Source organism: Bombina bombina, chromosome 3, assembly GCF_027579735.1.
Source record: "Bombina bombina isolate aBomBom1 chromosome 3, aBomBom1.pri, whole genome shotgun sequence".
In the NCBI taxonomy this organism is placed as follows: domain Eukaryota; kingdom Metazoa; phylum Chordata; class Amphibia; order Anura; family Bombinatoridae; genus Bombina; species Bombina bombina.
In genome coordinates, this window is record NC_069501.1 from 476,885,529 (window position 1) to 477,029,707 (window position 144,179).

General features: G+C 40.0%; 1 protein-coding gene across 1 annotated transcript; it reads right to left on the minus strand.

Annotated features, from left to right (window-relative positions):
• Positions 1–2,503: 2,503 nt before the first annotated feature.
• On the minus strand, positions 2,504–88,642 carry PACSIN1 (protein kinase C and casein kinase substrate in neurons 1). Its single transcript, XM_053704717.1, has 9 exons — positions 88,580–88,642; positions 87,686–87,842; positions 74,407–74,642; positions 74,040–74,195; positions 63,744–63,919; positions 7,611–7,731; positions 5,848–5,972; positions 4,881–5,074; positions 2,504–3,653 (listed from the first exon to the last, which is right to left on the minus strand). The coding sequence occupies exons 1-9, from the start codon at positions 88,640–88,642 to the stop codon at positions 3,544–3,546; spliced, it is 1,338 nt and encodes a 445-aa protein (XP_053560692.1). The 3' UTR covers positions 2,504–3,543.
• Between the last annotated feature and the right edge of the window lie 55,537 nt (positions 88,643–144,179).

A 144,179-nucleotide genomic window follows, 5' to 3' on the forward strand; every position in this document is an offset into this window, starting at 1 on the left:
ATATGTGTAAATGTATTTATGTGTTTTATATATGTATACAGGTATACCCCGCTCATACAGCGGGTTAGGGACCGGAGCCCCGCTGTAAAGTGAAAACCGCCTTAAAGTGAAACAAGGCAGTTTTAGCTTTCTTTTCAGTGTTTAAAATCCTGAAAACATGTTTGAACTAACATATATTAGGGGGTGCAATAGTGCTATATTTAGTTTAACACTAGCACAGCAAGTATTCAATTAGTATTCTATAAATACTGTACCTGTAAAATTGTGACAATTACTGTAGTAAAATTTGCCAGACTATAGCACTGAGGCACAAATTGCACTGCAATGCTATAAACAGAGTGAACTAAGCATAGAAAAATGGTGCCATTCACTTTTCTAGCAATCTCACAATGATTATAGCACTGTTTCAAAATCCTTGGAGGTTGAACTTCAGCTCCACAAAACGATGTATTAGCGAATCACTGTAAAGTGAAGCGCTGTAAAGTGAGGTATACCTGTATACACTTATATAGACTTTGGAGCCCTTTCCACTCAAATACCTCAAAAGTTGAAAAATAATTTTTAATCAATTTTAATATGTAATATTGTGCTTTAAAGTTTTTTTTTTACTGTGAATGTTTAACATTCCAATGTTCTTCACTTAGATGAAAATGTTCTTTGTATTTTAAAATAGATGTTCATATATATATGGATTTAGTGCTGTATGTCTTACGCGGTGTAGGGTTAGTGTGCGAGTATAATGGGCTCCATTGAAGTCTATCAGGAGAAGATAACGTGGTCACGATATCCGAAGTACTGAAGTGCGCATCGGGTTTCGTTTGCATGCAAACACTTTACTTTCAACTTGTAATACACACAGAAAACAAATTGGCATTCCACTTGTAATCCCGCCCCGAATGTTTAATTATGTCTAGGAAAACAACTTTCCAATAAACTGTATTTATTTTGCCCACTTTTCCTCTTATTGAAGTCTGAAAATTATGAGTTTTCCCATTCTCACAACTGGAAATGCACAAGGCAGGCTTTATAAGTCTTTTAGGCTCTAGTAGAGATTATCAGACATGGAACTGCAACTGTCTATGAGTAAGCGCCTCTAGGGGGCACGAAACGCGTCAGGCTTCTTGTCTGTCCACCTGTTTTCATGTCTGTGCACTTTTGGATTTTCGTCTTTTATTGTAATTTTTCAATATATGTTTTAACTCTTTTCAGCACTTGTTTGCAGTGCCTGCTTTCTCCTTTTTGATCTAACTGCAAAACAATGGTTAGTTGGATATCATAATGACTGTGACTACTAGCTATGTCTTCTCCAGTAACAAACCAGGACTGACTCCTCCAAATAAGACAAGTAGTGGGTAGATTGACTACTGAAAAAATAAATGGTTAATGTATTGCAAGACAGCAAAAAAAAGAGGAAAAGAATCTTGTAATTGCAAAGTGCATACTGTCCCTTGAACTGATTGTGCCTGGTCTTAAAGGGACAGTCTACTTGAAAGTTTGTATTGCTTAAAGGGACACTCAAGTGAAAATGAAACCTTCATGATTCAGAAAGAACACACTATTTTAAGAATATTTTTAATTTACTTCCATTATCAAATTTTGCACAATCTTTTTATATACACACTTTTTGAGGCACCAGCTCCTATTGAGCATGTGCACAAGCTCACAGGGTATACGTATACTAGTCTGTGATTGGCTGATGTCTGTCACATGATACAGGGGACTGGCAATTTTTTTGAAATTTAGAGTGTTATTGCATTGTTTTTTTACTATGCATTTTTTAGTTATGCAATTCTACTTTATTTAGTGGTCCTTTAAAAAGATAGATAATCTCTTTAACATTGATAATCCTAACGTTTAACAAAGAATACCAAGAGAACAAAGCAAATGTGGATAGTTGTAAAATGGATAGTTGTTTTAAATTGCATTAGATTTTGACTTGACTATCCCATTAACAACATATTCCCTATATAACTACTTCATATATTTCCTGCAGTTATATTCTAAAAATCCTTTTTTAATGATGAATAATACATATGGCAATGATTTCTATAAACCCCAAAACAATGTTTGTAACAATAGAAGACAACAGACATTTTCTCTCTCTCTCGTTATTATACTCTGACTAAGCTATGAAAGTTTCCTTTAGCAATTTTGAAATGTCAGAAAAAAAAATCTACTGCTCATTTAATATTCAGAGTATGCGCTATTGCATTGTCTTTTTATTATGCACTTGATTATACAGTCATACTGTATTTATTAAGGGAATTGAAATGCAGATACTTTGATTCATTTTGACTTCCATGCCCCTTCAAAGTAATTTATATGCAGATAATGTATGTGTGGTTTGAGGACACATATTAACAACCGTGCTACTGACACTGGCTACACAGTTCTGTATTAGAACCCTTCTCTTCTGTTCTGTGCAAATGCTTTAGAAAACATCTTAGAAATTAACAAATAATCTTTGCAATTTGCTTAGATAAAAAGTAGACATGAGACATACCAAGGTTACATATATATATATTTATTTATTTATATAACTTTAAATTAAATATGTCATGTACAAGGATCTGTCAAGGCTCAACCCAGACTCTTTTCTTGCCAACAAAATCAGACACAGAGTACCCTGATTGGCTCAGGCTATCGATATGGACCTTCACTGCTTTTCCAAACAGAGTTTTTTGATTGGCTCAGTCTGCTACAGGATGTATATTAAACTCACTCCTTTCCCTGAAGCACTTCCAGGAATTCAGTTCTCTGACAGTTGCAAGATGTTTATGTTAATAAACAGACTTAATCTCTCCACATTATAGTAATTAAGCTCTCCGGTTAGTTTTCCCCTCCCCTAGAAGGACCACTATGATAGACCATGGGACATGAGAGTTGACTAATCCCAGCCAAACTGAATTTAAAACTCTGTGATTGGCTAAAATTGCTGCCACAGACATGTTGAGCCTACATTTTGACCACCTCCCGATCCCCTCTAAAGTTCTGTCTTAGAGTTATATTACTGGATCAGGCTAGACTCACCTTTTCAAGTTATGCTCAGTTATTAGTCTAAGTTGTTTGTCTGGTTTTCTCTTCCACTGGCCCTTTAATTGTTTCATCCATCCATAATTTAATTACGTTTAATGGAGATTATATAGTCAAGTATTATTGAAGCCCACAAGTTTTTCTTACAGTGCATAAATTGACCTCAGGCACCAAAAAGGTACCACAAATCATAATACATTATAATTAATATTTTAATGACTCCCTAAATTTTCAGTGTCACTCCCCCTTGTAGTGGCAATTTAAAAAAATAACAAATGGTAACTATGGACCAGAGTAATATACATTTTAAAGGAAGGTTTGAGGAATTTATGGTTTTGCAGGGCTCAAGAGGGGAGAAGATAACACGAACAGACACGGGTCCAGCCTTGGGCTACCTTACCCTCCCTCTTCTGGTCCCACCTGCTTTGTTGGAAAATGTGAGGAATGACTGGTGGGGGAGGAATTTCTCGTGGAGGGGAGACGTGCGATTGGGTGGCTCAGGTCAGGTGTTTAAATATGCTCCACATAATTTGCTGGGTACAGGCCTTGCCGCCCGGTGTCCAGTTGTCCTCTACACCATCCCTGTTCATCTTCATCCTCCAGCTTAGTCAGCTCATCACCTGAGGAGAGAGAGAAAGGTCATTTATTTCAAGAACTGTCATTTGGCTTATCGTATGATCACTGATGAGGCAGGGTGATCAAACAGAATAGAAAGTATGTTCAGTTACCACCTGTGACCAATAACGCCTGGACTTCCCATAGTCAACTTAAGCTCCAATTCTCATTTGACCTCTCCAGTCTATTACTACACTGCTGTATAGATCTGACATCCGCTTTCTATTTTTAAAGGGACACTCAAGTCAAAATAAAGTTTTATAATTCAGATACAGCATACAGTTTTAAGACACTTTTCAATTTACTTCCATTATCAAATTTTGCACAGTCTTTTTATACACACACTTTCTGGGGAACAAGATCCTACTGAGCATGTGCGCAGGCTCACAGGGTATACATATGCTAGTCTGTGATTGGCTGATGTCTGTTACCAGGTAGAGGAGGCCGTAAAATAGAAGAAATAAATCTGCTAGAAAAACAATCTACTGATTTGAAATTCAGAGTAGATGTTAATTCATTGTCTTTTTATTATGCACTTGTTAATTATGCAATTCTACTGCCTTTAGTGGTCTTATAATGAAGATAATGAGGCCCATTTATCAAGCTCCGTATGGCGCTTGTGGGCCCGTGTTTCTGGCGAGTCTTCAGACTCGCCAGAAACTCCAGTTATGAAGCAGCTCCATAACCCTGACTGCCTGCTCTGAGCAGGCGGACAGGAATGGCCACAATTGAACCCGATCGAGTACGATCGGGTTGATTGACACCTCCCTGCTGGCAGCCCATTGGCCGCAAGTCTGCAGGGGGCGGAGTGGCACCAGCGCGCTGGTGCAATGCTGAATACGGAGAGCGTATTGCTCTCCGCATTCAGCGAGGTCTTGCGGACCTGATCCGCACTGTCGGATCAGGTCCGCAAGACCTTTGATAAATAGGCCTCAGTATCTTACTTCAATGAGCAGTCCTGTGTAATAGTGCTTTGAATGCAAAATGAGGAGAGCGGGTGCCGCAGCCATCCTCTGTGGAGCAAAACACAGAAGTCTGCACAGCTCTAACTGCATGGGCCAGAATTTTAATTGTGTTGTGGCTTGTACTCAACATACTAGTTATGGCCATTAGAAGGCAAATATATGAAAACTATGCACCTTGCACCTTATCACGCCATGAGTTAAATTGTTCCAACTATGAGTATCAAACCTCTTTAAGTACAAATCAATTGACACTTTAATATTCTATACCTGCTTTGAAAGTCAGTTCATCTTGCTCTTGACCCTCGTAGTCATAGAGTGCTCGGACGCGCACACGTACTGTCACATCTTCCTCCAGAGAATTGGCTCCTCCATTTGAGTCTCCAGACGGATACGGGCTGTTACCTCCCTCGTCATCTGACCAATCGGTAGTATAGGGATGAGCACGATCGTAACTGCTAACACTGTGAATGTCGGAAATGCATGGATATATTTATATATACTGTAAATTACAATTTTTAGAAAAGCTTTCCATACCATAAAATGCTTATCATCTATCTATCTATCTATCTATCTATCTATCTATATATCTATAATGTATCTATCTATCTATCCATAAAAGGACATAATACAGTGTGTAATTAGGATACTTTTGCAATACATTAACATATCAGCCAAGTGTGACAACTTTCTGAATACATTATTAGCTATTTTGCTGCATTTATTTTTTGTTGACAAATTACCCCCACTACTTGCTCTATTTGGAGGGGTTAACAACATATTTTTCTATCTATCTAACTATCTATATCTATGGTTTATATATGTTAGGGTTTGGCCTTGGACAGCATGTAATTTTAAACAATTTTCCAACTTACTTCTGTTATCAAATGTTCTTAATTCTCTTGATATCCTTTGTTGAAGTGTAGGCTCAGGAGCAGCAAAGTACTACTAGGAGCTAGGTGAACCCATCTGGTCAGCCAGTGACAAGAGGCACATGTCAGTAGCAACCGATCACCCACCAGCTAGCTCCCAGTAGAGTATTACTGCTCTTAAGCATACCTAGCTATACTCTGCAGCAAAGGAGAATGAAGCAAATTGAAAAGTTGTTTACTTTTTACTTTACTGTCCCTTTAACTGCCCATTTACTCTTCCCCCTAGCCAGTTTGTTCCTCTGGTGTTTCTCTTCTGCTTCTTCTACCCTATAGCTTTCTCTGTCAGCCCCTATAGTCTCTCTCACCTGCCCCGGTCACCTCCAAGTGAGCTGGTCTCTGAAGTCGCTGCCACATTGGTCAGGACAGCTCCCTCTACCTTTCGAGTTTTTTCTCTGCGATTAATGGTATGAGTGACATCTGGATTCCACTCCTAGGGAACAGATGAGTATATGGTTACAATGAGAAGAGATACACATCCCTGTCAGTTTGTACTAATGCCTCCTTTATTGTTTTTTATTCCTTGTTCCAAGCTTCATGTAGTTTCTGTCCTCTGTTTCCATCCAAATATCTTGCTTTATTTCTTCCACCTCTCTCCCCTCTTGCTCCCACCCCCTCTCTCTTTCATTCTCTCTTCTTTTTGTCCATCTCCCCCCCCCCCCTCTCTCTCTCTCTCTCTCCCCTTCTTGCTCTCTCATCCCTCTCTCTTTCATTCTCTCTCCTTTTAGTCTATCTTCCTGTCTCTCTCTCCCCCTCTTGCTCTCTCATCCCCTTTCTCTTTCATTCTCTCTCCCCTTCGTCTATTCTATCTCCCTTTTTCTCTCTCTCCCCCATTGCTTTCTCACCCCCTCTTTCTTTCATTCTCTCTCCCCTTCCTCTATCTCCCCCCCTCTTGCTCTCTCACCCCCTTTCTCTTTCATTCTCTCTTCTCTTTCATTCTCTCTCCCCTTCCTCTATCTCCCCCCTCTTGCTCTCTCACCCCCTTTCTCTTTCATTCTCTCTTCTCTTTCATTCTCTCTCCCCTTCCTCTATCTCCCTCTCTCTCTCTCTCTCTCTCTCTCTCTCTCCCCCCTATTGCTTTCTCACCCCCTCTTTCTTTCATTCTCTCTCCCCTTCCTCTATCTCCCTCCCCCCCCCCTCTTGCTCTCTCACCCCCTTTCTCTTTCATTCTCTCTCCCCTTCCTTTTTTCTCCCTCTCTCTCTCTCTCTCTCTCTCTCTCTCTCTCCCCTATTGCTCTCTCACACCCTCTCTCTTTCATTCTCTCTCCCCTTCCTCTATCTCCCTTTCTCTCCCCCCTCTTGGTCGCTCACACCCTCTCTCTCTCTCTCTTTCATTCTCTCTCCCCTTCCTCTATCTCCCTCCCCCCCCCTCTTGCTCTCTCACCCCCTTTATCTTTCATTCTCTCTCCCCTTCCTTTTTTCTCCCTCTCTCTCTCTCTCTCTCTCTCTCTCTCTCTCTCCCCCCTATTGCTCTCTCACACCCTCTCTCTTTCATTCTCTCTCCCCTTCCTCTATCTCCCTTTCTCTCCCCCCTCTTGGTCGCTCACACCCTCTCTCTCTCTCTCTCTCTCTCTCTCTCTCTCTCTCTTTCATTCTCTCTTCCCTTCCTCTACCTCCCTTTCTCTCCCCCCTCTTGGTCTCTCACACCCTCTCTCTCTCTCTTTCATTCTCTCTCCTCTTCCACTATTTCTCTCTTGCTCTCTCACCCCCTGTCTCATTCATTCTCTCTCCCCTTCCTCTATCTCCCTCTTCCTCTCTATCTCTTAATCCCTCCCCGCTCTCTCTCTCTCTCTCTCTCTCTCTCTCTCTCTCTCTCTCTCATCTCTTTCTCCCCTCTTTCTCTCTCTCTTTCTCCCCCTCTCTTTCTCTCTCTTCCACACCCTCTAAGACAGACTTTACAAGATAGAATCTACGTTGTTCATGAAGTTTTTTTCAGTGTCATCTTTTGTGTGTGCTAAATATAAAGAGATCAAAACGTGCATATGTATAGAATGGAGCCTCTTTAAAAAATAAATGCCTGCAATAAACCCTAAATAACAAGTCAATGTACCTATCTCTGGTTTTTACTCACTTCAAACTGTGGCCAATTCATATGCATTCCGGGGCCATGTGACGCTCTGAACCATCGTAAGTCCTCCTGAACGTCAGCGCTGCGGATCATTTGCTCCAGCTCTTGGTATACAGCAGCGTAACTGCAGAGAGAGATTTACATATTTAATAAGAAATTACTTTTATCTTCAAATTTGCTTCATTCTCATGTTATTGTTTGTTAAAGAGATTTCTAGATAGGTAGCGTGCACACGCCTGAAGTACTGCATGACAGGAAATAGTGCTGCCATCTAGTGCTCTTGCTAATGTATAACACTCTTGCAACACTGCTGCTATATATTGCTGCAGGCGCATACACGCTTCTGAGCTTACCTTACAGCTTTTCAACAAACGATACCAAGAAAACAAATAAAAATTGATAATAGACGTAAAATAAAAAAATATATATATTGTATGTTCTATCTAAATCATAAAATAATTTGTTTTATGTCCTTTTAAAGAAAAGTCACAAAGAAGTGCAAAATTAAGAAGTTCTAATATGTTTAAAGGACCAGTCAACACAGTTGATTTGCATAATCAACAAATGCAAGATAACAAGACAATGCAATAGCACTTAGTCTGAACTTAAAATGAGTAGTAGATTTTTTTTCTGACAATTTTAAAAGTTATGTGTCTTTTTCCACTCCCCCTGTACAATGTGACAGCCATCAGCCAATCACAAATGCATACACATACCATGTGACAGCCATCAGCCATTCACAAATGCATACACACTTATTCTTGCACATGCTCAGTAGGAGCTGGTGACTCCAAAAGTTGAAATATAAAAAGGCTGTGCACATTTAGTTAATGGAAGTAAATTGCAAAGTTGTTTAAAATGGCATACGCTCTCTGAATAATGAAAGTTTAATTTTGATTGAGTGTCCCTTTAATTCTATTATATGTGTTTAACCCCTGCAATGCCACCTCCTTAAAAAGGGACAGTTCGTCCAAAAAATGTCTCCCATTTAAATTGTTCTTAAATGATTCATTTTACCTGCTGCAGTGTGTTAAATTGTTTACAAGTAGCTCCTTTAGCCCTATTTTGGCCTTTGAAATAGCTGATTTAGCCTGTGGTATCCCAACCTATACTGAAATTTTCTATACTGGAGTATTTCTATTGAATAGCCTAAGTAAACACAGCCAGTAGAAGAGATTACACTCTTAGTGGGGGGCATGATAGTTAAGTAATAAAATTATAATTTTCCTTTGTTTTCTCTATGTATTAAGCTTTAGTTTTCCAGACAAATATAAGATAAGGAAGCAAGTGTGTGTACACAAAGTGATAACATAAAGAGATCTGATATTAGCTTGAAGCTCAGCCCATTGTAATAGGCTGTGGTTTAAAAACACAAAACCAGCTCATTCATATACACAAATAAACCTGAAAATGCAATTTCTCATACATTTTATACTCTGCAGCTGGTCATTGAAAATACATTAATATAAAAACAATTTTACAGTGTACTGTCCCTTTAACATGAATGCACTACTGAAAATGAGCTGAACACATATGGTGAGTCAATGAAAAAAGAAATGTGTGTAGCCACCAATCAGCAGCTAGCCTCCAGTAGATTGATGCTCCTGAGGCTACCTAGGTATGCTATTCAACAAAGAATACTAAGATAACTAAGTATATTTGATAACAGATGTACATTTAAAAGTGTCTTAAAGTTGCATGCTCTTTCTGAATCATGAAATTTTATTTTTTGCTTTTATATACTTTAAAGGGACATGAAAGTTGTTTTTATATATGCACTGGAAATTAATAAAAAAATTTGCATACACATTGCATTATTGTAAAACATTTAAAGGGACATGAAACCCAAAAATGTTCTCTCATGATTTAGGCAGAACATACAATTTTAACAACTTTCCAGTTTACTTCTATTATCAAATTTGCTTCATTCTCTTGGTATCATTTGTTAAAGGAGCAGCAATGCACGACTGGTTTCTAACTGAACACAAGAGTGAGCCAATGACAATTGCAATATATATGCAGTTACCAATCAGCAGCTAGAACCTAGGTTCTTTGCTGCTCCTGAGCTTTCCTAGATAAACTTTTCAGGAAAGGATAACAAGAGAAGGAAGCAAATAAAATAATAAAAGTAAATTAGAAAGTTGTTTAAAATTGTATGTTCTACCTAAATCATGAAAGACATTTTTTGGGTTTCATGTCCCTTTAAAGGGACAGTCAAGTCCCAAAAAAACATTCATGGTTTAAATAGGGCATGTAATTTTAAACATCTTTCCAATTTACTTTTATCTTCAATTTTGCTTTGTTCTCTTGGTATTCTTAATTGAAAGCTAATTCTAGGAGGTTCATATGCTAATTTATTAGACCTTGAAGACTGCCTCTAATATGAATGCATTTTGACCACTAGAGGGCATTAGTTCATGTGTTTCATATAGATAGCATTGAGCTCATGCATGTGAAGTTACCCTGGAGTGAGCTCTGATTGGCTAAAATGCATGTCTGTCAAAAGAACTGAAATAAGGGGGCAGTCTGCAGAGGCTTAGATACAAGGTAATCACAGAGGTAAAAAGTATATTATTATAACTCTGTTGGTTATGCACAACTGGGGAATGGGTAATAAAGGGATTATCTTTCTTTTTAAACAACAAAATTCTGGTGTTGACTGTCCCTTTAACACTTATTTTGTTAGCAATATCTGCATTGTATTGCAATCTAGGGACACACTCTATGGACATGCCATGTGAAAAGTCTCGTGATTGTTATTTATCTTTTCTATTTTGCTGTGGCCAATTAGGGGTAAGGTGTAAATGAGCTCCTGTAATATCAAGCAATAACTTTGCAGCATGTCAGTGGTCTGAATTCTGCAGAATGCACTGCAGTCTCTCTGGGAGAGTGGAAAAAAATAAAATAGTCATATTTAAATTACAGTAAAAGCAGGTAAAATAAATAATAAAAGTAGGTTGCTAAGTGCATAAATAAAACCCTTAAATGCATGCTAGATATAATGATATATTCAAACCAAAGATTAGCCTGAGAACAGTATGCATATGTATTTTTTTACAACGTTGTTAGTTGTTTAAATATTGAAGAAATAGGAGTAAAGTTTTAATTTCTATAAACTACAGGTACAAAACCCTTAAAGGGACACTAAACCCAAATTTTTTCTTTCATGATTCAGATAGAGCATACAATTTTAAGCAACTTTCTAATTTACTCCTATTATCAATTTTTCTTTGTTCTCTTGCTATCTTTATTTGAAAAAGAATGCATGTAAGCTAAGGAGCCAGACGATTTTTGGTTCAGAGCTCTAGACAGCACTTGTTTATTGGTGCTATCCAATCAGCAAGGACAACCCAGGTTGTGAACCAAAAATAGGTCGGCTTTTAAACTTTACATTCTTGCTTTTTAAATAAAGATAGCAAGAGAATGATGAAAAAATTATAATAAGTGTAAATTAGAAAGTTGCTTAAAATTGCATGCTCTATCTGAATCATGAAAGAAAAAATTTGGGTTTAGTGTCCCTTTAATCCAAACTGCTTGAGACTGCAAAAAGGTTTGAATTTCAGATTAGTTTGGATTCTGGAATACAGTTTGGAGAGGGGGTGGTACTTAGGGGTCGATTTATAAAGCAGCGGAAGCTGCTTCCGACCCACTCCGCTTCAGGTCCGCCGCTCCTTAACTCGTCCGCCACCTTTGAGGCGGCAGACAGCAATCAGCCCGATTGGATACGATCGGGTAAATCGGCCCCCAAATATAAACAATAATATCTAATGTCATTTAGGCACTAATTACATGTCATAATACATCTTATACATGCAGCCTAAAGGTAGAAACAGCAGTTTGAAGCTGCGGTCACAAAGACCGCTGCTCCATAACCCTGTCCGCCTGCTCTGATGAGGTGGACATGAATCGCCGGAATTCAACCTGATGGAGTATGATCGGGTTGATTGACACCCCCTGCTGGTGGCCGCTTGGCCGCAAGTCTGCAGTCTCTTGTGAGCTGCTGGTGCAATGCTGAATACAGAGAGCGTATTGATCTCTGCATTCAGCGAGGTCTTGCGGACCCAATCCGCACTGTCGGATCAGGTCCGCAAGGCCTTTGATAATTCGGCCTCATACTGTGTGTATATATGAAAAAGTCTGTATTTCAGAATCATTTTGAATTTTGAAATTCCAGGTTTATGGATTTATACCTGTACATTAGTTTCTAAAAAGGGAATGGGTGCAGTCATGTTAAAACGTAGGTTTCCCTTCTCTCTGTTCTGCTGAGGACAGTTAGGGACAGATATAAAACAGACAATAAAGGGCTAAATTACAAGTGGAGCGCAATGTTATGTGTATTGCACACATGAACTAGCATTGTCTTTCTGTTTAAAAACTGTCAAAATGCACTGAGATAAGAGGTGGCCTTCAACAGCTCAGAAATCAGTTTGAGCCTACCTAGATTTAGCCTTCAACAAAGAATACCAAGAGAACAAAGCAAATTTGATGATAAAAGTACATTTGAAAGTTATTTAAAATTTCATGCTCTATCTGAATCAATAAAGTTTAATTTTGACTTGACTGTTACTTTAAAGGAGGAATTTCTGATACATTTTATACTCTGCAGCTGGTGTAAAAAGTTATTAGAAAGATATTATGAGGAAACCAATTTTACAGTACAATGTCCCTTTAAGTAAAAACAGGTGATCTGGGAGGATGAGAAAAGGACCCTAAGATAAGTATAACAATATAAGGAACCAGTTGTTATCTAAATGCCACAGACCGTTTATGTTTCATCTGTTTGCATTTATTTTGAGCATGCTGCAGGTTTTATAAATGTATATTGGGTCAAGGCAAGTTAAAAAAAATAGTTTGCACAGGCATATTGCCAGCTTGCAGACAACTGTAAATAGGTTGTGACGCTTACACAAAAAGCCTTTAGGGGTTTTGGATTATTATTTTTATTTAAGATTTTGATCACTGATGAGCCAGCAGGGGTGAAAGTATCTACAGGTTCAGTTATTTTTTTGTTCAGTTTGGGATTTAACTTTTAATTTCGTATTAACGATACAAATATTGGTAATTATTTCTAAACTTTTAATAAAGATTCGGGTGATCACATTCACAAAGTATAATATGTGTAAAGCTATCTATCTATTTATTTAGTTATCCATTTATCTATCTATCTATCTATCTATCTATCTATCTATCAATCTATTTAACCATACATCTATCTATCTATTTATCCATCTATCTATCCATCTATCCATACATCTATCTATCTATCCATACATCTATCTAGCTATCAATCTATTTATCCATCTATCTATCTATCTATCTATCTATCTATCTATCTATCTATCTATCTATCTATCTATCTATCTATCTATTAATCCATACATCTATCTATCTATCTATCTATCTATCTATCTATCTATCTATCTATCTATCTATCTATCTATCTATCTATCTATCTATCTATCTATCTATCTATCTATCTATCTATCCATACATCTATCTACCGATCTATCTATCTATCCCTCATCCATGGATGGACAATATCACTATTAATAATCACTCAGTGAAAATGGACCTGGACTGCTCAGCTGATTAAGTAAGTAAAAAAATCAGAAGGGTAGGAAATTAGGTTTTACCTACAGTGGACTAGTGAAAATTAAGCCCTTTGCTCTTTAGGTTCCTGTCTTAACATAAAAATAACATACAGCCATTTACAAATCCTACACATCATTATAAGACTTCAAAAAATTGTTATCAGAAAGAAGACTCTAGTGTGTGCATTTATCAAATTGTGTAGATTATTTTTTTTTATATATTTCCACACAATTAAAGTAGTGTAGAAATAGCCCACTAGTCCATTAGTTTTAGATTAGTAAAACACACACACAAACACACACATAGATAGACATATATATATATATATATATATATATATATATATATATATATATATATATATATATATATACACAGTATCCCACAAAAGTGAGTACACCCCTCATATGTTTGTAAATATTTTATTATATCTTTTCATGTGACAACACTGAAGAAATGACACTTTGCTACAATGTAAAGTAGTGAGTGTACAGCCTGTATAACAGTGTAAATGTGCTGTCCCCTCAAAATAACTCAACACACAGTCATTACTGTCTAAACCGTTGGCAACAAAAGTGAGTACACCCCTAAGTGCAAATGTCCAAATTGGGCCCAATTAGCCATTTTCCCTCCCCGGTGTCATGTGACTCGTTTGTGTTACAAGGTCTCAGGTGTGAATGGGAAGTAGGTGTGTAAAATTTGGTGTTATCGCTCTCACACTCTCTCATACTGGTCACTGGAAGTTCAACATGGCACCTTATGGCAAAGAACTCTCTGAGGATCTGAAAAAAAGAATTGATGGCCTAGGCTATAAGAAGATTGTCAAGACCCTGAAACTGAGCTGCAGCACGGTGGGAAAGACCATACAGCGGTTTCACAGGACAGGTTCCACTCAGAACAGGCCTCACCATGGTTAATCAAAGAAGTTGAGTGCACGTGCTCAGCGTCATATCCAGAGGTTCTCTTTGGGAAATAGATGTATGAGTGCTGCCAGCATTGCTGCAGAGGTTGAAGGGGTGGGGGGTCAGCCTGTCAGTGCTCAGACCATACTCCGCACACTGCATCAAATTGGTCTGCATGGCTGTTGTCCCAGAAGGAAGCCTCTTCTAAAGATGATTCAGTAAAGACCGCAAACAGTTTGCACGATAAAAGATTTCATTACTTGTAAAACTAAAAATACAATTTATTTACTTCAGTGTAACTGTCAGATCCAGTATTTAGGTCAAATTTCAAGATTTGTAAAGACACGCATACTAGAACACCTCAATAAAATTGAAAAAGAGAAAGAAGATCATGGTGTTCCCTTACACTACAACAATTGCCCACTATATGATAAAAAACATCTATCATGGATTGGCATAGAAAAAGTTTCATTGCATTGGAGAGGGGGGGAGATAGAAAAAGAACTCAATAAAAGAGAACTATGGTGGATACACACATTAAAAACATATGGACACTATGGTTTAAATAAAGATATTAGAGTGGCAGCATTCATCTAATTCAATATGGAGAAACTATATATCGGCATGTTCAATTTTATCTGGTTTATTTGATTTTAATTTATTTTAATTGATTTATACAAAAGTATTAATTTCATATTTAAACATTATTTTATAGTATATTTTATGTAGTCATGGATGTAGAATTTTGTTTTATGTTAAAATAGAATTGTTTCAAAATATCAAAATGTTCAAAATCTATATTTGATATCAAAATGTTCAAAATCTATATTTGATATCAAAATGTTCAAAATCTATATTTGATATCAAAATGTTCAAAATCTATATTTGAGTCCATGTTGCATTAGTATGAAGGAGACTAAAATCTTATTGGTTAGAATTCTCCAATATTATAGTTAGAATCAATGACCATTCATGTTAAAATATCAGATATTGAATTCTAAGGTATTTTGTTAAACAAGTGATTTTATTACAATCGTTTTTGTGTTTAAATGTACACGATCCAAAGTGACCTGCACTTTCCATTACATACCCCTTAGAGAAAATTCAAAGTATCGGCTACCATGGGAATATAGTGAAAACATCGCTCACAAAGAGATTGGTCAATCTGAGACATGTGGTACAGAACTGATCGGACAAAACCGGAACCAGCTTTTCACATATAAAGTATCTGGAACAACGCTGTCCACCTGATTGGTCGGATGGGAACACATGATCACGTATCGTCTGGCGGACCTTAAAGGGAACTATACAGAATCGGGACTCGAAAGGGAACTTCATCATTACTCCATTTTGATTGGCTAAATAATTTTTTCATTTATACCGATCCGATTTGGCTAATTATTGAGATTTTGAGCGAAATAGCTTAAGCATATACAAAAAATGCATCACTCTCAAAAAGCAATCGGATGGGGATAAAAATAAAAATTAAAATGTTTTATTTGTGAGTCCTATTCCGATGTTTATCACCGGAACAGGAACAATGATTACCTGTATAAATACACCTGTAATACTCCAAAGGCAGCACTTCCAATTGTTTTTTTACTGATCTTGAAAAAGACGATTCAATCGTTGAAAAGCGTAGAGCCAAGATAAAAAAGAGCCTTTTAACCATGTTTTAATAAATATTTGTTTGCTACAACAAGTATTTTGCTGCCTTTCTTGGAAGTAATTTAAAGCTACCTATCACCTTTTGAGGAGCCGGATTCCCAATTTATCGGAATACTAAAGCACAGTGTGGGAAACTGGGACAAAGATCATTTTGAAGAAGCTGAACTCTGAAATTTTTCGGAGTGAGTATACTGCACATTATTTTGTTGTCAACTCCTGCAAATCACAAGTTAAGTTTCTTTCTTCAGTGTGCACGTCAATATATACGAGATTCAAGACCAGCGCCTCTATACATTTGATCTATATTCCACTCAGAACAGGCCTCACCATGGTTGATCAAAGAAGTTGAGTGCACGTGCTCAGCGTCATATCCAGAGGTTCTCTTTGGGAAATAGATGTATGAGTGCTGCCAGCATTGCTGCAGAGGTTGAAGGGGTGGGGGGTCAGCCTGTCAGTGCTCAGACCATACTCCGCACACTGCATCAAATTGGTCTGCATGGCTGTTGTCCCAGAAGGAAGTCTCTTCTAAAGATGATTCAGTAAAGACCGCAAACAGTTTGTTGAAGACAAGCATACTAAGGACATGGATTACTGGAACCATGTCATGTCGTCCGATGAGACCAAGATAAACTTATTTGGTTCTTATGGTGTCAAGCGTGTGTGGCGGCAACCAAATGAGGAGTACAAAGACAAGTGTGTCTTGTCTACAGTCAAGCATGGTGGTAGGAGTGTCATCGTCTGGGCCTGCATGAGTGCTGCCGGCACTGGGGAGCTACAGTTTATTGAGGGAATAATGAATGCCAACATGTACTGTGACATACTGAAGCAGAGCATGATCCCCTCCCTTCGGAGACTGGGCCGCAGGGCAGTATTCCAACATGATAAAGACCCCAAACACACCTCCAAGACAACCACTGCCTTGCTAAAGAAGCTGAGGGTAAAGGTGATGGACTGGCCAAGCATGTCTCCAGACCTAAACCCTATTGAGTCTCTGGGGGCATGCTCAAATGGAAGGTGGGGGAGCACAAGGTCTCTAACATCCACCAGCTTTGTGATGTTGTCATGGAGGTTGTCATGGAAGAGGACTCCAGTGGCAACCTGTGAAGCTCTGATGAACTCCATGCCCAAAAGGGTTAAGGCAGTGCTGGAAAATAATGGTGGCTCACAAAATATTGACACTTTGGGCCCAATTTGGACATTTCCACTTAGGGTGTACTCAATTTCGTTGCTAACGGTTTAGACATTAATGGCTGTGTATTGAGTTATTTTGAGGGGACAGCACATTTACACTGTTATACAGGCTGTACACTCACTACTTTACATTGTTGCAAAGTGTCATTTCTTCAGTGTTGTCACATGAAAAGATATAATAAAATATTTACAAACATGCGAGGGGTTTACTCACTTTTGTGGGATACTGTATATACATATAAATATATATACACAAACACACAGGGGTGGCAAAATATTACTATAGTTTACTAGCGAGGGGATAAAAGTTATAAATCCAGGGGGAAAGGTTACTAATCCACTCAATATTAAAGATAGGCAAAAATTATGTTTCTTAGTCACCTGCTCCAATTTCTTACTTTGTCTGGGACTAGTGGAAATCTCATGTTATATATTTATATGTACACACACAACTGCGGTGCACAACTGATATGAACTTTGCTTTCACTTTACATGAGAACTGAATTTAACTGTCAACATACTGTAGACACATAAGACGTATGAATAATGTTTAGTGTGTCTGTCAGCGGGCCACCCTATATTTACTTCTTTCCGCTCCATGGAAGAATTGAAGTGGACTCTGAGACCACTGTGGGAGTCATGTAAGTGTGCATTGCTAAGTAAATAACCATAGGAAAAAATCACACAAAAAGAAAATCATAACAAGTAACCTAATACTGAAAGCTGTGTAAGTCAGATCACAACTCTATTTTAATGCACCTATTCCTAGTAGTCTTCCTCCCTCGCCTCCAATGACAGGTTGCCTCAATTTTATCTAATGGCTAAATTATATTTCTTGTTTGGCATTTCTCTTTATTTTCTAGGGTCATACAACTCTAAACTTTTCTAACATGCACATGAAAGAGCACCATTTAAACAATAATATAAATATATATACAGTATATATGTGTGTGTGTCTACATATATATATATTATTTTAATTAATTAAAGCTATTTATTTTAATTTTGTAACTAGCAGGAAGTGCAACTGGGCCTTAAAGGGACAGACTTCCCCAAAATATTTATTGTTTAAAAATATAGATAATCCCTTTATTACCCATTCCCCAGTTTTGCACTGCCAACATGGTTATATTATCATACTTTTTACCTCTGTGATTACCTTGTATCTAAGCCTCTGCAGACTGCCCCCTGATAACACAGCTATTTATGTATTATCTATTGACTTGCATTTTATCCAATTAGTGCTGTGACCTGCACAACTCCACAGGCTTGAGCACAATGTTATCTATATGGCCCACATGGATTAGCAGTCTCTTGTTGTCAAAAGCATGTGATAATAGGCTGTCTGCAGTAGCTTAGAAACAGATAGAAATGTAGAGGTTTAAATGGCATAAAGTATATTGATATAACAATGTTGATTGTGCAAAACTGGGGAAAGGGTATTAAAGGCGTTATCTATCTTTTTAAACAAGAACAATTTTGGTGTTGACTATCCCTTTAAGGACTGGTTTCTTCTCACTGGTTGTTGTACAGTAAATACTCCAAGCATGAAAAAAAAATCTCAGTAAAGAAAAATCCATTTTATGAAAATAAAAATAAAATACATTTTAAAATGATTAGACGCAACAAAGAATAAAATGACTTGTCCCTTTAACACATATCTACTGACAAACATACTACATTTAATAAAGATGATATATCTTTGTGGATGACATTTCCCATTTTCACAGGACAAATTCTAGCCAAGAAGCACAGAATTGATTTATACATGTGCATAAATGTTTTTTTGTTTTTCATGAAATATTTTCCTTGATTAGCTGTCTATTCATTGTTGTATGTTTAGCGGCGTTGTGGCATCTCTCTCTTGGACAGCTTCCCTTTATTTAATCTGAGAATTGTGAATTTGTGTCGGGCAGACTATAATACATAGAGTAAATAGAACAACGTCTCCAGGACCAACCTTGGAAGAAGGCCTTTCTGTCCTTGACAAGACGCCAAAGTCTGTAGTTTTTGCTTTTTTATATTAAAGGGACAGTCTAGTAAAAAATAAACTTTCATGATTCAGATAGGGCATGTCATTTTAAACAACTTTCCAATTTACTTGTATCATCAATTTTGCTTTGTTCTCTTTGTATTCTTAGTTGAAAGCTAAACCTAAGTAGGCTTATATGCTAATTGCATAGCCCTTAAAGTCTGCCTCTTATCTGAATGCATTTTGACAGTTTTTCACCACTAGAGGGCATTAGATCATGTGTGCCATATAGATAACATTGTGCTAACGCCCGTGAAGTTAGCTAGGAGTCAGCACTGATTGGCTAAAATGCAAGTCTGTCAAAAGAACTGAAATAAGAGGGCAGTCTGCAGAGGCTTAGATACAAAGTAATCACAGAGGTAAAAGTGTATTAATATAACTGTGCTAGTTATGCAAAACTGGGGAATGGGTAATAAAGGGATTATCTATCTTTTTAAACAATAAAAATTCTGGTGTAGACTGTCCCTTTAAGTCCCTATATTTTCACTGCATTGAAGGTCACAAATATTTTACGCATGTGCTTGTGTCTTTACAGACATATGAAACTTAATATTTTTCTTACACAATTCAGGTACAGCCTGCAATTTTAAGCAAATTTCCCCTTTACTACTATTTACAAGTATGCTTCATTTTCTTACTTTCCTTCTGTTGAAGGAGCAGCAATACACTACTGGGAGCTATCTGAACACAAACCAATGACAAGAGGCATATATGTGCAGCCACCAATCAGCAGATACCTCCTAGTAGTGCATTGTTGCTTCTAAGCCTAGCAAGGTATCGTTTCCAACAAAAGAAAACCAAGAGAACAAAGCAAATTTGATAATATAAGTGAATTGGAAAGCTTTTTAAAATTGCATTCTGATTTGAATCATGAAAGTAAAATTTTGACTTTACAGTCCCGTTAAGTATAGTTCGTGAATCCAGGTTTGCCTCTGTAGAAGTGATTAAAAGGGCATAATTAACAGCAAACCACAATGGAGGCAAACAAAAGTTTGGGAATAAATAGTCATAAATTGAATATGTCTGTTTGTTTATGTGTACATTTATAAACATATATTTCTATTCCAGCACTATTTTTTTGATGTTTCAGGGAATTAATCCACTTCCTCAGAAAATGTTAAAGTTACAAGTGTCATCACCGTTCTTAAAGGGGCATAATACTCATATGCTAAATCACTTGAAACTGATACAATATAACTGTAAAAAGCTGACAGGAAAATATCACCTGAGCCTCTCTATGTAAAAAAGGAAAATATTTTACCTCACAATTTCCTCAGCTCAGCAGAGTAAGTTCTGTGTAAAAAGGTATACTCAGCTGCAGCCCAGCTGCAGGTAAAAAAAATTAAAAAATATAGAAATGAACAGCAGCCAATCAGCATCAACAGTGCTGAGGTCATGAACTCTTTTACTGTAATCTCATGAGATTTCATAGTGAACTTCCTTAAACTGAATAGGGAAATAACACGAGTGTGGACGAAGCTCACTCCCTTGGCTGTCCTGGGACAGACATACTGATTTTGCTGCTTAAAGTCCTTTACAATGGGGTTTGAATACTTAGGACATTTTAAAGTAAAATATCTTTCTTTTTTACATAGAGATGTTCAGGTGATATTTTCTAGTCAGCTTTTTACAGCTATGCTGTATCACTTTCAAGTGTTTCAACATTTGGGTATCATGGCCCCTTAATTCTAGTAGCAAGCAGCTTGATGACATTTGAGCAGCAATGCCACCATTTATTTATTACATCACTATGACAACCACCCAACATCCCAGAATCGATCCGGGAGAGGACGTTATTGTGATGTGCTAGATACCATGGTAATGGCACAGAAATTTGCGTGGGATGCTTCTAAAGACATATTTGCACTGCAGGAGAATATCAAAAATAAATTTGCATGATATCTTAAAAGCAATGTGAGTGCAGGAATATGTTATATGTCAAGTTAGGCTTAGGGTTTCGACTCAAGGTGCCACTGTCACAGGTCCGGTACTAGGATTTGTGGTCACACAGGAGAGGATACATTTTGCCGCCCCCCCCCCCGCCCCAATTACATACCTCTCCATTTCTAGTCTTTGACAAACTGTTACAGAGATGTGCTAACAAGGTGTTTGTGTGTGCCAGTGTGTGAGTAGTATATGTATTTGTGTGTGTGTGTGTGTGCGCATGTGCATATGTCTGTCAATCTGTGCATGTGTTTGTATGTGTGTGTGTAGGTACATTTGTGCGTGAGTGTGTGTGTGTAATTGTGCGTGTGTGTGTGTATGTGTGTGAGTAGTGTATGTATGTATGTGTGTGTATGTATGTACTGTATGTATACACACACACACACATTTATACACACACATGCAGTTATAGAGACGAAAAACACACTTATACACATGTATACATAGAGACACACATTTATACACACACACACATGCAGTTATACACACCCACACACTTATACACATTTATATACACATACACACACACATACATGCAGTTATACAAACACACACACTTATACACACACACATTCACAGTTACACACACTTATACACACACACATTCACAGTTACACACACTTATACACATTTATACACACATGCACATATCTTAAATAAACTTTGTGATCTAAGTAATGCAAGGTAACAAGCAGTGAACACTATCAATTTACCCATGGGACTAAAATATTTACCCCTATACCGCCAATACAAATAATCACCTCATAGGAGATACTTTGAGAGCAACAAAACTACAAGTGTTGCACTAGTGAGTGTGTGATATGACATCAATTACCAATTACATATGGTTCATTCACCATCACCAATCTCAACAGGTTCTCTCACCACCCAGTGAGCCAGCAGCCACGGTCCCACTCCCAGGCACAAGTCATTCATTCTCACAGAGAGAGAGACTTAACTTCTGTACATCCGATTCCTATATCCTTAAGCTTTACTTAAAATATTTTTTTACATTTGCTCAAAACAAATCTTATGTGCCCCCTGATGTGGGAACGGTGGCTATCCCTTAGTTACAGAAACAGGTGCTTAGTGATATTAATAAGGCGGGAAGCAGGAATAAGTGCCCAGTGATACAAAAAGCCTCATAGTGATGCACAGTGATTGTAGGGTCTGGATTTTGGGTTACAGAAAGAAGTGTCAGACCTGCCCCCATAATACCCATTTCAACAATCTGGTGTCCTAGCGTTAGCTGTCTCAGACACAGGCCACAGTACTCCATACACCACCCAGCATCCTCTGCAGCATCCTTCCCTGCACGGCACATGGAAGCATGTGTACACCCACACAAACTTATAGTGTCCCCACCAGAAGCTTGTGCCCCAGCTTTACATCCATCCAGCTTCTTTCCCGTACTCATCCATAGTGTCAGCGGACCATCTTGGTGTTAAAATCCCTGCTGCATAGATGTCACATGGATTCAGGCGGTTCATCCCGCTCCCGCACAATTTCTCCCTCGCTCTCAGAGAGTGAGTCATAGCTAGTAGGCAGCAGCAGGCAGCGCAAGTGAACTCCACCTCCTACACGCTCTGAGACCACACGCACATGTGGCATGCCCACATTCCCATCCCGTAGGCAGCCTATAACAAGCAATAGTCGAGCCAGCCCAGAGACAGGAAGACTGAAGAGTAGACTAAGTTGCGTTGCAGGCGCAGGAAGCCAGCTAGAGCCAGCGGGCGCAGCGATCGGCGATGCCGATAATAAAATGTTAATGAAAGAATGATCTGCAACAAACAATTTAATAAATAATAAATTGAATTAACTTATTACATCATTCATATCATAATACATATTTTAAGTCCCTGTCTGTCCCTCACTGTCTCATGATCCATACATCACGCTTCAGGGCGGTAGATAATCTGATTTTATCCTCGGCAGTCGGTACCGCTCTCATTGCCCCCCTGCTGGTGCGACCTAAGGCGGCTACCCATACTGCCTTATACCAAATGCCAGCCCTGCACTGCCAAGTATTTTAACTGCCTGTCCAGTAAAATAAAGATCAGGAATCTAAGTTCCTCTAGGGGTGCTTAAAAAGAAAAAATCTATGAACAATCACTCAGCTTATTTCAGATATATTACTCTAATACTCCTACAGTTATGAGAGGTGAAGTGAAAAATATGATAATCACAAAAAAACTTATCTCAGGTTAAATAGTCCCACAGTGTCCACATATAGGGGTATATTTATCATAGAGTGAGTGGACATGATACGATGTAGCAGGCGGTACAGCCATTTAGACACTGTACCACCCACCCTATAGACTAATAAAATGCACTCCCTTTACTTTGTATTACAGGCAATGGAACAGATATAAGCAGAGAATTACATGATTACTTTTTTTTTCATAGCCTGTAACCCAGAGTTGAGATGGAATGCACTATTAGAGCAGTTAAATGCAATGTTTTCATAATAGTATCACATATAAACAAAATGGCAAATGTATCCAGAATCTTGTCAGTGGAGGCAACTTTAATGCCAAAGGGATTCAGGCAGTGGTGGGTGTTTCTTGATTGCCACATGACTAGGGGTTTAAGCAACAACTCTGCAACAAATCTACTATATATTACTCACAAATTGAAAATTATTTTACCGCCTTGTTTAACAGTTACACACAAATAGCAGAGATTATACCTCACTTGGCTGTTATTAAAGCACACCAATGTAGCCACCAATTAGAAAGCGCTACCCAGGGTACTGAACCAAAAATGGGCTGGATCCTAAGCTTACATTGGGTTTCATATCCCTTTAATAAATGTTTTCTGGACCAGTCCATCAGTAGCCATGGAGTCTTGGACCACTCTAATTTCCAGTCCAACTTTGTCTCAGGTCAATGAAAGATACATCTACTAGCCACCTAGTCCTGGGCTAAAGAATACAATTGTTGAGTGGCACAAAGCCTCTTTAAAGGGACTGTTTAGATAGAACATAACATTTTAAACAACTTTCCCATTTACTTTGATAATCCAATTTGCTTAATTCTCCTGGTATGATTTTTTAAAGGCGCAGCAATGCACTACTGGGACCTATCTAAACACATCAGATAAACCAATGACAAGAGGCATATATGTACAGCCATCAGTCAGCAGCTAGTGCGTTGCTACTCCTGAGCCTGTTTAGGTTATGAATCTTGAGCTACCAAAGAGTGTAGCAAATGCTCTTTGTTGCCTTTTGCTGTTAAAACACATCTAAAAATTGTGCTTATTGCACTTTCTCCCAGAGAGGCTTGGGTTAATACTTTTAGCTAATTTCCTGTGAGCTACTGTAGTAACTAAGCTGAATCAGTGCCAAAACCACCTTAAAGGGGCATTAATTAGCCTGAGAATAATTTGTACATATATTTTTAAAAATGATATTAGTTGTTTAAATATTGAAAAAAATAAAGGTAAAATTAATGTCCATAAAGCACTGGGCACTGCCATATTGTAACTTAGGTTACCTTTTCTGCTGAGGCCAATTAGGAATGGTTATAAATGGCTCACTAGATTGTGCAACCAATGACTGTGTGGAATATAGCTGTGTCTGCATTTCCATGCTTAACATGAATTGGAAAGCCCACAATATTCAGAATTAAATTACAGGAAAGGAGAACAATATAAATAATGAAAGTATATTGCAAAGTTTTTTTTTTTACTACATGTAATTAAACATTTTTTATTAATATCTTGAGGTGTTTAATGTCCCTTTAAATGCACATGTGCAAGCAGAACTATTGGCTGTTACTGAGCAAATGTTGCTACATTTATGATCATACTTACCAACTGTCTGGATTTTACAAGGCCATGGGTTTTCACTTTTTGTCCATTGGTTGTCTGTCCTGCATTGTAAAAATCTACTCTGAGGTGTGTGCTTATCATCAATGTCAGTGAGAATCTGACATGAGGTATTTTTTATATATATATTCAGTATCTACATATTGTGATATTGAGTCTCTACACTTTGCATCAGAAAAAATATTGAACCTTCTAGGTATTTTGATAGAAATTAAGAAACTGCAGCAGTGCTTGAGTTGTTCAAATTTTTAGAGGCTGAAGTGTGAAGGCTGACTAAACTGTCACTATGGTGAGATTGTCACTTAGCCAATTGTTTAAAGGGACACTCAAGTCCAAATTAAACTTTCATGATTCAGATACAGCATGTAATTTTAAACAACTTTCCACTTTACTTCCATTAACAAAATGTGCACAGTCTTTCTATATTTACACTTTTTAAATCACCAGCTCCTACTGAGCATGTGCAGAAATTCATAGAATAGATGTATATGCATTTGTGTTTGGCTGACGGCTGTCACATGATACAGGGCGAATGGAATTAGACATAACTTTGAAATGTGTCAAAAAAAAAAAATCTACTACTCAATTGAAGTGCTATTGAATTTATCATGCATTTTTTGTTTATGCAAATCTATTTACTGGTCCTTTAACTTCCATAGGGTCTACATACCTCTCAAATATCCTCAGACAAAATCTGGTATCAGGCAGATGGGAGAAACTGTGGGTGGAGTTGGTGTGAACTTGGGACATTTATAGGGAAGAGATTGCAATAGGAGGGCCAAAAGGATAAAACAATTGAACTATATTGCAAAATGCGAAAGGGTTGGGATCTGTGGATCTATCCCCAAGACTCACAAATCTTTTTAAATATAGGACATGTGGCTTAAACGGAAAGTAAGCACCTTGAGATTTTATACAAAATGTTTAGCTATGCATAATGAAACAACTTTGCAGTATAATTTCATGATTTATTTTGTGCCCTTTTCATGTAATTTAGCTCTTAAAATTGAGCAATTTTTAATTCTCAGAACTTGAAATGTACCTGTTGACTTCTCGAGGCTAACCCTGCTACATGTTACTCCCTAATTGGCTTTATCAGATTGATAACAACTGTTATACTAACATTATGACAGTGGCTATAGCTTTGGCTCCTTCAAATAAGGCAAACAGTGGGTGGAGTTTGGCTACTGAAAAATAATTTCAGCAAATTTCAGTAAAAAGGTTAAAATGGTTAACACTTGACTGATATGTTATTCTATAGCAACGCAACAGAAATGTCTTTCTGTGATTTCAAAGTGTTTACTGTCTCTTTAAGTAAAGCCTGCACATTCCTTTTTGACATTTCATATGAGATGTTAACTTATTTTTGGATACGATTTACTAGACTTGAAAAATTTGTTTCAGACGAATATTTAAAATTAGTATTTGGAAAAATTAGTTTTCCAACTATTCGTCTGCTGCACTATTCAGTATTTGTTTTGTTTAATATTGGGGGAAACATTTACATTTGTATTCCTTAAACAAAGTTAAATTTTCCTTTGATACAGGTGAAAAAGCACACCTGTAGCCTTATACTACTTCTAGCGCTTTGGAGATCCGCACTAATCCCGACCCTTCTTCACAGAGGCCCGTGCCGCACTAACAGAAAGCTTAACGCTGCGTAACCTAGAACTTGCGCTAAAGGACTTTCTCCTTTAATGCGGGCTCTGAAATCCACTGCGCTAAGCTTTCTATTAGTACGGCCTGGGCCTCTGTGAGGAAGGGTTGGATTAGTGTGAATCTCCAGCGCCCTAGAGGTAGGTATTTAAAGGGACAGGAAACCCTATTTTTTTTCTTTCATGATTCAGGTAGAGAAAACAATTTTAATCAACTTTTCAATTTACTTCTATTATCTAATTTTCTTCATTCTCTTGATATCCTTTGTTTAAAATCACATCTAAATAGGCTCTGTAGCTGCTGATTGGTGGCTGCACATAGATTCCTCGTGTGATTGGCTGATCCATGTACATTGCTATTTCTACAACAAAAGATATCTAAAGATAATGAAGCAAATTAGATAATATAAGTAAATTGGAAAGTTTTTTAAAATTGTATTCTCTATCTGAGTCATGAAAGAAAAATGTTGGGTTTCATGACCCTTTAACCCTTTAAAGCTAATTTAAAGGAAACTAACAAATACTGGTGAATTTTGTCAGTATTTTTCATTTTCTTTAATTTAGTGCATTGAGTCAGATATTCGTCTAATGAAAATGAAACCGTATTTTCCTCACAAATTCACATTTGTAACAAAACAAATGAACAAGCCTACAATTTCAAATAAAAGGGTCGCTCACAATTCTTTAGAAAAACATCAAATGATTAATTTACAAAAATCACCATTGACTAATGGTAATTTTCTGTAGAAAATCTGTAGTTTTTTTCTAAAGGCTTATGATTAACCTCTATATCTTGTAACTTATTAAGAATACATTTACATAATTATTTATAGGATCTTCCAGTTTGACATAATTTATTCACGTTTTTATCAGTTGTATGAAAATCTCCCAACATCTTAATTGCACTTTGTTTCATTTTTGTGTGCAAATTTTTACATACAAAGCCACAAGCAGAAGCGATCACATTGTATTTTCTAGCTATTTGCATATATTTTGCCCTAGGCTACAGAGTAAAGCCGTTTGAATTGCGTACTGTCTATGGAATGTGTACTTCATTTTGCGATTTAGATGGACTGATTTAGTGCTCTTCAAATGGTTTGTAATATAAAAATTTGAAATAACGTAATTATCTGTGTTACTTTATCAGTTTGTATCAGCCAGGCAAAACTACTGAATATATTTTATCAACCATTGAAACTTATGTGACTGCTCTGAGCCTTATATCTGCAAGACAGCTCACTAGTATAGAAAATAATACAAACATCAGGTCAAAAAATCTGTTTTCAGATGAATGAGAAGAATTAAAATGATAGGTGAAAAATGAAATGTGTATAAGCTGCATTTCTATTTGAAATAAAAGCTTTTTTTTGCAATATACTTCCATTAACAAAAATGCATCTAGTGAAAGTTATTGCTGGTTTTCAGTGGCATACTCACATATGCTGGAATATATCAATTATATACTGAATTTATAAAACATTTAAAAATAAAGCTCTTTGCTATGTATAATAGACTATTTTTGAGTGTAACATTTATTTAAGCAGCTATATGTTGAAGGACTGGAATTCAATGATAATGATAGCAACACCGTCATCAAGGAATGTCTAATTGTTTTAACATCTGCCTAGGCCGGGGTACTAGCTGTATAAATCCTACTCTGCTCCTGGTCCTTTATATATAAACTAGTCCTAAAGCTTGTGCACACACTACATTTTTTGTAGTACAGCGTTCCCACCCCTTGTTCTCTCTCTTCTCCCTCTCTTTTGCTCTCTCTCTCCCCCCTCTCTTTTGCTCTCTCTCTCTCCCCCTCTCTTTTGTGCCTTCTCTCTGTTCCCTCTCTTTTGCTCTCTCTCCCCCTCTCTTTTGCTCTCTCTCCCCCTCTCTTTCTCTCTCCCCTTTCTTTTGCTCTCTCTCTCCCCCCCTCTCTTTTGCTCTCTACCCCTCTCTTTTGCTATCTCCTCCCTCTCTTTTGCTCTCTCTCCCCCTCTTTTGCTTTCTCTCTCTTACCTATTTTGCTCTCTCTCCCCCCTCTTTTGCTCTCTCTCCCCTCTCTTTTTTGCTCTCTCTCCTCCTCTCTTTTGCTCTTTCCCTCTCTCTTTTGCTATCTCCCCCCTCTCTTTTGCTCTCTCTCCCCCTCTTTTGCTTTCTCTCTCCCACCTATTTTGCTCTCTCTCCCCCCTCTTTTGCTCTCTCTCCCCCCTTTTCTTTGCTCTCTCTCCCTCTCTCCTTTGCTTTCTCTCCCGCCTCTCCTTTGCTCTCCCTCCCCCATCTCCTTTGCTCTCTCCCCCCTCTCCATTGCTCTCTCTCCCACCTCTCCTTTGCTCTCTCTCCCCCCTCTACTTTGCTCTCTTTCCCCTCTCTTTTGCTCTCCCTCCCCCCTCTCTTTTGCTCTCTCTCCCCCCTCTCCTTTGCTCTCCCCCTCTCCTTTACTCTCCCCCCTCTCCTTTGCTCTCTCTCCCCCCCCTTTCTTTTGCTCTCTCTCCCCCTCTCTTTTGCTCTCTTTCTCTCCCCCTCCTTTCTTTTGCTCTCTCCCCCTCTCTTTTGTATCTCCCCCTCTCTTTTGCTCTCTCCCCCTCTTTTACTCTCTCTCCCCCACATATTTTGCTCTCTCTCCCCTTTTTTTCTCTCTCTCCCCCTCTCTTTTACTCTCTCTCCCCTCTCTCTTTCTCTCTCCCTCCTCTCTTTATCTCTCTCTCCCCCTCTCTATCTCTCTCCCCCTCTCTTTTGCTCTCTCTCCCCTCTCTTTTGCATTCCCTCCCCTCTCTTTAACTCTCTCTCTCTCCCCTCTCTTTAACTCTCCCTCCCCCTTTCTTTTGCTCTCTTTCTCTCTCCCCCCTCTATTTAGCTCTCTCTCCCCCCCCTCTATTTTGCCCCCTCTTCCCCCTCTCTTTTGCCCCCTCTATCTTTCCCCACTCTTTGTCGCTCTCAGGTCACGCCCACTCCCGGTCAGCCATGCCCACTCCCGGTCCGACCGCGTCCGGCCACACCCCCATCGTGGCACTCCCGCTGGCCATGCCCCCTCACCACGCCCGCTCCGCCTGACCACGCCCACGAACACGCCCCCTGCAACGGCCGATCTGATCTGAAGTTGATCCTAAAGGCCAGGTATGTTTGTCCTTGCACAGTCTCTACTGCGCATGACTGCATCTGACAAACATACCTGGCCTTTTATTATATAGGAAGTTCTGTGCTTCTACTGTACTGGTTATTGTCAGGGTGCCAGGAATCAGACTGAGACGAGAAGTGCAAAAATAATCACACCTTTATTAATAGCAAAAAATAATAAAAAGTCCACAAGTCAAATAACAAGCCAGGAGTCAAAACCAGAGCAGGTAGGTAGGGAGCCAAAGCGAATAGTCAGATGAGCCGGAATCAGCAACAAGGAAAACAGCAGAGTCAGGAACAAGCCAGGGATCAGGAACCAGGAAGGACGTCAGGCACCCAGGTAATACAGCTCTTTGCTATGTATAATAGACTATTTTTGAGTGTAACATTTATTTAAGCAGCTATATGTTGAAGGACTGGAATTCAATGATAATGATAGCAACACTGTCATCAAGGAATGTCTAATTGTTTTAACATCTGCCTAGGCCGGGGTACTAGCTGTATAAATCCTACTCTGCTCCTGGTCCTTTATATATAAACTAGTCCTAAAGCTTGTGCACACACTACATTTTTTGTAGTACAGCGTTCCCACCCCTTGTTCTCTCTCTTCTCCCTCTCTTTTGCTCTCTCTCTCCCCCCTCTCTTTTGCTCTCTCTCTCTCCCCCTCTCTTTTGTGCCTTCTCTCTGTTCCCTCTCTTTTGCTCTCTCTCCCCCCTCTCTTTTGCTCTCTCTCCCCCGCTCTTTCTCTCTCCCCTTTCTTTTGCTCTCTCTCTCCCCCCTCTCTTTTGCTCTCTACCCCTCTCTTTTGCTATCTCCTCCCTCTCTTTTGCTCTCTCTCCCCCTCTTTTGCTTTCTCTCTCTTACCTATTTTGCTCTCTCTCCCCCCCTCTTTTGCTCTCTCTCCCCTCTCTTTTTTGCTCTCTCTCCTCCTCTCTTTTGCTCTTTCCCTCTCTCTTTTGCTATCTCCCCCCTCTCTTTTGCTCTCTCTCCCCCCTCTTTTGCTTTCTCTCTCCCACCTATTTTGCTCTCTCTCCCCCCTCTTTTGCTCTCTCTCCCCCCTTTTCTTTGCTCTCTCTCCCTCTCTCCTTTGCTTTCTCTCCCGCCTCTCCTTTGCTCTCCCTCCCCCATCTCCTTTGCTCTCTCCCCCCTCTCCATTGCTCTCTCTCCCACCTCTCCTTTGCTCTCTCTCCCCCCTCTACTTTGCTCTCTTTCCCCTCTCTTTTGCTCTCCCTCCCCCCTCTCTTTTGCTCTCTCTCCCCCCTCTCCTTTGCTCTCCCCCCTCTCCTTTACTCTCCCCCCTCTCCTTTGCTCTCTCTCCCCCCCTTTCTTTTGCTCTCTCTCCCCCTCTCTTTTGCTCTCTTTCTCTCCCCCTCCTTTCTTTTGCTCTCTCCCGCTCTCTTTTGTATCTCCCCCTCTCTTTTGCTCTCTCCCCCTCTTTTACTCTCTCTCCCCCACATATTTTGCTCTCTCTCCCCTTTTTTTCTCTCTTTCCCCCTCTCTTTTACTCTCTCTCCTCCCTCTCTTTTGCTCTCCCCCCTCTCCTTTGCTCTCTCCCCCCCTCTCCTTTGCTCTCTCTCCCACCTCTCCTTTGCTCTCTCTCCCCCCTCTCTTTTGCTCTCCCTCCCCCTCTCCTTTGCTCTCTCTCCCCCTCTCCTTTGCTCTCTCTCCCCCCTCTCCTTTGTTCTCTCTCCCCCCTCCTTTGCTCTCTCTCCTCCCTCTCTTTTGCTCTCCCCTCTCTCCTTTGCTCTCTCTCTCCCCTCTCTCTTTTGCTCTCTCTCCCTCTCTCTTTTGCTCTCTCTCCCCCTCTCATTTTATTTTGCTCTCTCTCCCCTTTCTTTTGCTTTATCCCCCCTCTCTTTAACTCTCTCTCCCCCTCTCTTTCTCTCTCCCCCCTCTCTTTAGCTCTCTCTCCCCTCTCTCTTTCTCTCTCCCTCCTCTCTTTATCTCTCTCTCCCCCTCTCTATCTCTCTCCCCCCTCTCTTTTGCTCTCTCTCCCCTCTCTTTTGCATTCCCTCCCCTCTCTTTAACTCTCTATCTCTCCCCTCTCTTTAACTCTCCCTCCCCCTTTCTTTTGCTCTCTTTCTCTCTCCCCCCTCTATTTAGCTCTCTCTCTCCCCCCCCTCTATTTTGCCCCCTCTTCCCCCTCTCTTTTGCCCCCTCTATCTTTCCCCACTCTTTGTCGCTTTCAGGTCACGCCCACTCCCGGTCAGCCATGCCCACTCCCGGTCCGACCGCGTCCGGCCACACCCCCATCGTGGCACTCCCGCTGGCCATGCCCCCTCACCACGCCCGCTCCGTCTGACCATGCCCACGAACACGCCCCCTGCAACGGCCGATCTGAATCTGAAGTTGATCCTAAAGGCCAGGTATGTTTGTCCTTGCACAGTCTCTACTGCGCATGACTGCATCTGACAAACATACCTGGCCTTTTATTATATAGGAAGTTCTGTGCTTCTACTGTACTGGTTATTGTCAGGGTGCCAGGAATCAGACTGAGACGAGAAGTGCAAAAATAATCACACCTTTATTAATAGCAAAAAATAATAAAAAGTCCACAAGTCAAATAACAAGCCAGGAGTCAAAACCAGAGCAGGTAGGTAGGGAGCCAAAGCGAATAGTCAGATGAGCCGGAATCAGCAACAAGGAAAACAGCAGAGTCAGGAACAAGCCAGGGATCAGGAACCAGGAAGGACGTCAGGCACCCAGGTAATACACAGGAACTCTCACAAACAGGTCTGAGACAACGCAAAGGCAAAGCATACTGAACAGAGGCCCTTTAAATAATGACATCACAATTCTGAGACTGCATCCTGTCTCACATGGATGATGCACACCAGTCTGGCCATAAAAGGAAGTGCAGAAAATGTGCAGCATCCCCCATAATGCACCATAGTCAGGAAGAGAGGTGAGTAAAATGGCTGCCAGCAGCACATGGCAAACAAAACAGGGAAGAAACCCTGACAGTACCCTCCCCTCAATGACCCCTCCCCCGCGGGAGGACAAAAGGCTTATTGGGGAAACGGGCATGGAAGGCACGGAGGAGGGCGGGAGCATGAACATCAGAGGAGGGAACCCAAGAACGCTCCTCCGGACCATAGCCTCCAGTGAACCAAATACTGTACACGGCCCCTGGACATACGAGAGTCAATAATGCTGCTGACCTTATACTCCTCATGGTTGTCAACAAAGATAGGACGGGGACGAGGCAACACAGTGGTAAACCGATTACAAACCAATGGTTTCAAGAGGGAGACATGAAAAACATTGGAGATGCGCATAGCAGGAGGAAGGTCAAGAGCGTAGGCCACAGGATTAACCCGTCGGAGTATTCAAAAAGGACCAACATAATGGGGAGCCAATTTATTGGAAGGCACACAAAGGTTCAAGTTGCGTGAGGAAAGCCAAACTCTCTCACCAACCTGGTAGGAAGGCGCGGGCAGACGCCTACGATCAGCCTGGAACTTTTGGCGCTGCATAGATCGATGAAGGCAATCCTGAATCTGCACCCACGAGGAACATAGTTGCCGGAGATGCTCCTCCAAAGCACAATTCTCTGCAACAGACAGAGTGTAAACCCGGCCCCGAGGAGGAATGGCTCCGGGTTGCAGGTCTATGGCACAATCGTAAGACCGGTGAGGAGGCAATGTACCGGCACGCACCTTGTCAAAAACGTCTAGGAACTCTCAGTACTCCTCTGGCAATTGAGATACCGAAGAAGTGCACAAGACTTTAACTGGTTTCTGAAGACAAGTCGAAATACATAGCGGGGACCACGACAAAATTTCGGACCTGCGCCAGTCGAGACTGGGATTGTGCTTTTGGAGCCAGGGATAACCAAGAACAACCAGAAAATGCAGAGAGTTTTAAAGGCCCTCTCCGCCGCAGAGAGACGCATGAATCCCAACTGCATCAGCTCAGCAGTACCTGGTGACTCGGGACCAGGAGGCATGGGAGGAAAGGGAGGCATGGGTGGGAACAGACACGTAGGACACAACGGAACAGGAGGATTCCGCAAGCGCTCCTTGAAAGAGGGCCTCTCTCTAAGTCTGATGTCAATTAGGATCAAAAAAGACACCAATGCCTCGAGATCCTCTGGTAAATCTCTGGCAGTAACTTCGTCTTTAATCGCATCAGAGAGCCCATGAAAGAAGGCAGCAACAAGGGCTTCATTGTTCCAACCTACCTCTGTGGCAAGCGTACGGAACTCAATAGCATACTGAGCAACAGATCTTGTACCTTGCTAAATGGACATGAGTCGTTTAGCAGCAGAGGAGGAGCGAGCCGGAACATCAAATACCCTTCGAAATGAGGCCACAAATTCAGGGTAATTTGAAATCACATGTTTATTTGTCTCCCACAAGGGATTAGGCCAGGCAAGAGCTGTGTCAGAGAGTAACGAGATGAGAAATCCCACCTTAGCTCTGTCAGAGGGAAACGCCTGAGGTAACATCTCAAAGTAAATGCCCACCTGGTTCAAAAACCCTCTGCACTGAATAGGATCGCCTCCATATCACTGAGGTAGAGGTGCAGAACTGGACATGCTCCTGGTAGGGATAGGTGCAGCAGCGGAAACAGGAGCGGCCATAACTTGCGGGACACTTTGGTCCAAATGTGCAGTATGAGTCAGCAGGGTTTGCAGGGCTAGTGCAAATTGATCCAAGCGGTGATCCTGTACATCCATCCTGGAAATGATGGCAGGTAAAGGTGGATTATTAGCACCATCAGGATTCATGGCCTTTGCGTAATGTCAGGGTGCCAGGAATCTGACTGAGACGAGAAGTACAAAAATAATCACAACTTTATTAATAGAAAAAAATAATAAAAAGTCCACAAGTCAAATAACAAGCCAGGAGTCAAAACCAGAGCAGGTAGTCAGATGAGCCGAGTCAGGAGCCAAAGCGAATAGTCAGACGAGCCGGAATCAACAACAAGGAAAACAGCAGAGTCAGGAACAAGCCAGGGATCAGGAACCAGGAAGGACGTCAGGCACCCAGGTAATACACAGGAACTCTCACAAACAGGTCTGAGACAACGCAAAGGCAAAGCATACTGAACAGAGGCCCTTTAAATAATAAGTGATGACATCACAATTCTGAGACTGCATCCTGTCTCACATGGATGATGCACACCAGTCTGGCCATAAAAGGAAGTGCAGGAAATGAGCAGCATCCCCCACTATGCACCATAGTCAGGAAGAGAGGTGAGTAAAATGGCTGCCATCAGCACATGGCAAACACAACAGGGAAAAAACCCTGACAGTTATCCAGTTGAAAGCTCTGAGTGGAATTCAGCATTTGAAATATTGTCCATACTTTATAATACAGTCAACCAAAAAACAGTGACATTTATTTTAAAGGGACAGTCAAAACCATAATTGTTGTTGTTTTAAAAGATAGATAATCCCTTTATTACCCATTCCCTAGTTTTGCTTAACCAACACTGTTATATTCATATATTTTTTACCTCTGTGTTACCTTGTCTCTAAGCATCTTCTGACAGCCTGATCACATGACTTTTTATTTATTATCTATTGACTTTCATTGTCGCCAATTAGTGCAGTGTCTGCCACAATCCACGGGCTAAGTCCAGGATGGGAAAACAGCACCACTGTGTAATTCAGTGCACATATGACAAGGGGTATACTGCTGAAAGCCCCCAGTGTCAACGAAATATACAGATAGTCACCAGCATTGGAAGAAGATTATAAAACTTTTAATAAAGACACATAAAAACAAGCAACGTTTCTGGGCTTAACCCCTTAGTCATGCTATGAGGTACATATGTATGATTCCGGCCTTTTAAACACAATCTTAGGCGCCAAAAAATCTGAAAAAGGTGCATTGGGCCCCACCAGGTAGTAATTGTAGTGTATAATATCTTAAACGACATATGTAACAACTAAAATACAATATGTCAACCTTAAACAGTATGGCAGAAAAAAATATACATATTTGTGTTATTTACTTATTCACTATATTAGAGAAATGTAACAATCTCAAATCGCAAGTTACCAATTTGTAAACCCCCACATAATGGAATCTGTGTACAAATTTATCTTAGGGCAAACACATAGGTAAATATAGGAAGAGGAGCCTCGGAGATACCCTTATTGGTGTACACTTATTGATCAAAAATGTAATGTTCAAAAGATTTACCATAGCGTAATATAGGAGAGTAATCACAATGTTATCTATATAGTTTGCATGAACTAGCTCTCCCCTGTTGTGAAAAGCAAATAAAAAAGAATGTGATAAGAGATATGTTTAGCTTTCAACTAAGAATACCAAGAGAACAAAGCAAAATTGGTGATAAAAGTAAACTGGTAAGTTGTTTAAAATTACATGCCCTATTTGAAACATGAAAGGTTTTTTTTTACTTGACTGTCCCTTTAACAAAAAAGGGCTAATTACGGCTGTTTTTGTGGTTAGGATATAGGGTTAAGTTTGGGGTTAATCACTTTTTTCTGCCGAAGGCTGCAATCTTTAGCTTGCTTGTGCATTGCAGCTTTTCTGAGCAGTCACATGATGGTTTTCCCACCCCCAGCATAATTGTAAATGTTACCAATTTAACAGTAATATCATTAATTTGCTCATCATTTAAAGAGACTACTCACATTTCCATACTTGCTGCTGGTGACATTTCAATGCTTATTCATAGAATCATGACTCTTGACTTGCAAATTCAAATTCTCCTTTGGTGGGTTCTTTACTAGGATGTGCTTAAAATCCATTGAACAGTCTTTTCACCTTTTGTGATGATTTATGATTTATAAAAACAATTCAAGGTATATTCCCCCTTAAAGGGACAGTCTACACTAAAATTGTTATTGTTTAAAAAGATAGATAATGCATTTACTACTAATCAACCCCCAGCTTTGTACAACCAACCAGTGGCGTCACTAGGGGGGGGCGGGGGGGGCGGGCCGCACCCGGGTGACACCCACCAGGGGGTGACACCAAAAAAAAAAAAAAAAAAAAAAAAAATTTTTTTTTTTTTTTTTTTTTTTTTAATTTTATTGAAATTCAAAGAAATACAATGTTGAGATGCATAGATTTTTTTTTTATTAGAGGGGCTGGCATTTGTGAACATTGGTGGGACTGGGGGAAGATGTAGACACACAATTTTTTTGCCCCTTGAGCCAGTGCTGCAATTTCAACAAATAGTTTTCCCGGCTGCTCCTAGCCTAAACCTGCCTGCCTATCTGTGCTCACTGCTCAGTGACATGTGGAGCAGTGGAGTCACTCACTGCTGTGCTGTCTCTCTAAACGGGAACTGGCAAATCATGAGGGGATGCCTGGCACCTGACCGCATGACTGTTTGACACTGTCTTTAAAGTGAAGCAGCCACATATGATGCCCACCAGACCATTACGGTTACGGTACACTAAGTGCACACTGAACAGGTAGGAGGGCGGGCGGGGGTCTGGGGGTGGGCAGAGTGCAGAGCTGATTGGCCATAAGAAGCGGTAGGCACGCGGCCCGTGGCTGTGCACTGACAGACTTGGAACAGAGTCAGAGAGCAGAATTTTCATAGTTTGCACCTAAAACTTTTCTTTAGTGATTTATTTTTAGAGTGCTCTATTTATCTTTCATTTGATGCTCTGCTGAGCCAGGGAGCAGCTCTAGGCATGAGCTTTATAATTAATGCAGTGCAGTTTACATATTTTGTATGTGTGTGTCTGAGTTTTTTTGTGTGTGTGTGTGTCTCAGTGTTTTTGTGTGTGTGTGTTTTTGTGTGTGTGTGTGTGTCTGAGTGTTTTTGTGTGTGTGTGTGTCTGAGTGTGTTTCCGAGTGTTTGTGTGTGCATCTGAGTATGTTTTAAGTGTGTCTGAGTGTTTGTATGTGTGTTTGCCTGTGTTTTTGTGTGTGTCTGCTTTCTGGGGGGGGGGGGTGACACCATAACTTACCGCACCGGGTGACACCAACCCTAGTGACGCCACTGCAACCAACATTGTTAGATTAATATACTTTATAACATTTAAACCTCTAAATGTCTGCCTGTTTCAAAGACTCTAGACAGCCTCTTAATCACATGCTTTTGTATTTGCTTTTCACAACAGGAGACTGCTAGTTCATGTGGGCCATATAGATAACACTGTGTTCATGCCCGGGAAGTTATTTAAGATTTAGCACAACACAATACTGAATGCAAGTCAATAGATAATAAACAGTCACAGTCATGTGATCAGGCTGCTGTCAGAAGGTTCTTAGATACAAGGTAATCACAGAGATAAAAAGTATATTAATATAACTGTATTGGTTATGCAAAACTGGGGAATGTGTAATAAAGGGATTATCTATCTTTTAAAACAATATAAATTCTATTATAGACTGTCCCTTTAACCAACCCAATACCCTAATAATTTACTGATGACCCTCTCAGACTAAGGTTTCATAAATGATCTCCCTTAAAGGAAATTCCATTCAAGGGACTTCCAGCTAAAGAACCACCATTGTGACCCACCCAAGCACAAGGCCACTCAGGCTTCTAACCCAGAGTATGTAACTAAAATAAACCATGATTCAGCTTTTTCCTGAGCAAAATGGTATTTAATCCTCAACTTCATCGAGCTCTGGACAGATTACCTCACATAAAAATGCCCTTTATTCCTGTTAGTTGCACCTGATTATTAATATAGAATTAGTTGCATAAGTTGTACTTTAAAGTGAAGGTAAAGTTAACTCTATCTCACAATCTAATATCACTTGTTCCCCTAAATGAATATGAGTTTTATTCATCAGTTTTTAAAATTCTAATTGTAAACTCATTTTTTTCCGTTTATACTCACATTTTTTTGTTTGCCGAATTCAACCCGTAATTTTTTATTATTTTTCATGTTTGGTCAAGTTTTCTTTGCAACCTATTGAAATTCTGGCCGTTAGGCGGCCGTCAAATCTACGTCATCCGCCTCACAAATGATCTGCGCAAGCGTTCATATTTTTTTGTCGGTCTTTCAATACGAGCGTGCTCCCATTTTGCGCATGACTATTTCTTTTGTTATTGAATTTCCTATAATAGAAGATTACCGCATGCGCATTGCTGAGAGTAGTCGATGGTATGCGCATGCACAGTTCGTTGGATCCTCGTGAACTCACTTTGGAGACAGTTACTTAAAGGGACACTGAACCCAATTTTTTTTCTTTCGTGATTCAGATAGAGCATGAAATTTTAAGCAACTTTCTAATTTACTCCTATTATCAAATTTTCTTCATTCTCTTGGTATCTTTATTTGAAATGCAAGAATGTAAGTTTAGATGCCGGCCCATTCTTGGTAAACAACCTGTGTTGTTCTTGCTGATTGGTGGATAAATTCATCCACCAATAAAAAAAGTGCTGTCCAGAGTACTGAATCAAAAAAAGCTTAGATGCATACTTTTTCAAATAAAGATAGCAAGAGAACAAAGAAAATTGATAATAGGAGTAAATTAGAAAGTTGCTTAAAATTGCAGGCTCTATCTGAATCACAAAAGAAAATTTTTGGGTTTAGTGTCCCTTTAATACTTATAATAAAACCCTTGAGCTTTTTGAATATGGACATTGATGACCCATTCACAGGCCCCTGCAAGGATAAATTGAAGCAGAAATTGCTTCCTTCCTTTTAGAGACTCTTTCACATACTGACTCCATCATTATTATACAGTTTAAAGGGACAGTAAATTGAAAATTAAACTTTCATGATTCAGATAGAGCATGCAATTTTAAATAACTTCCCAATTTACTTCTGTTATCAAATTTGCTTTGTTCTCTTGGTATCTTTTATTGAAGAATAAAACTAGGTAGACTCATAAGAGCTCTGGAGTGTGCACGTGTCTTTAGTAGTCTATGGCAGCAGTGTTTTACAACATTGTATAACAAAGCTACAAATAATTTTGCAAAACACTGCTGCCATAGAGTACTAAATACACGTGCACACTCCTGAGCTCTTATGAGCCCACCTAGTTTTACTCTTCAATAAAAGATACAAAAAGAACAAAGCAAATTTGATAACAGAAGTATATTGGACAGTTATTTAAAATTGCATGCTCTATCCAAATCAAGAAATTGTAATTTTGTCTTTACTGTCCCTTTAACAGTTACTCTTTTTATGGTTTGTGAAGGCAATGTTTTGATTGTTACTGTATCTTCATTCTTTTCAATAAAGCTCATTTAAAAAAATGCCTCTTGCCATTAGCTCACCCTTGTGTACAACTAGTTCCTAGTAGTGCATTTCTGTTCCTTCAACAAAGGATACTAATAAAATGAAGCAAATTTCTTAATAGAAGTAAACTAGAAAGTTGTACAAAATTGTATGCTATATCTGAAACATGAATAAAAATTTGGGGGTTCCATGTCCCTTTAAAATAAAGAAAAAAGCATATGCCAATTAAATGTTTACCAACACATCACCTGGGACTCTTGGGTTTATTGCTTACTGAGACCACTATGTTTAAAATATTCTAAAGGTCATTTAAGAGGAAAAACCCAGCTTAGAAGAAATGGGTATGAGGAGGAGAATAACACAATAGGAAGAGTGACATAGGGAAGAGGAGATTATAACATATTAGAAAGACTGAATAGGAGAATGGATATGTAACAAGTAAATTTATTATTATTATTATCGGTTATTTGTAGAGGGCAAACAGATTCTGCAGCGCTAATTATATATGGGGTAAATGGAAATGATATGGTTGGTAGAGATATAAGCTTGAATAAAATAAAAAAGTATACAATATATTTAAGTATAAGACTGAATGGTGTTTTTCCATTAGGTTTCTTCCTAATTATTAGTACAGCTATAAGCATGTCTGTGACATCCAACAGTGAGTCATCATATCACACCATGTTATTCAGATCAGCGGCATTTTCTGTTAATCCGCAGTCTTTGCTGTGATTTCACAAATAGCCCCAGGTGTTAATTGGTGTGGACTTTAATAAAAATGTATCTCTCACACTGCGCCACTTGTTGAGTCAGTCTATGCTCTGGGTGTGATTATCATTATTTGCTGTATACCTGGGTATCACCTCCTGTTGCCTCCTCAGGATCAATAATGCACTACTGGGAGCTAGCTGGTGATTAGTGGCTACACTCATATGCTTCTTGTCATTGGCTCACCAGATGTGCTCTACTAGTTCCCAGAAGTACATTGTTGCTCTGGCGTTGACTTTAACTATGTGTTTAACTCATGTGCATGTAGATATATGCAAGCAATAGTGCAATAATAACATGCTCTAGCATATAATAGCATTTTCTTTTTACACGTTTATGTCCCTTTAAATCCTTTTATAGGGGATTACATTTTGAGACTAATGTCCTTTAAACATGCAAATTATATAATTATAATATATATATAAATTTGGGATGATGGGAGAGAGCAAACTGTTATCATCTATTTTGGTATTTGTAACGCTTTAGTAATCTCTTTTGAGTTTAGTATTTGGTGCAGGCCCTTATAAATATTGTTTTCTATTTGAAAAGTATAGCGAGAAATAGAGGAGGGTATATTACCCCTCTTCAAAAAAGATAAGCGAATTCAGCACTCTTTTAAATTAAATTTCTTTTATTCATACATACTTAATATATCCAAAATTTCTTGTGATACGACTGTGATCAAATATCATACATACTTCCCAGCTAATCAGCTGCAAAAGATAAACAAGAAACTATTTGGTACAAGATTATATTCAAGCAATTTCATAGATATGATACATTGTTTACAAACACCAAAAATGCAAATGTTACATGCAAGCTCAATCCTATCTCTAAGAAAAATAATAAATCCTGTTATCAATCAAAGCAAATTCCTCTATTTTGAAAGCCGCATGGCTGAGTTCTGTAGCTACTGTAAGAGCCATATAGCATTACTTAATGCTCCATATTTTAACCCTTAGGGGCCGAGTTATCAAGGCCCGAATGGGGCCAAATACATCTGTTTCTGTTTCAGGCTCGCCGGAAACAGGAGTTAAGAAGCAGTCCTAAGACCGCTGCTTCTTAACTCATCCGCCGCCTCTGAGGCGACAGACAGCAATCTGCCCGATTGCATACGATCGGGTTGATTGATGCCCCCTGCTAGCGGCCAGTTGGCCACGAATCTGCAGGGGGTAGCATTGCACAAGCAGTTCACCAGGATCATGTCTGCCAGACACATAATAAATCGGCCCCTTAGTGGTCAGAACACTTCAAGCTGAAAATTTGACCATGGCCCATCCAGCCGCACTCAAGGTCATAAACAGGTTAATGTCACTCCGGCATATAGAACGTGATAACTAAAGTACCTTCAAAGAGCGCTAAACAGGACGTTAGTATATCAAAACCTCCTGTCCAGTTTCTCTTAACCAAACTTAATAACCGCGGTATCCTCCGCTCTCAAGGTCCAGACATGATCCGTGAAGGCACAAGAACCACAAAAAGGCACCCGGTCCAGACTAGTTGCACAGGTAAAAGCAATCCAAAACACTCAGTGATAAAAGCAGGCAGGAAGTTTAATCATCAATAAATACAGCTCTATAACTGTTCCGTAGTCATCGGCATCCATAAAGGAAGGTACATTTTAACAACGGTCATCCGTGAAGGTGACCTTTTTAAAGCAACCGGCCTTTCCGTAAGTGACAATACCTTTCCTGTGAGATAGCTTATACACTGCTTTAGCCCTTACAACACAGGCTACTTTCGCCGCTTCCACTTCTGGCTTCAGTGTACCAGTTAACAGCCGCCTGCACATGCCTTGTCTGACATCATCAGGTTCTCACCAGGTGTCTCGCAGGGATTCAAAAGACTCCGATTAAGCCGTTTCTGCTCATTATTATAGCACCCATTTAGAGAAGGAAAAAAGATTGTAGTTTGCATTAAACAAAACACTTTGTTCAGGGGGACAAAGTGCTAAGCTGCCAACGCCTCGTGCGTTTCACCTCAATATTTTATTTTCAGTTTGGGGCTTCATCAGGGCTACATTGTAGAAGCGTGGAAGTGGCGAGAGAAGCCTGTGTTCTAATGGCTTAAGCCGTGGATAAGCTATCGCACAGGAAAGGTATCGTCACTGACGGAAAGGCCAGATGCTTTGAAAACGTCACCTTCACAGATCCAGTAAACCATGTCTGGACCTTGAGAGCGGAGGATACCGCGGTCATTACGTTTGGCTAAGAGAAACCGGACAGGAGGTTTTGATATACTAACGTCTGTTTAGCGCTCTTTGAAGGTAATTTCTTTTTCACGGTCTATATGCTGGAGTGACATTAACTTGTTTATGAACTTTAATGCGGCTGGATGGGCTGCGGTCAAATTTTCAGCTTGAAGTGTTCTGGACACTAAGGGGTAGATTTATCATAGTGCAAGCGGACATATTACGATGTAGCGTATCATGTCTGTCGCACATTTATAAATGCTGACAGCATACTCTATCGGCATTTATCATTGCACCAGCAGTTCTTGTGAGCTGCTGGTGCAATGCCGCCCCCTGCAGATTCGCAGCCAATCGGCCGCTAGCAGGGGGGTGTCAATCAACCCGATCGTATAAGATCAGGTTGATTTCTGTCTGCTGCCTCATAGCAGGCAGACAAGTTAGGGAGCAGCGGTCTTTAGATCGCTGTTTCATAACTTCTATTTCTGGCGAGCCTAAAGGCTCGCGCGGAAACAGGGGCATCAAGCTCCATACGGAGCTTGATAAATGGGTCCCATAGGGTTAAAATGGCTCTTACAGTGGCTACAGAACTCAGCCATGCGGCTTTCAAAATAGAGGAATCTACTTTGATTTATAACAGGATTTATAATTTTTCTTAGAGATAGGATTTAGCTTGCATGTAACATTTACTTTTTTGGTGTTTGTATACAATGTATCATTTCTATGAAATTCCTTGAATAAAATTTTGTACATTATGTATCAAATAGTTTTGATCCTCTATTTCTCTCTATACAGGTGGCCCTCGGTTTAAGCCGATTCAATTTGCACCGTTTCAGAATAACAACCTTTTTTTTTCAGTCATGTGACTGCTATTGAAAAGCATTGAAAAGCAGTGCACTTATTAAAATAGCCAGTAGGTGGAGCTGTCCGCTTGTGTTGCAGCAAAGTTATGCAAGCTTAGCAGACTGAGATTAATCTGTGTACACAGAACAGACCTTAGCTATCGAGCAGCTTTCAAAGCAACAAGATCTAGCAGCCACGTCCCTATTATCTTCCTGTCCAGCTGCTTGAGGTGAGGGTGCCTAACTGCTTAATCAGCCTAGATATAAATGTATAGAATAGGTGCAGACCCAATATTATCTAACATGCTAACAATGCAGAGAACTGTTTGCAGAAAAATACAAATGCTAGAAAAAAAAACATTTTTGTTCATTAAACTTAGTTTGATGATGCAATCTGTTGTGTGATGATTTAATTAGGTTTATAATGCTGTTTAGCATTTAAAGTCTTCTTTTCAAAGCTTGAAAAATAATGTATTAAGTGTTACTTATGACAATTTTTAGAGGGGCCTGGAACCTAACTCCCTCACTTCCCATTAACTTACATTATAAACTGGGTTTCAATTTACAACGGTTTCGATTTACAACCATTCCTTCTGGAACCTAACCCCTACATAAACTGAGGGCTACCTGTACTTTTCAAATAGAGTACAGTATATATATATATATATATATATATATATATTAAAGCTTTTTAAACTGGTTTAAAAACATACAGTCACTAGACTGCTTAGTGACTGCACAATGAAAACTCTCAAACCAGAGTGGATAAAAAATAATTATCTTTTTAAAAAATATTTATATTTAAATCAGATTTTTTTTATTTAAATAGGATTTTTTTTTTCAATAAATGATTTTTGAGGAAATAATCTAAATATAGTTTCTATCTAAGATACATTATAATCTTAAGGTTTTTCATCATGGTTCAAGGATTAGTTTATTAGTTTAAATAAGGATTATTCATGGCTGTAATGTATATTTTTTTTTGATAATTTAAATTAATTAATCCATTAGCAACACCACCCTCTCAAAACTGTGAATTAGTGTCTGTAGAAATAACATGCCCCTTCTTCACAGCAAAAATTATATAAAATAAAATTACAGTTTACAGAGTTGAGAAACAGACTTTAAAGGGACATAATCATAAAATAATTCCTTTGAGTATCAGATAGAGCATGCAATTTTCCTATTTAATTATATTATTACATTTGCTTCATTTTCTTGGTATCCTTTGTTGAAGGAGAGCAATGTTCTGCTGGGGCCTAACAGAACACATTGTGTGAGACAGTGACAAGCAGCAAGCGCACAGTAGTGTATTGCTTCTGAGCCTACCTATGTATGCTCTTCAACGATGGATACCAAGAGAACAAAGCAAATTAGATAAGATAAGTAAATTGGAAAATTGTTAAAAATTCGATGTTCTTTCTAAATCTTGAAAGTTTAATACTGACTTTACTGTCCCTTTAATGCCATTGCTCCACATTCAATCTATGTACACAATCAACCCATACTAAGTTTCAAGAAGCTCACTGAATAGAAGATTGTTTGGAGTAGAATAGATCTGCACAAGGACCTATGTGGTTAAATGAAACCATTTAAATTATTATTAAGGTAATGATCAACTTTTCAGCTGTACTTTATTGGAAGAAGAAAAATAATGAAGTAGGAATGATTCATCTATTAAACTGGAGATTGTTTACCTCCAAACAATTTCATTAGTTCATTCCAATCATCTATCTATGCAAATCTAATGATATATAACCAAATCAGTAATGGTCTGATGTAACTGTAAAAATAATCTGAAAAGTTATTTTTCTAAAAATTAAAACCATGATTTAAATTGATTTAAATCAGTCTTACTGACTAGTGATTTAAATCAGTCTTACTGACTAGTGATTTAAATCAGTCTTACTGACTAGTGATTTAAATCAAATCAAAGCTATTTTGCTGGACTATTATGCTCCACAATTATATATATATAAAACATGGTATGTTTTGAGCTTCTCACTTAAGAAACCCTTATATTACAAGATGATTCCTTCATTCAATATTGTTCCCCTTTAAATGATGTACCAGCTGCTAAATTTCGAATCCCGCTACCATCAGTGGAAAAATTAGATATGTAGTAGAAGTAGATGAAATAGCGCTTAGTTACACGTGGGAGACAAAAGACAAACATATAATATGGGTATAGTGTAGTATTTCTGTCACTATAATGAATGGCACAGAGGGAAGAAAATTGAATTATTCCTTCCTTTGCCAAATGGATGCATTTAACGTGTGAATACAGTGGAAGGTTGGTATTGTGGTTTGAGACAAAGGAAGGAATAATACCAACCTCCTCCCCGGGCTATTACTATAACTCATAACGTTGAGGTATAGCAAGCTGAGCGTGCCAATTTTCTTCCCTCTGTGCCATTTATTATAGTGACAGAAATACTACACTATATCCATATTATATATTTTTCTTTTGTCTCCCATCTGTAGCAAAGCTCTATTTCAGGGGATACGGTCCCCGAAACGTCACAAATAAAGGCACGTATTTTTAAAAGTCCAGTGAGTGCAAGCCATTTGTCTATTTCTATTCATGCTTTTGTATGCAACCTGGCAGGCTGACCTAGTTGTGCGTGTGCTCTCCAGCTGCTTTTATATATATATATATATATATATATATATATATATATATATATATATATATATATATATATACTGTATATATATCTCAAAACCAGGGACTGCACTCACTGGATTAGTAAGAAAATCACAAAATTTAATAGTACATGATGACGTTTCTGGATTCACAGACCCCTTCCTCAGATCAAAACCTTTTGGTCTGAGGAAGGGGTCTGTAAACCCAAAAACGCCACCATGTACTATTAAATTTTGTGATTTTCTTACTAATCCAGTGAGTGCAGTCCCTAGCTTTGCTATTTTAAGTGTTTTGGCTTTGCACCCTGGTTGCTTTCCATCCATAAGTGGGAGTGCAGATACACATGGACTTTATATATATATATATATATATATATATATATATACAGTAATATACAAGACACTGAGAGAAAGTGATAGCTTTTCTTCCCACACTTTAGGCCTTCCTGAAACTCTTGCATTAATTTATATTTGTTGTTGGTGGTATATTTAAAATAAAACTTTCTCTGTGAATACAATCACAAAAAACAAAGGCGCCTCCTAGTGTGATACTGTGGATATGAATGGAGAGATGAATATACAGACAGTAGTCTGAGAAACGCGTTGCATTCTGTCCTTTTTAATATCAGAGTCATTTGGTTGATATCTGACTTTTATTTGCCATTAAATTGCGGTCTATTTTAACATTATTATGAGAGTCTGAGCTTGTTTATATCCACTGAGGACTTCACGGATACCGGCACTGATGCTGAGACACTGCAAATTCCCAGTACGCTTGACTTAGCACATTTGGGTGCTGCTTCACTTGTGAGTATCCATTCAGCTTATATTCATCTCTCCATTCATATCCACAGTATCACACTAGGAGGCGCCATTGTTTTTTGTGATTATATTCACAGAGAAAGTTTGTATCCTGATCGTTTTTGGCAAAGAGCTGACTCCTGAATCAAGGTGTGATCCATACAGAAAGAGCTGTACCTGTCTAAAACAGCACGAATATTTACATCAAGAGGATTTATACATCTTTGGACCCTATAAAGGACTGGTACCTATATTGTATAGAGACATTATCCTATGTTTTTTATTGTCTGGTCCTCTGAGGTGCTATAGCTCTATAGTATGTGTGTTCCTTTTTTGTATGTACTAGACATTGCACCTTTTTGGGTATTTTAATCTAGAACCCTTTATATTATTGTAGTAGTCATCTGTATTGCACCCCCTAGAGCTGACACTTGTGTTCAGCTAGACTTGTATAATTAAAATGAACACTAATTTCATTTAAAGGGCTAGTAAAGTCAAAAGTTTTATGATTCAAAAAGAGCATGCGGTTTAAAACAACTTTCCAATATACTTCCATTATCAAAATGTGCACATTCTTTTTATATGCACACTTCCTGAGGCTCTAATTCCTACTGAGCATGTGCAAAAGTGTACAGTATAAACGTATATGCATTTTGTGATTGGCTGATGGCTGTCACATGATACAGGGGAGGGAAAATTAGATTAAATTTGACATTTGCCAGAAAATATTTTGCAGCTCATTTTAAATTCAATTAACTGCTATTGCATTGTCTTTCTTTCATGTAATTAGCAAGAGTCCATGAGCTAGTGACGTATGGGATATACATTCCTACCAGGAGGGGCAAAGTTTCCCAAACCTTAAAATGCCTATAAATACACCCCTCACCACACCCACAATTCAGTTTTACAAACTTTGCCTCCGATGGAGGTGGTGAAGTAAGTTTGTGCTAGATTCTTCGTTGATATGCGCTCCGCAGCAAGTTGGAGCCCGGTTTTCCTCTCAGCGTGCAGTGAATGTCAGAGGGATGTGAGGAGAGTATTGCCTATTTGAATGCAGTGATCTCCTTCTACGGGGTCTATTTCATAGGTTCTCTGTTATCGGTCGTAGAGATTCATCTCTTACCTCCCTTTTCAGATCGACGATATACTCTTATATATACCATTACCTCTGCTGATTCTCGTTTCAGTACTGGTTTGGCTATCTGCTATATGTAGATGAGTGTCCTGGGGTAAGTAAGTCTTATTTTCTGTGACACTCCTAGCTATGGTTGGGCACTTTGTTTATAAAGTTCTAAATATATGTATTCAAACATTTATTTGCCTTGACTCAGAATGTTCAACTTTCCTTATTTTCAGACAGTCAGTTTCATATTTGGGATAATGCATTTTAATTTAACATTTTTCTTACCTTAAAATTTGACTTTTTCCCTGTGGGCTGTTAGGCTCGCGGGGGCTGAAAATGCTTCATTTTATTGCGTCATTCTTGGCGCGGACTTTTTTGGCGCAAAAATTCTATTTCCGTTTCCGGCGTCATACGTGTCGCCGGAAGTTGCGTCATTTTTTGACGTTATTTTGCGCCAAAAATGTCGGCGTTCCGGATGTGGCGTCATTTTTGGCGCCAAAAGCATTTCAGCGCCAAATAATGTGGGCGTCTTTTTTGGCGCTAAAAAATATGGGCGTCATTTTTGTCTCCACATTATTTAAGTCTCATTATTTATTGCTTCTGGTTGCTAGAAGCTTGTTCACTGGCATTTTTTTTTCCCATTCCTGAAACTGTCATTTAAGGAATTTGATCAATTTTGCTTTATATGTTGTTTTTTTCTTTTACATATTGCAAGATGTTCCACGTTGCAACTGAGTCAGAAGATACTTCAGGAAAATCACTGCACAGTGCTGGAGCTACCAAGCTAAGTGTATCTGCTATAAACTTTTGGTATCTGTTTCTCCAGCTGTTATTTGTATTGCATGTCATGTCAAACTTATTAATGCAGATAAAATTTCCTTTAGTACTGTTACATTACCTGTTGCTGTTCCGTCAACATCTAATTTTCAGAGTGTTCCTGATAACATAAGAGATTTTATTTTTTAAATCCATTAAGAAGGCTATGTCTGTTATTTCTCCTTCTAGTATACATAAAAGTCTTTTAAAACTTCTCTTTTTTCAGATGAATTTTTAAATGAACATCATCATTCTGATACTGATAAAGGTTCTTCTGGTTCAGAGGTTTCTGTCTCAGAGGTTGATGCTGATAAATCTTTGTATTTGTTCAAGATGGAATTTATTCGTTCTTTACTTAAAGAAGTGTTATTTGCATTAGAAATAGAGGATTCTGGTCCTCTTGATACTAAATGTAAACGTTTAAATAAGGTTTTTAAATCTCCTGTAGTTATTCCAGAAGTGTTTTATCTCCCTGATGCTATTTCTGAAGTAATTTCCAGGGAATGGAATAATTTGGGTAATTTATTTACTCCTTCTAGACGTTTAAGCAAATTATATCCTGTGCCATCTGACAGATTAGAGTTTTTTGGGACAAAAATCCCTAAGGTTATGGGGCTGTCTCTACTCCTGCTAATGTACTACTATTCCTACGGCAGATAGTACTTCATTTAAGGATCCTTTAGATAGGAAAATTGAATCCTTTCTAAGAAAAGCTTACTTATGTTCAGGTAATCTTCTTAGACCTGCTATATTTTTAGCGGATGTTGCTGCAGCTTCAACTTTTTGGTTAGAAGCTTTAGCGCAACAAGTAACAGATCATAATTTTATAGCATTATTATTATTCTATAACATGCTAATAATTTTTTTGGTGATACCATCTTTTGATATCATTAGAGTTGATGTCAGGTATATGTCTCTAGCTATTTTAGCTAGAAAAGCTTTATGGATTAAACTTGGAATGCTGACATGTCTTCTAAGTCAACTTTGCTTTCCCTTTCTTTCCAGGGTAAATAATCATTTTCGTTCCTTTCCTCACAACAAGGAACAAAAGCCTGATCCTTCATCCTCAGGAGCGGTATCAGTTTGGAAACTATTTCCAGTTTGGAATATATCCAAGCCTTATAGAAACCTATAGCCAGCTCCTAAGTACCTATGAAGGTGTGGCCCTTATTCCAGCTCAGCTGGTATGGGGCAGATTACGTTTTCTTCAAAGAAATTTGGATCAATTCCGTTCTTATTCTCTGGTTTCAGAAACTTTGTTTCAGAAAGGTACAGAATTGGCTTCAAGTTAAGGCCTCCTGCTAAGAGATTCTTTTCTTTCCCGTGTCCCAGTTAACACAGCAAAGGTTCAGCATTTCTGAAATGTGTTTCAGATCTAGAGTTGGCTGGAGTATTTATGCCAGTTCCAGTTCTGGAACAGGGGCTGGGGTTTTATTTTATCTCTTCATTGTACCAAAGAAGGTCAATTCCTTCAGACCAGTTCCGGATCTATCATTATTGAATCGTTATGTTAGGATACCAACATTCAAGATGGTTACTGTAGGACTATCCTGCCTTTTGTTTAGCAAGGGCATTATATGTCTACAATAGATTTACAGGATGTGTATCTGCATATTCCGATTCATCCAGATCACTTTTAGTGTCTGAGATTCTCTTTTTAGACAAGCATTACCAGTTTTGTGGCTCTACCGTTTGGCCTAGCCTCAGTTCCAAGAATTTTTTTCAAAGGTTCTCGGTGCCCTTCTTTCTGTAATCAGAGAATAGGGTTTTCGTATTTCCTTATTTGGACGATATCTTGGTACTTGCTCAGTCTTCTCATTTTCGAAGAATCTCATACGAATCGACTTGTGTTGTTTCTTCAAGTTCATGGTTGGAGGATCAATTTACCAATCAGTTCATTGATTCCTCAGACAAGGGTAACCTTTTTAGGTTTCTAGATAAATTCAGTATCTATGACTCTGTCCTTGTCAGACAAGAGAAGTTTAACATTGATATCAGCTTGTCAAAACCTTCAGTCACAATCATTCCCTTTGGTAGCCTTATGCATGGAAATGTTGGGTCTTAGGACTGCCGCATCAGATGCGATCTCCTTTGCTCGTTTTCACATGCGACCTCTTCAGCTCTGTATGCTGAACCAATGGTGCAGGGATTACTCAAAGATATCTCAATTAATATCTTTAAACCGATTTTACGACACTCTCTGACATGGTGGACAGATCACCATCGTTTAGTTCAGGGGGCTTCTTTGTTCTTCCGACCTGGACTATAATCTCAACAGATGCAAGTCTTACAGGTTGGGGAGCTGTGGGGGTATCTGACGGCACAAGGGGTTTGGGAATCTCAGGAGGTGAGATTTCCGATCAATATTTTGGAACTCCGTGCAATTTTCAGAGCTCTTCAGTCTTGGCCTCTTCTGAAGAGAGAGTTGTTCATTTGTTTTCAGATAGACAATGTCACAACTGTGGCATACATCAATCATCAAGGAGGGAATCACAGTCCTCTGGCTATGAAAGAAGTATCTCGAATTTTGGTTTGGGCGGAATCCAGCTCCTGTCTAATCTCTGCGGTTCATATCCCAGGTATGGACAATTGGAAAGCGGATTATCTCAGTCGCCAAACGTTGCATCCGGGCGAATGGTCTCTTCACCCAGAGGTATTTCTTCAGATTGTTCAAATGTGGGAACTTCCAGAAATAGATCTGATGGCTTCTCATCTAAACAAGAAACTTCCCAGGTATCTGTCCAGATCCCGGGATCCTCAGGCGGAGGCAGTGGATGCATTATCACTTCCTTGGAAGTATCATCCTGCCTATATCTTTCCGCCTCTAGTTCTTCTTCCAAGAGTAATCTCCAAGATTCTGAAGGAATGCTCGTTTGTTCTGCTGGTAGCTCCGGCATGGCCTCACAGGTTTTGGTATGCGGATCTTGTCCGGATGGCCTCTTGCCAACCGTGGACTCTTCCGTTAAGACCAGACCTTTTGTCTCAAGGTCCTTTTTTCCATCAGGATCTGAAATCCTTAAATTTAAAGGTATGGAGATTGAACGCTTGATTCTTGGTCAAAGAGGTTTCTCTGACTCTGTGATTAATACTATGTTACAGGCTCGTAAATCTGTATCCAGAGAGATATATTATAGAGTCTGGAAGACTTATATTTCTTGGTGTCTTTCTCATCATTTTTCTTGGCATTCTTTTAGAATACCGAGAATATTACAGTTTCTTCAGGATGGTTTAGATAAGGGTTTGTCCGCAAGTTCCTTGAAAGGTCAAATCTCTGCTCTTTCTGTTCTTTTTCACAGAAAGATTGCTATTCTTCCTGATATTCATTGTTTTGTACAAGCTTTGGTTCGTATAAAGCCTGTCATTAAGTCAATTTCTCCTCCTTGGAGTTTGAATTTGGTTCTGGGGGCTCTTCAAGCTCCTCCATTTGAACCTATGCATTCATTGGATATTAAATTACTTTCTTGGAAAGTTTTGTTCCTTTTGGCCATCTCTTCTGCCAGAAGAGTTTCTGAATTATCTGCTCTTTCTTGTGAGTCTCCTTTTCTGATTTTTCATCAGGATAAGGCGGTGTTGCGAACTTCTTTTGAATTTTTACCTAAGTTGTGAATTCCAACAACATTAGTAGAGACATTGTGGTTCCTTCATTATGTCTTAATCCTAAGAATTCTAAGGAGAAATCGTTGCATTCTTTGGATGTTATTAGAGCTTTGAAATATTATGTTGAAGCTACTAAGTCTTTCCGACAGACTTCTAGTTTATTTGTTATCTTTTCCGGTTTTAGAAAGGCCAGAAAACTTCTGCCATTTCTTTGGCATCTTGGTTGAAATCTTTAATTCATCTTGCCTATGTTGAGTCGGGTAAGACTCCACCTCATAGGATTACAGCTCATTCTACTAGGTCAGTTTCTACTTCCTGGGCGTTTAGGAATGAAGCTTCGGTTGATCAGATTTGCAAAGCGGCAACTTGGTCCTCTTTGCATACTTTTACCAAATTCTACCATTTTGTTGTATTTTCTTCTTCTGAAGCAGTTTTTGGTAGAAAAGTACTTCAGGCAGCGGTTTCAGTTTGAATCTTCTGCTTATGTTTTTCATTAAACTTTATTTTGGGTGTGGATTATTTTCAGCAGGAATTGGCTGTCTTTATTTTATCCCTCCCTCTCTAGTGACTCTTGTGTGGAAAGATCCACATCTTGGGTAGTCATTATCCCATACGTCACTAGCTCATGGACTCTTGCTAATTACATGAAAGAAAACATAATTTATGTAAGAACTTACCTGATAAATTCATTTCTTTCATATTAGCAAGAGTCCATGAGGCCCGCCCTTTTTTGTGGTGGTTATGATTTTTTTGTATAAAGCACAATTATTCCAATTCCTTATTTTATATGCTTTCGCACTTTTTTCTTATCACCCCACTTCTTGGCTATTCGTTAAACTGAATTGTGGATGTGGTGAGGGGTGTATTTATAGGCATTTTAAGGTTTGGGAAACTTTGCCCCTCCTGGTAGGAATGTATATCCCATACGTCACTAGCTCATGGACTCTTGCTAATATGAAAGAAATGAATTTATCAGGTAAGTTCTTACATAAATTATGTTTTTTGCTGTGTATTTGTCAGTTATTCAATTTTACTGAATTTAGTGGTCCTTAACCCCTTGAGTGCTAACGACGGCTCTGAGCCATCCCAGAGTTTCCCACTCTGGTGCTAACGACGGCTCAGAGCCATCGCTAGCACTCTCCCATCTTGAGGGAGATCTGGGGGCTCCCACCCGCTCCTACCCCGGCGATCGGGCCTGCATAGTGACAGGCATCGTCGGGGCTTCACGTTTTGCGCGGTGACGTCACTGTGCAACTTTAATAAAACTTTACAATACAAAGTATAGGGAAAGGGGGAATGCTGCTTAGACGCCTGTATCTCAGGCATCTAAGCAACTACAGACCCCCAAGACCCACAGTTGGAAAGGTAACCCCTTAACTTTCCAATGGTGTAAGTCTTGGGGATCTGGAAAAAAAAATACAAAAGTAAAAAAAAAATGTTTTCAAAAAATAAACATTTAAAAAAAAAAAAAAAAATCACCTTAGCACCCAGGTGGGAAAGTGCTTAGCTCTTAAAGGGTTAAATTGAAATAAAAATTAAAAAAAATACAAGAATGATATAAAAAAATTGACACAATACAAAATAATGAAACCGTTAAGCTTTTACTCTCCATAAGTGTTTCTATACAAATGCTATGGGGAACAATATTCCTGGTTAGAATGCACGTTGGTGTTCTAATTGGATCAGAGCATTACCTTTCCGATTTCCTTACTACAAATAAAGCTTATCCTGCATTTGACCAACGCAGTTAATTGACGTTTGTGAAGAGGAGGAGCATTATGTAGCTAAATTATATCTATAGCAGCTATATCCGAAAGGTTTTTGGTTCATTTTAAAATGTTGGCACCAAAACAGCACTAATCTATATCCTACATTTAAAATCTTATCGGGTTTCAAATATCTCATAAGGGATAATCTAGTCAAAAATAAATTTTCATGATTCAGATAGGGCATACAGTTTTAAACAGCTTTCCAATTTACTTTTATCATCAAATTTGCTTTGTTCTTTTGGTATTCTTTGTTGAAAACTAAACCTAGGTAGGCTCATATGCAATTTCTAAGCCCTTAAAGGCCGCCTCTTATCTCAGTGGATTTCCAAAGCTAGACAGCGCTAGTTCATGTGTGTCATATAGATAACATTGTGCTCACTCTTGTGGAGTTATTTATAAGTCAGCACTGACTGGCTAAAATGCAAGTCTGTCAAATAAACTGAAAAAAGGGGGTAGTCTGCAGAGGCTTAGATACAAAGTAAGTTACAGAGGTAAAAGTGTATTGATATAACAGTGTTGGTTATAAAAAACGGGGCAATGGGTAATAAAGGGATTAGCTATTTTTTTAAACAATAAAAATTCTGGAGTAGACTGTCCCTTTAAGATATTGGTATTTGGTGCAGGTTTTGGTAATGAGGCCTTTTTAACAGCACCAGGAGCACCCTTAAATCTCAAAAGATCCAGTTGCCCTTAATTTGCAACATCGCATCTTTTTATGTAAGTTTATGTTGTGCAATCATTTTGTCCCTGTCTGCCTGCACTGTCTTGTTTTTTATTATTATTGCACCCTCTGTATAGCACTGCACATATTCTTTCGGTGCATTACAAAGAGAATAATCATAATATGTCCAGCGCTGTAGGAAGAACAAGGAGAGAGGTAAATGAGGAATAAAGGGTATTAAAAATATATATAAATACAAAGGTAGGAATGGGTAATAGATTCTGAAATTCACCACTAATAATAATACCCCTGCACATATGGTATTGAGATTTGTGATCAACTTTTTACAACCCTGCTCTGGTGGCTACTCAGACCTCGTAATTATACTCAGACCTGGTGACCATACTGAGACCTGGTCACCATACTCAGAACTGGTGGCCATACTCAGACCTTGTAACCATACTGAGTGCTGGTGACAATAGTGAGACCTGGTGACCATACCCAGATGTAATGATCATACGGAGACCTAAGTTAGTGACCATACTCAGACCTAATGACCATACTCAGACCTGGTGACCATACTGAGACTTTGTAACCATACTCAGACCTGGTGACTATACTTAAACCTTGTAACCATACTCAGACCTGGTGACCATACTCAGTCCTAATGACCATACTCAGACCTGGTGACCATACTGAGACCTTGTAATCATACTGAAACCTGGTGACCATACTCAGTCCTAATGACCATGCTCAGACCTTGTAACCATACTCAGACCTGGTGACCATACTCAGACCTAATGACCATACTCAGACCTGGTGACCATACTGAGACCTTGTAACCATACTCAGACCTGGTGTGTAACCATACTCAGTCCTAATGACCATACTGAGACCTGGTGACCATACTCAGTCCTAATGACCATACTGAGACCTGGTGACTATACTGAGACATTGTAACCATACTCAGACATGGTGACCATACACAGACTTGGTGACCATAGTGAGAACTGGTGACCATAGTCAGTCCTAATGACCATACTCAGACCTTGTAACCATACTCAGACCTGGTGACCATACTCAGACCTAATGACCATACTCAGACCTTGTAACCATACTCAGACCTGGTGACCATACTTAGACCTAATGACCATACTCAGATCTGGGGTCCATACTGAAACCTTGTAAACATACTGATACCTGGTGACCATACTCAGTCCTAATGACCATACTCAGACCTTGTAACCATACTCAGTCCTAATGACCATAATCAGACCTGGTGACCATACTGAGACCGTGTAACCATACTTAGACCTGGTGACCATACTCAGACCTAATGACCATACTCAGACCTGGTGACCATACTCAGACCTGGTGACCACACTGTAACCCAAGTCCAAATACTAGAATATTTTATTTATGTTCTATTGCTTAAGCAGAACCATGTGTTTAACCCCCACAAATGAGTACAACATATAGCTAAATCAGCTCCAGACTGATCATACGGTGCTGGCCTAGTGTCTTTAGTACTCTATGGCAGCAGTGTTTTGCAACATTATTTTTAGCTTTGTTATACAATGTTGCAAAACACTGCTGTCATAGAGTACTAAAGACACGTGCACACTCCTGAGCTCTTATGAGCCTGCCTGGTTTTACTCTTCAATAAAAGATACCAAGAGAACAAAGCAAACTTGATAACAGAAGTAAATGGTAAAGTTGTCTAAAATTGCATGCTCTATCTGAATCATGAAACTTTAATTGTGACTTTAGTGTCCCTTTAAGAAAGAACACTTTTTAATGACTGTCTAATTTGGTGCAAGGTAGGGATTATTAATCACATTTCTTTTGTTCATGTTCTTCCAATGTTACCACGGTGTCCTTTTAAAAATTGCAGGTATATTTGCAGTGTCATTCAGTACAAACAGATTAGCAGAGTCACTAGGAAAATGTTGCAACTTCAATAACCGCCTAACAATCTTGCGTTACAAGCCTGATCTTTACTAACACCACATAATTTGCAAACTACGACACTTCCAACCCCCTCTTCATACAAATGGACTAGTTTGCAAGCACATTTTGTGTCCAATAGAAAGAAGCCCTATGTAATTAAGAGTTACAAGCTGTGCGTTGTCATGTTATTAATATAGGGTTTTAGCACCCTCTTTGGGTCATACTGTGCTATTACAAATGATTAATAAATCAGTGCTAACAGTGGACTTAAACAAAATTTAATGCTTCTCTAGGTAACAATATATTAATAATTTGTAAGGTCTGTTTCTTGTTAAAAAGGAATAACCACCAGGATTAATTATGTACTCTAGAAACTGGCAATAAGGAGAAACACACATACTTATACTTTATTAGTAGAGACAAAGAAGTGATACTTCAGCAGATTATTATGCTGCTTAAAGGGACAGTTTACTCAAAAATCGTCTCCCCTTTCATTTGTTACCAATGATCCACTTTACCTGCTGGAGTATATTGTAATTGTTTACCTGTATTTCCATTAACCTTATATTAGCATTTGAATTAGTTTATTTAGTCTGTGGTTTTCCCCACCTATCCTGAAAGTTTTTGGCCTCAAGACCAAGCTGTATTAACACATCCAGTAGAAGAAATTACACTCCTGTTGTGTTAAAGAAGAGATAAGGTAATAAAATGTTAATTTTCCATTGTTCTATCCAAGTATTGGTGATTGGTTTATGGACAGATATAAGATAAAGAAGCAGGTATATGTACACAATGTGATAAAGTAATGAGATCTGATTATACCTACAAGCTCAAACCATTTTATTAGGTTGTGGCTTCAAAACACAAAATCAGCTAATTCATATACACAAATAAGCCTTAAAATGCAAATCTCATACATTTTATACTCAGCAGCTGGTGAAAAAAGTAATTGAAAACACATTAAGGGAAACATTTTTTTATAGTATACTGTCCCCTTCAAGTACTATAAGATACAGTAGCATTGCATTATCAACATAGGCATAATCAAAAACAATGCAATAGCACTTACTTCAAATGAGCGGTAGATCTTTTTCTGAAAAAAGTCAAAATGTCTTTCCGTTTCCCTGCGCCCAGTATCATGTGACAGCCATCAGCAAATCACAGACTCGTGTATGTATCTAAAAATGACTATTGTAGCCATAATCAACACATGCGTAATCAGACAGACACCAGGATATTTTGCATTTATTATGGTTGCAATAGTTATTTTTTTAATGCCCTATTGAAGCCTTTTTAAGGTGTTTAAAGGGACATGAAACCCAATTTATTTTTCCTCCCTGATTCAGATAGCACATGCAATTTTAAAAAACTTTCCAATATATTTCCATTATCTCAATTTATTTTGCTCTTTTTGTATCATTTGTTGAAAATAATACGTAGGTAGGTTCAGGTTCAGAAGCTGCTAATTGGTGGCTGCACAACTTCAAGCTGTGTATTGCTGCTCCTTCAACAAAGGATATGAAGAGAATTAAGCAAATTAGATCAAATAAATAAACAGAAAAGTTGTTTAAAATTGTATTTTTCTATTTGAATCATGAAAGAAACATTTTAGGTTTCATGTCCCTTTAAGCACAAGAGAATAGATAGTAGCCACTCATATAACATACTTGTGGCAGAAGGTTTTACTGCTTCATTCTCTTGTTATCCTTTGCTAAAAGGTTTATCTAGGAAAGCTCAGGAGCAGCAAAGGATTTAGATTCTAACTGCTGATTGGTGGCTGCATATATATACCGATTGTCATTGGCTCACCCTTTTGTTCAGTTAGAAACCAGTAGTGCATTACTGCTCCTTCAACAAATGATACCAAGAGAATGAAACAGATTAGATAATAGAAGTAAATGGGAAAGTTGTTGAAAATCGTATGTTCTACCTAAATCATGAAAGAAAAATTTTGGGTTTCATGTCCCTTTAAAGGGACACTGAACCCACTTTTTTCTTTTGTGATTCAGATAGAGCATGACATTTTAAGCAACTTTCTAATTTACTCCAATTATAACATGTTCTTCATTCTCTTGGTATCTTTATTTGAAATTCAAGAATCTAAGTTTAGATGCCGGCCCATTTTTGGTGAACAACCTGGGTTGTTCTTGCTGATTAGTGGATAAATTCATCCACCAATAAAAAAGTGCTATCCAGAGATCTGAATAAAAAAAAAGCTTAGGTGTCTTCTTATTCAAATAAAGATAGGAAGAGAATGAAGAAAATGTGATAATAGGAATAAATTAGAAAGTGGCTTAAAATTGCATGCTCTATCTGAATAATGAAAGAAAAAAATTGGGTTCAGTGTCCCTTTAAGGGGCAGCAATTATTATTATTATCAGGCATTTGTAGAGCGCCAACAGATTCCAGCAGCGCTAAGCAATGCACTACTGGGAGCTAGCTAAACACATGAGGTGAGCCAATGACAAGAGGCAAATATATGCAGCCACCAAGCAACAGCTAGCTCACAGTAGTACGTTGCTGCTCCTGAACCTATCTAGGTATGCTTTTTCAGCAAAGCATGTCAAGAGAACAAAGCAGATCAGAAGTAAATTGGAAAGTTATTTAACCATCCTCTATCCGAATAATGAAAGGAATGTTATGTCCCTTTACTGAAAGTATTATAATTAATATTTGACAACTCCTTATTGGGATGACAGTCTTCACATGTAGCACGTAACAAAGACTTTGTCTTAATGTAGCAGCTGTGGACCTTAGTCAATCTTCGCCATACAGGTTTAAATAAGTTACAGTTTCATACATATCCTTAAAGGGACACTGAACCCAATTTTTTTCTTTCGTGATTCAGATAGAGCATGCAATTTTAAGCAACTTTCTATTTTACTCCTATTATCAAATTTTTCTTCGTTCTCTTGCTATCTTTATTTGAAAAAGAAGGCATCTAAGCGTTTCTTTGTGTTCAGAACTCTGGACAGCACTTTTTTATTGGTGGATGAATTTATCCACCAATCAGCAAGAACAACCCAGGTTGTTCACCAAAAATGGGCCGGCATCTAAACTTACGTTCTTGCATTTCAAATAAAGATAGCAAGATAATGAAGAACATTTGATAATAGGAGTAAATTAGAAAGTTGCTTAAAATTGCATGCTCTATCTGAATCACGAAAGAAAACATTTGGGTTCAGTGTCCCTTTAAAATTGACCCCCACACACATAAATTTAACCCCAGTGAATATTAACCCCTACCCTCAAATATTAAACACCCATAAATAATAACTCTATACCCTTAAATATTAAACCTCCATAAATATTAACTCTGTACCCTTAAATATTAAACCTCCATAAATATTAACTCTGTAACCTTAAATATTTCCCTAAACTTATAGGAACATAAAAATGCTCTGTGGTGTTAAAGCATTTTATTATTACACTATTGTGTGTATTTAACTATTGCCTGGTTTCTATTGCTGTTGTAAACTGTGTAAGCTTAAACCAGCAGTGTAAACTAGGCCTATGTACTTGGCTCTTTCAAAAGGGTTAAATGTATACATAAACTCAGCTCTAGAGTAATGTACTATTGGGACCTATTGGAACACATCTAGTAAGCCAATAACAAGAGGCATATTTGTGTAGGCACCAATCATCAGCTATCTAGGTATGCTTTTTAACAAAGGATACCAAGAGAACAAAGCACATTTGAGAAAATAAGTACATTTAAAAGTCTCTCAAAATTGCATCCTCTATCTGAATCCTGAAAGTTTAATTTGGACTTTTATGTCCTTTCAATCCATACCTCTAACTATAACCCCCCTTCCCCTTTTTAATCAATTCCCCCACCACAAAGAGATATTCCAATTTGAATTCCCCAATGGCAAACCCAGTCCATAAAAAGACCAGCATCAAATGTAATCCTGAATGTTCTAATATTCTTCCTATGTATTATAGTTACTTATGTATAATACCTGTGTTTTTGGGATTAATGCCGAATAAATTTGTACAAAACACATTTACGATTTAACAATAAGTCTTATTATCAGTACTGGTTGTAGGTTAATTGAGAAATCATACAGACTGGGTCAGCAAGCAGAGCACAATCACTAGGGCAGGGTACATTATCTTTTGCACTAACTTGTGCCCAGAATAACACACACTCTGGTATTACGAATGGGTATTGTTATTTTAAACAAAGCATTTTAACCCATCTGAAACTTGTTTAGTGTGCTGATAGTGATACCTTAAATCTATTCTATATGAATAATTTTGCTCTTGGTTTTTTAATATCATTGTTCATTTGATTAACCCCTCCTGGAACATCAACTCTGTTACAAATTTTTGTTTCATCAGCAAACAAGAGAGCCATTGACACACTCATTAACATTAAGCTTGCAAGTTAATTTGTGCGCAATCCAAAATGCCACTCTAAAATTAAGAGCTTTTTGAGACCCAAAGAAAACCATTATTATTATTATTATTATTATTATTATTAATACAGGTATGAATCCCCAAATCCAGAATTCCAAAATCCAAACTTTTTTTTTTTTTTTTTTTTTTTAATTATCAAAAATAACTTCTTTTTTTTTCCGCATGTAAGTCACAATCTTTTCTTTGGTTGATTTTTGTATTCTAAAATGCAAATAATAGTCTCTATTTATCTAAAACAACAAATATTACCTTTATGATTACAGTACTGTACTATCTTTCTGATGGTACTACGTATACACAAGCATTAGATTGATATAAAACTACCTTTAAGTTAAATGTATAAGCTGTATTATGACATGTAAATGTTGCCTAAATGACATAAGATCTTCTTGATTACGCTTGGTTCCATTCCCTCTCTAAACTGTCCCATTTTACAAATGCAACTTATACAAATATTCCAAAATCCAAACTATTCAGAAGTCCCAAGCAGTCTGTATTAAAGGGACACTGAACCCAATGTTTTTCTTTTGTGATTCAGATAGAGCATGCAATTTTAAGCAACTTTCTCATTTATTCCTATTATCAAATTTTCTACGTTCTCTTGGTATCCTTATTTGAAAAGCAAGAATGTAAGTTTAGATGCCGGCCCATTTTTGGTGAACAACCTGGGTTGTTCTTGCTGATTGATGGATATATTCACCCACCAATAAACAAGTGCAGCCCAGCATTCTGAACCAAAAAATGTCTGGCTCCTTAGCTTAGATGCCTTCTTTTTTAAATAACGATAGCAAGAGAACAAATAACAATTGATAATAGGAGTAAATTGGAAAGTTGCTTAAAATTGCATGCTCTATCTGAATCACAACAGAAAAAAATTGGGTTCAGTGTCTCTTTAAGGGTTTTTACCTGTAGTATAGCACAGAACTACATGAAGAACTTCACTACTTACGCACCATTGGCTTAGCCCTTGAGTAATATCCAACATAAATTATACTGCACGCCCCCATACAGTCGTTTATGTGGGGGGATATAGTGTGCCACTTGAGCAATAAAAAATAACTTTTACCTATAATATGAGCACAAAAACAAAAGCCCCTAATCTGCCGCTCTGGACACTACCGCCACCTACATTATATTTATGAACCCCTAATCTGCTGCCCCCAACATCGCCGACACCTACATTATATTTATTAACCCCTAATCTGCCGCCCCCAATGTCGCCGCCAATGTCGTCAACAGATGTCAACACTCAGTGGTGCTAATATTTTTGGGCTCTAACCTAGGCCGTGTTTTTTTTTTTTAATCACTTAAAAAAGTGCCTAATGGACAAACACCTGTGCTAGAGGATTTCTTTTCAATAAATTAGAATTTCCCATCTCTAGTCCTCCAAAGGTCTCCAAAGGCCAGGTTAGTGTAAGGGGTTTAATCAGTGACCTATTCAGTTTCATTGAAACTTTAGGGACACTGTAGTCAGAAAATACAATTATCTATATCCAGCCATGTTGGATTATTCAGGGTTATTGGAAGATTACAATATTGTATTTTCCATTTTTTGATCCACCCTCTTACTAACATTCACTTTACCTAGTTATCTACAATACGGCCTATTTGTCTTTTGTAAAACTAGGGGCCGATCTTTTTATGCCCCGTATTGAGCCAAATACATAAGACCGCTGCTCCTTAACTTGTCCGCCACCTCTGAGGCGGCGAACAGCAATCCGCCCGATCACATACGATCGGGTTGATTGACACCCCCTGCTAGCGGCCGAATCTGCAGGGGGCAACATTGCGCAAGCATTTCTAGTGAAATGCGTGTGCATTGATAATTGCCGACAGCATATGCTGTCGGCATTTATAGATGTGCCACAGACGTGATCGCTACAGCAGATCATGTGCGTCCGCACATTGTTAAATCGGCCCCTAGGCCTTTAGACACAGCTCTTTTAAAAGGGCAGTAAACCTACAAAATAATATTATATAATTCTGCACATAGTGCAGAATTATATAGCATTATCTTAGCGCAAACTTTATGCAACATAATATTGCAGCTAAAATTTGATTATAAAAGAGGATTTTTCAGACCGCCGCTCTTGCTCTACTGAGCGGGTCTGGATTTCCCCCTGAGCGCATCTGGGCAGCTATCTAGTAACAGCCCGGCCCGATCGTGCCATTAAACTCAATGTAGCTCGCTCCTGCTCTGTCTGATAGCGGGAGCGAGCTGCATTGAGTTTAATGGCGCGATCGGGCCGGCTGTTACTAGACAGCTGCCCAGATGCGCTCAGGGGGAAATCCAGACCCGCTCAGTAGAGTAAGAGCGGCTGTCTGAAAAATCCTCTTTTATAATCAAATTTTAGCTGCAATATTATGTTGCATAAAGTTTGCGCTAACATAATGTTATGTGCAGAATTATATAACATTATTTTGTAGGTTTACTACCCCTTTAATATTGCCTGAATTCCTTAGCTTTAGTATTGTCCTATAAAAATGATGTCACCTACCTGCCGTTCTCTGTAAGGTTAAGATGGTGCTTGATATCCAGAAGGACCTCTTTAAGGAAGACCAAGCGTTTCTCCTCCAGCTGCTGGCACTGCTCAAAAACAAGGTCCATACTCTCCATGTACTGAGGAGTGGACTTCTGGATATCATCGAGTATCTTCTCATAGCGTTCCTGGGCCTGCAATGGCATGGAAACAAAAGACAGAAGACAAGTAAGAAAAGCAGCAATCCTAATAATATGTAACTTTCAAGGAGGTTTTAAGCAAAAGATCCCTTCCCAAATTCACTAATGGGTAATTTAGAATTTGCGTGCCAGCTAATCTCATCAACATTTTGTTAATTTGTTATTCTTAAAGGGATATGAAACTCAACATTTTTCTTTCATGATTCAGATAAAACATGCAATTTTAAACAACTTTCAAATTTACTTCTATTATCAATTTTTCTTCATTCTCTTGGTATCTTTTTTTGAAAAGCAGGGACGTAAGCTTAAGAGCCGGCCCATTTTTGTCGCACTATATGGCAGCAGTTTTGCAAGAATGTTATCCATTTGCAAGAACCCTAGATGGCATCATTATTTCCTGCCATGCTGTGCTCCAGGTGCCTACCTAGGTATCTCTTCAACAAAGAATATCATGGGAACAAAGCAAATTTGATAATAGAAGTAAATTGGAAACTTGTTTAAAATGAAATACCCTTCTGAATCACAAAAGAGCATTTTTGAGTTTCATATCCCTTTAAAAACCAACTTCAATATTTAAATTGTGTTCCCTTTGGAAGACTCCAGTCTTGCTAGCCTCTTCCATCTTCAAAGGGACAGTAAACACCTTAAGATTTTAATAAAGTGTTTAGTTATGCACAGTAAAACTTTATTTATTTTCATGTAATTTAGCTCAGAAAATTGAGAATTTTATTTTTCTCAGAACTGGAAATGCACAGCAGACATATTAAGGCTAACCCTGCTACATAACGGTTACTAATTGGCTTTAAGTGCCAAATAATTCACCTTATACTAACATTATAACATTGGCTAGCCTTGTTGCCTGCAGACTCAAGCCTATATCGTCTACTCTAAATAACATAAAAAGGTGGGTGGAGTAGTTTGGCTATTGAAAAACAACTGCAGAAGAGTTTATTTGTTTTAAAAATGTTTACACTTGAATTATGTGCTATTGTATTTGAACACAACAGAAATTGTCTGTAATTATAAGGTGTTTACTGCCCTTTTAATTAAAGGGACAGTCTAGTCAAAATCAAACGTTCATGATTCAGATAGGGCATGTAATTTTAAACAACTTTGCAAATTACTTTTATCATTAAATTTGCTTTGTTTGCTTGGTATTCTTTGTTGAAAGCTAAACCTAGGTAGGATCATATATTCATTTCTAAGCCCTTAAAAGCCCCCTCTAACCTCAGTTTTTCACAGCTAGACAGCTAGACAGCGCTAGTTCACGTGTGCCATATAGGTAACATTGTGCTCACGCCCATGGAGTTATTTATGAGTCAGCACTAATTGGCGAAAAGTCTGTCAAAATAATTGAAATAAGGGATCAGTCTGCAGAGGCTTAGATACAAGGTAATCACAGAGGTTAAAAGTGTATTAATATAACTGTGTTAGTTATGTAAAACTAGGGAATCCTATAATATAAAAGGCCAAGTGTGTTTGTCTGAAGCTGTCATGCGCAGTAGAGACAGCACGAGGACAAACACACCTGGCCTTAGAGTCCCTACCTGATCTGCGGTGCGGGCAGAAGTGGGCGTGACCAACATGAAGGGGCAGGGCCAGGTATGAAGGGGGAGGGGCCGGTGCGGTCACGCACGCAAGATAGAGGGGAGAGAGATAGAGAGGGGGGAGAGATAGAAAGAGGGGGAGAGATAGAAAGAGGGGGAGAGAACAAAAGAGATAGGAAAGAGCTAAAGATAGGATAAGAGAGGGGAAAGAGCAAGAGAGAGAGCAAAACAGAGGGGAAGAGAGAGAGAGCAAAAGAGAGGGGGAGAGAGAGAGCGCAAAAGAAAGGGGGAGAGAGAGAGAGTGCAAAAGAGAGGGGGAGAGAGAGAGCTCAAAAGAGAGGGGGAGAGAGAGAGAGCGCAAAAGAGAGGGGGGAGAGATAGAGCAAAAGAGAGGGGGAGGGAGAGAGCGCAAGGGGTGGGACCACTGTACTGCAAAAAATGGCCCGTGTGAACGGGCTTTACTTTAGGACTAGTGGGTAATAAAGGGATTATCTATCATTTTGAAAATTAAACATTGTCAAGTAGACTGTCCCTTTAATCTAAGCCTCTAAATTTACAGAGGTAGACGTGATGCACTTCTTTCAAGCAATAAGCGCAAATCTCAAATGTTTTAAAAAGAATCTTCTGACTAAAGCAAATGGGTTACCAGAATCTATCATCACTCCAGATGATCCAACTATAAAATGTTACTCAGTGCAGCACGAGAACGTTTCAATGGTGATTAGTATTGGATTTTTGTTTGTTTCTGAGCAAATAAAAATGAGCAAATAATGGAAAAAAAACCTTTTTTAGTAAAACAGCTAACTGTAACATTCCCATATTTATCTGTATATAGTTCATAATGCTGCTAAATAACTACCTGATACCTTATTTATTATCATATTGAAATAGCAATAAAATGGCTGATTGACAAATTGTTATCTGAGATTTTTTGACTTATTATGATGCAAATTCTTCCAGTTAGCATCTCAAATCACAGTTTTACCTCAGTAAGACAAAGGGAAAAAAATACTCTGGAACTTCTTCTTGTCTTTCAATCATATCCCACTTTCTGCTCATTATTTTTGCATGTTAACAGCCACTATTTTAACAAAACACACACAGATAAGGTCTTTACCAGGGTCCTTCAAACTTTTCCCCCCAAGACCCAGTGCCATGAAACCACATACCTTAGAACCCTATTTTTATACTTGGTCTGAAAATTTCTTAAGAAATAAACAACATGATAGCTGCAATGTTTGGCAAAGACTAAAATATGTGCATGCTTTATTCCTGATTGTAGTCAAATTGAAAGCGTTGTAAAACATAATAACACACACACTCTCATACAACACACACAAACACACTCTCATACAACACACACACAATCATACAACACAAACAAACACACTCTCATACAACACACACAGTCATATAACACACACAAACACACTCTCATACAACACACACACAATCATACAACACACACAAACACACTCTCATACAACACACACAGTCATATAACACACACAATCATACAACACAAACACACTCTCATACAACACACACAGTCATATAACACACACAAACACACTCTAATACAACACACACACAATCATACAACACAAACACACTCTCATACAACACACATAGTCATATAACACACACAAACACACTATCATACAACACACACACAATCATACAACACACACAAACATACTCTCATATAACACACACAGTCATATAACACACACAAACACACTCTCATGCAACACACACACAATCATACAACACACACAAACACACTCTCATACAACACACACAGTCATATAACACACACAAACACACTCTCATACAACACACACACAATCTTACAACACACACAAACACACTCTCATACAACACACACAGTCATATAACACACACAAACACTCTCTCATACAACACACACAATCATACAACACACACAAACACACTTTCATACAACACACACACAATCATACAACACAAACAAACACACTCTCATACAACACACACAGTCATATAACACACACAAACACACTCTCATACAACACACACACAATCATACAACACACACAAACATACTCTCATACAACACACACACAATCATATAACACACACAAACACACTCTCATACAACACACACACAGTCATATAACACACACAAACACACTTTCATACAACACATACACACAATCATACAACACACACAAACATACTCTCATATAACACACACACAATCATACAACACACACAAACATACTCTAATACAACACACACACAGTCATACAACACACACAAACACACTCTCATACAACACAATGCAACAAAATGGATGATTGACAAATTGTTATCTGAGATTTTTTGACTTATGATGCAAATTCTTCCAGTTAGCATCTCAAATCACAGTTTTACCTCAGTAAGACAAAGGAAAAAACATACTCTGGAACTTCTTCTTGTCTTTTAATCATATCCCACTTTCTGCTCATTATTTTAGCATGTTAACAGCCACTATTTTAACAAAACACACACAGATAAGGTCTTTACCAGGGTCCTTCAAACTTTTCCCCCCAAGACCCAGTGCCATGAAACCACATACCTTAGAACCCTATTTTTATACTTGGTCTGAAAATTTCTTAAGAAATAAACAACATGATAGCTGCAATGTTTGGCAAAGACTAAAAAATGTGCATGCTTTATTCCTGATTGTAGTCAAATTGAAAGCGTTGTAAAACATAATAACACACACACTCTCATACAACACACACAAACACACTCTCATACAACACACACACAATCATACAACACAAACAAACACACTCTCATACAACACACACAGTCATATAACACACACAAACACACTCTCATACAACATACACACAATCATACAACACACACAAACACACTCTCATACAACACACACAGTCATATAACACACACAATCATACAACACAAACACACTCTCATACAACACACACAGTCATATAACACACACAAACACACTCTCATACAACACACATACAATCATACAACACACACAAACACACTCTAATACAACACACACACAATCATACAACACAAACACACTCTCATACAACACACACAGTCATATAACACAAACACACTATCATACAACACACACACAATCATACAACACACACAAACATACTCTCATATAACACACACAGTCATATAACACACACAAACACACTCTCATGCAACACACACACAATCATACAACACACACAAACACACTCTCATACAACACACACAGTCATATAACACACACAAACACACTTTCATACAACACACACACAATCTTACAACACACACAAACACACTCTCATACAACACACACAGTCATATAACACACACAAACACTCTCTCATACAACACACACAATCATACAACACACACAAACACACTTTCATACAACACACACACAATCATACAACACAAACAAACATACTCTCATACAACACACACAGTCATATAACACACACAAACACACTCTCATACAACACACACACAGTCATATAACACACACAAACACACTCTCATACAACACACACACAATCATACAACACACACAAACATACTCTCATACAACACACACACAATCATATAACACACACAAACACACTCTCATACAACACACACACAGTCATATAACACACACAAACACACTCTCATACAACACACACAGTCATATAACACACACAAACACACTCTCATACAACACACACACAATCATACAACACACACAAACATACTCTCATATAACACACACAATCATACAACACACACAAACATACTCTAATACAACACACACACAGTCATACAACACACACAAACACACTCTCATACAACACAATGCAACAAAATGGCTGATTGACAAATTGTTATCTGAGATTTTTTGACTTATGATGCAAATTCTTCCAGTTAGCATCTCAAATCACAGTTTTACCTCAGTAAGACAAAGGAAAAAACATACTCTGGAACTTCTTCTTGTCTTTTAATCATATCCCACTTTCTGCTCATTATTTTTGCATGTTAACAGCCACTATTTTAACAAAACACACACAGATAAGGTCTTTACCAGGGTCCTTCAAACTTTCCCCCCCAAGACCCAGTGCCATGAAACCACATACCTTAGAACCCTATTTTTATACTTGGTCTGAAAATTTCTTAAGAAATAAACAACATGATAACTGCAATTTTTGGCAAAGACTAAAATATGTGCATGCTTTATTCCTGATTGTAGTCAAATTTGAAAGCGTTGTAAAATGTAATAACACACACACTCTCATACAACACACACAAACACACTCTCATACAACACACACACAATCATACAACACAAACAAACACACTCTCATACAACACACACAGTCATATAACACACACAAACACACTCTCATACAACACCCACACAATCATACAACACACACAAACACACTCTAATACAACACACACACAATCATACAACACAAACACACTCTCATACAACACACACAGTCATATAACACACAAAAACACACTCTCATACAACACACACACAATCATACAACACAAACAAACACACTCTCATACAACACACACAGTCATATAACACACACAAACACACTCTCATACAACACACACACAATCATACAACACACACAAACACTCATACAACACACACAGTCATATAACACACACAATCATACAACACAAACACACTCTCATACAACACACACAGTCATATAACACACACAAACACACTCTCATAAAACACACACACAATCATACAACACACACAAACACACTCTCATACAACACACACAGTCATATAACACACACAAACACACTCTCATACAACACACACACAATCATACAACACACACAAACATACTCTCATACAACACACACACAATCATATAACACACACAAACACACTCTCATACAACACACACACAGTCATATAACACACACAAACACACTCTCATACAACACACACACAGTCATATAACACACACAAACACACTCTCATACAACACACACACAATCATACAACACACACAAACATACTCTCATATAACACACACACAATCATACAACACACACAAACATACTCTAATACAACACACACACAGTCATACAACACACACAAACACACTCTCATACAACACAATGCAACAAAATGGCTGATTGACAAATTGTTATCTGAGATTTTTTGACTTATGATGCAAATTCTTCCAGTTAGCATCTCAAATCACAGTTTTACCTCAGTAAGACAAAGGAAAAAACATACTCTGGAACTTCTTCTTGTCTTTTAATCATATCCCACTTTCTGCTCATTATTTTTGCATGTTAACAGCCACTATTTTAACAAAACACACACAGATAAGGTCTTTACCAGGGTCCTTCAAACTTTCCCCCCCAAGACCCAGTGCCATGAAACCACATACCTTAGAACCCTATTTTTATACTTGGTCTGAAAATTTCTTAAGAAATAAACAACATGATAACTGCAATTTTTGGCAAAGACTAAAATATGTGCATGCTTTATTCCTGATTGTAGTCAAATTTGAAAGCGTTGTAAAATGTAATAACACACACACTCTCATACAACACACACAAACACACTCTCATACAACACACACACAATCATACAACACAAACAAACACACTCTCATACAACACACACAGTCATATAACACACACAAACACACTCTCATACAACACCCACACAATCATACAACACACACAAACACACTCTAATACAACACACACACAATCATACAACACAAACACACTCTCATACAACACACACAGTCATATAACACACAAAAACACACTCTCATACAACACACACACAATCATACAACACAAACACACTCTCATACAACACACACAGTCATATAACACACACAAACACACTCTCATACAACACACACACAATCATACAACACACACAAACACTCATACAACACACACAGTCATATAACACACACAATTATACAACACAAACACACTCTCATACAACACACACAGTCATATAACACACACAAACACACTCTCATACAACACACACACATTCATACAACACACACAAACACACTCTCATACAACACACACAGTCATATAACACACACAAACACACTCTCATACAACACACACACAATCATACAACACACACAAACACACTCTCATACAACACACACAGTCATATAACACACACAAACACTCTCTCATACAACACACACAATCATACAACACACACAAACACACTTTCATACAACACACACACAATCATACAACACAAACACACTCTCATAAAACACACACAATCATACAACATAAACAAACACACTCTCATAAAACACACATTTCCATGGAACACACATACCACACACACTCTCATAAAAACACATTTCCATGGAACACACATACCACACACACTCTCATACAATACACACTTACCCGATACACTCTCTTACAACACACACTTTCATATAACACACACTCTCTCATACAACACACACACACTTTCATATTACACGCATACCACACACACACTCATAAAACACACACACACTCTTATACACAACACACGCACAGCACACACACAATCTCATACAATACATCACACACACTTCTACAACACACACACAAGTCGCGACCCAGTACACATGGTGTTGTGACCCAGTAATGGGCCCCGACCCGTGGTTTGAAGAACCCTGATCTATACATTTCATTAGAACGGCCTACGATAAACCACATATTTTAAGAACATTTACTTAAAGGGAAATTTTCTTTTGTGATTCAGATAGAACATACACTACACAACTTTCTAATTTACTTCTATTATCACATTTTCTTTGTTCTCATGGTATCTTTTGTTGAAAATCAGGTATGTAAGCTCGGGCGCGTGCATGTATATCGGAGCAGTTTTGCAGGTATGTTATCCATTTGCAAGAGCACTAGATGGCAGCACTATTTCCTGCATGTATAGCTCCAGACACCAACTAGGTATCTCTTCAACAAAGAATACCATTGGAACAAAGCAAATTTGATAGAAGTATGCTCTGTCCGAATCACCAAATAAACTTTTTTGGGTTTAATATCCCTACACAAACAGCAAAATAAAAATGTAAGATTACAGCTAAACTCCCCTGTAACTCACATATCATATGCAACAAGAGATGAGTGACACAAGATCACTTAAAGGGATATGAAACCCAAACATTTTCTTACGTGATTGGGACACTGCATACATTTTAAATAAGCTTACAATTTACTTATATGGTCAAATTTGTTTTGTTCCCACAATATTCTTTGTTGAAAATATACCTAGGTTGGTGTCTGGAGCACTACATGGCTGCAAACGGATAACATTCTTGCAAATTGGCTGCCATATAGTTCTCCAGACACGTGCACGCTCCTGAGCTTACATACCTGCTTGTCAATAAAAGAAACCAACAAAAAGTAGAATATTTGAAAAAAAAAATTGGGCTTAATTTCCCTTTAAAGTGAATGTAAATTTATCATTATTACCTAAAGTCAAACGATAGAATGAGACTTTAGTATAAACTTATCTTCAGAGATATTTCACTAGAAACGCTATACGGATAGGAGCTGAATCTATGGTCGCCATATTCAGCAATTGATTGACAGATGACTCATCTGCAATCAACTAATCGGGGGAAAGAACGATGAGTCATCTGTCAATTAGTTGCTGAATATGGCGACTGGAGGTTCAGCTCTTGTCCGTAGAGCGTTTCTAGTGAAATATCTCTGAAGTATATACTAAAGTCTCATTCACTTTTTAACTGCTATCATTTGACTTTAGGTAATAACCTTAAATTCACATTCACTTTAACTAAATGTTTTTAAAATATGTGGTTTAATGTAGGCCGTTTTAATGAATCGCACAGACCTTATCTGTAGGTGTTTTGATAAAATAGTGGCTGTTAACATGCAAAAATAATGAGCAGAAAGTGGGAGAAGGGCAGCCTCCTAAGCTTACACCCCTGCTTTTCAACAAAAGATACCAAAAGCACAAAGAAAAAAAAGTTGCAAATGGATAACATTCCTGCAAAACTGCTGCCATATAGTAATCCAGATATGGGCCGGCTTCTGGGCTTATGTCCCTGCTTACCAACAAAAGATACCAAGAGAAAAAGAAAAATTGATAAAAGAAATCAATTAAAACAGTTGTTTAAAATCACATGCTTTGGGGTCTATTTATGATAGTGCGGACGGACATGATACGATGTAGCGTACCATGTCTGCCGCACATCGATAAATGCTGACAGCATACGCTGCTGGCATTTATCATTGCACGCTAGCAGGGGGTGTCAATCATATTCGATCGGGTTGATTTCTGTCCGCCGCCTCAGAGCAGGCGGTCAGGTTATGGAGCAGGGTCTTTAGACCTCTGCTTCATAACTTCTGCTTCCGGCGAGCCACAAAATTGACGCCTTAATCTGAATGATGAAAAAAATGTGTCATATCCCTTTAAGCTTTATCACAATGAAATATTAATCCATTCTCCACAATTTCCCCATATTTCTCAACTTTACCTTCTGCACATCTTGCTTGCACTTGTCTACTTTGTCTTGAAGTTTGCGTTGTTGGTCTGCGGTAACTGAAGCATCGGCTTTGCCAGCCGCCTCGCGGCTGCTAGCCAGCTTCTCCTCTTTGCAGGCCATATGGTACGTCTTTTTTGCAGCTTCCACCTAAATTGGAGTAATAAAACCAGTTGTAAGTCTGGAGACACTCAGATGATCTCTACACTTCAATACCCTTTCTTAAATGTCCTAATCCTTATTCACTTCTAATTCTTTTGTTTGTCTTCAATAACTGTTTGTTTAGCTAAACTATTTTCCCTTTTGTTCTATATTTGTTATGCTTTTGTTTTATCGTTCTATCCCCTTCCATGTCTCTCACCTCCTTTACTTTTTTAGCCCATGGTTTCTGGGCCTTACGAAACCCCTCCTCAGCTTCTCTTGTCTCCTTGAATCCACCCATCATTTGTTTGTGATAAGCTTCTTTCTGCCAGTTCCGCACTTTTTCAATATCTTCGGACACTAGACGGTTCCTCACATCCTGGTGCAACTCGCCCACTTTCTCTGCTTCTGTCAGTAGTGCCCCCCATGCTCGCTCCAGAGTACCATACTGTGGACCTGTGGGTCATATGCTTTTATCATTCTACACTCTATGGGCCAGATTACATACTTACACAATATCCATTAAAATATAGGTTGCGCTAGAGCGATGTCGGCTGGCTAACCCATCTCTGGTAATTCTGTTTTACCATAGACTTGTAATATCAAGTTGTGCACTTATGTTAGCGCGGTCCAGCGGTATTGCAAAAACAATTTTTACTATACTATACTCACTTATTCTGACATTGTTCATTACGCTTCTGTAATAGTGACCACTCTTTCTAATCTCTCTTACAACAATGTTGGAGATATTTTCCTTATTGTATTTCATTACATTTTTCTCTCTTACTATCAGGGATTTCGTTTGTCATTATGATGACCTATTCTGGGATAGGAAACCTGTGGCATGTATGTCTAAAGTCACATGCAAACAAATGTTACTGGCACACCACCCCTGTACAACACTACCACCATATCACCCGCCACCTGGTTTTATTTGGCTGCTATTGGTGGGACGTCTACACAGGTTCAACAAGGATTATTAAAGGCACCGCAAGTAGAAGCCAACAATAAACAGCAGCAGCAGCAGCAGCAACCTTGGAAGGAGAAGCTAGATGTAAGAAGCAGACAGTAAGGTAAGTACTCACTGAAACTAATGGAAAGTGGTCTTAGATTTAATTTTAATATACACAGACACCAACTGGTTTCTCAACAACTGGGCCGTGGCCCAGTACTGGGCTATGATGGCCCTGCTGGTGTGCCCCGACCTGACATGCTCCCCCCTGCATGCTCTGACAGGCCTACTGCTCCACGCATAAGGAATACAAGGCAGGCCTTTCAGAGTGCCATTGCACATGTGTGTGCGCACTGTGCGCAAGTAGCCGCAGTTCAGTGGTAAAACAAGGAGCAGATGGGACTGGACCTGGACACCACAAGTAAGTAACTCATACTATCCCACTTACACCAATGAAAGTATATATTTTCTTCCGCCACTGAAACCAATATATATATACCGCCGGGCCCTGGAGACATCCGGCTAACATTTACCGGGCCTTGAGAACCAATGCATTAAAAGATGCCTTTTTATCTCTAAACATATCCCCAAGCACCAATGTAACAGGGTCTTATATTCTATCATTTTAGTTTTTTAATAGAAATATAGGGCTAGATTACAAGTAGAGCGTGATTGATAGCACAGTCAGTATCTTGTGCTCGGCCTTTAATACTTTGGAAACAAAATTTATAAATGAAAAAAGGTTTTGTGGCAGAATTAAAGGAATATGGGGCAGGACTGGGAAGGGGTCAAAGGTGTATGTGTATATATGTATGTGTGAAGTGTTTTATTCTTAAAGGGACATAAAACCCAATTTCAGAAGTTGCTGATTGGTGGCTGCTCATATATGCCTCATGTCATTGGCTCTCCCAATGCATTCAGCAAGCTCCCAGTAGTGCATTAATGCTTCTTCAACAAAGGATACCAAGAGAATGAAGCAAATTGCATAACAGTAGTAAATTGGGAAGTCATTTAAAATTGCATTCTCTCTTTGAATCATGAAAGAAAAATGTTGGGTTTCATGTCCCTTTAGGTTTCATTTAAATAATATAGCACAGAACTAACTGAAGAACTCCACTCGTTGGGCGGATTTTTTGTGTTCTGTTGGCTTAGCACTTGATGCATTATCTAACATGAATTTTATTACGCTCTTCCATAAAAGTCTATTATGTAGGGGATATAACTCGCCCGTGCTATCTGGCATCCAGAACACATGCTAGACTATCACTTAAAGTGAAGGTCAATTTTGATGAATTAGTGCCCGGTTTTTAATAATCCTATTAAAAACAAGGGCACTTTAATTCATCAAAATTGACATTTCACTCGGTTTCTTCAAAAGCTTACCTTTTAATCCTGGCAGCCGCTCCAGCACTTCCTCCGCCCGTCGCAAGCCGCCTTCGCGGGTCCAAAATGATGAATCCGGCTTCCTCCAATCACGTCGTTGCATCAGGCCAAGATTCCCCCGGGGGGGAAGCCATGATTTGAGGAAGCCGGATTCGTCATTTCTGACGTCCGCAGAGGCTTTCGACGGCTGCGGGAATCGTAGCGGCTGCCAGAATAAAAAGGTACGTTTTTGAAGAAAAAGAGTGAAATGTCAATTTTGATGAATTAAAGTGCCCTTGTTTTTTTGTTTTTTTACAAAGGCTTTATTGGCGAAATGTGATAAATACAAAACATTGATGCAAGTACAGTATGTCATTCAAATTTTACATAAGTCTATACACTTGTACAGTATCACACCTAAGACATTTCGCAGTTAATAACAAATGATTCAGAACAAACAGCATAAAAAACTTCATCAGATACTATAGAATTGTATACTGACTATGTTGCATAAACATTAGACTTCAGCTGTTTAGTGATAGTCGTTATTGATTTCAGTTATAATATAGGTTTAGTGATCAATCCACAATACGTAGTCGTGGGCAGAACTATGTTCCGCGTAGGGGTAAGTAGGGGGGTAGAAAGTTAGAATGGGGTAAGGAGAGGTGGTCGTCTCAGTTTAAAGGGGAAGAGTGGAGTAAGGGGGAGAGAGAGAAAAAAAAAAAAAAAAAGGGGGGAGGGGGCCTGTTGCTACTATGGTTTACAGTGTCTACCATGAATATTTTACTAATTAATCAGAGTCCTCTACCCTCCCAGGTTAGTAACATCATTTCGTGTGTGCATAGCTTCCCAATTTTGAGATAGTGATACCTTTCAAGTCTCAGCAGGTCAGTGACTTTGTTTTTCCATTCCTGAATACTAGGGATGGTCTGCTTCTTCCAGTAAATGGGGATCAGGTTCTTTGCTCCATTGAGCATTAGTAAAAAAAGGAGGTATTTGTCTTCTCTAGTAATCTTTGGTAACTGGTGATAGAGCAGGTAACTGGGATTGGGGGGGACAATTATTTTAAGGATCCTGCTCATTTCTGCCATTATATCATTCCAGTAAGGTGTCAGCAGGGGACAGGACCACCAGATATGTAAAAGAGTGCCATTTTCCCTGCATCCTCTCCAGCATCCCCCATTCGCATGTGGGTACATGTGCTTCAATCTTTGGGGGGTCAAGTACCACCTACTCAGCAGTTTATACTGCGTTTCCTGGACCCTGGCAGATACTGAGGCTCGCCTTGTTTTGTCGAAGATTTTATTCCACTCTTTGTGCCCTATCTCCTGACCTAGTTCCTTTTGCCATGTCTCGGTATATCCTGGCAAGTAATTGTCACCACCCTGTTGTAATAACTTATATAGTTGTGAAATCAGGTGGGTAGGGTGTGAGGTCGTTGTGCATAGGGTTTCAAAATATGTTCTGTGTCTCGTCAGGTCTAGTCTCGCTTCGTGTGTGTCAAGATAGTGTTTAACCTGAGCTACAGTAAACCATGAGCTAAAGACTTTGCTGTCCCATTCAGTTAGTTCCGTCTGGGATTTCAATTTACCCTGATGGAATATGTTGTATATTGCTGAGTCTCTAAGACCATAGGTCTTGTCCGGGAGATTAGTTCTTGGTAGAAACTCCATCTCGGGATTTTCTCTGAGCGGAGTGACCGGAGAGAACGGGGTAGAGATATGAGGGGCTTTTTTAACCAATTTATCCCAAGCTGAGAGAACCTCTGCTATCATGGGGTAGAGCCGAATCATGGAAGGTCTTCCATCGCGTGTGATCCATGCAAGGGCTCCAATGTTCCCTCTCCCTAATATCATATTATCTATGCGAACCCAAGCCTTTTGCTCCGAGTTGTGGCACCACTCCACCAATCTTTGGAGGTATATTGCGGCCTGGTACACCTGTAGGTCTGGTATGCCCAGTCCGCCCCTATTCCGAGGCAGGAAAGTAGTTTTCCTATTGATTCTCGGCTTCAGATCTCTCCATATGTAGGATTCCATGGCCGATTGTATCTGGTGGATAAGATGAGAAGCTGTGGACGATGGGATGGTCTGTAGGATATAAAGCACACGTGGTATGACATTCATTTTGACCACCCCAATGCGACCCAACCAGGAGATGGTTTTATTTTTCCAGCTTGACAGGTCTTTAAGGATCTCATCTCTAATGCTTTTGTAATTCGTATCCACAATCTCCTTTATGCTTGGTGTCAGATAGATGCCAAGATATTTCATTTTGCCACATGCTATTTGTAGTGGGCATTTACCCTCCAGTGACCCGAACTCCTTGCAGGGGATTGTGACATTCATAATTTCAGATTTTGTGAGGTTCAAAAGAAAGTTCGATACCTCTCCGAAGTGTGTGAACTCATCTAGGGCTGCCACTAGGGACCCCCCTACGTCCGATATCATAAGACATCGTCGGCGTACATGGCCAGCTTATGTACAGAGTCCCCTATGGAAATTCCCTTTACTTCTGGATTTGTTTGGATTTTGCTCGCTAGGATCTCGATTGTCAATGCGAACAGGAGTGGGGAGAGGGGACAGCCCTGTCTTGTCCCATTACGAATTAAAAAGGTATTGGAGAATGTACCGTTTACCCTGACCCTCGCGTTCGGTGACGAGTATAGGGACATGATCCCATTTATAAATTTAGGGCCGAAGCCAAATTTCTCCAATGTGTGTTGCATGAACACCCAGCTGACCCGGTCAAACGCTTTCTCAGCGTCCGTAGAGACCAGGGCCAGTAGGGTTGTAGTGTTTTGGGCATAGGTTATTATTTGAAGGACCTTGAGGGTGTTATCTCTGGCTTTGCACCTCAGGACAAATCCCACTTGGTCCGCTGAGATCAGCTGTGGCAGGTGTCTATTGAGGCGATTAGCTATAATCTTTGCCAGGATCTTGATATCTGAATTCAGCAACGATATGGGGCGGTAGTTCTCTGGTCTATTATCTGGTTTACCTGGTTTGGGGATCACTGCAATGTGGGCTTCTAGCATCGAGCTAGGTAGGACCGGTGAGTCCGATAATTGGTTAAAGAGGATCAGCATTTCAGGTGCCAGGGCTTCCTTGTAAACTTTATAGTACTTGGCCCCAAATCCATCTGGACCTGGGCTTTTCCCAGATGTTAAATCCTTAATGGCTTGCTTGATTTCAAGCAGTGTGAATGGAGATTCCAAAGCCTCTGAATCTTGTACCGAGAGTTTGGGGACATCCAACCTCGCGAGATACTCAAGTATTTTTTGTGTCTCGCGTGCTTGAGGGGCGGGATCCTCCCGTATATCTACTGGTTTCTGTATGTTATATAGTGTCGCATAATAAGATCCGAAGATCTCGGCGATAGATTTACCATCTTCTTTAGTTTCCCCGTCCGGGTGGATCATACTGTGCACATAATGCTTCCTCTTTTTCCGTGCTATAGCTCTGGCCAGTAATCGTCCGGCTTTATCTCCCTGCTCCAAAAACTGTTGTCTTAAAATTAAGGCTGCCCTTTGATAGTCCACTTGAAGAAATTTCAAGAGGTCAGCTCTCGCTTGCGTCAGATTCCTAGTTAGTGTATCATCTGAGGGCGCAATCTTATGCGCACTTTCCGCTTTGTCCACCTCAAGGAGCAGACTGCGGTACTTCTCTCTTCTCACCCTGACTAGTCTGGCTTTCTGCTTAAGAAAGAGGCCTCTAATAGTACATTTATGAGCCTCCCAGATTATGGCGGGTTGGGAACCCGAGTCTTTGTGTATTTGAAAGAATTCTGTTAGTGCTATCTCTACTTCCCGTTTGAAAACCGGGCCATCCAACATGAGATCATCCAACTTCCAGATATAAGGCGTAACCGGTGTATCAGACCATGCTACTGTGCAGGTGACCGGGGCATGATCGGACCAAGTGATAGGAAATATGTTACTGTCTGTGGTGATTGTGAGTCCTGTCGCGTCTGTAAACCAGTAGTCTATTCTGGAGTATTTTCTATGGGGGTGGGAGTAGAATGTGAAGTTCTTAGAGGAGGGGTGTTGTGATCGCCAAATGTCGTGCAATGCTGCGTCTCCGAGGTGGGATGATATACGTTTGAGAGCTTTATGGGGAATGCTGGAGACACCATCAGAGGTATCTAAAGTTGGATCTAGGGAAGCGTTTAGGTCTCCCCCAGGAATAAAATGCCTGATTGTACCTCAAGCACCTTATTTAAAACCATGTGGAAGAAGACCTGCTGAGATTGATTGGGACAGTAAACATTAACTAGTGTTATGGGTCTATTGTAGATTGAGCCTATTAGGATCAGGTATCTACCCTCTGGGTCTCTATGTGCTTGTGTCAGTTTGAAAGGCAAGTCTGAACTGAAGAGAATACCCACCCCGTTTTTTTTCCGTGGGCCGGAGGCAAAGAAAGCTAAGGGGTATTGTCGATTAAACCAACGAGGTTCATGACCCTGTGCAAAATGTGTTTCTTGCAAGTAGATAATATTACCCCCCTGTCTGTGTAGGTCTCTCAACACCATAGATCGCTTGGCTGGACTATTTAGGCCCTTCACATTTATGGAGATCAGCTCCATGGGGCGGGGTACTTTTCTCGAGTGAGAGGTCGCCATTATCATAGGCAGTAGGCTAGGGGGGAGAGAAAAAAAAAAAGGGGGGGGGGGGAGAAGAGGTGGAGGAAGTGAGTAAATGAGGGGGAGGGAGGTAGAAGGTTAGTGTAGGGGTGGAGCAAAGGGAGGAAGGGGGAGGGGGAAGAAATGAATTATGTCACCCTGAGGTGAATTTGAGGATGATCCAACCTGTGTGTTACTCTCCTAATGGTGAGGGTGAGCTGTATCTTATGAAACACAAATTTAGATCAATCTAGTAAATAACAAATGTGAACAATAAACAACTAAAGCAGGGGTAGTGGTCCCTGCCGGCTTACACTATAAAAATATTTCTTTAGAATAAACATTAACAGTAACAAGTGCATCTAAAAAGTGCATTTTTACGACTTTTCCTGCGTCTCTTTAGCCATAAATTAACATTAATAACCCCTATGGGATTCAAGATAAGAATAATATTATGAAAATAAAAAAAAGAGGAAAAAGAAAAACCAATGGCCTATACTTTTAGAGAGTTCTACTAGTCACTTAACCTCTGGCGTAGTTCAGTGGTCCTGTTGCTATATTGTCAAAACCCGGGGCAGACTAGGTGTGTCTCATCTACATATCCATACGTAGGAGGTCATCTACCACAGTTGTATTTGGATCCCACATGCTATCTAATGCAGTATCGTCTATGGTTGTGGTATACTATGTCTATGGTCTTCTCATCTAATACCAATTGGTCATATGGTTAATGGACATGATCTGTATTGGGGCGTCTACTGTTTGGTAATAGGGTATTCAGTGGGGAGGTTGTAGTTGCGTCATGTTCCCTGCTGTCGGTTGTCTCCTGGATATTACATGTATCTTCCCATAATTCTCCCCTATTAGTCTATTCTCAATGGGCTGTCAGTATCAGTTGGATGTCATGTTTTAAGTCAGCCTTGTTGAGGTGTAGGAGCGGGATGACTGTTATTTTGCAGTGGAGTCTAAGGGTTATTCTGGTTTCGGTCAGTAGGGGGGTCTAACCGAGGTCAGGGTCTGAGCTGTGTGAAAGCTATATGCTACTGTCCAAACCTGTAAGGATGCATTTAAACAGTGATGATATAAAAACTATATACATTTATCCAATATTATTATCTTAAACATTTGGTAAATCAACCATATTGGTTGTCATTAATTAAGCAACAACACAGAATTCAACATCACAGGGTAATAACTTATCTGAAGCGACTCCCATTGTCCAGAATGATGATTCCCAGACCTAGTTCTGGGGCTAAAATCAGACAAGTCACTAAATTCCAATAGTGGTATGAGATTGTCCCTTGTGCTCAGTCTTGTATGTGTTGCAAGCCACTGGGTTCCCCATCAGCTGGGCCCTCTGGGACCGCAGGGGTCCTCATAGGAAGTCTTATATTAAGACCCAGTGCTTGGTTGAACGCTGGGAGATCTGCTGGTGTCTTGAGGACATGTGTGGCATTATTTTTGGTGACTATGAGGCTTGTGGGGAAGCCCCATCTGTACGGGATTCTGTTGGCTTTCAGAGCAGACGTGACGAACCTCAGGTCTCTCCTCTGTGGAGGGTAGTTGGACTCAAATCTGAGTACACCTGCAGCTCCACTCCCCTGAATACTGTTTGTTGCTTATTTCTGGCCAGTTTCAGCACTTCTTCCTTTTCCTTGAAAGAGAGTAGCTTTAAGATGATGTCCCTGGGTGGCGCCCGCCCTGGAGGTTTGGGGCACAGCGCCTTGTGTGCTCTTTCAATCTGGATCTCAGGCCCCGCCACTTCATTTCTGAGGTATGTGACAAAATCTTGGATATATTCTTGTATGTCTGGGGGTTCTATTGTTTCAGGAACTCCCCGCAGCCTGAGATTGTTCCTCCGACTGCGGTTCTCAAGATCCTCTATTCTCTCCATTAGCGTATGTACTGTGCTCTCTTGCGCCTGAAGGAAGCTGGCTTGATGTTGGAGATCAGAGCTGAGTGTTACATGTTTTTCCTCTACCTGAGTTACTCTGCGGTCCACAGCTGAGATATCTTTTTTTTAGCTCTTGGAACATAGATTTAAAGTCTCTCATGGCCTCTTTTATATCTGCTTTTGAGGAAAGAAGTTTAAGGTCCTCTTTAGTTACACAGTTCTGATGATTAGGTACTGTATCAGAGCCATGAGCCTGCGCTGTCATATCTTTATGGTGTGTCTCAGGTCTCCCTGAGGGGGCTGCTGGTTCAGTAGTAATTAAATAGCTGTCCATCATAGTAGTTTGAGAGTTTTTAGGAGGCCTGGTGTGTCTTTTACTAGACATCACATATGCACAGTTGATCTGCGTAGTATAAGGCTAATGTGGGGTGGTGGGCCTGATTACAAGATTCTTACAGTCAATTATTTCTCTGAGGGGCAGTTGTTTTGTGTTGTATTGGGGACACTTCTATTTATCATGTATTTAATGAACTCTGCAGAGAATTCCCAAAGCTCAAGGCATTAATGTTTGAGAGTTGCCTGTTACAGTTGTGTGCTATTACCCCGGAGCTTATGTTAGTATTTGTACTGTTTGCCAGGCCCGTGATAGTATCAGGGCTTTCTCCTGTAATGTGGCCTATATAGTTGCGTGGTCAGCTTATCAGGTGGTCGTGGAGGTGCTGTAAACTCTATTTCTTCAGCTCCTTTGTCAGATCACTTAGAGGGGCCTTCTAATAGGGGATCAGTTAGGGGCAAGTGTGCACACTACCTTGTTATGGATCGGCAGTAAGCAACGTTTTCCTGCGCCGCGTGTGATCTCCTCGTGGAGCCGGTGACGTGTCCCCATCCAGGTCCGCTCCTCGTTATTCCCCTGGGCCGGTATATCTCCTCTGCCCGGGATCGTTAGGCGGCTGTTCAAGGTGAGGTAAGTAAGTCTCCCCAGGCACAGCGTACCGGAAAGCTCACCTAGTGCAGGCGCTGGGCCTCGAGTTATCCGTGTCGGAGCACACTGGCTTTCTTCTGTTCAGGCCGACACCGGAACTAAAGCAGCTCCACTTGTCCTGGGTGCCACAATGATCCGCTCTGTCAGTGCGACATCTATCAACCGACCGGTAAGGCCAGCCGACAGACAGGGGTGTTTGCTTGTGATGGTAGGGTCCAAGCAGGCCTAGGCACGGCCAAGGCCTAATCCTCGGCTCCGTGGGTATTATGTGTAGGCAAATTATTTTTAAAGCATCTCAGGCCACTGCATGTCGTTTTAGACGTTCACAAATGCATTAGCCAGTGTAGCATTATAGTGTGGGTGCACTTGTTTAAGTGTATGCACGGCAGGGGCCTCAGAGCTTTTTTAGAAAGCTGCCATCTCTATCTGTGGCTAGGCTCCGCCCCCAAAGTGCCCTTGTTTTTAATAGGATTATTAAAAACCGGGCACTAATTCATCAAAATTGACCTTCACTTTAAGCAAGAAAAAAATTACTTTGGAGTCGTAATATGAGCACAAAATGGAAGTGTTGTCGATTGTGTTCATTATCGCCCCATAGCGCTTACATTTTTTTAATAATATGAAAAACAGAATTACAATTATGCCTATATCTCCTAAAAAAGTCACCTGTTTGTATAAGGTACGAGATACTATTTTTTTCCCAAAAAAATTCAGACACACATTTAAACTAAGAGATCAAATTCAGTGACACACTATGGGCCAGATTACAAGTTAAGCGCAAAAAGCCGAACTTTGAGTGCGCCTTCACGTATTCCCCCATAGAGGTCCACAGAGAAAAAAAGTGGAAAAAACTCACCCACTCTTGCGCAAACCTGATCACATATTCTCATGTGCGCTAACCCAGCATGTTCTTCACATAACAGAATATGTTCTATTTATTCATAAATAAATTCTACATATAACTGATGGTATTTTTGTGCAATATACTATATTTGTTATATATATATATATATATATATATATAGGAATATCTATTTAGAAATACTTAAAACATATTCTGCTATGTACAGAACATTGGAATGTGAAATATTTACAGTAAATACAAAGTTAAAACCTTCATTAAAATTGAATATTGCAAAAATATGTTTTTTCTACAAATGCACTTATATATATGTATATACATGTGTTGATATGTATTTATGTGTTTATATGTGTATATATGTTTGTAAATACATATATACACATATAAATACATATGTACACATATATAGACATCTATATATATATATACATATATATACATATATATACATACATACATATCCATCTTTAGACATGTATATGTATATTTCTCAATGCTAAAGCCTTTTGCCTGCTTTTTTTTCCAAACACCTGAGACCTCATATCTTTGAGCCTATATAACTTTTGTGTGCAATATTTTTTTTAAAAATATTTTTATTAGCTATTGTTATTATGAGTGTAACTGCACTTTGTAATGTATTTTTGATGTGTTTTGTGAAACGTTTTTGTTTCACGAAACAGTTAACCAGTGCTCTGAAGTCGCGGTAATCATTCTAGTGTAAATCGCGATTGAGCTCAAGCGTTTGCGTTTACTTTCAACTGAGTCCTAATGCAAGCAGTAAGCCCAACCAGTGCTAACCCCCTCGATAAACCGCTTATCTCTAATGCAAACTTTTGCGCTCCACTCTCTCTAATCTGACCCAGTGGGGCATATGTATCAAGCTCCGAATGGAGCTTGATGCCCCGTGTTTCTGGCGAGCCTGCAGGTGTCACAAAGAGCGCTGCTCCATAACCTGTCCGCCTGCTCTGAGCAGTCGAACAGACATCGCCGGAAATCAACCCGATCGAGTACAATCGGGTTGATTGATACCCCCCTGCTGGCGGCCTATTAGCCACGAGTCTGCAGGGGGCGGTGTTGCACCAGCAGCTCTTGTGAGCTGCTGGTGCAAAGCTGAATACGGCGAGTGTATTGCTCGCCGTATTCAGCGAGGTCTGGCGGACCTGATCCGCAGTGTCGGATCAGATCCGCCAGACCTTGATAAATATGCCCCCATCTCTTATCACTGTTGACAACATGAAAAATGATCCTGCATTGTTTGGAATGGGCCACTGGCTACTCTTATTTTTTGTATTTTCTAAAACTTGCAGTAGTTATTGTTATGTAGATGAGATTTTGTTAGGTAGCAAATGATCAATGAATAGAGAAAACATAGCTACAGATCTTACGCGTTTCATATAGATTCCTTTTAGAGTTGGAAACGTGTCACATATTCAAAATAAATTGTCAGTGAACATCTCTTAAACTTCTACACTCACAATGTTTAAGATACATCTAAAAGAACACAACTTTAAAGAAGTATTTCACTAACCCAATAAAGGGACATTGAAATTACCTAGTAGATCTTTAAGGTATTTAATGACCTATTCACTCACAGTGTATAAATCTACTGATTCATATTGTTTTACCTTTCTTGAACTAATAGCAAATAAACACATATGCAATTTTGGGGAACAAAACCACCTGAGTCACATTTATTAAGTCAACAAAAACATCAGGTATAACTTTTTATGAATATAAGCTTAAATGGCAGCAATCGGACCCTAATATTCTATCCATTGCCTAGATGGTTGGTGGCCCAGACAGGCTGGCAAAGAGTGGAGCCCGGCTTCAACGCCCTTGGCAGAGGCGACAATTTCTGAACTGTTCAGCCTGTCACACACCCAAGGGACAGGACCCCCAGGCCTGGAACTGGGGACGTTGCTCCCCTCTGTCAATGGCCATCACTTCCACTCTCTGCCCTCCATCTGAGCCACAATGAACCACCTAGGCGAGGTGAAATAAATCACAACTCCAAACCTTAAGGATCAGGGCCATCGATATGTTCAGCATGGTGGAACCAGGGGAGTAGAAAAAATTACCTTATGCGGAATTAACGAGATTGGATCGACTAACCCTTCTTGAGCCATTGACAATATCTAGCATCCTTATGGGAGCCGTGACCGATTGCCAACCACCAGGGACAGAGGGCAGGGAAACATCTGATCCAGACAGAAGAAGGGGGCGATAAGATGCTGACATCACCTTTTATCAAGGGTAAGTCATCTACCTCACAAGGTTGCAAATACACACATTCACACACTGCTCCTAAGGTCATTAAACCTTAGGAGCATTTCAATCAAAGAAGGCCCTACACTAGCTTTATATATGTCCCTAATTGGCCATTGCCGAGGAAGTTAGATAAGATTCAAGGCTTTTAAACCTATGGAAACCTAGGTTACAAGATGGTGTTGCAAATTTCTTTATTGAGTCGAAAACTTTACACTTTTTTCTACTATATGCAAACAATATAATCTAAAATTACATCTAAATATTATTTTTAGGCTAATATTTGCTTTGAATATATCTTTATCCCATCCCTAGTACCATTAAAACTAAAAAATACATCTTTTCTTGTGCAAAATACATGATTGACTTTAGTTTTCAGTCTATTATGAGTTTACTGTTTAGAATTTGATGAAGCTTGCATTTAGGTTAGGGTGATTGTGTGTCACCCCAAAGTCTGTTTGTTTTATGATTTTGCCACTGGGCAACTGGCCTGTACTTTGTCAGTGGATTATTTTTAATCTGGAGTTTGTCTTTCATGAATAATTCTGTGATTGATTAGTACCTTTTTCGATAAGTTGGCGCCAGCGTTTGGCCCAGTCGGTCAGCTGCTGTGAGTAGGCCTTCTCTATCTTTGAGCGATCTTGCAGGCAGCTCATTAAATCATTGCACAGACGATGACCATCATCAATGCGCTTTACTGTGCGCTTGTAATGTCCAATCTATACACATAAAAAAAAAACTTAAGTTCATCTTAAAGGGATATGAAACCTAAACATTTTATTGTGGGATTCAGAGCATACACTTTAAAAAAAGTTTCCAAATCCCTTCTATTTTTAAATTTGCTTTGTTAACATATTATTTGTTGTTGAAGAGATTAGGTGGAGATTAGAAGTTAGGTGTCTGGAACCCTACATAGCAGAAAATAGTGTTGCCATCTAGTGTTCTTGCATATGAATAACATTCTTTCAAAACTGCTGCCATATATTGCTCCAGACATGTGCACGCTCCTGAGCTTACTATCCTGCTTTTCAACAAAAGATACCAAGAGAACGAAGGACATTTGATAATAGAAGTAAATAAGAAAGTTGTTTAAAATGGAATCTGAATCATAAAAGAAAAAAGTGTTGGGTTTCATGTTCCTTTAACATATCTCACTGGTATTCAACCAATCTGCATTTGCAAAGAGAATATACTAATGCACAGTAAATTGCTTTACCAGTCAAACCCACAATAACAACTTGAAACAATGAATTTAGAAAACTTTTGTAGCAGTTCAAATTCAATGGAGAAATAAACATGCAAACAAATTAAACAATAATATAACCATTAAAAACAATGCACAAACCATTAGAATTTACAGTTTTACATTAAAAAAGAGAAAAGAACTATAATTGATATATGACACTACATAAGTCTACAAACTCACAACAAACATGTACAATGAAAGAGAACACACCTCCCAGAAGCTGTCTGTGGTGTCTTCAAGTGATGTAGTTGTCTCATCATAAGACCCAGACATGTTGTCTGTACTTCATAAACTGAAAATCAAGAAAGAATCAGAAGTTAGATTGTAACAGCTATTCCATCAAAACACCTAGCAATCCAGTGTCTTATTATCTTTGTAACCCCATGGCACACTGCTTAGCTGTCCCCTATCCTGTACATTGTTCTGAATCAATACACAAGCTTTTGGGGAGTTTTAAACCCTCAGAAGCGTTTCACTTCTGTAATTCTGCAGATAATTTTTCTTCAGATGTATAACTAATGGCTGGTGTTAGACCCTGAACTCTGAACATGAGTAAGATAAGACACACCTAACAACCACATATTTATATTGCCTAACTAATATGTGTTTTGCATACACTGATCCACATAAACGTAATTTATTACTCTTCTGCCCTTGTATACAACGCTTTCATATTACTATTTTTCTGCATAGACCTATTACCTTTATTTTGACAATATTCTTTCGCTACTCCACTGAAATGCACATTTAGAATTCCCAGAATTCTCCCTTCAGAGTCATCCTCACAAGGACTTTACTGATCAACCACATTCTATGAGTGTTATAGAATGACTCCAGGATTGTACTAACAGTTTTTCTACTCCTCTTTCAACCTAACGATTTATTTTACATTACTTAAAATGCAATAAAGCTTAAGGAAGTACAAAGGAAACAATAACACAAAAGAGTATATCTATTATCTTGAAAACACAGATGGTAGGAAGGAAGATGTAAATCAAATTGTAAATAGAGAATTCTACAACTATATATAGTATATGTATAATTAATTGTTAACACATTTTATCACATAACAGATTGCTTTTAGACATTAAGGGCTCGATTACAAGTGGAGCGGTATTTTGCGTTTTCGCTATAGCGAAAAATCCACTAGGATTTTAATTTTTACACTAGCCGGGTTGCGTATTACAAGTTGAAAGTAAACTGTTTTTTCTCCAGCAGTAACCAAAATCGCGATTAAAAAGTTGAAATTCGAAAATCGCGATTGCGTTCTCATAATCCCCTAGAGAAGTCAATGGAGAGAAAAAAGTGGAAAAAAACCCAACATCCACTCTCTCGCGCAAACACTATAGAATTTTCGCAATTGCGTTAACCCGACATGAAAATATTAATATTTCCTATTTCAATGTTCTTAACATAACAGAATATGTTCTATTTATTCATAAATACATATTTCTATACATATCTGATGTTTTTAAAACAAATATATATTTATACCTATATATATATAGATGATTGTATATAGGTATAGATATATACATATATACAGTATATAGGATCTATTTAAAAATACAAAGAACATATTCTGCTATGTGTAGAACATTGGAATGTGAAATATTTACAGTACTAAACATATCTATATACATACAAATACATCTTTAGCAATGTATATGTATGTATCTCTATGTTAAAGTACTTTGGCGGCTTTTTTTTCTCTCTAACACACGAGATCTCATATCTTTGAGCCCTTATAACTTTTTTTTGCAATATTTTTTTTGATTAATTTTTATTAGATGGTGTTATTATGAGTGTAGCTGTAGTTTGTAATGTATTTTTGATGTGTTTTGTTAACCACAGCTCTGAGATTGCGGTAAGGATTTCACTCAATTTGTAATATCAGCGCAATTAACACTGCTCGCGAAAAGACGGTATCGCTTGCGCAAAAACGTGTGAGCCTTACTTGTAATCTAGCCCTAACAGTACTGTTGTTATCATCATTTCCAATGCATTTTCAAGCAAATGTATTTGGTTTGTTATATTGGCACCCATTACAATCAATAAGAATTAATGGCCGCTCAGGTGATTTAGTTCAGGCTTCTTTCTAAGCCATTCTAATACTTTAAAAGAGTCACAACTTGAATTTGTAAAATCACTCAAAGTAGCATCTGTGGCCAGGGTAAATGTCCCAGTTTTATGGACTAATGGGGCTCCCCACTGGATACCCCCAACCCTGTCCAGAACACCACAGTGGCCGCATGCCTCATAACATTTTCCAGATTGTATCGGTGAACATGAGGCTGGGAGCTGATTCAGAAAGACTAAAACGGATAGCTACAGCAACTTAAGTGGTGCCAACATGGGACTAGATTATGAGTGGAACGTTATTTAGCACTCCCACTTGCACATTAACTAAGCTAGATGGAAGTTTTTTGTATGCATCAGGTTGTGCTCATATTACAAGTTAAAAGTAAAAAATTAGCGAAAAAGCGAAAAAACGATTTACGCAAAAAGTTTAACTTCGAATATCACAACCGCGTTAACGTATTCTCCCACCGGGGTATATTTATTAATGTGCAAGCGGACATGATACGATGTAGCGTATCATGTCTGCCGCACATCGATAAATGTCGACAGCATACGCTGTTGGCATTTATAATTGCTCCAGCAGTTCTTGTAAACTGCTGGTGCAATGCCATCCCCTGCAGATTCTCAGCCAATCGGCCGCTAGCAGGGGGTGTCAATCAATCCAATCGTATTCGATTGGGTTGATTTCTGTCCGCAGCCTCAGGGCAGGTGGACCGCTGCTTTATAACTTCCATATGGAGCTTGATAAATCAGCCCCATAGACTTCAATAGAGTGTGAAAACTGAAAAAATGTAATACCCATACACACGTGCTAACCCAATCGCGTTTATTCAAGTGCGCTAAACCAGACATGAATTATGAATATTTCACATTCCAAAGTTCTTCACATACAGAACAATGTACTTTTTATTGTAAATATATATATATATATATATATATATATATATACCATACTGTGAAATATTCTAAATAATCCTTAGAATATATATATATATATATATATATATATATATATATATATATATTAATATTACAGTATGTATAATAATTTTAAATCATTTTATTAATATTTTTAATAGTTTATATATAATAATTCAATAACGCATAATGAAGATAGAAATTCTTCATGTGCGCTAACCCAACAGCGTTAGTCCTAAATTGTAAACCCTGATGCGCAAAACCTAACTCGCGCAAAAAGTTGAACTTTGAATATCACGACCGCATTTTATATATATAACAGTATGTATAAATGATGTATATTTTAATAATTTTTAATAATATTTTTTAATAGTTTATATTTAAACGCACATTAAAGAGAGGGATTCTTCATGTGCGTTAACCCAACCACGTTAGTCCTAAATTGTGAAGCCTGATGCGCGTTACATATATTTTACATTCCCTTGTTCTTCACATAGAAAATAATACACTTTTTTATTAATTTATATTTATATATCTATATATATATAATACTGTTCATACAGTATCTCACAAAAGTGAGTACACCCCTCACATTTTTGTAAATATTTCATTTTATCTTTTCATGTGACAACCCTGATGAAATGACACTTTGCTACAATGTAAAGTAGTGAGTGTACAGCCTGCATAACATTGTAAATTTGCTGTCCCCTCAAAATCACTCAACACACAGCCATTAATGTCTTAACCGTTGGCAACAAAAGTGAGTACACTCCTAAGTGGAAATGTCCAAATTGGGCCCAAAGTGTCAATATTTTGTGGGGCCACCATTATTTTCCAGCACTACCTTAACCCTCTTGGTCATGGAGTTCACCAGAACTTCACAGGTTGCCACTGGAGTCCTCTTCCACTCCTCCATGATGACATCATGGAGCTGGTGGATGTTAGAGACCTTGCACTCCCCCACCTTCTGTTTGAGGATGCCCCACAGATGCTCAATAGGGTTTAGGTCTGGAGACATGCTTGGTTAGTACATCATCTTTACCCTCAGCTTCTTTAGCAAGGCAGTGGTCGTCTTAGAGGTATTTGGGTCATGTTGGAATACTGCCCTGCGGCCCAGTCTCCGAAGGGAGGGGATCATGCTCTGCTTCAGTATGTCACAGTACATGTTGGCATTCATGGTTTCCTCAATGAACTGTAGCTCACCAATGCCGGCAGCACTCATGCAGGCCCTGACCATGACACTCACACCACCATGCTTGACTGTAGAAAGACACACTTGTCTTTGTTCTCCTCACCTGGTTGCCGCCACACATACTTGACACCATCTGAACCAAATAAGTTTACCTTGGTCTCATTGGACCACAGGACATGATTCAAGTAATCCATGTCCTTAGTCTGCTTGTCTTCAGCAAACTGTTTGTAGGCTTTCTTGTGCATCATCTTTAGAAGAGGCTTCCTTCTGGGACAACAGCCATGCAGACCAATTTGATGCAGTGTGCGATGTACTTACTTTTGTTGCCAATGGTTTAGACAATAATGGCTGTGTGTTGAGTTATTTTGAGGGGACAGCAAATTTACACTGTTATACAGGCTATACACTCACTACTTTACATTGTAGCAAAGTGTCATTTCTTCAGTGTTGTCACATGAAAAGATATAATAAAATATTTACAAACATATGAGGGGTGTACTCACTTTTGTGAGATACTGTATATCTTTAAATATATATCTATAGGAATAGATATACAGGTATATGTATTTACAGATATATATAGAAATATGTATTTACAATAAAAATTACAATAACCTGTAAGTGAAGAACATTGGAACTTCAAATAAGTACAGTAAATATACAGTACAACACAAATACATAAATACATATGTACACACACCTACCATATATATATATATATATATGTATATATATATATGCACACATACACATATTTAGACATGTTTATGTATGCATATATATGTTACAGCGCTTAGCTTGTATTTTTTCAAACACTTATACCATCTATCAGACAGTGTTTATATGAGTGTAACAGTACTTTTACATGTGTTTATGTTGTGTTTAATGCAACTTTTTTTGTCTTCCCCTACCCTTTACCCGAGCTCTGAAGTTGCGTTAATTTGACGATTCAACTCGTAACACACGTGCTATTACCGTCGCACACAAAAAGCCAAGAAATTTCTTGTGCGCTACAGTTAGAGCGCCACTCGTAATCTAGCCAATGAAGTGAAACAAAAAAAACAGTCAATCAGGATCAGTGCTGCGTTTACACTTTGCTTTACTGTGATCTTGTGGGAATTCATTTTAATCTCACTAGATTTCATAATAAACTTCACCTGAGGAGGCAAATAAAGTGACTGTGTCTGCACATGGCTGATACACTCTCCCCTGCAAGTCCCGGGATAAGCACCCTGAATGAATGTTTAAAATCGCTTTACAATGAGATGTGGCTACTGAGAAAAATTTGAGGTAAAATATATATATTTTTTTTACGTAGAGATGTTCAGGTGATGTATTCTAGCCAGCTTTTTACAGATATGCGTTATCGCATTAAAGTAATTGAGCATTTGGGTATTATGTCCCTTTAACAGCCATTTTAAAACATGAAAAACTATAAGAAAAAGGGATATCACCGTCACAGGCTGCATAGGCATATCATGAAAGCAAAAGATACACGGTCAAAGAAAAAGTAAAACATTACTTCTAATTAAATTCAGTATTGCCTGCCTAAAACATTTTAAAGTAGGTTCGTTCACTCAACCAATAACAATGATGTGATTAAATGGACAGCTCACCCAAAAAGATTCTCCCATTTAAATTGTTCCCAATGATCCATTTTACCTGCTGGAGTGTATTAAATTGTTTATAAGTCGCTCCTTTACCACTATTTTGGCCTTTGAAATAGCTGATTTAGCTTGTGGTATCCGAACTTATACTGAAAGTTTTGATACTGGAGTCTCAGCTATTGAATATCCTAAGTAAACACAGCTAGCAGAAGAAATGACACTCACAGTGGGGTGCAGGATAGATAAGTAATAAAATGATAATTGTCCAGTGTTCTCTCTATGTATTGAGCTTTAGTTTTCCAGACAAATATAAGATAAGGAAGCAAGTGTGTGTACACAAAGTGATAACATAATGAGATCTGATATTACCTGAAGCTCAACCCATTGTAATAGGCTGTGGTTTAAAAACACAAAACCAGCTAATTCATATATACAAATAAACCTGAAAATGCAATTTCTCATACATTTTATACTCTGCAGCTGGTATAGCAAGTCAATGAAAATACATTAATATAAAAACAATTTTAGTGTACTGTCCCTTTAACAAGTTCATAGAATTGTGAATAATTTCTCCTACATTGGTGTGTCCGGTCCACGGCTTCATCCTTACTTGTGGGATATTCTCATTCCCTACAGGAAGTGGCAAAGAGAGCACAACAGCAGAGCTGTCCATATAGCTCCCCCTCTAGCTCCGCCCCCCAGTCATTCTCTTTGCCGCTCTGAACAAGTAGCATCTCCACGGGGGTGGTAAAGAGTATGTGGTGTTAGTTGTAGTTTTTTATTTCTTCTATCAAGAGTTTGTTATTTTAAAATAGTGCCGGTTTGTACTATTTACTCTACAGCAGAAAGTGATGAAGATTTCTGTTGAGAGGAGTATGATTTTAGCACCAGTAACTAAAATCCATTGCTGTTGAAACCAGAGAACATCAGTTGGGGGGAACAGTTGGCAGGCTTAACTGCTTTTCAGGTATGATCAGTCATTTTTCTAACAAGACCATGTAATGCTAGAAGACTGTCAGAAATTCCCTCTGGGATAGGTAAGCCATTTTGTCTTAGACTCTGTATAAAATGATGGCTTATATTTAGGGCTCTATGCTGGTTGACACTATTGTGGGCTTTAAAATCGATTGCTTTTTAGCATGTTTTCACTATAAATAAGGTGTTTTTGCAGACTTTAAAACACTTTTGGGGTTTAATTTCGGCCTGGCACTTATTTGGACACCTAAATCTAGTCAGGAAGGCCCCTCCACTCTGGAATGAAGAGGGAGGAGGCCTCATTTTCAGGCCTCAATTGCACAGTTGATTTTGCCTAGGCAGTCCATGCAGCTTCATGTGGGGCATCAGAAAGGACTCCAGAGAGGCTTATTTCCTACTAAAATAATCCCTAAGAAAGGTAAAGGCTACAGGGGAAGCTGGGGCTAGTACTGTAGTGTGTTAACCGGTTAATAACTGTTATTAGCTCCGGTTTGGGCATTAAGGGGTTAATTGGTCTGAAAATTTGTGTGCAATCTTTTCAAAGCATTAAGGCTCTGTGGTGAAAATTTCATTAAAATCGGATGTTTATTTCATGTTTTTTTGATGTTTCAGTAATAATGTGTGCTCTTTTATTATTTAAAGAGACAGTAACGTTTTTGTCAAAAATAATTTTTATTGCATTGTAGTTCTGCTTAAGCCTGTCAAACATGTCTGAATCTTCAGATAGACTATGTTCTGTATGTCCAAAGGCCAAGGTGGTTCCCCCATTAAATTTATGTGTGCAGTGTGCCATAGCGTCCAACCAGCTTAAGGACAGTACAATCACACTTAAAAATATAGCCCAAGATAATTCTTTAGCTGAAGGTAGTGAAGATAGCTTGCTTTCCTCTCCTTCTGTGTCAACACCAGCTATGCCCGCGCAGGCGATGCCCAGTACATCTAGCGCACCAATTGCGATTACTATGCAACAATTAGCATTTTTTATCCAAACTGCCAGCCTTTCCTAGGAAGCGTGATTGCTCAGTTTTAAACACAGACAATGAGCAAGCAGACGCAGAGGATAATTTATCTGTAGTGCCCTCACATCAAGCTGAATTGGCGGTGAGGGAGGGCCTGTCTGAGGGAGAAATTTCTGACAGGAAAAGTTTCTCAGCAGGCAGAGCCTGATACCATAACATTTAAATTTAAGCTAGAACACCTCCGCGCCCTACTTAAGGAGGTCCTTGCTGCACTTGATGATTGTGATCCTTTGGTGATCCCAGAAAAATTGTGTAAAATGGACAATTTCCTAGAGGTCCCAGTACACACTGATGCGTTTGCGATACCTAAGATGGCGGATATAGTGACTAGTTCCTTTTGTTCCCCCTCCTATATTTAAGAAAATGTTCCCCATTGTTGACCCCAGAAGGGACGCATGGCAGACGGTCCCTAAGGTAGAGGGGGCAGTTTCAACGTTAGCTAAGCGCACAACTATTCCAATAGAGGACAGTTGCGCTTTCAAAGATCCTATGGATAAAAAATTAGAAGGATTGCTTAATAAAATTTTTGTTCAGCAAGGTTTCCTTCTTCAACCAATTTCGTGCATTATTCCTGTCACCACGGCGGCGTCTTTTTGGTTCGATGAACTAGAAAATTTGCTCCAGAAGGAGACTCCATATGATGAAGTCATGGACAGAATTCACGCACTGAAGTTGGCTAATTCCTTTATTTTAGATGGCGCTTTTCAGTTAGCTAAATTAGCGGCGAACAATTCAGGTTTTGCAATATTGGCGCGCAGGGCGCTTTGGCTAAAATCTTGGTTGGCGGATGTGTCGTCCTAAACAAAATTGCTTACTATTCCTTTCAAGGGTAAGACCCTATTCGGGCCAGAATTGAAAGAGATTATTTCAGACATCACTGGGGGAAAGGGCCATGCCCTTCCACAGGATAGACCTTTCAAAGCAAAAAATAAGTCTAATTTTTGTTCCTTTCGCAATTTCAGGAACGGACCGGCTCCTAACTCTACAGCCTCTAGACAAGAGGGTAACACTTCCCAGCCCAAAACAGCATGGAAACCATTGCAAGGCTGGAACAAGGGGAAACAGGCCAAGAAACCTGCTGCTGCTACCAAATCAGCATGAAAGGATAGCCCCTGATCCGGGACCGGATCTGGTAGGGGGCAGACTCTCTCTCTTTGCTCAGGCTTGGGCAAGAGATGTCCTAGACCCCTGGGCTTTAGAGATTGTCTCTCAGGGGTATCTCCTAGAATTCAAGGACCTTCCTCCAAAGGGAAGGTTTCACATGTCTTGCTTGTCTTTAGACCAGACAAAGAGACGGGCATTCTTACATTTCGTAGAAGACCTTTTAAAAATGGGAGTGATACACCCAGTTCCAAAAGCAGAATAAGGACTGGGTTTTTACTCAAACCTGTTTGTAGTTCCCAAAAAGGAGGGAATGTTCAGGCCAATTCTGGACTTAAAGATCCTAAACAAATTCCTCAGAGTTCCATCATTCAAAATGGAAACAATTCGAACAATTTTACCAATGATCCAGGAGGGTCAATACATGACTACCGTGGACCTAAAGGATGCATACCTGCATATTCCGATCCACAAAGTTCACCATCAGTTCCTAAGGTTCGCCTTCCTGGACAAGCATTATCAGTTTGTGGCTCTTCCCTTCGGATTGGCCACTGCTCCAAGAATTTTTACAAAGGTGTTAGGATCCCTTCTAGCAGTGCTAAGGCCAAGGGGCATTGCGGTAGCACCTTACCTAGACGACATCTTAATTCAGGCGTCGTCCTCCCACAAAGCGAAGGCTCATACGGATATTGTTCTAGCCTTTCTAAGGTCTATCGGGTGGAAGGTGAACGTAGAAAAAAGTTCTCTGTCCCCGGTCACAAGGGTTCCCTTCCTGGGAACAATAATAGTCTGGGTAGAAATGAAAATCTTTCTGACGGAGGTCAGGAAGTCAAAACTTTCAAATGCTTGTCGAGTTCTTCATGCCATTCCTCAGCCTTCTGTGGCTCAGTGCATGGAGGTAATCGGTCTAATGGTTGCGGCAATGGACATAGTCCCTTTTGCCAGAATTCATCTAAGACCATTGCAACTGTGCATGCTCAAGCAGTGGAATGGGGATTATGCAGATTTGTCTCCCCAGATACAAATGGACCAGAAAACCAGAGACTCGCTCCTCTGGTGGTTGTCTCAGGATCACCTGTCCCAGGGAATGAGTTTCCGCAGACCAGAGTGGATCATTGTCACGACCGACGCCAGTCTCTTAGGATGGGGCGCGGTCTGGGATTCCCTGAAAGCTCAGGGTCTATGGTCTCGGGAAGAATCTCTTCTCCCGATAAACATTTTGGAACTGAAAGCGATATTCAATGCGCTCCTGGTTTGGCCTCAACTAGCGGAGGCCAAATTCATAAGATTTCAGTCGGACATCATGACGACTGTAGCGTACATCAATCATCAGGGAGGAACAAAGAGTTCCCTGGCGATGAGAGAAGTATCCAAGATCATCAAATGGGCGGAGGATCACTCCTGCCATCTATCTGCAATTCACATCCCAGGAGTAGACAACTGGGAGGCAGATTATTTGAGTCGTCAGACTTTCCATCCGGGGGAGTGGGAACTTCACCCGGAGGTCTTTGCCCAGTTAACTCAACTATGGGGCATTCCAGATCTGGATCTGATGGCGTCTCGTCAGAACTCCAAGGTTTCACGCTACGGGTCCAGGTCCAGGGATCCCAAGGCGACATTGGTAGATGCATTAGTGGCGCCTTGGTCATTCAATCTAGCGTATGTCTTTCCACCGTTTCCTCTACTCCCCAGGCTAGTAGCCAGGATCAAACAGGAGAAGGCTTCGGTGATTCTAATAGCTCCTGCGTGGCCACGCAGGACTTGGTATGCAGACCTGGTGAATATGTTATCGGCTCCACCATGGAAGCTACCATTGAGACAGGACCTTCTAGTGCAAGGTCCATTCGAACATCCAAACCTAGTTTCTCTGCAGCTGACTGCTTGGAGATTGAATGCTTGATTCTATCTAAGCGTGGGTTTTCGGAATCAGTTATAGATACTCTGGTTCAGGCTAGAAAGCCTGTAACCAGGAGAATTTACCATAAGATATGGCAGAAACATCTCTATTGGTGCGAATCCAAGGGTTACTCATGGAGTAAAATTAGAATTCCAAGGATTCTTTCCTTTCTCCAAGAAGGTTTGGAGAAAGGTCTGTCAGCTAGTTCCTTAAAGGGACAGATATCTGCTCTGTCTGTCTTGTTACACAAACGTCTGGCAGCCGTGCCAGATGTTCCGGCGTTCGTACAGGGGTTGGTCAGAATTAAGCCTGTCTACAGACCTGTGACTCCTCCATGGAGTCTAAATTTAGTTCTTTCAGTTCTTCAAGGGGTTCCGTTTGAACCTTTACATTCCATAGATATTAAGTTACTATCTTGGAAAGTTTTGTTTTTGGTTGCTATTTCCTCTGCTAGAAGAGTTTCTGAATTGCCTGCTTTGCAGTGTAATTCACCCTATCTGGTGTTCCATACAGATAAGATCGTTTTACGTACCAAACCTGGTTTTCTTCCAAAGGTGGTTTCCAATAGGAATATTAACCAGGAAATAGTTGTTCCTTCTCTGTGTCCTAATCCAGTTTCTAGAAAGGATTGTTTGTTACACAATCTAGATGTGGTTCGTGCTTTAAAATTCTTTCTAGACGCAACAAAGGATTTCAGACAGACATCTTCATTGTTTGTCGTCTATTCTGGTAAGAGGAGAGGTCAGAAAGCTACTGCTACCTCTCTTTCCTTCTGGTTAAAAAGCATCATCCGATTGGCTTATGAGACTGCCGGACGGCAGCCTCCTGAACGAATTACTGCTCATTCTACTAGAGCTGTGGCTTCCACATGGGCCTTCAAGAATGAGGCTTCTGTTGAACAGATCTGTAAGGCAGCGACGTGGTCTTCTCTGCATACTTTTGCCAAATTTTACAAATTCGATACTTTTGCTTCTTCGGAGGCTATTTTTGGGAGAAAGGTTTTACAAGCAGTGGTGCCTTCCGTTTAGGTTACCTGACTTGCTCCCTCCCTTCATCCGTGTCCTAAAGCTTTGGTATTGGTTCCCACAAGTAAGGATGAAGCCGTGGACCGGACACACCAATGTAGGAGAAAACAGAATTTATGTTTACCTGATAAATTTCTTTCTCCTACGGTGTGTCCGGTCCACGGCCCGCCCTGGCTTTTAGTCAGGTTTAAAATTTTTGTTTTTGTACACTACAGTCTCCACTGCACCCTATGGTTCTCCTTTTTCTCCTGACCGTCGGTCGAATGACTGGGGGGCGGAGCTAGAGGGGGAGCTATATGGACAGCTCTGCTGTTGTGCTCTCTTTGCCACTTCCTGTAGGGAATGAGAATATCCCACAAGTAAGGATGAAGCCGTGGACCGGACACACCGTAGGAGAAAGAAATTTATCAGGTAAACATAAATTCTGTTTTTTATTATTAACAATTTTTCAATGTCTGAACACTTCATTGCAATCATAACTGACCATTCCTACAATCATATTTCATTTGAGCTCATAATTTTAGATACATTTTTTACTTTTTATTAGAGGCAAAATAAAAAATAATATTGTCATGGTGGGGAAACTGAGCCCAGCTGTTCTTCCAACAGCTTCCCCTTAAAGGGCCAGTAAATCCACCAAATAATGTTATATAATTCTGCACTATTAGCCTAGTGCCAGGTTTCTAAAGCAAAGGAAAGAAGAGATATTTACCTACAAAAAAAATATTTCATAGTGTGTGTTAATTTGCATATATGGTGACATCATAGCATACCTCCCAACACCTGCCAGATTATTTCTGGGATGTGAGAGGTTTAAAGCTTGTGGGCAATGGCCCACTTAAGACAAACAAGATTACCAGACCATCCTGGAGTCATTATTATTATTATTATTTTTTTGGTGTAGTTTAGTGGTCCCCCCCACCTATCGCGATTGTAGAGACCCCCCAATTTAATTTTTTTCTATAGTGTAACGTCCCTTCCCTCCTTCTCCCTTCCATACTTTATTTTTTGTAGCTTAAAATGTGTGTGTATATATATATATATATATATATATATATATATATATATATATATTATATACATACATACCAAGGGGTCAGCATAGCAAGGCAGTTAGCAGTATCTTAACCGCTTAACCCAATATAATGTATATATACATCATGCAGTACAAAGCCCATCGTACCACATAACACATATATATATATATATATATATATACAGCAGGTATTGGCAGGTGCACTCTCACTAACACTTTAGTTCCAAATGCCAGGGTGCTAGAATATGGTGTAGAATATGGAAATCAGGAGACAGCACTCACTGGTCTTGACAATACTGGATTTATTCAGTGATGTTTCGGGGAATACACCCCTTCATCAGACCCTGGGTCTGATGAAGGGGTGTATTCCCCGAAACGTCACTGAATAAATCCAGTATTGTCAAGACCAGTGAGTGCTGTCTCCTGATTTCCATATATATATATATATATATATATATATATATACAACACAGCCTCAGAAAGCTACCTGAGCTGCAGGCAATCTGTTCTCATATGGTAACAGAGCACGGAGAACTTTATGTTCTGTAGCGTATGGCCCCTCCCACTCCCTGACTCTTCCTCCCCCATCCGCATCTGTGACGCCCACCTGCCTCCCTCCTTCCCGCACCTCCCACGGCACTGAAAGAAATCGTTAAACACAATGACACAGATCTTGTCACTGTCTGTAACGATATGGCAATCTGCACTCATCTGGTAACGGAGTACCGATCATGCTACATGACCATATTAATGCAGATTGCCATATCGTTACAGACAGTGACAAGATCTGTGTCATTGTGTGTAACGATTTCAGTGCTTGGAGTATGGAAGGGAGTGGGACGGAATGCTACACTATAGAAAAAACAATTATTGTGGGGAGGCCTACTACTGTGATCACAGGGAGTGGTGAGGTGGGGGGACCGCTACACTACAGAAAAAAATAATAAATAAGTAAATAAATAAATATAATACCTAAACTGGGTACTGGCACACAGCTGCCAGTACCTAAGATGGCAGAAACCATTAGGAGGAGGGAGGGTTAGAGAGCTGTTTGGGAGGAATCAGGGAGGTGGGATGGTAAGGGGGAGCCCACACTGAAGAAAATAAATAAAAATAAATAATAATAATAATAATAATAATAATAAAAATAATACTAAAAAAAGCTCTAAAACGTAATACTGGCAGACTGTCTGCCAGTACCTAAGATGGTGGTGAGGAGTATGGGTGGGGGGAAAGAGCTGTTTGGAGAGATCATGGTGGGAGGTTTCAGGTGGGAGGGTAATCCTTACACTAGATTACTATAACCCTTGCCAGCTAACTAATTAACCCCTTCACTGTCAGGAATTTCAGAAGTATGGTGCATAGCTGCAATTAGCTGCCTTCTAATGACCAAAAAGCAATGGCAAAGCCATGCATGTCGGCTATTTCTGAACAAAGAGAAGCTTTTACAACCAATTTTGTTATAATTGCTTAAGCAGTATGTAAATAATTTCAATGAGAAACATAAAGTATTTGAAAAAGAAATGGTGGCATGAAATATACCAAGGGGCCCAGCTCAATACCTTGAGTTGTCTACTAATATATATATATATATATATATATATATATATATATTTTTTTATTTTTTTTTATTTTTTTTTGACAGGTAAATAAAAAAAGAACAAGGCCCTATTGCTGTTTAAATGTAGTGATAGCAAAAATGCTATAAATTCTTCAGTATTTTGGGCAAGCTTTTTTCTGGAATTCCCGGTAATGAATATGTTAATATCATGTGCTTGCATTTCTTAAGGGAGCTAAAACTGACGCAATAAGAATTAGGAAAAAGAATCTTACAAGAATTATACTCAATACCCCCCACAGTGCTGCTTATTAATAGACATGTGCATGGAGAAAAAATTCGGTTTGGATCGATTCGGATTTTTTCTAATTTCGGTTCGTATTGATTCGAATTCGGAAAAATTCAAATCAATTCGGTTCGGATTCGTTTCAGATTTATTCGGATTCAAATAAATTTGTCTGGATTCGGTTAGATTCGGTTCGGAAATTCGGAATTTCGGTAAGTGTTAGGTGGGATGTGCTGTGTGTTAGACTAGTATTATGTACTGTATATTAGGTGTAACCCATAGCAGAGTGATATAACCTAATATACTGTACAATACTAGTGTAATCCATGGCCATCTGAATCTACCGAATAAATCCGAATAAATCCGAACTAATTCGGATTTATTCGGTAGATTCGGCACTATTTTAATTCGGAAATTCGAATCAATCCGAATCCCGAATTTTACGAATTCGGCCGAATTTCCGAATCGATCCGAAACGCACATATCTACTTATTAAGCTAAACAACCTGCCTATTGACATCTGCTGGAGGAAGGAACACTTATCAAGTTAACCCTATTCTTGCTGTTTTGCTTTCAGGTATGTCAATTGAGTCCCTGTACCCTATCCCGCAAAACTCAGTTTTCAACTGCTATTTTACTTTGTATAACTCTCTTTTGGTAAATGATTGTAAGGCTATTAAATAAGTCCTGTATTTATTTTGATGATATTGTCTTGCCACTTTACTATGTGATGTTCAAGCCTTCTCAATAGCTGCTAAAATTCTTAAATGTTTAAGTTGATTGATAGCATAACTTCAACCTCCTCCAAATTCACTGTGACCTGGCCTGAATCAAACTTTCCAATTGGTATTTTTAACTGCCTGTGATTTTGTTCTTAACGATTATAGTGGACCCAGCTGACTGCTCTGCCCTATAAATTTTACACTTGTATGGGGAAGCACATAGCAAGGCAGTTAGTGGTATCTTAATATCATATGCTAGTGTTTTTTAAGTGAGCATTTTATAAGTGAGGCAATAAAAATTAGGCAAAAAAATTATACAATAATTGAGTAAGGGTTCGATTTATCAACCTCTTCATCAGGCTTTCGCCTGCCTACAACTGCAGGTTCTCACAAGAGAACCTGCACGCCGTATTTAACATTAGACCGCTGCTTCCCTACCCTTTCGCCACCTCTTCGGACGAGACCGGGGATATTGACAGTTCCTGCCCGCTCGTGATTGGCTGTGCACGGGCAGGGGGCGGGATTGCACTCAAGCGCAAAATAGTACTCGTGTGCAATGCTGAATTCCGCCAGGGGAATTCAGCCCGCCATAGGAGAGCTGCAGCAGACAGGAGCAGGTATATGCGCCCCTGTCCGTCACAGCTTGATAAATCGACCTCTAAGAAGTGAACAAAGGGCAAGATACAAGGCAAGTACTGTTGTAATATTGTGTTTTATGTTTCACTGATTCCCTTTTGTCAAAATCCTCCATTTCATCATGTGCTTTGCTACCTCTTGTATATACAACAAATTACATTTACTCCTTCCCCGTCACCACCTGCTACATTCATTGGACCATCTCTTTTAGCAACATCTCACTTTTGCTCTCATGAGTTTCACACATTCCTAAACTCTCTCCTCTCTACACCACATCCCAATTACACCGTCAATTAGGCATGGGTGGAATTTCAGAATTTAGCAAATGAATGCAGAATATGGCTGCAGGCAACCGCATTCGGTTTGTTTTGGTGCTGGATATATCAGCGTGAAAGTGCAACAAACAAAGATCTGGAAGTGCACAGATCTCTGTGTGTAGTTCTTTTACAATGATATATCCAGCACCGTAACACACCAAATTCTCCTGTCTGCAGCCATATTCAGCATTTGTTAAGCAAACAAATGCCGAATCCCATATTTTTACCCATGCCTACTCTCAATACTGAAAATCTGTATCTAATCTTATGTCACTTTCCTCTTGCTCATACTAGCTGGTGGTGATATCTCTTCCAATGCAGGTCCCCCACACAAACTTCCTCAACTTGCCCACCCATGTATGCCTTTCCATAGACCTAAAAATCAGAACTCTGGAAACCTTATTCAAATTTATTTTGTATTTAAAGCCAACACCCCCTTCACTTGTGCACTCTGGAACAATCTCACATCCTCTGCCCCGTTACCACTTTTTGTTGAGGTACCACAAGGCTCTGTCCTTGGTCCCCTTCTCTTCTCAATCTATACGTCATCCTTACATTTCTTAATAAAGTCTTAATAAAGTCCCATGGGTTTCAATATCATTTATATGCTGATGACACCCAAATCTACCTCTCTGCTCCAGACCTATTCCCTTCCGTGCAAACTCGTGTCACTTACTGTCTTTCTAATATTTCCTCCTTGATGTCCTCTCACTACCTTAAAGGGACACTGAACCCAAATTTTTTCTTTTGTGATTCAGATAGAGCATGCAAATTTAAGCAACTTTCTAATTTACTCCTATGATCACTTTTTCTTCGTTCTCTTGCTTTCTTTATTTGAAAAAGAAGGCATCTAAGCTATTTTTTGGTTCAGAACCATGGAAAGCACTTGTTTATTGGTGGGTGAATTTATCCACCAATCAGCAAGAACAACCCAGTGTGTTCACCAAAAATGGGCCTGCATCTAAACTTACATTCTTGCATTTCAAATAAAGATACCAAGAGAATTAAGATAATTTGATAATAGGAGTAAATTAGAAAGTTGCTTAAAATTGCATGCTCTATCTGAATCACGAAAGAAAAAAAACATAATTTATGCTTACCTGATAAATTTATTTCTCTTGTAGTATATCCAGTCCACGGATCATCCATTACTTGTGGGATATTCTCCTTCCCAACAGGAAGTTGCAAGAGGATCACCCACAGCAGAGCTGCTATATAGCTCCTCCCCTCGCTGCCATATCCAGTCATTCGACCGAAACAAGACGAGAAAGGAGAAACCATAGGGGGCAGTGGTGACTGTAGTTTAATTAAAATTTAGACCTGCCTTAAAAGGACAGGGCGGGCCGTGGACTGGATACACTACAAGAGAAATACATTTATCAGGTAAGCATAAATTATGTTTTCTCTTGTTAAGTGTATCCAGTCCACGGATCATCCATTACTTGTGGGATACCAATACCAAAGCTAAAGTACACGGATGATGGGAGGGACAAGGCAGGAACTTAAACGGAAGGAACCACTGCCTGTAGAACCTTTCTCCCAAAAACAGCCTCCGAAGAAGCAAAAGTGTCAAATTTGTAAAATTTTGAAAAGGTGTGAAGCGAAGACCAAGTCGCAGCCTTGCAAATCTGTTCAACAGAGGCCTCATTTTTAAAGGCCCAGGTGGAAGCCACAGCTCTAGTAGAATGAGCTGTAATCCTTTCAGGGGGCTGCTGTCCAGCAGTCTCATAGGCTAAGCGTATTATGCCAAAAGGAGAGAGAGGTTGTCGAAGCTTTTTGACCTCTCCTCTGTCCAGAGTAAACGACAAACAGGGCAGATGTTTGACGAAAATCTTTAGCAGCCTGTAAGTAAAACTTCAAGGCACGGACTACGTCCAGATTATGCAAAAGACGTTTCTTCTTTGAAGAAGGATTAGGACACAATGATGGAACAACAATCTCTTGATTGATATTCCTGTTAGAAACCACCTTAGGTAAAAACCCAGGTTTGGTACGCAGAACTACCTTGTCTGAATGAAAAATCAGATAAGGAGAATCACAATGTAAGGCAGATAACTCAGAGACTCTTCGAGCCGAGGAAATAGCCATCAAAAACAGAACTTTCCAAGATAAAAGTTTAATATCAATGGAATGAAGGGGTTCAAACGGAACTCCCTGAAGAACTTTAAGAACCAAGTTTAAGCTCCACGGGGGAGCGACAGTTTTAAACACAGGCTTAATCCTAACCAAAGCCTGACAAAATGCCTGGACGTCTGGAACTTCTGCCAGACGCTTGTGCAAAAGAATAGACAGAGCAGAGATCTGTCCTTTTTTTTTTTTTTTTTTTTTTTTTTTTTTAAATATTTTTATTGAGGGTAATAAAGTATACAGCATACAGGTTACTCAATGAAACATATGCATATAAAACATTTAACATGAGAATCTCACAGTATAATAGGCAAACTGGGGAGCAACCTCACCACCACCCTCTATTTTTGCCCCTCCATAAATGCTCAGGCCACTTTTGGACCCTCGATTTTACTGTACACTAACTGAGGGGATTAGTGAGCTACAGACCACTTTTGGGCCTGCAGATGACTGTCGCATACAATACACAAAGTATATATATAAGCATCAAGAAATTATCACAATGCTATCATGAAAAAACATCCTACATTTACAATTTTTTGAGATTGTTAGATCGTGATGACCTCCAGGCAATCAGTTCCGCTTAAGGGACTAGAAACATTAGTCAGTCACTGAGGGCCCATAAACAAAGCTAATTTCATAGAGTCCAGTGTCCATGTGTATAGATTAGCGGCAAGATTGGGAATCTGTAAACAATATCACAATATAGAAGTACAGCAATGTACTTAGTTTACTCTTAGTTAATGTAATTTAGCATTAGACACGGTAAACTGGTCGAGGTGTTATACTGAAGCAGGCCTCTGTTACCTCTGCAAACATAGTTGAACACAAACACTGAACATTAGCGATAACCTGCATAATAATGAAACTTTTAACCCAGGCAATCTTCGAATACCCAGGACACAGTAAATTGCCTGTATTGAGGCCTAAAGAACCAATCTAAAGAATGTAGGAAAAACTTGTTACAAGTGATGGGGGGGGGGGGGGAATTAATATAATAGTAGCGTACTCCTCCATTTATTGGCCCACATGCCAGGATTTAAAGCAACTCTATCAATAATGGGAAAATTAATAAATAAAGAGAACAAAGATTAAACTTGAACAGTAAGTCCATTAGTGCTCTGCAGCATTATAAGAGAGGGGAGCATGCTCCTAAAACCAGAAATATAATGTGGTACTCAGGAATATTAGCAGGCATGGGACAGCTGAGTGGCTACTATATACATACGCATATTGTTCCCACTAAGACAAAAGGCATATATAGCCCATTTGCAGTAGCACATATCTGCTATAAAGATACCCATTGTATGTTGTGATGGGGTTTATATAAGGGGGGAATAGGCACACATTTAACAAAATAGCATACAGATATTATCCTGCACAATATGGAAACCTTAGATATTCATTCACATTTTATAGAGGGAGCTATATGTACATGCTCACACTTCGACATCTATACTTATGTAGTCTGGTTCCCAGAGACATGCAAGTTAAGCACAACACAACAATCAAAAGAATAATTACAGTAAAACTGGTACAGTCTGCAGGAGTCCAATAGCATATATTGTAACATGGTGGGCCTCATCTTCAAACTTTACAGTTATCATTAAAGTGCCACAGTCATAAACTCCAGAGGGCATATCGTGCGAAAGCCAGTTGTTTTATTATGCTGCATTGTACTATGCCGAGCCCGCAAGTCCCTGATTCCTACCATGCTGGGAACTTCACCCGACACCCACTTTCACGCGGGCATTACGGCAGTGAGTGCCCTCCGGAGCCCGGACAGCTACTTGTAGAGCCAAGTTCATACCTGAGTCTTTGTTAACCCTGATCGGCAGGGAGATCGCAGCAGAGTCAGTCCTCCTTCTCAGGGCCTCCCGCTGCACCCGCCAATGTGATCTGGCTGCAGAGTTCTCTCCGGTAAGTGCCATAATGGCGGCCTGAATGCGCACAGAGCTCTCCATGTCTGTGTAGGCGCCATCTGGCAGCACCGCTATCCTTCCTGCGGTTCTCAGCTCATATTCCTGTGCGGTGTGAGAGCGTAGTGGTTCTCTCCGAGAAGGGATATCCTGAGCTGCACTTGTCCCGACATCTAGCGTGGTGCCCCCGGGTTTAGCAGCTAGTGAGCTCATACCTGCTTGTGTCGCACGCTGGATGTGCGGAGATTCGAAACGCTGGGGCATCTGCAGGTTGCCATGTTGCGGGGAGCAATCCTTCCTCTTAGACATATATGGCTCATCTTCTTCCCCAGCCTTTTGAGGTCCCGCCAGAGCCAATATATCCATTCCCGCCTCATCCCGCTCTGCAGTAGGGCTTTCTTCAAGATACAATGCCGTTTTACTGAGGCGGGCGGACTCCATGCGGGCCAAAAGCCGGTCTAATCTGGCACACATTGCGTTTTCGAAGGAAATCATCAGCTCCTGTAGGGACACGTAGAAATCCCCCATGATCAATATTGAAGCTGGACAGAGGATGTCTATATCGATCTGGGATTAGTTTGTTTGCAGAATTATTGGTTTTTAATTATTTTATGTGCAATGCTGGCAGGAGCTATGATCAAACACGTCTGCTCTATAGGCTAGTTGGCTCCGCCCCCCCGAGATCTGTCCTTTTAAAGAACTAGCTGATAAGCCTTTGTCCAAACCCTCTTGGAGAAAGGACAATATCCTAGGAATCCTAACCTTACTCCATGAGTAACTCTTGGATTCACACCAATAAAGATATTTAATCCATATCTTATGGTAGATTTTCCTGGTGACAGGCTTCCGAGCCTGTATTAAGGTATCAATGACTGACTCGGAGAAGCCACGCCTTGATAGAATCAAGCGTTCAATCTCCATGCAGTCAGTCTCAGAGAAATTAGATTTGGATGATTGAAAGGACCTTGTATTAGAAGGTCCTGCCTCAGAGGCAGAGTCCATGGTGGAAGAGATGACATGTCCACTAGGTCTGCATACCAGGTCCTGCGTGGCCACGCAGGCGCTATCAGAATCACCGATGCTCTCTCCTGTTTGATTTTGGCAATCAGTCGAGGGAGCAGAGGAAACGGTGGAAACACATAGGCCAGGTTGAAGAACCAAGGAGCTGTTAGAGCATCTATCAGCGTTGCTCCCGGGTCCCTGGACCTAGATCCGTAACAAGGAAGCTTGGCGTTCTGGCGAGATGCCATGAGATCCAGTTCTGGTTTGCCCCAACGATGGACCAGTTGAGCAAACACCTCCGGATGGAGTTCCCACTCCCCCGGATGAAAAGTCTGACGACTTAGAAAATCCGCCTCCCAGTTCTCTACGCCTGGGATGTGGATCACTGACAGGTGGCAAGAGTGAGACTCTGCCCAGCGAATTATCTTTGAGACTTCTAACATCGCTAGGGAACTCCTGGTTCCCCCTTGATGGTTGATGTAAGCCACAGTCGTGATGTTGTCCGACTGAAATCTGATGAACTTCAGTGTTGCTAACTGAGGCCAAGCTAGAAGAGCATTGAATATTGCTCTTAACTCCAGAATATTTATTGGGAGGAGTTTCTCCTCCTGAGTCCACGATCCCTGAGCCTTCAGGGAGTTCCAGACTGCGCCCCAACCTAGAAGGCTGGCATCTGTTGTTACAATCGTCCAATCTGGCCTGCGAAAGGTCATACCCTTGGACAGATGGACCCGAGAAAGCCACCAGAGAAGAGAATCTCTGGTCTCTTGATCCAGATTTAGTAGAGGGGACAAATCTGAGTAATCCCCATTCCACTGACTTAGCATGCATAATTGCAGCGGTCTGAGATGCAGGCGCGCAAATGGCACTATGTCCATTGCCGCTACCATTAAGCCGATTACTTCCATGCACTGAGCCACTGACGGGCGTGGAATGGAATGAAGGACACGGCAAGCATTTAGAAGTTTTGATAACCTGGACTCCGTCAGGTAAATTTACATCTCTACAGAATCTATAAGAGTCCCTAGGAAGGAGACTCTTGTGAGTGGTGATAGAGAACTCTTTTCCACGTTCACTTTCCACCCATGCGACCTCAGAAACGCCAGAACTATCTCTGTATGAGACTTGGCAATTTGAAAGCCACCGCTATGCCTCGCGGTCTTAGAACCGCCAGAAGTGAGCCCAGAACCTTTGTAAAAATTCTCGGGGCAGTGGCCAACCCGAAGGGAAGAGCTACAAATTGGTAATGCCTGTCTAGAAAAGCAAACCTTAGGAACCGATGATGATCTTTGTTAATCGGTATGTGAAGGTAGGCATCCTTTAAGTCCACTGTGGTCATGTACTGACCCTCTTGGATCATGGGTAGGATGGTCCGAATAGTTTCCATTTTGAATGATGGAACTCTGAGGAATTTGTTTAAGATCTTTAGATCCAAGATTGGTCTGAAGGTTCCCTCTTTCTTGGGAACCACAAACAGATTTGAATAAAATTCCTGTCCTTGTTCCGTCCGCGGAACAGGATGGATCACTCCCATTACTAGGAGGTCTTGCACACAACTTAGGAATGCCTCTTTCTTTATCTGGTTTGCTGATAACCTTGAAAGATGAAATCTCCCTTGTGGAGGAGAAGCTTTGAAGTCCAGAAGATATCCCTGAGATATGATCTCCAACGCCCAGGGATCCTGAACATCTCGTCTGCCATAAGTCCCGTGTAGTGGCGTCTATTGGAAACATTTTTCTAAATATAGGAGGTGGGGAAAAGGGCACACCGGGTCTATCCCACTCCTTGCTAATAATTTCTGTAAGCCTTTTAGGTATAGGAAAAACGTCAGTACACACCGGCACCGCATAGTATCTATCCAGCCTACACAATTTCTCTGGAATTGCAACTGTGTTACAGTCATTCAGAGCAGCTAATACCTCCCCAAGCAATACACGGAGGTTCTCAAGCTTAAATTTAAAATTAGAAATCTCTGAATCAGGTTTCCCCGAGTCAGAGATGTCACCCACAGACTGAAGCTCTCCGTCCTCATGTTCTGCATACTGTGACGCAGTAAAATCCAAAAAGTGGAAAACAGCACACCTGAATCTTTCTCTTATGGGGCACGGAGCAGCAGACTTGCCAGGTCCACAGCACAATCACAAACTTCAAAAGACTCCAGCCACCATATTAGTTAAAAGACCTTTATTTTCTTATCCTGGGTCCAAACATACAACGTTTCAAGCCAATGTGGCTCTTAGTCATGTACATGACTAAGAGCCACATTGGCTTGAAACGTTGTATGTTTGGACCCAGGATAAGAAAATAAAGGTCTTTTAACTAATATGGCTACTGTGACGCAGTATCAGACATGGCTCTAACAGCATTTGCGCGCTCTGTATCTCTCCTAACCCCAGAGCTATCACGCTTGCCTCTTAATTCAGGCAATCTAGATAATTCCTCTGACAGGGTATTATTCATGATTGCAGCCATGTCCTGCAAGGTAATCGCTATGGGCGTCCCTGATGTAATTGGCGCCATATTAGCGTGCGTCCCCTGAGCGGGAGGCGAAGGGTCTGACACGTGGGGAGAGTTAGTCCGCATAACTTCCCCCTCGACAGAACCCTCTGGTGATAATTCTTTTATAGATAAAGACTGATCTTTACTGTTTAAGGTGAAATCAATACATTTAGTACACATTCTCCTATGGGGCTTGTTACAGAAGCATTAGTTATTTTGTTGTGAAGAAACTTATTTCCCAGCAGCAATGCCTGAACCAGCCAAGCCAGCGCCTAAGAAGGGCTCCAAGAAAACTGTAACAAGTATCATTTCATAAAGGGTTAACTCTGTTCAGTTTTGAGAAAACTATTTTCTGAGGCAGGTTTCCTAGCATATTGTGTACTGTAATTAAGTTTGTGATAAGCATTCACTGCTAGGTGATAAGAAGGACTCAATTGTTTTCTTGTGTGTACTTGTTATCTGCGGTGGCCTGTCCAAGGGCTTTGTCTAAATGTGTGATGGGGGATTTTATGCTTCCCCCCCTGGGAGTGCCCTGTGTGCATGTAACCTAAATAAAAAGCAGGCTGGGCATCCCAGTCCTCAGTTCTTGGTTGTCCCTCAATCGCAGCGTTGACTCGTTTTTGTGGGCAGAAGGGTATCCTAGCTGTACTACAGCTAAGGGGGATTATTCTACATTTGCGAGACTCATATAGAATACTATGGAAAGCAGCTTCTCCCCTCTTCAGCAATAGGAATCCAGGCTACTAAGCGGTCCATCTCTCAGCGAGACTAAGGGTAACCGTAACATTTGGCGGCAGCGGTGGGATTTTTCCTGGATTTCCTAGGAGAGGTACAGAACGGATGGAGAGCGCTTACGAAAAATTGAAGCGTACAACCCTAAAGGATTTACTTGAAAGCAGAGGGGGGTACGCCAGCAACCGGCCGAGGAGAGAGCTGATCGCAGAATTGACCGAACTGGATCAGAGCTTCACAATGGCGGAAACACCGACCACGATTAGTGACGAAAAAACCAGGATTGTTCGGGAGAGGCTCTCACTGTACGGGCCGAACCCCTCCATGGAATTGGTACAGCAGTTGATGGCGGAAGCGGACAAGGATATACGAGAGACTCGAGCCCACAAACTCAACCTAGCGAACGCACACCGCAATGCTGAAGCCCCGCAGGTAATCATCCCTGTCGAAAATGCTGGGAGGCCCAAGATACCCTATGCGGCATTTCGACCCTTCCTAGAGAGCGAGACAGGGATTGATGAATATTTGGCGGACTTCGAAAGGCAATGTGCCCTGCACCAGATTCCCAACAGGGAGTGGCCCACGATATTGTCTGGGAAACTATCCGGGCGAGCCCTGGAAGCCTTTCGTACTCTGGGTGCTGAGGAAGTGACACAGTATGAGCTAGTTAAGGAGACACTGTTGCGACGGTACGCAGTAACTCCGGACGCGTATCGCCGACAGTTTCGGGGCACGAAAAAGAAGCCTAACGATACCCATATGGAATGGGCGCACCGAATGCGGAGAGCGGCAAATCACTGGATGAGCGGAAGTAAAGCGGTGACTGGTGAGGAAATTTTACAATTGTTTCTCTTAGAACATTTTTATAATGGCATGGAACAGCAAGGGAAGGAATGGCTGCGAGACAGGCGACCTTCTACCTTAGAAGAAGCAGCCAAATTGGCCGATGAACATTATGACTCCCGTCTTCACGAACCCAGAGAGGTTTACCGTGCACCCCCTCGTGCTGAATTCCGAGCCCCGGTGCCCGCAGGGCCCGCCCGACACTCAGGACCACCCAATAACAGCTCTGAGCGTCCCAGACCGACTTGCCACCGATGCAAGCAACCAGGGCATTTCATGGCTAGCTGCCCCCTTAATACGCACCAGACACCCAGGAATTACAATTACCCCTCTGGGGCATATCGTCCGGCCCGGACCCTCTGTGTTAACCAAGAGGCCCCTATGGAGGAATATTTGGGGCCGCTTCACGAGGCGGACCCTGTATATGCTGCCTCAGATAACCGCCAGCACCATCGGCAGAAGGTATGGCTCGAGGGGCGATCTACCGAGGGATTGAGAGACACAGGGGCTACTATCACGCTGGTACAGAGTCATTTGGTGCCGGAGCACAAGCGATCTGGACAGACTGTGGCCATTAGAGTGGCGGGGGGGATGTGTACAAAATTCCAACAGCTAAAGTGCATCTTGATTGGGGAGCGGGAAAGGGGGCTGTGAACGTGGGCATAATGGATAATTTACCTGCCGAAGTACTACTGGGCAATGATTTGGGCCCCATGACTTCTGCCTATGCTCCAGTATGCAACAACGAGGCGGACCCAGTGACTACACGGGCCCAAGCCCGGACGGAGCGAGAACTCTCACCAGTGCGGGAGACACAGGTAAGACCTACCCCGACCTTGCCTGACATGTTAGGCCCCATACCCTGGGACACCCCAGATGCTTTCGAGACAGAGTCTAAGACTGACCCGACCTTACAAAAGTACCGGGAACGAGCAGAGACCGGAGGGGGGGGGGCAGATAATGAAACATTCTTATGGGAAAAAGGGAAACTATACCGCTGGACAGAGAAAAGGGGACAGCGTAGGCGACAGCTGGTAGTGCCCCACAAATACCATCAAGAAATCCTCAAGATAGGCCACGACATCCCCTTAGCAGGCCACCTAGCTGTAACCCGTACCCTACACCGCATTACTCACACGTTCTTTTGGCCAGGGGTACACGCTGACGTTAGAACTTACTGTAACACCTGCGATGTGTGTCAACGAGTAGGAAGGCGAGGCGATCACCCTAAAGCCCATCTAGTAAATATGCCCATTGTAGAGGAACCCTTCAGCCGGGTTGCTATTGACCTAGTGGGACCACTGGCTACCCCTAGTCCCTCCGGTAAGCGCTACATTCTTACCGTAGTGGACTACGCTACCAGGTACCCAGAGGCTGTCGCCCTATCCAACATACAAGCGGATATGGTAGCGAATGCACTAGTACAGGTGTTCTCCCAGGTAGGATTTCCAAAAGAAATCCTATCCGACCGAGGCACCCAATTTACGGCTGAATTGACCCAACAACTCTGGCAGGTTTGCAAAATTAAGTCCCTCCTGAGCTCCCCATACCACCCCCAGATGAACGGGCTGTGTGAGAGGTTCAATGGGACCCTCAAGCAAATGCTCAAGACGTTCACTCAGGAATACCGAGACTGGGAACGCTTCCTGCCGCACCTCCTTTTTGCTTATCGGGAGGTGCCCCAGGAAACGACAGGGTTCTCTCCCTTCGAGTTGCTCTACGGAAGAAAGGTACGGGGACCCCTAAACCTGATCCGGGAGCACTGGGAGGGAGAGATGGAGACTGACGGTGTCCCCATTGTGCCATACGTGCTGGAACTCAGGGACCGAATGGAGCAATTAGCCAAATCTGTGCGGGCTAATCTCCAGTCGGCCCAGAGAAGACAGAAAGTATGGTACGATCGGGGGGCCCGAAAGAGAATCTTTACCATAGGACAAAAGGTGTTAGTACTTAAGCCGGTGAAGACAGACAAATTGCAGGCGTCCTGGCAGGGCCCCTACCAGATCGTAGAGAAAAGGGGAGACACCACTTATGTGATAGCTAGCTGCCACGACAACAATCTTAGAAAGACATTCCATGTAAACATGCTCAAGGAATATTTGGAGCGACCAGAGAACGTGACGGCCGTATGTTGTTCCCCTCAGGAAGGCCCCGACAGTCTACCCATTCCAGACCTATTAGAAAAGAGTCTCCCCACAGGTATAGTGGCTCAGGTTCAGATAGGAGACCGACTTAGCCCCACTGAAAGGGAGCAGCTCAACCAACTCCTACAGTCCAAACACCTCACCTTCTCCCCGAAGCCAGGGTACACTACTTTAACCACCCACCAGGTAGATACTCCGGGACAAGCTCCCTTGCGCCAGGCTCCGTACCGAATCCCCGAAGCAGTTAGGATAGGAATGAAGAAGGAGATCGATGAGATGCTCCAACTCAGGGTAATTGAGCCCTCCGATAGTCCCTGGGCCTCCCCAGTTGTCTTGGTGCCCAAGAAAGATGGGACCACCCGGTTCTGCGTAGACTATCGGAGGCTCAATGAAAAGACTGTGACGGACGCTTACCCTATGCCCAGGGTAGACAAGCTACTCGATCGTATAGCCAGGGGAAATTACCTGACCACTATTGACCTCTGCAAAGGTTACTGGCAGATTCCCCTGGCCCCGGAGGCTATCCCCAAGTCGGCATTCGTCACCCCATTCGGCTTATATCAGTTTAGGGTAATGCCGTTTGGGATGAAGAATGCCCCAGCTACATTCCAGCGCTTGGTGGATAGGCTCCTGGATGGCTTCCAGAGTTTTGCTTGCGCCTACCTGGACGACATAGCGATCCACAGTGAGTCATGGGAGGACCACTTAGCTCACATAGGAATGGTTCTGGATCAGATCCGGGCTGCTGGCCTGACTCTGAAGCCAGAAAAATGCCACTTTGGGATGGCCGAGGTACAGTACCTGGGTCACCGGGTGGGGTGTGGAAAGCAGCGACCAGAGCCGGCCAAGATAGAAGCTGTCGCCAATTGGCCCACCCCCATCACTAAGACTCAGGTCCTAGCCTTCCTGGGCACGGCAGGGTACTATAGACGGTTCGTACCAGACTACAGCACACTTGCCAAACTCCTGACTGACTTGACCAAGAAGAACTTACCTCGACAGGTCCTGTGGTCTCCCCACTGTGAAACGGCTTTCCAGGCTCTCAAAAATGCTCTAATTAACGCTCCTGTCTTGGCGGCTCCAGCCCTTAACAAACGTTTTATCGTCCATACAGATGCTTCCATGTTCGGGCTGGGAGCCGTCCTCAGCCAAGTAGGCGAAGATGGAGGGGAGCATCCAGTTGCCTACATCAGCCGGAAGCTCCTGCCCCGCGAAGTCAGCTATGCAGCGGTCGAAAAGGAGTGTTTGGCTTTGGTGTGGGCATTAAAGAAATTGACTCCCTATTTATATGGGCAGGAGTTCACTCTGGTCACCGACCATAACCCGTTGGTGTGGCTGAACCGGGTCTCTGGAGATAATGGCAGGCTATTACGTTGGAGTTTATCGTTGCAACCCTTCAATTTCACCATTACTTACAGACCTGGGAAACAGAATGGCAAAGCCGACGGGTTGTCCAGACAAACCGACCTCAGCCCCGCATAACCAGCGGTCTGGACACCCTTAGTCTGCCCCGAAAAGGGGTCAGACCGTGTCTGCCAGAGTGTTCCACAGAAAGGGAGCACTGTTACAGAAGCATTAGTTATTTTGTTGTGAAGAAACTTATTTCCCAGCAGCAATGCCTGAACCAGCCAAGCCAGCGCCTAAGAAGGGCTCCAAGAAAACTGTAACAAGGGTTAACTCTGTTCAGTTTTGAGAAAACTATTTTCTGAGGCAGGTTTCCTAGCATACTGTGTACTGTAATTAAGTTTGTGATAAGCATTCACTGCTAGGTGATAAGAAGGACTCAATTGTTTTCTTGTGTGTACTTGTTATCTGCGGTGGCCTGTCCAAGGGCTTTGTCTAAATGTGTGATGGGGGATTTTATGCTTCCCCCCCTGGGAGTGCCCTGTGTGCATGTAACCTAAATAAAAAGCAGGCTGGGCATCCCAGTCTTCAGTTCTTGGTTGTCCCTCAATCGCAGCGTTGACTCGTTTTTGTGGGCAGAAGGGTATCCTAGCTGTACTACAGCTAAGGGGGATTATTCTACATTTGCGAGACTCATATAGAATACTATGGAAAGCAGCTTCTCCCCTCTTCAGCAATAGGAATCCAGGCTACTAAGCGGTCCATCTCTCAGCGAGACTAAGGGTAACCGTAACAGGGCTCCACCATGGCTTTCAAACATAATGAACAAGTAGATTCCTCTGTGTCAGACATGTTTAAACAGACTGGCAATGAGACTAGCAAGCTTGGAAAACACTTTAAAACAAGTTTACAAGCAATATAAAAAACGTTACTGCGCCTTTAAGAAACACAAATTTTCCCAAATTTTGAAATAAAAGTGAAAAAATGCTGTTACACTAACGAAATTTTTACAGTGTATGTAATAAGTTAGCAGAGCATTGCACCCACTTGCAAATGGATGATTAACCCCTTAATACCAAAAACGGAATAACAAATGACAAAAACGTTTTTTAAACAGTCACAACTGCCACAGCTCTACTGTGGCTTTTTACCTCCCTCAATACGACTTTTGAAGCCTTTTGAGCCCTTCAGAGAAGTCCTGGATCATGCAGGAAGAAGCTGGATGTCTGTGTCTGTAATTTTTACTGTGCAAAAAACCGCCAAAATAGGCCCCTCCCACTCATATTACAACAGTGGGAAGCCTCAGGGAACTGTTTCTAGGCAAAATTCAAGCCAGCCATGTGGAAAAAACTAGGCCCCAATAAGTTTTATCACCAAACATATGTAAAAAACGATTAAACATGCCCGCAAACGTTTTAAAATACACTTTAATAAGAGTATGTATCTCTATTAATAAGCCTGATACCAGTCGCTATCACTGCATTTACTTACATTACTTCGGTATCAGCAGCATTTTCTAGCAAATTCCATCCCTAGAAAAATATTTTAACTGCACATACCTTATTACAGGAAAACCTGCACGCTATTCCCCCTCTGAAGTTACCTCACTCCTCAGAATATGTGAGAACAGCAAAGGATCTTAGTTACTTCTGCTAAGATCATAGAAAACGCAGGCAGATTCTTCTTCTAAATACTGCCTGAGATAAACAGTACACTCCGGTACCATTTAAAAATAACAAACTTTTGATTGAAGAAATAAACTAAGTATAAAACACCACAGTCCTCTTACGACCTCCATCTTAGTTGAGAGTTGCAAGAGAATGACTGGGTATGGCAGTGAGGGGAGGAGCTATATAGCAGCTCTGCTGTGGGTGATCCTCTTGCAACTTCCTGTTGGGAAGGAGAATATCCCACAAGTAATGGATGATCTGTGGACTGGATACACTTAACAAGAGAAATTGGGTTCAGTGTCCCTTTAAGCTAAATCTCTCCAAAACTAACGGCTAGATTTAGAGTTTTGTCGGTAACGACCCGCGTAGCTAACGCTGGCTTTTTTCTGGCCGCACCTTTAAAATAACTCTGGTATTGAGAGTCCACAGAATGGCTGCGTTAGGCTCCAAAAAAGGAGCGTATAGCATATTTAACGCAACTTCAACTCTCGATACCAGAGTTGCTTACGGACGCGGCCAGCCTCAAAAACGTGCTCGTGCACGATTCCCCCATAGAAAACAATGGGGCTGTTTGAGCTGAAAAAAAACCTAACACCTGCAAAAAAGCCGCGTTCAGCTCCTAACGCAGCCCCATTGTTGTCTATGGGGAAACACTTCCTACGTCTGCACCTAACACCCTAACATGTACCCCGAGTCTAAACACCCCTAACCTTACACTTATTAACCCCTATTCTGCCGCCCCCGCTATCGCTGACCCCTGCATATTATTTTTAACCCCTAATCTGCCGCTCCGTAAACCGCCGCTATTTACATTATCCCTATGTACCCCTAATCTGCTGCCCCTAACACCGCCAACCCCTATATTATATTTATTAACCCCTAATCTGCCCCCCACAACTTCGCCTCCACCTGCCTACACTTATTAACCCCTAATCTGCCGACCGGACCGCACCGCTATTATAATAAAGTTATTAACCCCTAATCCGCCTCACTAACCCTATAATAAATAGTATTAACCCCTAATCTGCCCTCCCTAACATCGCCGACACCTAACTTCAAACATTAACCCCTAATCTGCCGACTGGAGCTCACCGCTATTCTAATAAATGTATTAACCCCTAAAGCTAAGTCTAACCCTAACACTAACACCCCCCTAAATTAAATATAATTTTAATCTAACAAAATTAATTAACTCTTATTAAATAAATTATTTCTATTTAAAGCTAAATACTTACCTGTAAAATAAATCCTAATATAGCTACAATATAAATTATAATTATATTGTAGCTATTTTAGGATTTATATTTATTTTACAGGTAACTTTGTATTTATTTTAACCAGGTACAATAGCTATTAAATAGTTAAGAACTATTTAATAGCTAAAATAGTTAAAATAATTACAAATTTACCTGTAAAATAAATCCTAACCTAAGTTACAATTAAACCTAACACTACACTATCAATAAATTAATTAAATACAATACCTACAAATATCTACAATTAAACCTAACACTACACTATCAATAAATTAATTAAATACAATTCCTACAAATAAATACAATTAAATAAACTAACTAAAGTACAAAAAATAAAAAAGAACTAAGTTACAAAAAATAAAAAAATATTTACAAACATTAGAAAAATATTACAACAATTTTAAACTAATTACACCTACTCTAAGCCCCCTAATAAAATAACAAAGCCCCCCAAAATAAAAAAAATGCCCTACCCTATTCTAAATTAAAAAAGTTCAAAGCTCTTTTACCTTACCAGCCCTGAACAGGGCCCTTTGCGGGGCATGCCCCAAGAAATTCAGCTCTTTTGCCTGTAAAAAAAAACATACAATACCCCCCCCCCCAACATTACAACCCACCACCCACATACCCCTAATCTAACCCAAACCCCCCTTAAATAAACCTAACACTAAGCCCCTGAAGATCTTCCTACCTTATCTTCACCATACCAGGTTCACCGATCGATCCAGAAGAGCTCCTCCGATGTCCTGATCCAAGCCCAAGCAGGGGGCTAAAGAGGTCCATGATCCGGCTGAAGTCATCATCCAAGCGGGAGCTGAAGAGGTCCATGATCCGGCTGAAGTCATCATCCAAGCGGGAGCTGAAGAGGTCCATGATCCGGCTGAAGTCTTCTATCAACGGCATCTTCAATCTTCTTTCTTCCGGATCCATCTTGCAGACCTCCGACGCGGAACATCCTGCTGGCCCGACGGACTACCGATGAATGAAGGCTCCTTTAAGGGACGTCATCCAAGATGGTGTCCCTCGAATTCCGATTGGCTGATAGGATTCTATCAGCCAATCGGAATTAAGGTAGGAAAATTCTGATTGGCTGATGGAATCAGCCAATCAGAATCAAGTTCAATCCGATTGGCCGATCCGATCAGCCAATCAGATTGAGCTCGCATTCTATTGGCTGTTCCGATCAGCCAATAGAATGCAAGCTCAATCTGATTGGCTGATCGGATCGGCGAATCGGATTGAACTTGATTCTGATTGGCTGATTCCATCAGCCAATCAGAATTTTCCTACCTTAATTCCGATTGGCTGATAGAATCCTATCAGCCAATCGGAATTCGAGGGACGCCATCTTGGATGACGTCCCTTAAAGGAGCCTTCATTCGTCGGTAGTCCGTCGGGCCAGCAGGATGTTCCGCGTCGGAGGTCTGCAAGATGGATCCGGAAGAAAGAAGATTGAAGATGCCATTGATAGAAGACTTCAGCCGGATCATGGGCCTCTTCAGCTCCCGCTTGGATGATGACTTCAGCCGGATCATGGACCTCTTCAGCTCCCGCTTGGATGATGAATTCAGCCGGATCATGGACCTCTTCAGCCCCCTGCTTGGGCTTGGATCAGGACATCGGAGGAGCTCTTCTGGATCGATCGGTGAACCTGGTATGGTGAAGATAAGGTAGGAAGATCTTCAGGGGCTTAGTGTTAGGTTTATTTAAGGGGGGTTTGGGTTAGATTAGGGGTATGTGGGTGGTGGGTTGTAATGTTGGGGGGGGGGGGTATTGTATGTTTTTTTTTACAGGCAAAAGAGCTGAATTTCTTGGGGCATGCCCCGCAAAGGGCCCTGTTCAGGGCTGGTAAGGTAAAAGAGCTTTGAACTTTTTAAATTTAGAATAGGGTAGGGCATTTTTTTATTTTGGGGGGCTTTGTTATTTTATTAGGGGGCTTAGAGTAGGTGTAATTAGTTTAAAATTGTTGTAATATTTTTCTAATGTTTGTAAATATTTTTTTATTTTTTGTAACTTAGTTCTTTTTTATTTTTTGTACTTTAGTTAGTTTATTTAATTGTATTTATTTGTAGGAATTGTATTTAATTAATTTATTGATAGTGTAGTGTTAGGTTTAATTGTAGATATTTGTAGGTATTGTATTTAATTAATTTATTGATAGTGTAGTGTTAGGTTTAATTGTAACTTAGGTTAGGATTTATTTTACAGGTAAATTTGTAATTATTTTAACTATTTTAGCTATTAAATAGTTCTTAACTATTTAATAGCTATTGTACCTGGTTAAAATAAATACAAAGTTACCTGTAAAATAAATATAAATCCTAAAATAGCTACAATATAATTATAATTTATATTGTAGCTATATTAGGATTTATTTTACAGGTAAGTATTTAGCTTTAAATAGGAATAATTTATTTAATAAGAGTTAATTAATTTCGTTAGATTACAATTATATTTAACTTAGGGGGGTGTTAGTGTTAGGGTTAGACTTAGCTTTAGGGGTTAATACATTTATTAGAATAGCGGTGAGCTCCAGTCGGCAGATTAGGGGTTAATGTTTGAAGTTAGGTGTCGGCGATGTTAGGGAGGGCAGATTAGGGGTTAATACTATTTATTATAGGGTTAGTGAGGTGGATTAGGGGTTAATAACTTTATTATAATAGCGGTGCGGTCCGGTCGGCAGATTAGGGGTTAATAAGTGTAGGCAGGTGGAGGCGACGTTGTGGGGGGCAGATTAGGGGTTAATAAATATAATATAGGGGTCGGCGGTGTTAGGGGCAGCAGATTAGGGGTACATAAGGATAACGTAAGTAGCGGCGCTTTGCGGTCGGCAGATTAGGGGTTAATAAGTGTAGGCAGGTGGAGGCGACGTTGTGGGGGGCAGATTAGGGGTTAATAAATATAATATAGGGGTCGGCGGTGTTAGGGGCAGCAGATTAGGGGTACATAAGTATAACGTAGGTGGCGGTCGGCAGATTAGGGGTTAAAAATATTTAATCGAGTGTCGGCGATGTGGGGAGGGCTCGGTTTAGGGGTACATAGGTAGTTTATGGGTGTTAGTGTACTTTAGAGTACAGTAGTTAAGAGCTTTATGAACCGGCGTTAGCCCAGAAAGCTCTTAACTACTGACTTTTTTCTGCGGCTGGAGTTTTGTCATTAGATTTCTAACGCTCACTTCAGACACGACTCTAAATACCGGAGTTAGGAAGATCCCATTGAAAAGATAGGATACGCAATTAACGTAAGGGGATCTGCGGTATGGAAAAGTCGCGGCTGAAAAGTGAGCGTTAGACCCTTTCCTGACTGACTCCAAATACCGGCGGTAGCCTAAAACCAGCGTTAGGAGCCTCTAACGCTGGTTTTCACGGCTACCGCCAAACTCCAAATCTAGGCCTAAGATTCTTATTTTCCCCTTTTTCCAAAATCTCTTCCCACAACATTCTATAACTGTTGATAATAACATCATTATCCAAACCTCTCATGCCCAATGTTTTGGGGTTACACTTGACTCATATCTTTCTTTCACTCCTCAGTCTTTGGACAATCCCTGCCATTTCCACCTTAAAAACATCTACACGATTCCTCTGTGTCAGACATGTTTAAACAGACTGGCAATGAGACTAGCAAGCTTGGAAAACACTTTAAAACAAGTTTACAAGCAATATAAAAAACGTTACTGCGCCTTTAAGAAACACAAATTTTCCCAAATTTTGAAATAAAAGTGAAAAAATGCTGTTACACTAACGAAATTTTTACAGTGTATGTAATAAGTTAGCAGAGCATTGCACCCACTTGCAAATGGATGATTAACCCCTTAATACCAAAAACGGAATAACACATGACAAAAACGTTTTTTAAACAGTCACAACTGCCACAGCTCTACTGTGGCTTTTTACCTCCCTCAATACGACTTTTGAAGCCTTTTGAGCCCTTCAGAGAAGTCCTGGATCATGCAGGAAGAAGCTGGATGTCTGTGTCTGTAATTTTTGCTGTGCAAAAAAACGCCAAAATAGGCCCCTCCCACTCATATTACAACAGTGGGAAGCCTCAGGGAACTGTTTCTAGGCAAAATTCAAGCCAGCCATGTGGAAAAAAACTAGGCCCCAATAAGTTTTATCACCAAACATATGTAAAAAACGATTAAACATGCCAGCAAACGTTTTAAAATACACTTTAATAAGAGTATGTATCTCTATTAATAAGCCTGATACCAGTCGCTATCACTGCATTTACTTACATTACTTCGGTATCAGCAGCATTTTCTAGCAAATTCCATCCCTAGAAAAATATTTTAACTGCACATACCTTATTACAGGAAAACCTGCACGCTATTCCCCCTCTGAAGTTACCTCACTCCTCAGAATATGTGAGAACAGCAAAGGATCTTAGTTACTTCTGCTAAGATCATAGAAAACGCAGGCAGATTCTTCTTCTAAATACTGCCTGAGATAAACAGTACACTCCGGTACCATTTAAAAATAACAAACTTTTGATTGAAGAAATAAACTAAGTATAAAACACCACAGTCCTCTTACGACCTCCATCTTAGTTGAGAGTTGCAAGAGAATGACTGGGTATGGCAGTGAGGGGAGGAGCTATATAGCAGCTCTGCTGTGGGTGATCCTCTTGCAACTTCCTGTTGGGAAGGAGAATATCCCACAAGTAATGGATGATCTGTGGACTGGATACACTTAACAAGAGAAATTGGGTTCAGTGTCCCTTTAAGCTAAATCTCTCCAAAACTAACGGCTAGATTTAGAGTTTTGTCGGTAACGACCCGCGTAGCTAACGCTGGCTTTTTTCTGGCCGCACCTTTAAAATAACTCTGGTATTGAGAGTCCACAGAATGGCTGCGTTAGGCTCCAAAAAAGGAGCGTATAGCATATTTAACGCAACTTCAACTCTCGATACCAGAGTTGCTTACGGACGCGGCCAGCCTCAAAAACGTGCTCGTGCACGATTCCCCCATAGAAAACAATGGGGCTGTTTGAGCTGAAAAAAAACCTAACACCTGCAAAAAAGCCGCGTTCAGCTCCTAACGCAGCCCCATTGTTGTCTATGGGGAAACACTTCCTACGTCTGCACCTAACACCCTAACATGTACCCCGAGTCTAAACACCCCTAACCTTACACTTATTAACCCCTATTCTGCCGCCCCCGCTATCGCTGACCCCTGCATATTATTTTTAACCCCTAATCTGCCGCTCCGTAAACCGCCGCTACTTACATTATCCCTATGTACCCCTAATCTGCTGCCCCTAACACCGCCAACCCCTATATTATATTTATTAACCCCTAATCTGCCCCCCACAACTTCGCCTCCACCTGCCTACACTTATTAACCCCTAATCTGCCGACCGGACCGCACCGCTATTATAATAAAGTTATTAACCCCTAATCCGCCTCACTAACCCTATAATAAATAGTATTAACCCCTAATCTGCCCTCCCTAACATCGCCAACACCTAACTTCAAACATTAACCCCTAATCTGCCGACTGGAGCTCACCGCTATTCTAATAAATGCATTAACCCCTAAAGCTAAGTCTAACCCTAACACTAACACCCCCCTAAATTAAATATAATTTTAATCTAACAAAATTAATTAACTCTTATTAAATAAATTATTTCTATTTAAAGCTAAATACTTACCTGTAAAATAAATCCTAATATAGCTACAATATAAATTATAATTATATTGTAGCTATTTTAGGATTTATATTTATTTTACAGGTAACTTTGTATTTATTTTAACCAGGTACAATAGCTATTAAATAGTTAAGAACTATTTAATAGCTAAAATAGTTAAAATAATTACAAATTTACCTGTAAAATAAATCCTAACCTAAGTTACAATTAAACCTAACACTACACTATCAATAAATTAATTAAATACAATACCTACAAATATCTACAAATAAACCTAACACTACACTATCAATAAATTAATTAAATACAATTCCTACAAATAAATACAATTAAATAAACTAACTAAAGTACAAAAAATAAAAAAGAACTAAGTTACAAAAAATAAAAAAATATTTACAAACATTAGAAAAATATTACAACAATTTTAAACTAATTACACCTACTCTAAGCCCCCTAATAAAATAACAAAGCCCCCCAAAATAAAAAAATGCCCTACCCTATTCTAAATTAAAAAAGTTCAAAGCTCTTTTACCTTACCAGCCCTGAACAGGGCCCTTTGCGGGGCATGCCCCAAGAAATTCAGCTCTTTTGCCTGTAAAAAAAAACATACAATACCCCCCCCCCCAACATTACAACCCACCACCCACATACCCCTAATCTAACCCAAACCCCCCTTAAATAAACCTAACACTAAGCCCCTGAAGATCTTCCTACCTTATCTTCACCATACCAGGTTCACCGATCGATCCAGAAGAGCTCCTCCGATGTCCTGATCCAAGCCCAAGCAGGGGGCTGAAGAGGTCCATGATCCGGCTGAAGTCATCATCCAAGCGGGAGCTGAAGAGGTCCATGATCCGGCTGAAGTCATCATCCAAGCGGGAGCTGAAGAGGTCCATGATCCGGCTGAAGTCTTCTATCAACGGCATCTTCAATCTTCTTTCTTCCGGATCCATCTTGCAGACCTCCGACGCGGAACATCCTGCTGGCCCGACGGACTACCGATGAATGAAGGCTCCTTTAAGGGACGTCATCCAAGATGGTGTCCCTCGAATTCCGATTGGCTGATAGGATTCTATCAGCCAATCGGAATTAAGGTAGGAAAATTCTGATTGGCTGATGGAATCAGCCAATCAGAATCAAGTTCAATCCGATTGGCCGATCCGATCAGCCAATCAGATTGAGCTCGCATTCTATTGGCTGTTCCGATCAGCCAATAGAATGCAAGCTCAATCTGATTGGCTGATGGACCTCTTCAGCTCCCGCTTGGATGATGACTTCAGCCGGATCATGGACCTCTTCAGCTCCCGCTTGGATGATGACTTCAGCCGGATCATGGACCTCTTCAGCCCCCTGCTTGGGCTTGGATCAGGACATCGGAGGAGCTCTTCTGGATCGATCGGTGAACCTGGTATGGTGAAGATAAGGTAGGAAGATCTTCAGGGGCTTAGTGTTAGGTTTATTTAAGGGGGGTTTGGGTTAGATTAGGGGTATGTGGGTGGTGGGTTGTAATGTTGGGGGGGGGTATTGTATGTTTTTTTTTACAGGCAAAAGAGCTGAATTTCTTGGGGCATGCCCCGCAAAGGGCCCTGTTCAGGGCTGGTAAGGTAAAAGAGCTTTGAACTTTTTTAATTTAGAATAGGGTAGGGCATTTTTTTATTTTGGGGGGCTTTGTTATTTTATTAGGGGGCTTAGAGTAGGTGTAATTAGTTTAAAATTGTTGTAATATTTTTCTAATGTTTGTAAATATTTTTTTATTTTTTGTAACTTAGTTCTTTTTTATTTTTTGTACTTTAGTTAGTTTATTTAATTGTATTTATTTGTAGGAATTGTATTTAATTAATTTATTGATAGTGTAGTGTTAGGTTTAATTGTAGATATTTGTAGGTATTGTATTTAATTAATGTATTGATAGTGTAGTGTTAGGTTTAATTGTAACTTAGGTTAGGATTTATTTTACAGGTAAATTTGTAATTATTTTAACTATTTTAGCTATTAAATAGTTCTTAACTATTTAATAGCTATTGTACCTGGTTAAAATAAATACAAAGTTACCTGTAAAATAAATATAAATCCTAAAATAGCTACAATATAATTATAATTTATATTGTAGCTATATTAGGATTTATTTTACAGGTAAGTATTTAGCTTTAAATAGGAATAATTTATTTAATAAGAGTTAATTAATTTCGTTAGATTACAATTATATTTAACTTAGGGGGGTGTTAGTGTTAGGGTTAGACTTAGCTTTAGGGGTTAATACATTTATTAGAATAGCGGTGAGCTCCAGTCGGCAGATTAGGGGTTAATGTTTGAAGTTAGGTGTCGGCGATGTTAGGGAGGGCAGATTAGGGGTTAATACTATTTATTATAGGGTTAGTGAGGCGGATTAGGGGTTAATAACTTTATTATAATAGCGGTGCGGTCCGGTCGGCAGATTAGGGGTTAATAAGTGTAGGCAGGTGGAGGCGACGTTGTGGGGGGCAGATTAGGGGTTAATAAATATAATATAGGGGTCGGCGGTGTTAGGGGCAGCAGATTAGGGGTACATAAGGATAACGTAAGTAGCGGCGCTTTGCGGTCGGCAGATTAGGGGTTAATAAGTGTAGGCAGGTGGAGGCGACGTTGTGGGGGGCAGATTAGGGGTTAATAAATATAATATAGGGGTCGGCGGTGTTAGGGGCAGCAGATTAGGGGTACATAAGTATAACGTAGGTGGCGGTCGGCAGATTAGGGGTTAAAAATATTTAATCGAGTGTCGGCGATGTGGGGAGGGCTCGGTTTAGGGGTACATAGGTAGTTTATGGGTGTTAGTGTACTTTAGAGTACAGTAGTTAAGAGCTTTATGAACCGGCGTTAGCCCAGAAAGCTCTTAACTACTGACTTTTTTCTGCGGCTGGAGTTTTGTCATTAGATTTCTAACGCTCACTTCAGACACGACTCTAAATACCGGAGTTAGGAAGATCCCATTGAAAAGATAGGATACGCAATTGACGTAAGGGGATCTGCGGTATGGAAAAGTCGCGGCTGAAAAGTGAGCGTTAGACCCTTTCCTGACTGACTCCAAATACCGGCGGTAGCCTAAAACCAGCGTTAGGAGCCTCTAACGCTGGTTTTCACAGCTACCGCCAAACTCCAAATCTAGGCCTAAGATTCTTATTTTCCCCTTTTTCCAAAATCTCTTCCCACAACATTCTATAACTGTTGATAATAACATCATTATCCAAACCTCTCATGCCCAATGTTTTGGGGTTACACTTGACTCATATCTTTCTTTCACTCCTCAGTCTTTGGACAATCCCTGCCATTTCCACCTTAAAAACATCTACACGATTCGCCATTTCCACACACAAGACCCAACTAAGATTTTAGTCCACACTCTCTTTATTTCCTGCCTTCACTATTGCAACTCCATCCTCTCTGGTTTCCCTCGCTGCCGTCTATCTCCTTTATAATCCATAATGAATGCCTCTGCCAGGCTGATCTTCCTTATACGTCCTTCCTCATCTGCTGCACCACCCTTCACTGGCTTTCTCTAGCCTCCAGAATAAAACACAAAGTTTTGACCCTAACATTCAAGGCCCTCAATAACACTGCTCCCCCCTATATCTCCTACCTTGTCTCCAGATACTCTCCCTCCTGCTCTCCTCCTCTCCTGTTACCTCCTTCCCGTCTACAGGACTTCTTCTTTAGAATGGCCCCTATTTTGTGGAACTCTCTGCCTTACTTCACAAAACCCCCAACTCGTTTTCAAAGTTTCAAGCGCTCTTTAAAGACTCTACTGAACAGGGATGCACACAATATACACTAACTTTTTCTTCCTTCCTTCTAGTTCCTCTCCTCCTTTGTCATTTCCTTGATCCCCCTTAGAATGTAAGCTTATGAGCCCAGCTGTTTTGTAGATCACCTTCATGAGAGCTGATTTACAACAGTGCAACTCCTGGTAGGGCCCTCTACCAATTTGTCTTCTATAAATGTTACCTTTGTACATTATACCTGTGCTAGTGCTGCAGAATCTGTTGTCGTTCTACAAATAACTGATAATATATATATATATATATATATATATATATTTATTTATTTATTAATTAGATTACAAGTTAAAGTAATTAATTCATCGAAATTGACCTTCACCTTAAGCACAAAACTGCAAGCATTATGGAGTGTTAAGACTGCTAGAGTAAAACCCATATCGCCACCATTTTTGTTCTGCTATTACAGGTAAACGGTTCCTTTTTGTTGTATTTCAGTAATTCATGTCAGATTTTATGGATGTGTAAAGCCATTTTAGCATGTACATTTCATTCAGATAATAGATGTCTATTAGGGCTCACACTAAAATTATTTCTGTCAGATAATAAAAATGTCAACAATACAAAAAGGCGCACTATCCAGATAATCGTCTCCCATTCAATTACTTTCATTATCAGAGCAGGAAGCAAAAAATACACTGCAACATTTCAGGACACAGCCCTTAATCATGTATAATAAATATTGTGAAAACACATTCTATTGCAATACTTTTACCCAGGTAATATAGTATTTTGTTTATTTTTTGCTATGCACTTTCCATATTAGTATAATTGTACATATTATTTTAAACATATATGCATATACACACATACACATTCATGCATATTTGAATTCTCAATGGATAGTAATAATAGTTAAAGGGACAGTGTTGCCTAAACCCCCCCCCCTTTAATTTGTTCCCAGTGACCATTTTACCTGCTGGATTGTATTCAATTGTTTAGAAATAGTTCCTTTAACGTTATATTGGCATTTGAAATAGCTGATTTTGCCTGTGGTATCCCTACCTATACAGAAAGTTTCTATATTTAAGCATTGGCCATAGAGAAGCTGTGTAAACATAACCAGCATGAGAAATAACAGTGGGGGTTAGGATATATATATATATATGTGTATGTTTTCAATTGTTCTCTTTAAGTATTGGGTTTTGATATACAGACAGAGATAATATAAAGTGTGTGTACAAAACATGATAAATAAGGAGATCTGATTTCCCTGCAAGAACAATCCATTTTAATGGGTTGCGGTTTCAAAGAACAAAACCAGCTCTTTTATATACAAAAAAACTATATTTCTCCTACATTTTATATTGGAAACACATTAAGGGAAATCAATTTTATAAGTGTTAAAAGGAAAGCTGTTTTTCGGATTGCGAGGTTTCACAGAAATTGACTGACTAATACGAACAAAATGAGTATGCTAATACCATTTTGCACTTATCATTTAAAGTACAAGGCACATTATATATGAATTGGGTGCATTAAAATGATTTGGATACATTTAAACTGTCAGTGTGTAATAGCAGATTAATTAGAATACCAGAATAATCAAGCACGTGGGCCAGGCGGCACAATAATGCACAGTGCGTTATCAAATGTCCTCAACTTGTAATCTAGCCATCTAACTTTTAAAAAACATGAGTCCCAGTGAACAATTCACAGCAAACATTAAAGGGACATACAACCCAACATTTTTCTTTCATGATTCAGATAGAACATACAATTTACTTATATAATCACATTTTTTTTTTCTTTTTCTTCTTATTCTTTGTTGAAAAGCATGAAGGTAAGTTCAGGAGTGTGCACGTGTCTGCAGCACAATATATCAGCAGTTTTGCAACAATGTTATACATTACCAAGGGCACTAGTACTTTAGGCATGTGCACACAATCTATCCAGATATCTATTCAACAAAGAATAAGAGAAGAACTTGGGGTTTCGTCTCCCTTTGATATGTCCAATAGCCAGACAAAGCATCACCCAGTACCTCTTCTTCTACTTGTCCGCAAGTAAAATAAAACCGAGGCAGGGTGGCATAGAAGAAATCTTGCTATTAAAATACCCCCAGGTTGCTGCATCTCTGAGCTACAATCAGCAGTAAGCTAATTAAGCCATCCAGGTCAGTCACGCAGCAATTCAGATTCCCTGCATGTGTGATGAAAAACCTCTACTGGAATATTCAACCTCAACAAGACCAAGAAAGTACCACACATTCCCCATTTGTGTCTTATCAATATATACTGTAAGCAGCCATTAACGATCATGCGGCTATTTGTGGTGTAGGCTTATGGCTCAACACAAGGGGATTGTAAATTCCCACGGGAATAGGGCCCTCAATTCCTCCTGTATTTGTCTGATAAATTTTGTCCTGTGTCAAAAATATATTGTATCATCGTTATTATTATTATTATCGGTTATTTGTAGAGCGCCAACAGATTCGTTGTAGTTTTATCTTTTGTACCCCTGGACAGCGCTTTGCTGGTGCTTTATAAATAAAGGACAATAATAAGGGCAAGGCCCTAAACAAAATCTGGATCTGAGAATAAACTAATCTACATTTTCATCAAAGGTAAGTATTAGACATGTGCATTTAGCATTAGTTTGTATAGACAAATACCGAATATGGCAGTGGGTAGTGGCATTCAGCTTATTTGCTACATAGCACTATGGCAAGTTATAGTAAATGTTTGGTAAGACAGCAAAGTTTTAAGGACAATTTATTCATAAATAATAAATAAAAAATAATCTATAAAAGGATGGAAAGCAAGCAATGCCATTAAATGTTGTTATGTAAAACAGTAACATAATCATCAATAAATTCAGGCATAAGTTCAAAAAGCTAATAGGATATTATTATGCATAAAAGCAGCATGGATGCAAGTGAAGAAAACATAATTATGCTGCATAAATCTGTGGAAAATCTTCACTTTTAGTCAAAAAGAAATTCAAACGTATAAGCAGGGATAGGCACAGACAAAGGCTGTGGCGGACATTTTCCAAAGTACAGACGTTAGTGAAGGACACCAAGGTACATTTGAAATTAAAAGCATTATTTTATAGTGCTCGGTTTTATTATACTGATACAGATACCACTGATCCTATAACCAGCCCTCCTCTGGCTATACCCATGTGCCAGTGTCACTACTGTGTCTTTATATAGTGCTGGGTGTTATTATACTGATGCAGATACCACTGATCCTATAACCAGCCCTCCTCTGGCTATACCCATGTGCCAGTGTCACTACTGTGTCATTATATAATGCTGGGTGTTATTATACTGATGCAGATACCACTGATCCTATAACCAGCCCTCCTCTGGCTATACACATGTGCCAGTGTCACTACTGTGTCATTATAGTGCTTGGTGTTATCATACTGATGTAGATACCACTGATCCTATAACCAGCCCTCCTCTGGCTATAGCCATGTGCCAGTGTCACTACTGTGTCATTATATAGTGCTGGGTGTTATTATACTGATGCAGATACCACTGACCCTATAACCAGCCCTCCTCTGGCTATAGCCATGTGCCAGTGTCACTACTGTGTCATTATATAGTGCTGGGTGTTATCATACTGATGCAGATACCACTGACCCTATAACCAGCCCTCCTCTGGCTATAACCATGTGCCAGTGTCACTACTGTGTCATTATATAGTGCTGGGTGTTATTATACTGATGCAGATACCACTGATCCTATAACCAGCCCTCCTCTGGCTATACCCATGTACCAGTGTCACTACTGTGTCATTATATAGTGCTGGGTGTTATTATACTGATGCAGATACCACTGATCCTATAACCAGCCCTTGTCTGGCTATACCCATGAGCCAGTGTCACTACGGTGTCATTATATAGTGCTTGGTGTTATTATACTGATGCAGATACTATTGATTCTATAACCAGCCCTCCTCTGGCTATACCCATGTGCCAGTGTCACTACTGTGTCATTATATAGTGCTGGGTGTTATTATACTGATGCAGATACCACTGATCCTATAACCAGCCCTTGTCTGGCTATACCCATGAGCCAGTGTCACTACGGTGTCATTATGTAGTGCTGGGTGTTATTATACTGATGCAGATACCACTGATCCTATAACCAGCCCTCCTCTGGCTATACCCATGTGCCAGTGTCACTACTGTGTCTTTATATAGTGCTGGGTGTTATTATACTGATGCAGATACCACTGATCCTATAACCAGCCCTCCTCTGGCTATACCCATGTGCCAGTGTCACTACTGTGTCATTATATAATGCTGGGTGTTATTATACTGATGCAGATACCACTGATCCTATAACCAGCCCTCCTCTGGCTATACACATGTGCCAGTGTCACTACTGTGTCATTATAGTGCTTGGTGTTATCATACTGATGTAGATACCACTGATCCTATAACCAGCCCTCCTCTGGCTATAGCCATGTGCCAGTGTCACTACTGTGTCATTATATAGTGCTGGGTGTTATTATACTGATGCAGATACCACTGACCCTATAACCAGCCCTCCTCTGGCTATAGCCATGTGCCAGTGTCACTACTGTGTCATTATATAGTGCTGGGTGTTATCATACTGATGCAGATACCACTGACCCTATAACCAGCCCTCCTCTGGCTATAACCATGTGCCAGTGTCACTACTGTGTCATTATATAGTGCTGGGTGTTATTATACTGATGCAGATACCACTGATCCTATAACCAGCCCTTGTCTGGCTATACCCATGAGCCAGTGTCACTACGGTGTCATTATATAGTGCTTGGTGTTATTATACTGATGCAGATACTATTGATTCTATAACCAGCCCTCCTCTGGCTATACCCATGTGCCAGTGTCACTACTGTGTCATTATATAGTGCTGGGTGTTATTATACTGATGCAGATACCACTGATCCTATAACCAGCCCTTGTCTGGCTATACCCATGAGCCAGTGTCACTACGGTGTCATTATGTAGTGCTGGGTGTTATTATACTGATGCAGATACCACTGATCCTATAACCAGCCCTCCTCTGGCTATACCCATGTGCCAGTGTCACTACTGTGTCATTATATAGTGCTGGGTGTTATTATACTGATGCAGATACCACTGACCCTATAACCAGCCCTTGTCTGGCTATACGCATGTGCCAGTGTCACTACTGTGTCATTATATAGTGCTGGGTGTTATTATACTGATGCAGATACCACTCACCCTATAACCAGCCCTTGTCTGGCTATACCCATGAGCCAGTGTCACTACTGTGTCATTATATAGTGCTGGGTGTTATTATACTGATGCAGATACCACTGATCCTATAACCAGCCCTCCTCTGGCTATACCCATGTTACCCATGTGCCAGTGTCACTACTGTGTCATTATATAGTGCTGGGTGTTATCATACTGATGCAGATACTATTGATTCTATAACCAGCCCTCCTCTGGCTATACCCATGTACCAGTGTCACTACTGTGTCATTATATAGTGCTGGGTGTTATTATACTGATGCAGATACCACTGATCCTATAACCAGCCCTTGTCTGGCTATACCCATGAGCCAGTGTCACTACAGTGTCATTATGTAGTGCTGGGTGTTATTATACTGATGCAGATACCACTGATCCTATAACCAGCCCTTGTCTGGCTATACCCATGTGCCAGTGTCACTACTGTGTCATTATATAGTGCTGGGTGTTATTATACTGATGCAGATACCACTGATCCTATAACCAGCCCTCCTCTGGCTATACCCATGTGCCAGTGTCACTACTGTGTCATTATATAGTGCTGGGTGTTATCATACTGATGCAGATACCACTGACCCTATAACCAGCCCTCCTCTGGCTATAACCATGTGCCAGTGTCACTACTGTGTCATTATATAGTGCTGGGTGTTATTATACTGATGCAGATACCACTGATCCTATAACCAGCCCTTGTATGGCTATACCCATGAGCCAGTGTCACTACGGTGTCATTATATAGTGCTTGGTGTTATTATACTGATGCAGATACTATTGATTCTATAACCAGCCCTCCTCTGGCTATACCCATGTGCCAGTGTCACTACTGTGTCATTATATAGTGCTGGGTGTTATTATACTGATGCAGATACCACTGATCCTATAACCAGCCCTTGTCTGGCTATACCCATGAGCCAGTGTCACTACGGTGTCATTATGTAGTGCTGGGTGTTATTATACTGATGCAGATACCACTGATCCTATAACCAGCCCTCCTCTGGCTATACCCATGTGCCAGTGTCACTACTGTGTCATTATATAGTGCTGGGTGTTATTATACTGATGCAGATACCACTGACCCTATAACCAGCCCTTGTCTGGCTATACGCATGTGCCAGTGTCACTACTGTGTCATTATATAGTGCTGGGTGTTATTATACTGATGCAGATACCACTCACCCTATAACCAGCCCTTGTCTGGCTATACCCATGAGCCAGTGTCACTACTGTGTCATTATATAGTGCTGGGTGTTATTATACTGATGCAGATACCACTGATCCTATAACCAGCCCTCCTCTGGCTATACCCATGTTACCCATGTGCCAGTGTCACTACTGTGTCATTATATAGTGCTGGGTGTTATCATACTGATGCAGATACTATTGATTCTATAACCAGCCCTCCTCTGGCTATACCCATGTACCAGTGTCACTACTGTGTCATTATATAGTGCTGGGTGTTATTATACTGATGCAGATACCACTGATCCTATAACCAGCCCTTGTCTGGCTATACCCATGAGCCAGTGTCACTACAGTGTCATTATGTAGTGCTGGGTGTTATTATACTGATGCAGATACCACTGATCCTATAACCAGCCCTTGTCTGGCTATACCCATGTGCCAGTGTCACTACTGTGTCATTATATAGTGCTGGGTGTTATTATACTGATGCAGATACCACTGATCCTATAACCAGCCCTCCTCTGGCTATACCCATGTGCCAGTGTCACTACTGTGTCATTATATAGTGCTGGGTGTTATAATACTGATGCAGATACCACTGACCCTATAACCAGCCCTTGTCTGGCTATACGCATGTGCCAGTGTCACTACTGTGTCATTATATAGTGCTGGGTGTTATTATACTGATGCAGATACCACTCACCCTATAACCAGCCCTTGTCTGGTTATACCCATGAGCCAGTGTCACTACTGTGTCATTATATAGTGCTGGGTGTTATTATACTGATGCAGATACCACTGATTCTATAACCAGCCCTCCTCTGGCTATACCCATGTGCCAGTGTCACTGCTGTGTCTTTGTATAGAGCTAGGTGTTATTATACTGATGCACATCCAGTATTTCACTCAGGCTTTATTTATTCCATAACTTATCACCCAATATCGCTTGCAGTCTCTTGACAAGCCACTAACTTTATTCACACTACATATATTTTTTTTATTCCTAATATTTAATCAGAAAGAAAAGATATACTAAGGTTGTGGCGGACACTGTAAGGGCTAGTCACGGACAACAGTGTCCATGTATGGACACCTTGCCTATCCCTGTGTAAAAGGCCTAGTTTCCATTGAAGTTGTAAATTGTGGAAACTTGTGATAAAAAAAACATTTATCTCCATTAAAGTCTATGGAGATTTTTAATGTTATCACCAGTTTCCAAACATTACCACCTCATTAAACTAGGCCTAAGTTGGCTGAGTGCCTCATGGAATGTGCAGGGAGTCTGAGACTAATTAAAGTCTTTGGAGCTTAGTACTTCTAAAAACATATGGCAGCCGGCCATGATGCTAGGGTCACATTACTCATGGTCAGTAATGACTGCAATGAAAAGAATAACCAGGGTCATGACTACACATGAAGACAGAGATTCACTTAGGTAGTTGTATTTTAAAGCCATGGTGGTAGTAAAAGTGCCAGAATTGCAGAAGAAATTAATACAATATAACAATTTCTTGACCTGAAAATAACTTTGGTATAATTTATCAATGTCTACGCTGTATCGTATCATGTCCGACAGACATCGCTGAATGCCAACAGCATACACTGTTGGCATTTAACACTGCACAAGCAGTTCACCAGAACTGCTTGTGCAATGCCGCTCCCTGCAAGTTTGCGGCCAATCGGCCGCTAGCAGGGGGTGTCAATCAGCCCGATCGTATAGGATCAGATGGATTGCAGACCACAGCCTCAGTCTTAAGACCACTGCTTCATAACTGCTGTTTCCGGCGAGCCTGAAGGCTCGCGCGGAAACAGGGGCATCAAGCTTTGTTCAGAGCTTGATAATTCAGCCCCATGTCATGTGATTTGGGTTTAGGTTAGTTGCAGATGCGTTTGTACTATATAGTGCTAAATTTATTAAGGGCTAGGAGAATTCTCCTTTGTATTATCCTCCGAGTTCTCTGCCTCTCGCCCTTGGAGAGGTGCACCAGTTTTCACAAATTTATCAAAAAGTTTCACATATTAATTTGCACTGTTTGGAAGGTGAGCTGGGGCGGATTATAATGAATTTCTCCACATGAAAAAAGGACATTCTCCTGATTTATCATTTCAAACCCGTATTTTTTGTAGGTAGTATTTTTTGCCCTCTCAAAGTAATCTATTACATTTGCATTTTACAAGGGGCAAATTTGTGCATTTTGTTGTGGGGCAATTTTGCATTCTATATTTGGTATATGTGTCTAGCCAAAGATAGACCTGCTAGAATCAGAAAGTACTGATCCATGACCCAAGCTCAAACACAAAATGATTTCTAATGCTGTTCTCCATAGTACCTATAGAGAACCATAATGCGCGTATTTGTATGAGAAGTTTGAGTTCTCGAAAGGCGAAAAAAAATATTAATTGGTAACTGGGCATAATGCTAAGGCGGATTCTAGGAAATGCAACTAAAACTAGCAAATGTAACCCTTTTTTAAACACACAGGTACGCCTTGGCAAACGTAAACGAAGTGAGAGGAATGTATAGTCGGATTTGCCCAATTTTAGGCGCAATTTGCTTTAATAAATAAGGGGATTCAGTCGTATGCGTATTTATAGGTGCAATTTTAGGAGAATTGCTTTGATCCTGCTGATAGTAGGCAAGTGAATTCGGCAAATCGTTTTCCAAACAAATACTGAATATGTCCACAAATAGCGGCAATCGGCCCTTTTCAGAGACAGATTTTTCTTTTATCCTAAAAGAGCTGAATGTCTCTACCCACGACTATATTAGGCATTTGTTTAGAAAACAATTTGCAAATGCACATCTAATATTTAGGTTATCCATATTCCATAAGATTGCATCATGTATCATTTACTTTATGTAAGCATTTTTCACCAAATGTATACAGAAGGTTGCTAATTCTTTTCAAGGTCTTTTCATTTTTTTACACACGATATGTCTGGTTTCTTGTGTAAGGTCATAATTATGCTGATCAAGCAGACATCAAAGAGATTTATACACAATGTTGCTTATAGCAACAACATGATTCAAATGAATATGTATTTAATACAATGAGAAGACACTCTTGGAAGAAAACTGCGAGCGGACAGAATTCATATGTTGGGAACCTGTCCACAATTGATCGCAGATTCCCATATTTAACATTGCACGGGTGAAAGCTTGTGCAAGTCAGACCCCCCTATCCTCAAGCAACAAATTGCTTGAAAGTAGGGCTTATCAATCAACCCGGTCCAATAAATACAATATTTTTCCCTTAATTAAAGGGACAGTCTACCTGAAAATGTTCATTGTTTAAAAAGATAGAAAATCCCTTTATTACACCTTCCCCAGTTTTGCATAATCAACACATACTATGTGGTTACCTTGTATCTACGCCTCTGCAGGCTTTCCCCCTTATCTCAGTTCTATTTACAAAGTTGCATTTTAGCCAATTAGTATTGCTTCATAAATAATTCCACGGGATTGAGCACAATGTTAGCTATATGGCACACATGAACTAGTACTGTCTGGCTGTGAAAAGATAATTAAATGCACTGAGATAAGAGGCGGCCTGCAGAGGCTTAGAAAGAGTAAAAAATGTAGAGGTTTAGCCACCAATCAGCAAGCGCTACCCAAGTGCTGAAACAAAAATGGACTGGCTCATAAGCTTGAATTCCTGTTTTTTAAATAAAGATGTCAAGAGAACGAAAAAAAACTGATAATAGGAGTAAACTAGAAAGTTGCTTAAAATTGCATGCTCTATCTGAATCATGAAAGAAAAAATGTGGGTTGCATATACCTTTAATACTAAGTTTCTGTGTATGTGCTGCTACAATGTTAATTATTAATAAATAATAAAGCTTGTTTTGAAGACTTAGCATTAAGATGAGTTACAGGCTACAGTGTGTGTGTGTTGCAAAATAAGAGAAGTGTGGTGGAAGTCTATCAGATAATATATCAGTGCAAAAAATGTCAGGGGATACAAAGACAGAAATAAGTGTATATGTACTAGGGGTGCGCATCTTCACTTGTCTCACGATTCGATTCGATTACGATTATCCTGTCAACGATTCGATTCCACGATGCATCGCGATGCATCACGATTACTGCCCATGATTTTTATGAACTTGTTCTATTCCATATTATATATATAAATATATATATATATATATATACACACACATACAAACAACATATATATATATATATATATATATATAAATATATATATATATATATATATATACAGGGAGTGCAGAATTATTAGGCAAGTTGTATTTTTGAGGATTAATTTTATTATTGAACAACAACCATGTTCTCAATGAACCCAAAAAACTCATTAATATCAAAGCTGAATAGTTTTGGAAGTAGTTTTTAGTTTGTTTTTAGTTATAGCTATTTTAGGGGGATATCTGTGTGTGCCGGTGACTATTACTGTGCATAATCATTAGGCAACTTAACAAAAAACAAATATATACCCATTTCAATTATTTATTTTTACCAGTGAAACCAATATAAAATCTCAACATTCACAAATATACATTTCTGACATTCAAAAACAAAACAAAAACAAATCAGTGACCAATATAGCCACCTTTCTTTGCAAGGACACTCAAAAGCCTGCCATCCATGGATTCTGTCAGTGTTTTGATCTGTTCACCATCAACATTGCGTGCAGCAGCAACCACAGCCTCCCAGACACTGTTCAGAGAGGTGTACTGTTTTCCCTCCTTGTAAATCTCACATTTGATGATGGACCACAGGTTCTCAATGGGGTTCAGATCAGGTGAACAAGGAGGCCATGTCATTAGATTTTCTTCTTTTATACCCTTTCTTGCCAGCCACGCTGTGGAGTACTTGGACGCGTGTGATGGAGCATTGTCCTGCATGAAAATCATGTTTTTCTTGAAGGATGCAGACTTCTTCCTGTACCACTGCTTGAAGAAGGTGTCTTCCAGAAACTGGCAGTAGGACTGGGAGTTGAGCTTGACTCCATCCTCAACCCGAAAAGGCCCCACAAGCTCATCTTTGATGATACCAGCCCAAACCAGTACTCCACCTCCACCTTGCTGGCGTCTGAGTCGGACTGGAGCTCTCTGCCCTTTACCAATCCAGCCACGGGCCCATCCATCTGGCCCATCAAGACTCACTCTCATTTCATCAGTCCATAAAACCTTAGAAAATCAGTCTTGAGATATTTCTTGGCCCAGTCTTGACGTTTCAGCTTGTGTGTCTTGTTCAGTGGTGGTCGTCTTTTAGCCTTTCTTACCTTGGCCATGTCTCTGAGTATTGCACACCTTGTGCTTTTGGGCACTCCAGTGATGTTGCAGCTCTGAAATATGGCCAAACTGGTGGCAAGTGGCATCTTGGCAGCTGCACGCTTGACTTTTCTCAGTTCATGGGCAGTTATTTTGCGCCTTGGTTTTTCCACACGCTTCTTGCGACCCTGTTGACTATTTTGAATGAAACGCTTGATTGTTCGATGATCACACTTCAGAAGCTTTGCAATTTTAAGAGTGCTGCATCCCTCTGCAAGATATCTCACTATTTTTTACTTTTCTGAGCCTGTCAAGTCCTTCTTTTGACCCATTTTGCCAAAGGAAAGGAAGTTGCCTAATAATTATGCACACCTGATATAGGGTGTTGATGTCATTAGACCACACCCCTTCTCATTACAGAGATGCACATCACCTAATATGCTTAATTGGTAGTAGGCTTTCGAGCCTATACAGCTTGGAGTAAGACAACATGCATAAAGAGGATGATGTGGTCAAAATACTCATTTGCCTAATAATTCTGCACTCCCTGTACATATACACAATCATACACACAATATATATATAATATATATATGCACACGCACATATATATATATAATATATAAATGCACACACACACATATATATATATATATATATATATATATATATACATATATATATAATATATAAATGCACACACACACATATATATATATATATACAGGTATATATATATATATATATATATATGTATATATATATATGCATAATACTTGCTTATGCAGTAAATACCATAAAGCCATTATTTCTCTATCCTACCCTCCGACATGCTCCCCTACACTCCTCAGTTCTCATTCTTTCTCTGATCAGATGCACTTGTTTGGGGTTTTCTCATTTTCCTACTTGCATATATGTTTGTGCCAATCAGATTCTTTATTGAATCATCAGGACTGAAACAGATTCTGTTATAATAGAAAAATAAGAAGTTTAAATATCATAAGTCCCCTAAAGATGTAAATTCTTGCACATCTGAGTATTAAATGGGTGATAAAAGTCAAACTTGAAACATTCAGATCAGTAGGGTTTGTGAAAGGACAATGCACATGCATGCAGCCAGCCACACTCTGCCACTTTGTTGTAAATATAAAGGGAATACTGGCTTTTAACACAGCAAGAGCAAAAAAAAATACAGTGACACATATCACAGCTCTAAAGATCTTAAAATTTAAAAATAATAGTATGTTGTCAAAATCATGATCTAACTGGATACATGGGGAAACACAACCGTTAAATTGCATATGATGTAGCTTGTGAATGTATCTAACTTCTGTGATTCACACAGTGTGGGCTATGGGGTAGTCAAACTTCTCTAATGTCTCTGAGGTGAATGAGAGAGTAGGACTATAGAACACAGACCCTGCAATGCACAATTGAGGGTTAATGTTTATGACGGGGCCTGTGTTCTATAACCCTGCTCTCTCATTTACCTCAGAGACTTAAACTTTCTGCACCAGTTCATCCACCATCACCGCCGGGACTTGCTGCTGACACCAGCACAACCATCCGTGGGCAAACGCCGTAACTGACCGCCAATACCGAGAGGAAGCGCGGTCAATGACAGCTCCAGACACAATGTAACCCGCTATACCTGTCCCAGCCAATAAAAGCAGCGAGACCACGGCAACGGCAAACGAACGGGTGCAGGGCTTGGTGCGTCGGTAAAATGTGCGCGGGGTCACGTGTCCTCGCGTGATGACGTCACTCCGGAATCGATTATTAACTTTAGTGCATCGATGCAGAATCGTTTAAGTCTGCATCGCGATGCATCGGACTAACGATTATTTTTGACACCCCTAATATGTACATACCTAAGTTACAAAAACAATGTGTGTGTGTGTGACTAAGCATTTTGTTATTGTGCCATTGCTTAAATTGTTAGTAAATCCTAGCTTTTTTGAAATGCTAAGATTTACCAGTGCTACAAATAAAGGGAACTTTCAGTCATGAAGTATAAAATAATTCATGCTGAAAGTTCCGTTATTTGCCTGCAGCACATGCCGCACTGAGCGCCTCAGGCCTCCCACGGGAGAACTCTTTTTTTTATGCGGTGACATTTCCACCCCTTAGCCAATAGCTATGCGGGCCAGTTGGCATTATGCTGTATGGCTAGCACGCTATTGGCTAACATCAACTCGTTGATAAAATAGCATTCTGCCATAGAGTTTCAAAAACGCTAGGATTTACTATCACTTTAAAATGGCTTTATAAAATTACTTTAAAAATAGTGTTATTTTTAGATGCCTTATGGTTGTCAATATGTGCAATATGTAAATTTTACCACATGCGCCCACACCAGGGTATTGTTTTTCACCTGTTTAAGTCAATTCCACTAATTACCTACAGCAGGATCTCACCTGAAATAAAATTACCTTATTAGTCATTTTGTGTATTTCCATCTTTATTTTCCTTTCTTTCTTCTATAAATTGTCTGTGCTTTATATTTATTTGTCCTTAGTAACATTTATGTTTTGTTTTACACTGTGTATATTTTATTTCTACTTAGGTTGATTTATGCTTGACATGTTTTTTTTGTTTTTTTTTTGCAACATGTTAAGCTTTCGCCTAATGGTGTTTGGAACCATTTAGTGCCTGACCTTGTTTATGACCTGTATTGTATTACTAAACTGTTGGATTCTGACTTTGCCTTTCTTCCAATGTTTGACCTGGTTTGTTGCTAGACATTCCTCTGGATAAATACTACTGTTGGTCTATCTCTATAACAGTATCTATTAAAGGGCCA

Excerpts from the sequence above, each read along its gene's own strand:
- PACSIN1 (XM_053704717.1), bottom strand. The coding sequence starts at position 88,642 with ATGTCTGGGTCTTATGATGAGACAACTACATCACTTGAAGACACCACA. Across the intron at positions 63,920-74,039 it reads GCAAGCAAGATGTGCAGAAG|GCCCAGGAACGCTATGAGAA; the intron begins GTAAAGTTGAGA and ends ATGCCATTGCAG. Across the intron at positions 5,973-7,610 it reads TGAATTGGCCACAGTTTGAA|GAGTGGAATCCAGATGTCAC; the intron begins GTGAGTAAAAAC and ends TCTGTTCCCTAG.